General features: G+C 40.8%; 1 protein-coding gene and 1 pseudogene across 1 annotated transcript; both read left to right on the top strand.

Annotated features, from left to right (window-relative positions):
• Positions 1-37,804: 37,804 nt before the first annotated feature.
• On the top strand, positions 37,805-37,956 carry LOC133252235 (U1 spliceosomal RNA; annotated as a pseudogene).
• Positions 37,957-40,394: 2,438 nt separating this feature from the next.
• Positions 40,395-113,196, top strand: PJA2 (praja ring finger ubiquitin ligase 2). The gene is made up of 10 exons (XM_061424530.1): positions 40,395-40,529; positions 60,764-60,881; positions 63,949-64,149; positions 65,785-66,835; positions 79,256-79,441; positions 89,104-89,289; positions 95,250-95,361; positions 106,895-107,009; positions 107,369-107,490; positions 110,055-113,196. Exons 2-10 carry the CDS (start codon positions 60,851-60,853, stop codon positions 110,178-110,180), a joined length of 2,130 nt encoding a protein of 709 aa, XP_061280514.1. The 5' UTR covers positions 40,395-40,529; positions 60,764-60,850; the 3' UTR covers positions 110,181-113,196.
• The last annotated feature ends 30,983 nt before the right edge of the window (positions 113,197-144,179 follow it).

The raw sequence follows: 144,179 nt of genomic DNA, 5'->3' as shown, positions 1-144,179 counted from the left end.
CAAAAGGATTTATTGTACAAATTTCATGCAAATGTTGATTAGATCATTTGACCCATTCAACTCAATTTTAATTTCACATAAAAATTTTAGAAGTTTGTATATTTTGCTAATTTGTTATGAACATTAATGAGTTACAATTGAACTAAGTAAGTAAGTGAAGTTGCTCAGTCGTGTCCGACTCTTTGTGACCCTGTGGACTGTAGTCTACCAGGCTTCTCTGTCCATGGGATTCTCCAGGCAAGAATAGTGGAGTGGGTTACCTTTCCTTCTCCAGGGGATCTTCCCAACCCAGGGATTGAACCCAGGTCTCCCACATTGGAGGCAGACGTTAATTTAATATATTGAGTATGTATTACATTAACATAATTTAAAACTCAATAACTTTAGAAGGTATGCAAAATGTAACAGTCAACCTTCTGTCCATATTCCTCATCTGCCAAGAGCCTGCTGTCCTCTGTAGGCAACTACTGTTCCTAGATTTTATGAGTCATTCCAGTGTGCTGTATATGCATTGTTGCTCTTTTATTTAGTCGCTCAAATCAGCCTGACTATTTCGCAACCCCATGGATGGTACCCTGCCAGCTTCCTCTGTCCATGGGTTTCTCCAGGCAAGAATAATGGAGTGGGCTACCATTTCCTTCTATGGAAGATCTTCCCAACCCAGGGATCCAATTCGAGTCTCCTGCGTCTCCTGCTTTGGCAGGTGGATTCTTTACCACTGTACCACTACGTGCACTGAAGCAGATACGAATACAAACCAACCAAAGTTTTCACTTCTTGGTTGACTTGTCTTCTCTGCAGCAGTGAGCAAGCCTCAGTAGCCTCTGTCTGGAAACAGTGGTCCTTTGGCGTCTTTCCTGGTTTTCCCCTCTCTCTCTGGCTACTCTTTTGTTCTCACCTGCAGGCATGGCTTCCTTTGCATGTCTATTACAAACCACTTCTGTGTTCACATGCTGTATTCTTCTCCAGTAAAGATTATCTGTACCCATTTGGGTGTAAATGAAAGTATTGGCATCAAAGTAATTTGTGGACTAAGAAAGCCTTTTCAGAAGAGCTGAGTCTGCAGGATAAGGAGGATTTAGCTAGAAAAGAAAAAGAATCCCTGGGTCAGGAAGATCCCCTGGAGGAGGAAATGGCAACCCACTTACAGTGTTCTTGCCTGAAGAATCCCCTCTTGCTAGACAGAGGAGCCTGGCAGGCTACAGTCCTTGGGGTTTCCAAAGAGTCGGACATGTGCAAAGATATTTCTAGATGGAGGGAAGAGCATATAGAAAGAAATACAGATAAAAGAGGGACAAAATTTGCAAATAGTGATCAGCTCAATGTCTAACAATAAATATTTGTTGTGAATATTGATTGAAAGGATGAATATCATAAAAGACATTTTTAACAGAAAATGAGGAATTATTTTGCTAAATCATCCATGCAAATTATACAACCTGAATGAAATTAAACAGAACCGATAAGAACTGGATCTGTGAGAAAACTGAATGGATAAAAGGGAAACCACTTGAATGTTCTAACTGGTGAACTAGTGTCTCAATCTGCTGGTCACTGTCAACATAGCACCCTGCTTTAGGTCACCTCGGTGTGTGGGGAGCTTGTCACAGCTTTGCAGAGTCTATGAGCCTCTCTCCATATGCTATAGAAGATTTTGCAGCAGAACCTTAAAGTATACTTCACCAGACGGGAAGACCTTCATTGTTAATTGTACCGCTTTTTAAGTCTATCAACCGTAAGGGCATGTCAAAGTCCAGTTGCTTTCTTTCAGCTGAGAGAATAGAACAGTCTCCCAAAGTTACAAATTCATGTCCAAAAGCCAAAATGAAAAGAAGCCATTCAGCATCTCTGCCTCTGTGAGGACAGTATTTTGACTGCGTGAAGGTGAAGTGAAGGTGAAAGGTTCTCAGTCGTGTCTGACTCTTTGCAACGCCATGGTCTATAAAGTCCATGGGATTCTCCAGGCCAGAACACTGGAGTGGGTAGCCTTTCCCTTCTCCAGGGGATCTTCCCAACCCAGGGATCGAACCCAGGTCTCCTGCATTGCAGGCGGATTCTTTACCAGCTGAGCCACAATGGAAGCCCAAGAATTCTGGAGTGGGTAGCCTATCCCTTCTCCAGCTGATCTTCCCAACCAGGGATCGAACTGTTCATGGGAATTTTGTCTTTAACTGAATACTTCCAGTTGTTTAATCTTTTTAAAAAACTTAATTTATTTAATTGGGGGATAATTACAGTTTTGTGATGGATTTAGTCATGCATCCAACCTGAATCAGCCACAGGCATATGGGTGTTCCCCATCCTGAACCCCACTCCCTCCTCCCTCCCCACCCGACCCCTCTGGGTTGTCCCGGTGGAGCACCGGCTTTGGGCGCCCTGCTTCAGGCATCAAACTTGGACTGGCCATCTATTTCACATACGGCAATGTACATGTTTCAGTGCTGTTCTCTCAGATCCTCCCAGCCTCACCTTCTCTGTTGTTTAATCTGGATTTTTTTAACTGATTGTCTCCATGTCTGTAAGATCCCTCTAGCTGCATCAGCAATGATTGAGAGCCTGAGGAGCAGGTCCCCGAGCAGAGTCAGCACTATGACCAAGTCCTATTGCTTTGTTTCTCTGGACCCTGTCATCCTCCTCTGTGCTAATATCACAGAACTGGTAAGAGAATCATATAAAATGAAATTGCTTCTTTAAATAGAATGCTGTCATAGAGTTGCTGTAGAAGTCTCCTAAACTTGGACTTACCTCTGTTTGGGTTAAATTTTTTCTTATTGCAATGAGAAAGAATTAACAATTTACATTGTTAATAACAAATAATAGATTGAACATTTCATACTGCCTTCATTCCCTGTGAATTCCATGTTCCCATAAGAAAAAGAAAATCATCAGATGGAAATGCCAGAGGTCTCAAGCCCATTTGGAAGTTTTTAGGAAGCTCTTTCATAACAAGTAGTATGACATGATTGCCAAGGTAAGGAGGGCTGGATTCTACATCCTACTTGTACTGTGTAACGCTGACAAGTCACAGCCTTTGCAGGGTATGTTTCTTTACCAGCAAAACAAGTCCATATGATCTCCAAGACCCCTTACAATTCCCCCAAAAAACCATGATTTTTCTCATGACAGCTGTCTTTAAATGTACAAATGATGTCATATATTGGAGGGCATAACAAAATAGAATTTTAATTTCTCAGTCTATCTATTTCAATGACTTAAAAAAGTGCAGTTTTTAATTGAAAAGGCAAAATCTTTAGTGGTGCTAATAAAGGACCAATAACGATTTCACTTCTTCACGCAGATGTATTTAGAAGGATGCTAGCCACACGGAGGCTAATTTTGCACTGAGCCAGAGCCGATCCAGTGACTAGGCCTGAACGTCCAGCTCAGCGAGATTGCAAAGGGCATTGATAGGAGAGGAGGTGAGAGGGGATGAGGTCTCTGTATCAAGTAAATTATCGATTTGCATCTAAAAGCCAAGGTGTCTATTCAAAGGCCATGTTTTTGAAAAGGACAAATATTCCTTGGCTAGTTCAAAAGCTATGAAGCCATTTTGGGGTTTCTATTCAATAGACTGAAAGGGAAGAACCGAGAATTCTAAGTTCAGTTCAGTATCGAAATACTCCTGAGTGTCAGCTTGCTGCTAAATATATGCTAAATGCGTAATTTCTCAGTTATCATAGACATAGAGAAAACTGACTACGTTTCTCAGTTTTCCGTTAACTTTGAAAAATTAATTTGATTCGGCATCCGACGTTGTCAATACATAATTTTAAAGTAGTGAGATCAGGGCTTTTTAAGGGAAAGTCAGCTTAGAAATGTTGAATTTAACAACAACAAAAAATAAAACCCTTGATGTCCTCCATACAAAGATAATCTTAATAAATTCAGATAAATAAAAATTTAAAAATTAAAACCACTTTCAAACCCATCAGTCCATGAATATTTTCATGTGTGTTCCTATGTATTTTTTTTCATATGCAGGTGGGGTTGCTTGTTTTAATTTGCTTTTCTCACCAACACTGCATGTTGAACACCCTCATACATCCCTGAATCTCACATGTATAAACAGCCAGTTTCACGCTGGTGCTCTGAGGAGGCCCAGCGCTTTTCCTGAGGTTCCTGAGGGGTTTCCAGGGTTTGGACTGTGGCCAAGTGGACAGAGGGCCTCCACACCCTGACCCCATCCCGAATCCAACCTTCATCAATAGCAGGCTTTCAAACACATGCTTTACTTTTTAAAAAAAAAAAAAAGCTTTTCTGTTTAAAAGATTCTGCTGCGAAGAAGAAAAATTTTTAATCACTGCTGTCTATTTTTTTTTCAGTTTTGTTTTATTTTTGGCTGCACTGGGTCTTCATCGCATCTTGCGGGGTTTCCCTCGTTGAGGTGAGCAGGGGCTACTCTGCCGAAGTACACGGGCTTCTTATGAGGCAGCTTCTCTTGTTGCAGCGCACAGGCTCCGCGTGCACGGGCTGCAGGAGTTGCACCAGCTGGGGCTCAGTAGGCGTGGAACACAGGCTGAGTTGCCCCACGGTATGCAGGATCTTCCTGAACTGGGGATGGAACGTACCTCCCCGCTTTGGCAGGCAGATTCTTAGCCACTGGATCACCAGGGAGGCCCTGTATCCGTTTTAATGTCTATAATTGTGAGCATGTATGTATGTATCATGGGATTCCCTGGTGGCTTGGTCGTAAAGAATCTGCCTGCAAAGCAGGAAATGTGAGTTCAATCCCTGGGTCCCTGGAGGAGGACATGGCCACCCACTCCAGTCTTTTTGCCTGGAGAAGTCCATGGATGGTTGAGTCTGGGAGGCCACAGTCCATGGGGTCACAAAGAGCCGGACGTGACTTAGTGACTAAGTAACAGCAGCATATGTATCATATTCCGATTAATAGGTTCCTTTTGACACAGTAGGTAAGAGTCACACTTCCTAGATCTGAACCCCAAGTCTGTCACTATGAGCTGTAACAATGTGCTTGTCTTAAAGCGCCCATAAATTCTTTGACACTCCTGCCACAAATATACATATTAATCAAGAACCTGTATTAATCAGAATGCATTCAGCTTCAACGACAAATAATCCAATCCAAAATGATTTTTGCAAAAAGAAAAAAAAAAAAGGATTTATCTACTTCCATAGGTATTCATTGGAGAAGGAAATGGCCACCCACTCCAGTGTTCTTGCCTGGAGAATTCAAAGGACAGTGGAGCCTGGAAGGCTGCAATCCATGGGGTCACAAAGAGTTGGACACGACTGAGCAATTTTCACAATTTTCACGTGTAGGTATTCATATTAGCTTCAGGAAAGGTGGGATCCAAGTGAAAGTGAAGTCACTCAGTCATGTCCGACTCTTTGCAATCCCATGGACTGTAGCCTACCAGGCTTCTCCATCCATGGGATTCTCCAGGCAAGAATACTGAAGTGGGTGGCCATTTCCTTCTCCAGGGGATCTTCCCAACCCAGGAATCGAACCAGGGTCTCCCACATTGGAGGCAGACGCTTTAACCTCTGAGCCACCAGGGAAGGCCCTGGTGGGATCCAGGGACTCATCAAATCTGTTTTTAACTCTTGACCACTCGGCCATCCTTTCTTTCATGATAACTTTATTTTCAAATTTACCTTCACATCAGGGCCCCTGAAATTTCCAGATTTATATCTAGAGGTTTCACATTATGATCAGAGTTCTTACTTGTAGCTCTACACTCTGACTCTGAGGATTAAACAGAAAATGAGTTTATTAAAAGACTACTTTGTAAGCTACAGAATTGTAAAGGCAAGAACCACACCTGTAGCCAAGCTTCCAACAAGAATGGTCTAAAGAAACCACCACGAAGCTGCCACGGGCTCTCCCAGCGCCAGACGCTCTCTGTACACTGGTGTCAGAAGCTCAAATACTGATGGGAGCAAAGCCAGTCCCAGTCCAGAAACTCATCCGTGCAACCACTGCCACCCTCAAAGCCATTCATCTTAGTCATTATACTCGCCAGCCCAGCAGGACCCCCGCGCGTCCTTCCTTGAGCTGTTGACTTCCCAGTCAAAGCTTCACACGACAGAGTGACTGATGAAGGCACGTAGGTCGTATGCCAATGTCTTCACTGCTAAAGAGACTGGATTTTCTGTCTTTTACCTTGGTGAGGCAGACCTCATACAGCAGAAATTCTGTGAAGCTTGGGACTTTGGTTCAAATATGCTGGGCCAAAACCATGACAAATACCCCGAAGAACGGCTCCAGGGGAGAGTGACTGCAGAAGTTACTGGCTTAAATACAGACCCGGTTGCCCTGTTATCCGCATGCAGAGCTTCGTTTGACTTCAGCATTGCCTGCCTCCTATCCAGAGTCGAAATATTAGCCCATATGAACCAAAACCAAGCTGGAACAGTAGGCTCCTTCCCAGAATCCTTCTGGCAGACAAGCTGTTTCATACAACTAACATATTGTGAGCTTTAAAAATGCTCTAAAATAAGGGCCACGTGAGAAAGGAAGTTAACTTGGCAAATAGTCAAAACATAAAACTGCAAATGAGTTAATGACATTTCATAATTTTTAAACTTTGCCTATTTGAAAAATAATTGAGATGTATCACTACCTCATATGAATAGTTTAAGGAAAGGAGAATAATGTGCAGATAGCAGCATCTGAGCAGTTTATAGCTGATGACGTAATTCCTTTGGTATTGTTAACATGTTTCGGTCTTTCATTCAAATACGCACTATGGTCTTCACAAAAGGGTTTTAACGTTAATCACTCATTCTAGAAACAAATTTACCCTCATCTGATGCTGATCGCTATTATACAGTTAATAAGATATGAACACATCAAATATTAAAAATCAATTATGTTACAGAAAACATGATGAATGATCGGAAAGGACTGCATGCCATTTAGACTAAGAAAAATCTTCTGCTGTGATTATTTTAAGGATACGTCTTTTATAACTGATTTAACTTGTAACTCAACATTTTCGCACCTGTCTATTGCGTTTCATAAGATAAAGATAAATTTCTAAACTATTATCTGTCAGTTTCTTACATGTTTTTCTCCATATGGCAACAAATTGAAAATACTGTGCTTGTCAGAAGCTAGATGTAATGTGAACAGAGAAGTATATATAGAGGTGGCCCTCAAGAACTTAGAAATGAAGGAAATGGATTGCTTTATGAGACAAACTGTAAAATAAGTATAATTACCATATTTTGATGGACAGGTTCTCCTACAAAAGGGATAACTTTCTACGTCTTCAGAACTATAAAGTGCAGATAATGTTTATAACCTTACCTGTCAGATCAGCCAAGAAACCCAGAAAAAAGAGGGCCATGGAGGGTGGTTTGGGGTCCTTCCCCACACACACAAAGGAGAGTTATCAAGGATAACATTGGCCATGTCCATTTCAACAGATTCTTAATGAGAGAGGGTCTTAGGCATCACGTTTTGAATACTGTCCCTAGGGCAAAACTATACCCATGGAGTTTTGGACACATCAACCCTGTTAGTAACAGACCTTTGATTTATGTAATTCCTGTTATTAAAATCTTTATGTGTCGGTAAACTTTTAGTCACATAATCTTGATTGTAAGAAGGGAAAACTCTTCATTCTGACCGTGGGTCTTCTACTTCTTGTGACAGTTATTTTTCATTTTAAGCTAATAAATTTACATTATGATACCTTCCAGATCTCCTGGGCAGCTTACCTTTAGTCAGTGTCACAGGACTTGTAGAAATTGACCATTATCAGTGGCCTCTCCCTAAACCCACTTGCAAGCGCTGATCTATCTGGGGATTTTATACTTGATCCTAAACTAAGCTATGGCTGCAATACTAGAAACCACACCAAGGTCTGTAAACAAAGAAACCACAGTTTGCTAAGAAAAAAGAACTGGGGATGAGTGATATCTCAAGCTGGATTTCAGCAGCCACCACTGTGTAGGTGGTCCAATCGACTGAAAGATGCTGCTGCAGATGAGCATCTTTTCAGAGCCCGGGATAGGCGAATGTGGGACAAGAAGGCCTTCAAGTGAGACGTTCCTCCTCGCATAACTCTTTTTTAAATTCATTTACTTTTGACTGGAGGATAATCTGCTTTACAGCATTGTGTTGCTTTCTGCCACACATCAGCATGAGCCAGACACGGGTATACCTGTGTCCCCTCCGTCTCCAGTCTCCCTTCCGACTCCCACCTCAGCCCACCCCTCTCGGGTATCACAGAGCGCTGGGTTGAGCTCCCTGTGTTATACAGCGACTTCCCACTGGCCATCTATTTTACTCAGGGTAACGCACGCTTCCATTCTACTCTCTCAGTCGGCCCCCTCTCACCTTCCCCCACTATGTCCATAAGCCTGCTCTCTCTGTCTCCATCTCCACTGTTGTTAGTCGCAGAGTTGTGTTCAGTTCTTTGAGACCCCAGGGACTCTAGCCCGCCAGGCTCCTCTGTCCATGGGATTCTTCAGGCAAGAATACTGGAGTGGGGTTGCCATTTCCTTCTCCAGGAGATTTTCCTGACCCAGGGATTGAACTCAGGTCTCCTGCATTGCGGGCAGATTCTTAACCGTCTAAGCCACCAGGAAGCATGTCCACTGCTATTCTGAAAATAAGTTCATCAGTACCGTCTTTCTAGATTCCACGTATACCTTCATCGCTCTTAGTTTCATAGTGAACAATGCGTGTGTGTCCACGTGCAAGTGTGAGAGAGAGAGAGGCTAATAGACTTTCCCGATGTCTGGCCTAGAAGTCAAACTAATACCAAGTCAAAATCGTCACTGTGGTGGCCAGTATGGTAGATATCGAGCATCCGAGTGAGAAAGGAGGAGCAGACTCAGAGTGCCCTCCACGTAACGGTGTATCCTGGGCCTGACCTAGGAGAGGATCCTGATATATGCGTTGCTGCCTCCATAATGCCCACTGTGGTCACGATTACCCTCCTTCCAATCTCCAAGACCCAGGAAGGAACTGTGTTTCAATTTCAAGCTGTCCATGAATGGAAATTTTCTCAAACATGGATTTTGCCAAAAGTCAAATAACAATTTACTAGCTGACATTAATCACCTCACCCCAGTACTCTTGCCTGGAACATCCCATGGACGGAGGGGCCTGGCAGGCTACAGTCCATGGGGTCGCTGAGAGTCGGACATGACTGAGTGATTTCACTTTCACTTTTCACTTTCTTTCCTTGCAGAAGGAAATGGAAAACCACTCCAGTGTTCTTGCCTGGAGAATCCCAGGGACGGGGGAGCCTGGTGGGCTGCCCTCTTGGGGTCGCACAGAGTCGGACACGACTGAAGCAGCTTAGCAGCAGCAGCTAACATTAATGGAGTGCTTCGTATGTATCAGGTAGTTATGACTGACTGGGTTAACTAGAACTGCAGGGATACAGTGGGGTGGAAGAACACTTTTCCACAAAAGGGAGCATTGTCTCCAAGAGAAGAAAGATATTCTGCAAAAACAAAATAAGAAATGTTTTAATTTGAGTTTCTCAGTCCCTTGGTCTACAAGGAGATCAAGCCAGTCCATTCTAAAGGAAATCAGTTCTGAATATTCATTGGAAGGACTGATGCTGAAGCTGAAACTCCAATACTTTGGCCACCTGATGGGAAGAACTGACTCATTAGAAAAGACCCTGATGCTGGGAAAGATTGAGGGCAGGAGGAGACGGGGACGACAGAGGATGAGATGGTTGGATGGCATCACTGACTTGATGGACATGAGTTTGGGTAAACTCCGGGAGTTGGTGATGGACAGGGAGGCCTGGCGTGCTGCAGTCCACGGAGTCGAAAAGAGTCAGACTCGACTGAGTGACTGAACGACAACAACAACAATATAATATAAATGAAATTGAGCAACTTTTCACACCTTTATGGGCATTTTTATACTTTTTTAGGGAATTGCCTGTTTCTGTCTTTCCCCATTTTCCTAATGCTTTTTGCTTCTCTCTCCCTCTGTTTTTTTGATCTTATTTCATTTTTAATATAGACTTTGTTTTAGAACAGTTGTAGAACTAGTCAGTATTGCACATGATGTCTCACTATTGGCTTCCAGAAGCTGCACACATTCATTGGCTTATAGTCCCTCTCGATCTCTGAAGCCAGCAATGGCAGATCATGTGTTTCTCAAGATGTCTTCTCTTTCTGATTCTTCTGCTTCCCTCTTCCCCATTTAATGCTGTGTGATCACATTGGGTCAATTGAAATAGTCTCTTCATCTTAAAATCAGCTGATTAGCAATCTTAATTTTATCTGCAAGCCTAATTCCCCCTTGCTGTGTAGCAGAATATATTCATGGGTTCTGGTGATTCAGTTCAGTTCAGTCACTCAGTCATGTCCAACGCTTTGCAACCCCATGAACCACAGCACACCAGGCCTCCCTGTCCATCACCAACTCCCGGAGTTTACCCAAACCCACGTCCATCAAGTTGGTGATGCCATCCAACCATCTTGTCCTCTGTCGTCCCCTTCTCCTCCTGCCCTCAATCTTTCCCAGCATCTGGGTCTTTTCAAATGAGTCAGTTCTTCACATCAGGTGGCCAAAGGATTGGAGTTTCAGCTTCAGCATCAGTCCTTCCAATGAGCACCCAGGACTGATCTCCTTTAGGATGGACTGGTTGGATCTCCTTGTAGTCCAAGGGACTCTCAAGAGTCTTCTCCAACACCACAGTTCAAAAGCATCAATTCTTCAGTGCTCAGCTTTCTTTATAGTGCAATTCTCACATCCATACATGACCACTGGAAAAACCATAGCCTTGACAAGATGGATCTTTGTTGGCAAAGTAATGTCTCTGCTCTTGAATATGCTGTCTAGGTTGGTCTTAACTTTCCTTCCAAGGAGTAAGTGTCTTTTAGTTTCATGGCTGCAGTCACCATCTGCAGTGATTTTGGAGCCCAGCAAAATAAAGCCAGCCACTGTTTCCACTGTTTCCCCATCTATTTGCCATGAAGTGATGGGACTGGATGCCATGATCTTAGTTTTCTGAATGTTGAGCTTTAAGCCAACTTTTTCACTCTCCTCTCTTACTTTCATCAAGAGGCTCTTTAGTTATTCTTCACTTTCTGGCCGTGTAGCAGAATATATTCATGGGTTCTGGTGATTAGCTTGTGAACATCTTTGAGGGACCATTTTTCCCTTTACAAAGATCATCAGTATTCCTTGTTTACAAGCAATAGAAATTGTCTCCAACTTAAGCAGATAGAGAATTTATTAGGTGAATAAAGGTTTAGCTCATTGAATTACAGAGAAGCTGAATAACTTTGTGTTGGAATGGATGTGAAACAGAGCAGCTCTGGATATCTAGAAAGTAGGGGATGATTGACAATCTTTTTAATAGACAATACTATCTTGATGAATAGCTCTAACTATGCTTTATTCTTATGCTGCTCAAGATTGAAATTCCAGGGAGAAATAGACTCTGACTGGCTTTTCATAAGTAATGTATCCACTCCTAAGCCAAAATTGGGATGAACACCTTGATTAATGAACCCACAAAGATTGTGTGCAACGAGAGGAGGTTCTTCCCCAACGCCAGTTCCAGGCATCATTACCAGAAGAAGAAATGTGTGTTAGGCAGGCAAAATAAGAGCTATCTTCTGTGGTATGGGAAGGATTCTGAGCAATCATAGCAGAGTCAGTTAGGCTGTAGTGGCATCATAATAAAGTGTATGTGGTATGAACTAGTTTCATTTGGCTAGCATGGGGCATGTAAATAGCCCTCCCCAGACAACAACAGGAAAGTAGACTCAGCTGGTAGGACTGTCCCTGAGTGTGCAGATGAGAGATTTTACCCAATGTCACAAGGCATAGGCAGCTATCAACTGCTTTAGCATTGAAGAATACTAATAGCAACTGCAGTTAAGGAAACTCAGGTCAATGGATCTGGGAGCAAACGGAGTAGGAAGTTAGATTCAAAATGTAGTTATTCCACTAGTAGGTAAGAGCAAAGCTTACCTAGCTATTTCCATTCTCTCTTTAGTGAAAGACAAGTCTGATTTCCTAGAGGTCAATTATTTCTTCAGATCTTTTCGGGAAGGAGGCAAGACACATGATTTTCAGTACTGTGCTTAGTCACTCAGTCATGTCCAACTCTTTGTGACCCCATGGGCTGTAGCCCGCCAGGCTCCTCCATCCATGGAGATTCTCCAGGCAAGAATACTGGAGTGAGTTGCCATGTCTTCTTCCAGAGGATCTCTCAAATCCAGCTCTCCTGAATTGCAGGCAAATTCTTTACAGTCTGAGCCACCAGGGCAGCCCAAGAATACTGGAGTGGGTAACCTAACCCTTCTCCAGGGGATCTTCCTGACCCAATAATGACATATCTAAAAACTCCTACACAGTGACTCAGCATAACCTCTCATAATGACAACCATAGAAGCAAGAATACACAAACCTTCTTTATCCTACTCCATTCGTTTTTGTCTTTCAAACCCTGTAATTATCTGCCTCATTGTTCTTTGTACCCAGTAGCCATTCTTTCACAGTATTCAGTAAAGAAATTTATACATTCATCCTAGCCAAATCCTTGACAAGAATGTGCTTCACATAAAATTGCCAGATGATTTTCAAAGAAACTAACTTTAAAAGTCACACATTTGAAGGTTGATGTTTAGGCTTCACAAAGAGAAATCACTGAAGTAAAATGATGCTCAAAAATACTTGCAACTTACATCTATGACAAAGATAAAAAGGATTCCTGGTCAGAACTACTACTCGTCAGGAATCCTGAAAGCAATATGAGACTCAAGCTGTGAATCTGAAAAGGAACGTAAAGTATTAACAAGTACTAGCAATGTACCATCATCATTGCCTAGAAATATTTTCCCCTTGCTTCTTAAATATCATCCATTTTTATCTGGATTATAACAGCTCCTCTTCTGTCTCCCTTGTTTTGCTGGCCAGTGGAATAGATGAGTCATCTCACCATCTGGGCTGGAGGAAAGAGAGATGTATGGCTGAATAAAGCTGAATATTATCTACATAATGATGGCCCTGCAGTCCAAAATATCTCTTTCTCAGTGTCCTCATCTACACTTAGTTTTTCTTCAAAACAAAATTAGGGGGTATTCTACAAAAGCAATTTCTGGCTACTTCTTCCCATCTCTAAGTCAACATTTCCAAACTTTTGGCAATATAGACTCCAGGCAGCACTGACTTTTCAAAGGCTTGGTAATGGCTGAAAAGCCTAGATTAAATTAATTAAGCAAAATATTATAGCACCATGTTTTTTGAGGTGCCATTCAAAACTCTGTGCCATTCAAAACTCTTCATAACGCCATTCCTCAAAAGTAAAGTCAGCACCTGAAGAGACAAATGTCTGTCTTTGCTTTGAGATAAGATTTAAGGTTGCACAAATGTTGCAGGTTTTCAGTTTATCATGTATGCCTGTCTCTCTGCGTGTGTATGTTTATATAGTCTTTGCTAAATGCCAGGATATAGTGGAGAAAAAAAAGCCGTATATCTTGCCTTCACAGAGTTTACAGATGAGTGTGATCAAACATACAGGCTATCTGTAGAACACATATGGATTTCCAAGCATATAAGACCTGTGTTTAAAACACTGCTGCTGCTGCTGCTAAGTCGCTTCAGTTGTGCCCGACTCTGTGCGACCCCATAGATGGCAGCCCACCAGCCTCCCCGTCCCTGGGATTCTCCAGGCAAGAACAATGGAGTGGGTTGCCATTTCCTTCTCCAATGCATGAAAGTGAAAAGTGAAAGTGAAGTCTCTCAGTAGAGTCCAGCTCTTCGAGACCCCATGGACTGCAGCCCACCAGGCTCCTCCGTCCATGGACTTTCCAGGCAAGAGTACTGGAGTGGGGTGCCATTGCCTTCTCTGGTTTAAAACACAGGTAATCAAATTCTGTTTATGTAAGATTACTTTCTTTTCATAAAGAGCTAATGCAAGCCATATGGTTCAGAGCTTTATATTGTTTATATATGTATACGTATATACACATAGGCTCCAAAATCACTGCGGATGGCGACTGCAGCCATGAAATCAGAAGACGATTGCTTCTTGGCAAGAAAGGTATGACAGACCTGGGCAGTGTGTTGAAAAGCAGAGACATTACTCTGCCAACAAAGATCTGTATAGTCGAGACTATGGTCTTCCCAGTGGTCACGTACAGTTGTTAGAGCTGGACTATAAAGAAGGCAGAATGCCAAAGAATTGATGCTTTTGAACTGTGGTGCTGAAGAAGACTCCTGAGAGTCCCTTGGATAGTGAGGAGACCAAGCCAGTCAATCTTAAGGGAGATCCACCCTGAATATTCACTGGAAGGACTGATGCTGAAGCTTAAGCTCCAGTATTTTGGTCACGTGAGGCAAACAGGCAACTCATTGGAAAAGTCCCTGATGCTGGGAAAAATTGAGGGCAGAAGGAGAAGAGGGCGTCAGAGGATGAGATGGCTGGACGGCATTACCAATGCAATGAACATTAACTTGGACAAACTCCAGGAGATGGTGAGGGACAGAGAGGCCCGGCATGGTACAGTCCATGGGGTCGCAAAGAGTCAGACGTTATAGATATAGATATAGATATAGATATAGATATAGATATATCCTTATGCTCTCTTTTCAGTTTCTGAAATATAACTAAGAATCTCAGTTATCTGAAGAAACAAGTCTACTAATAAAATAATAGTCTGAGTACTGGCAAGCACTGCTGAGGAGAGGAAACCAAGGCCGTGCTGAGTTTGTTAGCTTATACAAGGCACAGCTGAGGGAACTGGTAATGTTCAGTATGGAAAACAGTTGGCATGTGTAAATCTCAGAAATTTAGAGCTGAAAAGGATTTTATTAGGATGGTGCTGGTTTAGTTGCTAAGTCATGTCCGACTCTTGCGACCCCATGCCTTCCAGTCTCCTCTGTCCACGGGGTTTCCCAAGCAAGAATCCTGGAGTGGGTTACCATTTCCTTCTCCAGGGGATCTTCCCAACCCAGGGATGGACCCCGACCTCCTGCATCACAGGTGGATTCTTTACTGACTGAGCTACCAAGAAAGCCCAAGATAATTTAATCCAAATATTTCATTTTGCAGGAAAAAAATGATACAGTAACTTCTTTTAGACTATGAAATTGGCCAGTGGTAGAATAAGGTTTATGACTGGAATCTCACAAAGTTCAATGTTCTTTCTTCAGTTTCATTCTGTATTTCCACGCAGCTGACTTTTAACTTCAGAAATGCTGTTACCATCAGCATCGGTGATTGATTGATCAGCCAGTCAGTCATTGTCATCACTGATATTTGTTGAATGTTCACTCTGTTGGTTACTGATCTACGCACTAAATTATTGCATTATATCTCACAGTAACTCTCCAGGGTAGATACTGTTATAATCCTCATTTTTCAGTTGTAGAAAACAAGAATTAGAGCAGTCACCCAGCTAGAAAGAAACAAAGTCAGGAATCAAATATTGGTCCGAGTCCAGTAGTTAAAATAAACTTGTACTTCACTCTATTCTGAATAACTAGAGTCCTCAGATCTAGGATTCATGAGCGGATGTTGTAAGAGAGAAAGTTCATCCTATATAAAGAGGAAACTTCCCACATTACACTATTAACATGTCAGAGTTGGAGTGAAACCCTATTTCAATGAGCTCCTCAAATCCTACAAGTATTGAAATGGATCATGGGGAAAGATTTCTGCAATGACTAGGAAGCTGAACCATTGATATCAACTCTTTCTTCTAAATCCTTCATTTTTTATCTTTCAGAAATCATTTGATATAGTATTGTAGATCTCACAGCCTATTTATCTCTGCATTTTGCTGTTACTGTAATTAGAAAAATCTATTTTCTAAACACATTTAAGCATTCACATTTCTAAAAGTCATGCTGAATGTTGGTTCTGAGTACCAGCTATGTGCTTGGAGGTGGCCATGTATTCTGTCTTTTGGCTACCTAGAATGCAAACCTCTTTGCTGTTTGAGGAATTTCCTACTATACAAATCCTAAGTGGAGGCAAAACTTTCCATTATAGCAGCAGAAAATGCCAGATACCTGCCTTCCTACTCTAGTGGCACATGACTTAGGCTCTGGCAATCAGATGCCCCCTTCAGGGACTTTGACTCAGAAGCCGGTGACTAAAGCAGCATAGTGAAAGAAGAATTCTTTTGGCAACAAGGACAATCAGTTTTCCAATGCAGAGCTGCCAAGAGCAAAATTCAGCACTAGTGCAGGCTGTATCATCCAGTGCTCAGTGGGACGGCATGTATCCACAACACATCTTCTTTATCCCTTCATTTGTTGGTGGACACGGAAGTTGCTTCCACATCTTGGCTACTGTGAATAATGCAGCTCTCAATGTTGGGTTGCATGTATTTTTTGGAATTTGTGTTTTTACTCTCTTTGGATATATACCCAGCAGTGGATTTGCTAAATCTTATGGTATTTTGAGAAAATCTCTGGTGGCTCAGATGGTAAAGAATCTGTCTCCAGTACAGGAGACCTGGGTTCAATTCGTGGGTCAGGAAGATCCCCTGGAGAAAGGAATGGCAACCCACTCTAGTATTCTTGCATGGAGAATCCCTATAGACAGAGGAACCTGGCAGGCTGCAGTCCATGGGGTCGAAAAGAGTCAGCACATGATATTTTGGGGCTTCCCAGGTGGCACCACTGGTAAGAAACCCATCTGCCAATGCAGGAGACATAAGGGATACAGGTTTGATCCCTGGATTGGGAAGATCTCCTGGAGGAGGGCATGGCAACCCACTCCAGTATTCTTGCCTGGCAAATCCCATGGACAGAGGAGCCTGGCGGGCTACAGTCCATGGGGTCGCCAAGAGTTGGACACGACTGAAGTGACTTAGCACCCCCCCACACACACATGGTATTTTTAGTTTTTTTGAGAAACCTCTGTACTGTTTACCACAGTGACCACACCAGTTTACATTCCCACAAACGCAGTATACTAGGGTCACTTTCTCCCCAACATTTGTTATTTGTAACAAATAACAGGCATGAATTGGTATTGCAATTGGCTTTGATTTGCATTTCTCTGATGATTAGTAATGGTGAGCATCTTTTCATGTGCCTGTTGGCCATCTGTATGTCTTCTTTGGAATAATGTCTTTTCTTGTCTTCTGCTCATTTTTCAACTGGGTTGTTTTGGGTTTTTTTGATATTGAGTTATACAAGCTATTTATATATTTGGATAGTAACCCTTTATTGGTCATATCATTTGCAAATATTTTTCCCTTATAGTAGGTTGGCTTTCCATTTTGCCAATGGTTTCCTTTCCTGTGCTAAAGTTCTTAAGTTTAATTAAGTCTCGCTTGTTTAATTTTGCCTTTGTTTCCTTTGCCTTAGACTTATCCAAAAAATTGCTATGATTTATGCCAAAGATGCAGGACTTCCCTGGTGGCTCAGATGGTAAAGCGCCTGTCTACAATGCAGGAGACCTGGGTTTGATCCCTGGGTCGGGAAGATCCCCTGGAGAAGGAAATGGCAATCCACTCCAGGACTATTGCCTGGAAAATCCCATGGACAGAGGAGCCTGGTAGGCTACAGTCCATGGGGTCGCAAAGAGTCGGACACAACTGAGCGACTTCACTATACTATACTATACTATGCCAAAGAATGTTCTGCCTATGTTTTCTTCTAGGGATTTTATGATTTATACTCTTACATTTATATCTTTAATCAGTACTGAGTTTATTTTTCTATATGGTTTGAGAAGATGTTGCAATCTCATTCTTTTACATGTAGCTGTCCAGTTTGCCCAGCACCATTTAGTAAATGAACTGCTTTTTCTCTACTGTAATACTTACCTCCTTTGTCATAGACTAATAGAATAGGTGCGTGGGCTTATTTCTGGGCTCTCTATTCTATTTTATTTGTTTGTATGTCTGTTTGATGCCAGCACCATGGTGTTTTGATTACTATAGCTTTGTAGTATAGTCTGAAGTCAAGAAGTATGGTATTTCCAGCTTTGTTCTTTTTTCTCAAGATTACTTTGGTTATTCAGGGTCTTTTGTGGTTCAATATAAACTTCAGGATTATTTGGCCTAATTCTGTGAAAAATGTCGTGGATATTTTGATAAGGGTTGCATTAAATCTGTAGATTGCTTTGGGTAGTAGTGCCTTTTAACAATATTAATTTTTCCAATCCATGAACATGAACATAAGTTATATCTCCACTTATTTGTATAGTCTTCAATTTCCTTCATCAATGTCTTATAGCTTACAGCATATAAATCTTTTGCCTCCTTAGTTAAATTTGTTCTTATATTTTATTATTTTTGATGCAATTATAAATTGGATTTTTAAAAAATTCTCTTTATGATAGTTTATTAGTGTACAGAAAATCACAGATTTCTATTGTTTTATATCCTAAAATTTTACTGAATTCATGTATTAGTTTTCAGTTTTTTGGTGGAGACTTTAGGGTTTTCCATATATATTACCATGTTATCTGTAAAGAGTGACAGTTTTATTCTACCTTTCAGATTTGGATGCCTCATATTTCTTTTTATAGTCTAATTGCTATGGCTATGACTTCCAGTATAATAAGTCCCCTACACATGAACCTTCAAGTTGTGAACTTTCAAAGATATGAGCGTATATTTGTGGATCCGGTCACATAAGTTAGTTCACGTGTCTGGCGAACACTGTCACGGTATGTGCCTCCCCTACAGGTGGCTGTGCTTTGGTGTGACTGTGCAAAAGCGTGCCGGCTGCAACAGACCGCGCAGAAGCATGGTTGAGAGGAGCTACCACTCGCCCGAGGTCAGGGGCGGCGGCCGGGAGGAACTACCCCACGTCCAAGGAGCGGCTGCTGTGCGCGCGCAGGAGGGCCGAGAGGACCTACCACTCGCCCAAGGTCAGGGGCGGTGACGGAGAGCGCTAGGCTGTGATGGCGCAGGAGCGGCCAAGAGGAGCTACCCCACACCAGAGGCCAGGGGCAGTGGCCGGGAGGAGCTACCCCATGGTCCAAGGAGCAGTGGCTGCGCAGGCGCAGGAGGGCCAAGAAGAGCTACTCCACGTTCAAGGTCAGGAGGGGCGGCCCTGAGGAGATACCCTCGTCCATGGTAAGGAGCAGCGGCTGCGCTTTGCTGGAGCAGCCATGAAGAGATACTCCACTCCAAGGGAAGAGAAACCCAAGTAAGACAGTAGGTGTTGCAAGAGGGCATCAGAGGGCAGACACACTGAAACCATACTCACAGAAAACTAGTCAATCTAATCACACGGACCACAGCCTTGTCTAACTCAATGAAACTAAGCCATGCCCTGTGGTGCCACCCAAGAAGGGCGGGTCAAGGTGGAGAGGTCTGACAGAATGTGGTCCACTGGAGAAGGGAATGGTAAACCACTTCAGTATTCTTGCCTTGAGAACCCCATGAACAGTATGAAAAGGCAAAATGATAGGATACTGAAAGAGGAACTCCCCGGGTCAGTAGGTGCCCAACATGCTACTGGAGCTCAGTGGAGAAATAACTCCAAAAAGAATGAAGGGATGGAGCCAAAGCAAAAACAATACCCAGTTGTGAATGTGACTGGTGATAGAAGCAAGGTCTGATGCTGTAAAGAGCAATATTGCATAGGAACCTGGAATGTTAGGTCCATGAATCAAGGCAAATTGGAAGTGGTCAAACAGGAGATGGCAAGAGTGAATGTCGACATTCTAGGAATCAGCGAACTAAAATGGACTGAATGGGTGAATTTAACTCAGAAGACCTTTATGTCTACTACTGTGGGCAGGAATCCCTTATGAGAAATGGAATAGCCATCATGGTCAACAAAAGACTCCAAAACGCAGTTCTTGGATGCAATCTCAAAACCGACAGAATGATCTCTGTTCGTTTCCAAGGCAAACCATTCAATATCACAGTAATCCAAGTCTATGCCCCAACCAGTAACGCTGAAGAAGCTGAAGTTGAACGGTTCTATGAAGACCTACAAGACCTTTTAGAACTAACACCCAAAAAAGATGTCCTTTTCATTATAGGGGCTATAGTGAGGACAGATGGCACCCCACTCCGGTACTCTTGCCTGGAGAATTCCATGGATGGAGGAGCCTGGTAGGCTGCAGTCCCTGAGGTCGCTAAGAGTCGGACACGACTGAGTGACTTCACTTTTCACTTTCATGCACTGGAGAAGGAAATGGCAATCCACTCCAGTGTTCTTGCCTGGAGAATCCCAGGGACAGAGGAGCCTGGTAGGAGGCCGTCTATGGGGTCGCACAGAGTTGGACACGACTGAAGCAACTTAGCAGCAGCAGCAGCAGCAGTGAGGACAGGACTATAGTGAAGTTGCTCAGTCGTGTCCGACTCTTTGCGACCCCATGAACTGTAGCCTACCAGGCTCCTCTGTCCATGGGATTTTCCAGGCAATAGTCCTGGAGTGGATTGCCATATCCTTCTCCAGGGGATCTTCTCGACCCAGGGATCGAACCTGGGTCTCCCACATTGTAGAGAGACACTTTACCGTCTGAGCCACCAGGGAAGTCATAAAAGTAGGAAGTCAAGAAACACCTGGAGTAACGGGCAAATTTGGCCTTGGAATACGGAATGAAGCAGGGCAAAGGCTAATAGAGTTTTGCCAAGAGAACACACTGGTCATAGCAAACACCCTCTTCCAACAACACAAGAGAAGACTCTACACATGGACATCACCAGATGGTCAACAAAAATCAGATTGATTATATTCTTTACAGCCAAAGATGGAGAAGCTATACAGTCAGCAAAAACAAGACTGAGAACTGACTGTGGCTCAGACCATGAGCTCCTTATTGCCAAATTCAGCCTTAAATTGAAGAAAGTAGGGAAAACCACTAGACCATTCAGGTATGACCTAAATCAAATCCTTTATGATTATACAGTGGAAGTGAGAAATAGATTTAAGGGACTAGATCTGATAGAGTGCCTGATGAACTATGGACGGAGGTTTGAGACACTGTACAGGAGACAGGGATCAAGACCATCCCCATGGAAAAGAAATGCAAAAAAGCAAAATGGCTGTCTGAGGAGGCCTTACAAATAGCTGTGAAAAGAAGAGAAGTGAAAAGCAAAGGAGAAAAGGAAAGATATAAGCATCTGAATGCAGAGTTCCAAAGAATAGCAAGACAAGATATGAAAGCCTTGCTCAGCGATCAATGCAAAGAAATAGAGGAAAACAACAGAATGGGAAAGACTAGAGATCTCTTCAAGAAAATTAGAGATACCAAGGGAATATTTCATGCAAAGATGGGCTCAATAAAGGACAGAAATAGTATGGACCTAACAGAAGCAGAAGATATTAAGAAGTGGTGGCAAGAATACACAGAAGAACTGTACAAAAAAGATCTTCATGACCCAGATAAACACAATGGTGTGATCACTGACCTAGAGTCAGATATCCTGGAATGTGAAGTCAAGTGGGCCTTAGAAAGTATCACTACAAACAAAGCTAGTGGAGATGATGGAATTCCAGTTGAGCTATTTCAAATCCTGAAAGATGATGCTGTGAAAGTGCTGCACTCAATATGCCAGCAAATTTGGAAAACTCAGCAGTGGCCCCAGGACTGGAAAAGGTCAGTTTTCATTCCAATCCCAAAGAAAGGCAATGCCAAAGAATGCTCAAACTACCGCACAATTGCACTCATCTCACACGCTAGTAATGCTCAAAATTCTCCAAGCCAGGCTTCAGCAATATGTGAACTGTGAACTTCCTGTGTTCAAGCTGGTTTTAGAAAAGGCAGAGGAACCAGAGATCAAATTGCCAACATCCATTGGATTATTGAAAAAGCAAGAGAGTTCAAGAAAAACATCTATTTCTGCTTTATTGACTATGCCAAGGACTTTGTGTGGATCACCACAAACTGTGGAAAATTCTTCAAGAGATGGGAATACCAGACCACCTGACCTGCCTCTTGAGAAATCTGTATGCAAGTCAGAAAGCAACAGTTAGAACTGGACGTGGAGCAATAGACTGTCTCCAAATAGGAAAAGGAGTACATCAAGACTGTATATTGTCACCCTGCTTATTTAAGTTCTATGCAAAATACATCATGAGAAACGCTGGGCTGGAGGAAGCACAAGCTTGAATCAAGATTGCCAGGAGAAATATCAATAACCTCAGATATGCAGATGACACCACCCTTATGGCAGAAAGCAAAGAGGAACTAAAAAGAGCCTCTTAATGAAAGTGAAAGAGGAGAGTGAAAAATTGGCCGAAAGCTCAACATTCAGAAAACTAAGATCATGGCATCCGGTCCCATCACTTCATGCAAATAGATTGGGAAACAGTGGAAACAGTGACAGATTTTATTTTGGGGGGCTCCAAAATCACTGCAGATGGTGATTGCAGCCATGAAATTAAAAGACATTTGCTCCTTGGAAGAAAAGTTATGACCAACCTAGACAGCATGTTCAAAAGCAGAGACATTACTTTGCCAACAAAGGTCCATGCAGTCAAGTCTATGGTTTTTCCAGTGGAAACGTATGGATGTGACAGTTGGACTATAAAGAAAGCTGAGTGCCAAAGAATTGATGCTTTTGAACTGTGGTGTTGGAGAAGACTCTTGAGAATCCCTTGGACTGCAAGGAGATCCAGCCAGTCCATCCTAAAGGAAATCAGTCCTGAATATTCATTGGGAGAACTGATGTTGAAGCTGAAACTCCAATCCTTTGGCCACCTGATGGGAAGAACTGACTCATTGGAAAAGACCCTGATGCTGGGAAAGATTGAAGGTGGCAGGAAAAGGGGACAACAGAGGATAAGATGGTTGGATGGCATCACCAACTCAATGGACATGAGTTTGAGTGAACTCCGGGAGTTGGTGATCAACAGGGAGGCCTGGCGTGCTGCAGTCCCTGGGGTCGCAAAGAGTCGGACACGACCGAGCAACTGAACTGAACTGAGCTATGGGTTTTTCATATATGGCTTTTATTATGTTCAGATATGTTCCCTCTATACTGACTTTGATGCATTTTTATCATGAATGCATTTTTATCATGAATAAAAAAAACTTTTTATCAAAAATTTTTTCCACTTATTGAGACGATCATATAATTTTTATTCTTCAGTTTGTTAATGTGGCATATCACACTGATTGATTTGCAGATACTGAAGCATCCCTGCTTCCCTGGAGTAAACCTCACTTGATCACAGTGTATGATCGTTTTTATATATTGTTGAATTCAGTTCAATAGTACTTTTTTGAGGATTTCTGCATGTATATTCATCAGAGATATTAGCCTATAATTTTCTGTGATGTCTTTGTTTACAGTATCACAGTAATTGTGGCCTCATAGTATGAATTGGAAGTCTGTCATCCTTTTCAAGTTTTTGGAATCATTTGAGAAAGATAGTATTAGCTCTTATTTATATGTTTGGTACAATTCCTCTGTGAAGATGTTCAGTCTTGGACCTGTGTTTCCTTGGAGTTTTTTAAATCACAAATTCTGTTTTACTACCAGTGATTGTTTTATTCAGATTGTCTATTTCTTCCTGCTTCAGTCTTGGAATATTGTATGTTTCTAGAAATGTATGTCTTCTATTTTGCCCAATTGTTAGCATATAACTGTCATAGTATTCTCATATTATTATTTTTGGATCTCTGTGATATTGGTTATTTCTCTTATGTTTAGGCCCTCTTTTCTTCTTGATAAGCTTAGATAAAGGTTTATCACTTTGTTAATCTATTCAAAAAAAAACAGCAGTTGTTTTCATTGGTATTTCTATTGCTTTTGGAATCTATTTTATTTATTTCTCTAATTTTTATTATTTCCTTTCTACAGATGATTTTGAGCCTTGTTTGTTCTTTTCCTAAGTCTTTCAGATGATAGGTTAATTTGTTTATTTGAGACTTTTCTTGTATCTTGAGGTGCACTTGTATCACTATAAATTTCTCTCTTAAAATTGATTTTGCTATTTCCCTCAGACTTTGGAATGCTATGATTTCATTTTCATTTTTCTCAAGGTATATTGATTTCCTCATTGGTTTTTTCATTGAACCATTTGTTTCTTAGTAACCTGCTATTTCAGAGAAGGCAATGGCACCCCACTCCAGTACTCTTGCCTGGAAAATCCCATGGACGGAGGAGCCTGGTGGGCTGCAGTCCATGGGGTCGCTAAGAGTCGGACATGACTGAGCAACGTCACTTTCACTTTTCACTTTCATGCATTGGAGAAGGCAATGGCAAACCACTCCAGTGTTCTTGCCTGGAGAATCCCAGGGATGGGGGAGCCTGGTGGGCTGCCCTCTATGGGGTTGCACAAAAATCACGACTGAAGTGACTTAGCAGCAGTAGCAGCAGCAACCTGCTGTTTAATCTCCACGTTTGTGTTTTCCCCATTTTTCTCCCAGTCATTGAATTCTGGTTTCATAAGGCTGTGGTCAGAGAACATACTTGATATAATTTTTAACCTCTTAAATTCATTGAGACTTGTTTTGTGCCCTAGAATGTGATCTATCTCTGAGACCATTTCCCACTTACTTGAAAAAATATTATGTATTCTGCTGTGTGGGGATGGAATGTCATGTAGATACCTTTTGTATTAATTAAGACCGCTGTTGCCTTAATGATTTTATGTCTGAACGACTTCTCCTTTGATGTAAGTGGGGTGTTGAAGTGCCCTACTATTGTCATAGTAGGCTTCTCAGGTGGCAGCGGTGGCAAAGAACCCGCCTGCTAATGCAGGAGACAGAAGAGATGCGGGTTTGATCCTTGGGTTGGGAAGATTCCTTGGACAAAGAAATGTAAACCCATTCCAGTATTCTTGCCTGGAGAATCCTATGGACAGAGGAGCCTGATGGGCTACAGTCCATGGGGTCATAGAGAGTCAGACATGATTAAGCACACCTCTAGTAGTATTATTATCATATTATTGGTGATTTTCCCCTTTATGTCCATTAATGTTTGCTTTATGTATTTAATTGCTTCTGTATCTGTTACATATGTGTTAATAAATTAAAAATTCTCTTCTTATACTGATCTATTTACCATGATATAATACCCTTCTTTGTATTTTTTAATAGACTCTGTTTTTGATTCTATTTTATCTTATATGTTTGCATGAAATACGTTTTTCCATCTCCTCGTTTTCACTCTCTGTATGCTTTTAGCTCAGAATTGAATATCTTAAAAGCAACATATAGGTGAGGTTTTTATTTTTATTTTTTTCTTTTTTACTCAGTCACCATATGCCCTTTGTTTGGAGCATTTACAACTTTGACATTTAAAGTGATTATTGGGGACTTCTCTGTAGTCCGTGATTAAGAATCCACATTGCAGGGTTCTGGTTCAAGATGGTGAAGTAGGAGGCCATGTGCTCATCTGCTTCTATGAGAGCACCAAAATCATACCTAGCTGTTGAACAACCATCTACAGGAGGATGCCAGAACCTACCAAAAAATGATACCTCGCGTCCAAAGACAAAGAAGAAGCCACAGCGAGATGACAGGAAGGGCACAATCATGATAAAATCAAATCCCACACCTGCCGGGTGGGTGACCCACAAAGGGGAGGACAACAATATGAAAAAGTTCTCCCAAGGCTATGGTTTTTCCAATGGTCATGTATGGATGTGAGAGTTGGACTATAAAGAAAGCTGAGTGCCAAAGAATTGATGCTTTTGAAGTGTGGTGATGGAGAAGACTCTTGAGAGTCCCTTGGATGACAGAAGATCCAACCACTCCATCCTAAAGGAGATCAGTCTGAGTAAAAACTGATGTTGAAGCTGAAACTCCAATGCTTTGGCCCCCTGATGTGAAGAGCTGACTCATTTGAAAAGACCCTAATGCTGGGAAGGATTGAAGGCAGGAGGAGAAGGGGACAACAGAGGATGAGATGGTTGGATGGCATCACTGACTCAATGGACATGAGTTTGAGTAAACTCCAGGAGCTGGTGATGGACAGGGAGGCCTGGTGTGCTGCAGTCCATGGGGTTGCAGAGTCAGACATGAATGAGCAACTGAACTGAACTGAACTGAACTGTTGTGAAGGTTTGGAACGTCATGTCAGGCTTCCCAGCCTGGGAACCCAACAAAGGGACTGGAAATCCCCAGGAAATCTGACCATGAAGGTCAATGGGATTTGTTTACAAGACTTCCCACAGGACTGGGGGAAGAAACAGAAACTCCAGTCTTGGATGGTACAAACAAAACTTTGCATGCACCAAGACCCAGAGGAAAGGAGCAAGGACTCCACAGGAAACTGAACCAAACCTACCTGCTAGTGTTGGAGGGTCTGCTGTGGAGGTGTGGGTAACCAGGGGCTCACCACAGGGACAGGGGGACTAGCAGCAGCTGTCTGGGAAGGTCCCCTTTGAAGTAACCTACCATAGAGCCTGTAGACCTAAGGGCTAGGTTGCCTCAGGGCAAAATCTACCACCTATGTCAACCCTACCCATCAGCAGATAATTGGATTAAAGCTTTTCTGAGCAAAGACCTGCCCACCAGAGTAAGAACCAATTTTTCCCACCACCATCAGTCCCTCCTATCAAGAAGCTTACACAAGCCTCTTAGCCTCCTCTATCAGAGGGCAGACAGAAGAAGCAAGGAGAACCACAATCGCACAGTGACTGAAACAAAACCACATTACATTTCATCACGATGAAAAAGCAGGTGGTTACATCCCAGATGAAGGAACAAGATAAACCCCCAGAAAAACAACTGAATAAAGTGAAGCTAGGCAACCGTCCAGAAAAATAATTCAGAATAATGATAATGAATATGATTCAGGATCTTGGAAAAAGAATGGAGGCATGGATTGAGAAGATATAAGAAATGTTTACCAAAGACCTATGAGAACTAAAGAACAAATAAATAGAGATGAATAATACACTATAAGGAATCCATAGCACAAAAACTGAGGCAGAAGCACGGAAAAATGACCTGCTGGACAGAATGTTGGAAATCAATGCCACAAAACTGAATAAGAAAAGAGAATGAAAATAAATGAAGACAGCCTAAGAGGCCTCTGGGACAACAGTAAACACACCAGCATTCTCATTATAAGGGTAGCAGAAGGAGAAGAGAGAGAGAAGGGCCCTGAGAAAAGATTTGAAGAGATAAGAGCTGAAAAATTCCCTAACATGGGAAAGGAAATAATCAACCAAATCCAAGAAGCACAGAGAGTCCCAGGCAGGATAAACCCAAGGAGGAACACATCAAAACACAGAGTAATCAAACTGACAAAAATTAAAGACAGAGATAAAATATTAAAAGTAACAAGGGGAAAAGGACAAATAACATACAAGGGAACTCCCATCAGGATACCAGCTGATTTCTCAACAGAAACTCTACAAGCCAGAAGGGAATGGCATGATATACTGATGTAAGGAAGATATACCCATTTGAACGCAGAGTTCCAAAGAATAGCAAGGAGAGATAAGAAAGCCTTTCTCAGTGATCAGTGCAAAGCCATAGAGGAAAACAATAGAATGGGAAAGACTAGAGATCTCTTCAAGAAAATTAGAGATACCAAGGGAACATTTCATGCAAAGATGGGCTCAATAAAGGACAGAAATAGTATGGACCTAACAGAAGCAGAAGACATTAAGAAGAGGTGGCAAGAATGCACAGAAGAACTGTACAAAAAATATCTTCATGACCCAGATAATCATGATGGTGTGATCACTCACCTAGAGCCAGACATCCTGGAATGTGAAGTCAAGTGAACCTTAGGAAGCATCACTACAAACAAAGCTAGTAGAAGTGATGGAATTTCAGTTTAGCTAGTTCAAATCCTAAAAGATGATGCTGTGAAAGTGCTGCACTCAATATGCCAGCAAATTTGGAAAACTCAGCAGTGGCCACAGGACTGGAAAAGGTCTGTTTTCATTCCAATCCCAAAGAAAGGCAATTTAAAGAATGTTCAAACTACTGCACAATTGCACTCATCTCACATGCTAGTAAAGTAATGCTCAAAATTTTCCAAGCCAGGCTTCAACAATACATGAACTGTGATTTCCAGATGTTCAAGCTGGATTTAGAAAAGGCAGAGGAACCAGAGATCAAACTGCCAACAGCCATTGGATCATTGAAAACGCAAGAGAATTCCAGAAAAACATCTATTTCTGCTTTATTGACCATGCCAAAGCCTTTGACTGTGTGGATCACAATAAACTGTGGAAAATTCTTCAAGAGATGGGAATACCAGACCATCTGACCTGCCTCTTTAGAAACCTATATGCAGGTCAGAAAGCAACAGTTAGAACTGGACATGGAACAATAGACTGGTTCCAAATTGGGAAAGGAGTACGTCAAGGCTGTATATTGTCACCCTGCTTATTTAACTTATATGCAGAGTACATCATGAGAAATGCCAGGCTGGGTGAAGCACAAGTTGGAATCAAGACTGCCAGGAGAAATATCAATAACCTCAGATATGCAGATGACACCACCCTTATGGCAGAAAGCAAAGAGGAACTAAAAAGCCTCTTTATGAAAGTGAAAGAGGAGAGTGAAAAAGTTGGCTTAAAGCTCAACATTCAGAAAAGTAATATGGCATCTGGTCCCATCACTTCATGGGAAATAGATGGGGAAAGAGTGGAAAAGTGACAAGCTTTATTTTCTTGGGCTCCAAAATCACTGCAGATGGTAACTATAGCCATGAAATTAAAAGACATTTGTTCCTTGGAAGAAAAGTTATGACCAACCTAGATAGCATATTAAAAAGCAGAGACATTACCTTGCCAACAAAGGTCCATCTAGTCAAGGCTATGGTTTTTCCCGTAGTCAAGTATGTATGTGAGAGTTGGACTATAAAGAAAGCTGAGGTCTGAAGAATTGATGCTTTTGAATTGTTGGAGAAGACTCTTGAGAGTCCCTTGGACTGCAAGGAGACCCAACCAGTCCAACCTAAAGGAAATCAGTCCTGAATATTCATTGGAAAGACTGAAGCTGAAGCTGAAACTCCAGTACTTTGACCACATGATGTAAAGAATTAACTCATTTGAAAAGATCCTGATGCTGGGAAAGATTGAAGGCAGGAGGAGAAGGGGACGACAGAGGATAAGATGGTCGGATGGCATTGTCAACTCAATGGACGTGAGTTTGAGTAAGCCCCAGGAGCTGATGATGGACAGGGAGGCCTGGCATGCTGCAGTCCATATGGTCACAAAGAGTTGAACATGACTGAGCGACTGAACTGATTGAAGAGAAGAACCTACAACCAAGAATACTCTACCCAGCAAGACTCTCCTTCAGATTTGTTGGAGAAATCAGAAGCTTTCCAGAAAAGGTAATGTTAAGAGAATTCAGCACCACCAAACCAGCCTTACAACAAATGTTAAAGAAAGTTCTCTAGGCAGGAAACACAAGAGAAAGAAAAGACCTTCAGAAAATAAACCCAAGCTATTAAGAAAACAGTAAGAGAATCATACATATGGATAATTACCTTAAATGTAAATGTATTAAATACACCACCAAAAGACATAGACTAACTGGGCAGAAGAAAACATGTACATGTAGGCCTTACCACAAATTCTACTTGACCCCCCAAAGTGTATGTAATTATTTTATATTGTTAAGTTAATCATGTTCCCATTATGGACTCCAATTGTAATTATCTTTTATTTTTATCCTTTCTATTGATTGTGAAAACTGATAAACATCTTTTACTATTGTAATTATGTAACTATTACTTGGTACCATTGTATCATGTTTGGTCAAGAGAAAAATTATAGAACTCTATATCACCAAAACTACCATTTAAAAGAAAAACCTGTCATCAGTTTTTAAAATCCATATGCATACCAGAATTATTTCAGAATTTTTTTGAAAAATACAAATACCCAGTGCTTTTTTTTTTTTTTTCTAGAGCTCCAGATGTTTCTAATGAGCAGCCATGTTTAGAAACAGCTGGACCATATGAGGATCTTTTAATTTTATCTGGTTTGTTTCACTTTTTCTGTTTCATATTCAGTGTTCCCGTTTCATTTAGTTTATGTTTTCCAATTTCTCCATATCTTTAAAAAAATTTTTTTTCTCAAGCCTTTATCAAGCATAGTAGAAAAACTTTTGTATACATATATATAAATAATATGTATAATATATATATTTTAGAAAATGTATGAATTTTTGCCTAACCAAAAAAGTTATAACATTTTGATTCCACCTGTTTGACTTAGTACGAATAGAATGCTAGATTTTTAATTATAAAAAATAGACATATAACAGGCAACAATGGTTTACTATGTAGCATAGGGAACTGTAGTCACTATCTTGTAATAACTTATAATGAAAAATAATTTTGAAAATATTATGTATGTTTATGTATGACTGAATCACACACAAAAAAAATAACTTTTTGAAATTTAGTAATGTTTATCCTTTTGCCAGTTTTTCTAAATGTCCTATGGATAATAACATATACAGAATTTTAAATATACTTGTATAGGATATGATTAATATAAATTAAATATAAATCTATTATATTTAAATTATTAATGACCTCATTCAAGGTGCTCCTATGCTTATTTTTTCTGCACTTGATAAAGTATTCTCAGAGAAATGTTAATATGTCTCACTATGATAGTATATTTTTACTTTTCCCTTATATGTCTTCTGATTTTTGCTTTATGTAGCTTTGCTTTTTTCAAGGTGTCAATGGTTCATGCTGTCTATCTTCTTTGTGAACTGTAGCCTTTATCATTAAATATATTCATCTTTGCTTCATTTTTAAAATAAATAAAATTAAATTTGAATTGAAAAACAAAAAAGAATCCCCCTTCCAATGCAGGGGACAAGGGTTTGATGGCTGGTTGGGGAACTAGGATGCCTAAGATGTCACCTGCCAGGAGAGCACCTGGGTGCCACCGCACCAGAGAAAGGCAGCCTGCGGACTGGAGCCAAGACCTGACGCAGCCCAGCGAGCGCCGAGAGCACTCAGTGGCTGCTGATAGGCAGATCTGCCATTTTCCCTGGTTTCCTGGTTATGTTTGTAGTTCCTGGCTGCTGATAGGCAAATCTGCCATTTTCCCTGGTTTCCTGGTTATGTTTGTAGTTCCTGGCTGCTGATAGGCAGATCTGCCATTTTCCCTGGTTTCCTGGTTACGTTTGTAGTTCCCTGTCCGTTTCTTTTCGCTTCTTTCCTTGTGGTTTGATGTTTTTCTCTAGTGGTGTACTTGGCCCTTTTTCTATGGTTTTTGTGTATCTATTATAAGTTTCTGTTTTGTGGTTACCAAAGGATTCAAATAGGTTGACCTAGAACAATATCTGCTTGTTTTAAACTGGTAGTCATTTAGGGTCAAAAATAATTGAAAACATCTATTATATCTATATTTTTTACTCCTCTCCCCTACATTGTGTGTTTTTTTATGTCATACTTTGCATCTTCATGTTTATCCCTTCTCTGTTTATGGTAGTTATTGTTGATCTTAATTTTCGGTCTTTTAATCGTTGTACTAATTTATTTAAGTGGTTGATTCATAGCCTTCGGTATACATTTACTAGTGGGATTTTTTTATTTCCTGTAGATTCTTACTTCTTGTTGTAGCCATTTTTTTCCCACTTAGAGAAGACTCTCTATATCTTTTAGGGTAGGTTTAGTATTGATGAACTCCTTTCATTCTGAGAAATTCATTGTCACTTCTTCAATTCTAAATCATAATCTTGTTGAGTAGAATATCCTGGAGTTCACTGTTGGCAAAAGCAGACTTTGAATGGACCATGATAGACCCAGGATTGGGGGAGAATTGGACCAGAGCCCTGTGAGCATCAGGGTGGAAAGCAGGTTGATTGCAGCCTGATCTCAGCTTGGTTCATTCTGTCCTGTAACAGGAGTTTCTCAACTGTGGAGTTGGAATGCAAGGCCTCTTGAAAAAAATTGACCCTGTTCTTTACTGAGAAAGTATGAAGGTTCTGGTTGAATCAATGCAACAAAGTTGTTGTGTAACCTGAGTGTTCAGAGCTAAAAACCTTGTGACTGTTGTGAGGAACCAAGTATTGTATTAAATTTTGGTAAAAATTTCAAACTTTTTAGTTTTCCTAAATATTTGGAGAAAGTATAATCCTTGAAATAAAAATATTATCAATATAGAAATTATATAGAACTCCTAAAATTCTGTTCAGTTCAGTCACTTAGTCGTGTCCGACTCTTTGCAACCCCATGAATAGCAGCACGCCAGGCCTCCCTGTCCATCACCAACTCCCAGAGTTCACTCAGACTCATGTCCAACGAGTCAGTGATGCCATCCAGCCATCTCATCCTCTGTTGTCCCCTTCTTCTCCTGCCCCTAATCCCTCCCAGCATCAGAGTCTTTTCCAATGAGTCAACTCTTCGCATGAGGTAGCCAAAGTACTGGAGTTTCAGCTTTAGCATCATTCCTTCCAAAGAAATCCCAGGGCTGATCTCCTTCAGAATGGACTGGTTGGATCTCCTTGCAGTCCAAGGGACTCTCAAGAGTCTTCTCCAGCACCACAGTTCGAAAGCATCTAGGCTGGTAAAATGTTGTTAGTTGTATTTCTAGTAATTATCTTAAATTGTAACCTGCCTGCCAATGCAGGAGACATAAGAGACACGGGTTCCATCACTGGGTCCAGAAGATCTGCTGAGGGAAACCATGGCACCCCACTCCAGTATTCCTGCGTGGAGAATCCGCACGGACAATGAGCCTGGCGGACTACAGTCCGAAGGGTCGAAAAGAGTTGGACGCCAGTGGCTGAGCGTGCAACACGCTGTATGTCATACCGGTAACCAAGTTCCTTTTCAACTGCACTGCAATTAGATCTTTAAGCTTGACTTTTTAAAAAGTCTTTTGCCGTTTATTGTTATACTCTGATGCTTTTGCAAAATTCTTTATCTTCAGGAAGACTCATGGAAAGGACTTTGTGACAAGTGCAGGTTTCTGAGAACTCTCAGATCATACTATTGAATTGGATAAGAAATTAAAGAATTCTAATGGAAAATCCGATGGCTTCATAAAACTATTAACAGAAGATTAAGATCAGGGATTAGGTAAATAGGATTGAGTGAACCTATAAGTATGGTTATAATTTTATTTTCAGTTTTGTCTGAAATATCACTGTTTTTTTACCTGTGTTTTCCAGATATAAGGAAGGCTTTAAACTATACCCCTACAAATAGAATTGAAACTATCTTTTCTCTCTACCTGATCTCTCCAGAATTTGGAAACTCTTAGGCTCCCAGAAGCTTTCTCAGATATGCATGTGTACTCTAAGTCTCTTTAGCCATGTCCAGCTCTTTGGGACCCTGTAGACTGCAGCCCACCAGGCTCCTCTGTCTGTGGGATTCTCCAAGCAAGAATACTGGAGAGGGTTGCCATGCCCTTCTCCAGGGATCTTCCCGACCTAGGGATCGAACCCATATCTCTTACATCCCCTACACTGGCAGGCATGTTCTTTACCAGGAGTACCACCTGGGAAGCCCTTTCTCAGGTATAAGGAAGGTCAACTTCTAACAGGTGCCAGAATCTCAAGGTATTTCAGGACCTCCAGATGAGAAGAAGTCACTCGAATCTATCATCCAAATTTATAGATATCACAGGTGAAACCTGTAACACATCCCTGTTGTGACTTTCCTGGCCCTGAAAGGTTTTTTTTTGTGTGTGTGTGTGTGTGTTTTAAGTTCAATCTGATTGCTTATGAAAAGCTTCAACACAACCAATTAAAAAGCCTGTGTGATCAATTTACCACAGACTTATTTCACAAACAGATTAGTCTTAATTTGGCCATATACGGTAGAAGCAAGGGTAATTTTAAAGAGAAAAAGATGTTTTAGTGAATATTAAATTCTAGCTTTATCCATGGAGGTCTGTATTTACTGGCTAAGACTCACTTTCTAGACAGTTACTTATGACGTTTAGTTTTTAAACAGACACTCTAAGTTTGTTTCTGAAGTTTATCAAAGTAACCTAACTTTGGATAAAGATCTGATTCACCCTGACCTGCAACTGGGAGATGATGCACCCTGGAAAAGATATCAGGCAAAAGACTTTTTATAGCCACCTTGGAGACCATGCCAGGCCTCTCCTGGATGAACTGCAACTCCTGTTTTTGACGCCTGATTACAACTCAGATAGGCGCGACCACACCAGGGTGAGCAGATGGCGACATCTGAAACAGACAGACAACTCAAGATGCGGGACTAGGCCTGTATGCTGACCTTGACAGTTGCTCACACTTGTGCTTATGAACCAAATGTATTTTGTCTTTGTGCTCAATCTTAGGCAAGTTTCAAAAATATATCAAATTGCTGTTTATGGCCAAATACCTATGTTCATTACTCTTCAATCACCTTGTTGGATTTTTCCTCTCCAGGGCCCTAACTGGATGGCTCTTGGAAATGTTTAAAGAAAAGAAACTCTAGCACCACACAAGCTAATGTTATCACCAGGATAACTGAGACTTTCTGATCCAGCCAATTAATAATGCCTATTCTCAACCTGGCCATAAATACTCCTTTTCATTAGGTGTTATATTTTGGGTAGCTCCTAACAGGCCCCAGTGGATTTTTGCAACATGTTTATGACATTGACTCTCCCCAGGTTGTTCAGGAAGATATGTAATTGGTTTCCCTTGGGCTCAAGGTCACCTACAGGTAACCTTGGAAACAGCCCCAGCCAATCTGCCAATCTGCATTTAATACAGGCACACTGGGCTCAATCAGTTTTCCAAAAGTATGATCATTTGATCACAGTATTTGTTCCTTACTTGGAACAGAAGGTATTATTCATGTAGAGGCTTTAACAAAATTCACTCAGCAAGCTTTGAATGATAGTAATTAACCCATTAGGTTCTCAGTTTGGAAGTCTCCATGATGAGAAAAGCAGTCTCACAGAATTTCGTGGCCCTCAATATTTTAGCTGCTTCCCAAGGGGGAATTTGGCACGCTGCCGTCCATGGGGTCGCAAAGAGTTGGACATAACTGTGCGACTGAACTGAATGGGGAATTAGTGCTGTAACATGTACTGAATGCTATGTCTTTACACCTGATGAGTCTTCAAATGTAACTAACCTTATAACCATGTGAAGGGTCACATCTCTGCTCTGAATGATTCTCTTCCCAGTTTAGAGGAAGCACCAGGAAAATGCTTTGGTTTAGAAGGATCTTGGCTTAAGTTTTTGCTAATGATGTTGTTGATACTACAGGCGATTTTAATTACACTTTGTGGAACTTATAAGGTAATAGTTTCTTTTATGCTATGTGTCACTTGCTTATACTAAGATAGTATATTTATAGTTTCAATCAAATGAAAATATAGATTATGCCAATAGTTCTCCATAAAATAATAGGCATACACAATGCACATGTGAGAAAAACCGGTTTAAGTCTTATTGGACAACCTAGAATTGACTGTCAGTCCTTGCCAAACATTCTGCTGGTATAAGTAACCCCATAAAGACAGAGAACCAATGTATTAGGACTTGGTATCAAGGGATATGACAGACCCAGGGCAGGAAAGCAACTACCCTAGAAAATATCTGCTCATCTACTGCTTTCTATGAAATGATGAATGATCAAAAGGGGGAAACTGTGAAATAAAATTCATATTTTATGACAAGACAATAAACATTTAAATATAAAAAGATTTTCTTTACCGTTTGGTTTCCTCTCTCCCCTCTACTGCACATTACACATTGACCAAACCTCCCCCATCAGAAATACCTGCTCAGCCAGAAACAGCAACATTTTCCTGGCATCAGTAAGACAGCTCCTTAAAAGGTAACATTGCTTCTAGACTTGTAAGGGACCATGATGATGCTTAGACATGGATTATGTAAACTGTCAATAATATGCTATTTAATGCATATCCCTCTGCCTCAAAAAACTTATATTACTGTGCCTTGAATTCAAATGGGCAGAATACTTCTCAGAGCTTTTTTTATCAACTAAAAATAGATGAGATTTTTTATCAACAGTGGTGTGCGGCCACTGAAATTCTGTTTGGTTAGCTTAGTGCTTATCTAATGATTAGACAGAGATTTCTTTAAATGCCTGGAATCAGTATGCCTCCCAGGGTTTGTTGAGTATCTGGTGTATGTGTTTGGGTCACGGTTCAACACCCAGCCAGGCAGTTGACAGTTTCCCCTTAGTCTTCATTTCTTACTTATGCAAAGCCTCAAGATCAGCCTTTGCTGTTGTTCAGTCGCTCAGTCATGCCCGACTCTTTGCGACCCCATGGACTGCAGCATACCATGCTTCCCTGTCCTTCACCATCTCCTGGAGCTTGCACACGCTCATGTCCATTGAGTCGGTGATGCCATCCAACCATCTCATCCTCTGTCATCCCCTTCTCCTCCTGTCTTCAGTCTTTCCCAGCATCAGGGTCTTTTCCAATGAGTTGGCTCCTCGCCTCAGGTGACCAAAGTATTGGAGCTTCGGCTTCAGCATCTGTCCTTCCAATGAGTTTTCAGGGTTGATTTCCTTTAGGATTGACTGGTTTGATCTCCCTGCAGTCCCAAGTACTCTCAAGAGTGAATGTTTAGGGCCTTCTCAAGTCTTTGCCAAGTTTATGCACTGCTTAGCATAATCTTTGGAGTGTGTGTTGGTTTCTGGATTCTTATGAATGTGTTGGAGCTTACAAAGCTCCTACAGACATTCTCCAGCCTTTCCTTTTAAGCTTTCTGTTTAACCAATTTTGCTGCTCCAAACTGTTTCCACTGCCTAAAGTGTGGCAGAATTAATCAGTTCCCTCTCAGTGTTTGTTGGTTTGCTTGTTTTTTGACAAACGCTGCTGGGGAAGAAGCTTTCCCAGGCTTGCAAGTGAGATTTTTCTGGGGAACCAGAAGATAGGTCAAATGATGACTCTTCTCTTGGAAATAGGCTCTGAAGGAGTTACAGCCTCATTCTACCTTGTCTGGACCTGCCACAATGCTCCTTTTCACCATGATTGCCAGCTATTATTTTTCAGTGCAACAGTGGAGCTGGAGGTGAGGAGATTGGATTAGAGTAAGCTGTTTTCTTGAATAAATGCTTCCTGGGTTGCTGCAGGCCCTTGGTTGGTTTGCAGAGTTCTGAAAAAGTTGACTCTGACAATTTTGCCAGCTTTCTCATCACTTTTATGGAGAAAATAATTTTCAGAGGTGCTTGCATCTCCATTTTTGGGATGTCACTCTAAGGATATAATTCGAATTCAGGTCCTCTCCCTCATTAACCAATCCTCCACCTATTATATCTGTGGTTCTCAAACTTTACATGCATCAGAATCACCTCAAAGGCTTGCTAAAATACAGATTGCTGGACTCCACACCTAGAGTTTCCAAGTCAGGTCTGAAGTTGGACCTACCTGAGAATTTGCATTTTAAAAACATTAATGCTGATTCTGTTGCTTTGGGGATCACACCTCAAGAACTACTGCATTACATCCTGTAGAAATGAAAAGTGGTGCCTTCATTTCATTGCCATAGGCAGTGCTTCCCCCCTCTGAAGTCAACAATAATACATATAAATCATTAATACATATCTGAACTGAGGTGTTCAAGAAGACTCTTGAGTGTCCCTTGGACTGCAAGGAGATCCCACCAGTCCATCCTAAAGGAAATCAGTCCTGAATATTCACTGGAAGGACTGAGGCTGAAGCTGAAACTCCAATACTTTGGCCACCTGATTTGAAAAGACCCTGATGCTGGGAAAGATTGAAGGCAGGAGGAGAAGGGGACGATAGAGGATGAGATGGTTGGATGGCATCACTGACTTGATGGACATGAGTTTGAGCAAGTTCCAGGAGTTGGTCATGGACAGGGAGGCCTGGCGTGCTGCCGTCCATGGGGTCACAAAGAGTCAGACACCACTAAGTGACTGAACTGAACTGATATACCTATATCTATCTATATATCTATATATATAATACAATACATAAGTATTTAGTACTTACTACATGCTAGGTATTGAAATAGGGGGAAGGGGACATGGCACAACCTTTGAAAAAATGACATAGCCCATATTTACCTAACAGGGGAGATACAATGATCACAAAGGTAGTTTTTCCAAAGTGAGGCTCATCCATTGCACTCCAGATGCGCTGACCCCTGCAATTTCCCTAAATGTGGGAAACTCGACTGCATAATTTGTGGTAATGGGGAACTTTCCCCCCAGGGGGAAAAAAAAAGAATAATATAGCCCAAGGACACAACATAAATAGATTATAACCAAATGGGTCAAAGATGTCAGATAAGTCAATTTCGACTAGACCTTAATCCTCAATATATGCTCATTGTAACACATCAACAAGCTAAATGCCAAACCCAGAGGCACCATGACAGTTCCACAGGAGCAAGTATATAGTGAGTGTAGCCTTTTGATTCTAGAATACATGGAGTGTTTCTCAAAGAGTAACACAGATCAAATCTGATGCCTTGGGACATGCATGCAGGATTAAAAAAAAAAGACTCACATAGTGAGAGAGTGATTCCTATTTTGGTTCTATTTTTCTCTCCTTTGATTACATCATGATAAAAATGCCATTTCCCTGCTTGCTTTTAAAATGTTTCTAGTGCTTGGTAACCTGTTTTTTACAGGCAGTAGGCTTTAGGCTTAGAGACTTTAGTAGAAAAAATGCTCTTTAATTCCCAGATTTTAAAAACTTTGCTTTATGTTCACTTCTCCTTCAGTTGCTTTCAACTTGGGAGAGGTGATACACGGTTTCAATTTACAGTAATTTACAAAGTCTCCCTCTTAAAGAAATTGAAGGAAAAACAGATTTATTTAAAGAAAATAAATACTACTGTGAATGTATACACAGATACAATATGGAAGAGATTAAAATTTGGAAAACCCTGCCCTAACAAACAGGTTAGTGTATCCAATTGGATCAGTATACAACATCCTAAAAGGAGACAAGGGAAATGTGACTCAAGTATCAGTTCTTCAAAGAGGAAGAGACTTGGATGGAGAAAGAGCAACACCTGTGAAGCAGAGAAATATCAAGCAGGAAATGGTTTCTTGGTAAGAAATGTACTACATCAGTGGGCTGAGAGTTTTTTTCCACAAACTGCCTAGCCAGTTCTCACAGTCTAACTTTTATAGTAAATTTGGGATAATTTTATTTTCATCAACAGCAAAAAAAAAATTAGTCTGGGTTCACTGGCAGGAGACTTTGCAGTTGCCAGGGACAGCAAGAGAAGTGGGGCTCTTAACTCTTGGTGCAGGTGATAAGCTACATGTATCCTGGGCATTGGGCATGTGTGTGGTGGGGGTGAAGGGGCTCGTGGTAAGATGGGAGGAGAGTGGGCCTGTAATTACAGAAGCAGACAGGTTCAGCATGAAAAGGGGAAACGTGCAGGGCGAAGAAACAATTCAGCATCAGGGACACGACTGACTAAACTGTTACCCATGTTTAAATTAAGCAAGGTGTCCAAGGACTACAGCTGTTGTATTTATTTTGGTTTCAAGTGATGGGACCTGATACTTACCAGCTTGACAACCCATCAGCCCCAAGGTGCAAACTGGAAGCCTCTGGTCAGGCCATGGCTATACAGAGGAAACGCAGGCATCCCCATATGACCCGCCCCCACCCCAAGAGAATCAGAAATGAGGGGACAGACGACTGCCTGCTGGACTGCAGGGTGGGAGGGGAGAAGGCCAAGGTGGGCAGGGACGGGGAGCTGCCCTTCCTCCTGCTATCTTCTCTCGGCCTACCCATGACGCCGGGAGACCTTCATCTTGTTAGTTAGGTCTACAGTCAAATTAGGATTGATTTTGGAAACTGTGGTGCTGGAGAAGACTCTTGAGAGTCCGTTGGGCAGCAAGGAGATCCAACCAGTCCATCCTAAAGGACATCAGTCCTGAATATTCACTGGAAGGACTGATGCTGAAGCTGAAACTCCAATACTTTGGCCACCTGATGCGAACAACCGACTCATTGGAAAAGACCCTGATGTTGGGAAAGATTGAAGGCGGGAGAAGGGGACGACAGAGGATGAGATGGTTGGATGGCATCACCGACTAGCAAGCTTAGGGTGTTGGTGATGGACAGGGAAGCCTGGCGTGCTGCAGTCCAGGGGGTCGCAAAGAGTCGGACACGACTGAGCGACTGGACTGACTGAGGATTCATTTTGACACCTCCATCTCGCGTGCTGCGCCTTCATTTCTCAAAGCCTAACTGCGCCAGTCCTCCAGATCTCCGCACGGCGTCCCTTCCCCTGAGACCCCGCCCTTGTCTCCCGGCTCAACCCACTGAAGGCCTTGCGGGCCCGGCCCGGCCCGGCGCCCCGCCCCCTCAAACGTCGCAGTGCTGCAGGGAAAGGGGGCGGGGCTTGGCGGGGGTGGGATTTGTCCTTCCGCTGTAGGGCCAATCGGTGAGGCTCCCCCTTGCCGAAACAGGGGAGCGGGGCGCAAAGACAGGACAAGTGCTTTCCCCTTCTCCGCCACGTCCCAACTACTGACGCGCGCCCACTCCTCAGGTTCCGATTGGGCAGGAGGCTTACCCCCGCAGCGGTCTATTAAGCCTATTGGTCGAGCCCGCTTTGGGGGCGGGGCTTGCCCGCTCCCCGCCCTCGCCTGCGCCGCGGCGCAAGGGGCGGGGCGCGCCGCCGCCGTCCGTGTTTCCGCCGCCGCCGGCTCCTGCGCGTTGGGCGGGGGAGGAGTCGGAGGCGGAGAAGAAGGCGGCGGCGGCGGCGGGTGGAGGACCGAGCGCCGTCCTCGCTCCGGAGCCGCTTCTCAGCTCGGTGAGGGGATTGCTTTCCTTTCCTTTAAATGAGGCTGGTCCCGGTGTCTGGCGTGCGAGGGTCACGGCCGGGAAGCTGCCGCCTCCGCCGCCGGCGTCTCTCCGTCCCGGCCCTCGAGCGGGGCCCGTCCGCGGCCCGCCGCGCCGGCCATGGTGGGTGGGGTCGCTGGCTGGGAGAGGCCGTCTTCGCCGCCTGGGCCCGTTCCTCCAGCGGCGGCCGCGGGGCCTCCGCAGGCCGCTCCCCCTCGCTGCCCTTGGCGGCTGGGCCCGCGAGCGCTGCCTTTCTCCGTCAGCGCGGCTGTGTGAGGAGAGCGTCTCCCCCGGCGCGCTCACCGCCCCCCGCGCCCGGTGTGGAGACCCCCGTCACCCCGCTCACGCACCCCGTGTGGAGACCCCTGTTAACCCCGCTCACCCCATTCAGTCACCCCGTGTGGAGACCCCCGCTCAGCCCACACAGTCCCCCATTCATTCACCGCGTGTGGACCGCCCCCCCCCCCGTGTGGAGACCCTCGCTCACCCACCCCTGGGGAGACCCCTCCCGCTCACCCTTGGAGACCCCCCACCCCGGTCAGCACCCCGTTAGAGCCGAGCCGTCGGACGCCGCGGGCCTGCGGCAGCTCCGCGCCCCCGAAAGCCGCCGTGGCCGTCGTCCCCTGCCCCGCGGTCGTCCCCGAGGCTCGGGCGCGCAGACCTCCGCCCAGGCCGCGGCCGTCACGCGCCCCGAAAGCAGCCCCGCGCCCCCGTCAGCGCGGTGGGTCAGGGCTGGCCCCGGCCCGGCCCGGCGGTGACGGCTCGTCGGCGGCTCTGCGCGCGTCCAGGGGCTGAGCGCCGCTCGGACCGAGGCGAACGGGAGAGGGGCAGCCTTCTTGACTGCGAGGAAGAGCTGTTGAGAAGACTCCTCTCTCCGGGCCTTTTTTTTTTTTTTTCCTCTTTTTTTTTCTAACAGACGCATAGGCACTGCGTTGAGTCGGCTGCTTCCGGGAAAGTTGTTTTTTTAAAGGCCTAATATAGTCTTTTTAATCATGACTTGTTTGGTAAGTTAAATTTATTTACATTGGCAGCCCCAAGGCAGTGGCACCCCACTCCAGTACTCTTGCCTGGAAACTCCCACGGACGGAGGAGCCTGGTGGGCTGCAGTCCATGGGGTCGCGAAGAGTCGGACACGACTGAGCGACTTCACTTTCACTTTTCACTTTCATGCATTGGAGGAGGAAATGGCAACCCACTCCAGTGTTCTTGCCTGGAGAATCCCAGGGACGGGGGAGCTGGTGGGCTGCCGTCTACAGGGTCGCACAGAGTCGGACACGACTGGAGCGACTTAGCAGCAGCATAGATCATTTGCAGAGTGTGTAAATAAACACGAAGATAAACATTTAAAAGATTTTTAACGAACGTTTGGACTTTTCCCCCCATGTCTTCTGGAATTTATTATTTTATATGAAATTTTAATTTTTAAAATTCAGTTACAAACATGCAAACTAGATGTAAAATTTCAGCAATACAGAAAATGAACCATTAACTACAATGTGAACATTCCTTTTTATCCTCCAGTCTCGTTCCTGTGTCTAGAGTTAACAATACTGTACGTCTTCTAACGTACACTTTTAAACACATATGCATACATGTAAAGTTGGGAGAGTTTGGTGGGAATACACTAAACACCTTGATATATCACTTGCTTTTTTCGCCAAATTATGTATCTTGGCCATCTTCCCTTGTAAATTATAAGTCCCCTTGGTACTTTTTAAAAGATAAATAATATTTAAATAATTTCAATGGGCTGTAATTTACTTAACTGTTCCCTTACCGAAAGACATTTAAGTTAGTTTCTTTTTCTAATCACAAATAATGCTTTATTTGAAGCCAAGTTTTACAGTTACTTGTTTTTATTAATATCCTTTAAATTTTCTTAAATTTTAGAACTTCAAACAGCATGGAAAGACTAAGGTAAAAAGTGCATCTCCCACTTCCCCTTCTAGTTCTACCTTCGTTCTGAGAGTCAGCTGTTCAGCAAACTTCCTCTTTATGTGATTATTTCTGGAGCATGTATTCCTAGAAATTGAATTGCTAGATTAAAAACAGTATGCATTTAAGTTTTGATAACCTATTAAATTTCTCCCTACTTAGTACTCTTTTCCAAGTTAATCTTATGCATTCTACAAATGAACTTTAGACTCAACTTGCAAATTAGATAAAAGATCCTTTAGGTGTTTTGAGTGAGGTTATATTGAAATTTTAGATTAATATGGAGCATATTGTACTTTGTGATACTGAATCTCTCCCCTCTGATAGATATGTATAGCATGTCTCTTAATTCACATCTTGCTTAAGGAAAGTTTTATAATTTTATTCCATAAAACTCTATGGCATTCCATCTTGGTAGCTCTGGTGGATAGAAACTTTAAGTAACATTTATTTCTCACCCCCCAGTTATACCAAAGCTTTTGAATTTTTTTCTGCTTATCATGTATCTAACCACTTAACTGATTATCTGCAAATATTCACAGTTTTGTGGCTTTTAAATTTTATAATTTTGTGTTTTCCTCATTACATTAGGACTTCCCTGGTGGCTCAGCTCGTGAAGAATCTGCCTGCAATGCAGGAGAACCGGGTTTGTTCCCAGGGTTGGGACAATCCCCTGGAGAAGGGACTGGCAACCCACTCCAGTATTCTTGCCTGGAGAATCCCCAAGGACAGGGGAGCCTGGTGGGCTGCAGTCCTTGGGGTCACAAAGAATCTGACTGGACTGAGTGACTTAACACTTTGACTTCTTTCTCATTACTTTGGCTGGTATACATATTTCTTTCTCATTACTTTGGCTAGTAACATTTTTATACAATGTTAAATAATAGCAGTGATAGTTCACAACTTGGTGGTGTTTTAGACTTTAAGGGGATCTGATGTTTTAGCATCAATTATGATGTTTACTGAAGCTTTCTGATAAATGGAGAGTATAATAGGTTAAAATATTTTCTTGTATTCTTAACTTTCCAAGTGATTTTATTGTTGTTTTTAACTTCTGATGATATTTTAAAAAATCATAAGTGGGTATTGAATTTTATTGATGTTTTTGATACCTTTTGAGTATCTGTATAGGGCATCACCAGTATTCCCTGCTTAGTATTCTCCCAAAAGAGCTGTTTTTTACAGAATCAATTTTATTGAGGATAATTTACTTACAATAAAATACATAGATTTAAAATGTATGGCTCCGTGTGTTTTGACAGATGTATATACAGTCATGTCACCACTACCACAATCAAGAGTAGAATATTTTCATTACTACAGTCAAGATATTGAATATTTCTCTCATCCCCAAAACTTACCTTCTACCCTTTTTCAGTAAGTCACTCTTTTACCCTCAGCTCTAGGAAACAGTTTGTCCTCTTTTTCGCACTCTAGATGGGTTTCATTTGTTCTAGAATTTTATATAAATAAATTATGTAATGTATATTCTTCTGTGTCCATGTTTTTTTCTTTCACTGTGTTGTTTTTGAGGATAATCCATGTGTTTGTATGTTTAGCTGGTTCATGGCTTTTGTTGCTGAGTAGTAGTTTACGGTGCATAGATTTACCACAATAATTGACCATTTCACCTATGTATAGGTATTTGGATTGTCTCCAGTTTGGGATTCTTATTAATAAAGCTCTACGAACATTCATTCATGAATGTGTGAACATATATTTTCATTTCTCTTGGTTAAATACTTATAAATGGATTTGTTGAGTTGTTTTGTAAATGAATGTTTAATTGTAAGAACCTGTCAAACTGTCCCCCATTTTACAGTTCCAATTGCTCTATGTTCTTATCAAACTTAGTTAATGTTAGCCCTTCTTGTGGGTATGTAGTAATATGACACTATTTTAAATTTGTATTTATGTGATGTCTAATGATGCTGAGAATTTATCATTTATTATGGATCATTTGTATGTCTTCCTTTGTAAAGTATGTGTTCAGATATTTTGCTGTTTTTAAACACTGAGTTGCTTGTCTTACTGAGTTGGAGGAATTCTTTATACGGTTTTCTGTAGAAGTCCTTTGACCTGGACAGATGCATACATACTCAGTGCAATCTAAAGCTTACCTTTCAGTTGGCCCAGAGGAGCTTTTAATTTTGATTAAATTCATTTCATCAATTTTTCCTTTTATAATTTGTGTTTCTGTGTTCTAAGTTTGCTCAGTACAAAGTCAGGCATATTTTCCCTTACATTTTCTTCTTCAAATGTTACTGTTTTTATGTCGAGGGGTAGCAGTCTGTTTTGAGTTATTTTTGTATATGGTGTGAAATAAGGATTAAGTTTATGCTCCCAGTTCCAGCACCACTTAGTCAAGTCAGTTTGACCATGTATGTGAGTGTGTTTCTGGACTATCCCCTTGATCTCTGTTATCTTTCGTTTTGCCAGTGCCACTTTGTCATTCATGATAATTGTTGCTTTATAATAAGTTTTAAAATCAGATAGTGTAAGTTCTTCAACTTTATTTTCCAAAATCATTCTGGATATTTTAGTTCCTTTTGCTTTTCTGTAAAATTTTTTAGAAGTAACTTGTTGGTTTCTACAAAAAATACTCAGGGGATATTACATTGAATACATTGATCAATTTGATAAGAATTGACATCTTAATATTGAATAATCGTGTAAGCACATGAGCTATCTCTGGTTTTAATCAAAGGTCTTCATTTTCCTTCATTAATATTTTATGGTTGCAATACAGAAGTTGTTGCTCTTGTCAGATTTATATCCAGGTATTTCATCACTTCTGATAATATTGTAAATGATAATATTCCAAAGTTTCCATGTCCAGTTGTTCACTGACAGTATGTAGAAATACAGTTGATTTTGTATACTGATCTTGAACCTCGCAACCTTGCTAAACTCACCTGTTCTAATAACTTTTTTTCCTTTGTGGATTCTTGTGGATTTTCTCATGTAGAAAGTTCGCATCATTTGTGAATACAAAGCATTTTTGTTTCTTTTGTTTTCAATTTGTATGTAGCCACCTCCACTGTACCTTTTTTCCCCTTATTGCCCCGACTAGGACCTCCAGTATGATGTTGAATAGGAGTGGTGAGAACAGGTATCTTTGTCTTATTTGTAATCCTAGGGAAAGAAATCTTTCAGTCTTTCATTAGTAAGGCCACTAAGGCCTTTTATCAGGTTTTATTATGTACTACATGTTATAGTTAAGTAAAATAATCCTTTAATCAAGTTAAGGATGTCCCCATTCTGTTCTTAGATGAGAATTTTTTAATCATGATTGGACATTGAGTGTGCTCAGATGTTTTAAGTGTTATTTGTTTGGATGATCTTCTGATTTATCTTCCTTGGTGTGTTAATAAGATGAATTACATTGATTTATTTTCAAATGTTGAGTCAACCTTGCATTCTCTAGATATGCCTCACTTGGTTATGATGTATTATCATTTTCATAAGTTAGTAGGTTAGATTTGCTAATATTTGTTGAGTATTTTTTTGTATCTGTGTCCATGAAAGATACCTTTTTGTGTAATATTTTTGTACCAGGATAATGCTGGTCTCATAGACTTAAGTGTTTCTTCCTCTGTATTTCCTGAAAAATTTTAGATAGGATTACTATTTCTTTCATAAATGTTTATCAGAGTTTGCAAGCTAACTTATCTGGGCCTAGGTTTCTTTGTTGAACAGAGATGGATTTAGTTACCTTAATAGGTATAGGATGGTAAGGATATCCTAATTTTGTCTTAAAAACATTGTCAGTCTTTGACTATGTGAGTCACCTAATATATGAGTTTTAGTAGTTTGTGCATTTCAGGGAATTTGTCTCTTTATTAATTGCCATGAAGTTGTTTCTTATTGTCCTTTAATAGCTATGGCATCCGTAGTGATGTCTTTTCTTTTATTCCAGATGTTGTCAGTGTGACCTCTCTCTTGTCTTTATTAGTTCATTTCCAGGTTTATCAATTGTGTTAACTTTTCTAAAGATCCAGCTTATTATTTTATTACTTTAAAAAAAGTTTTGAGTTACACTGACTTTAACTCTTTACTGTTGCTTAAGTGCTTTGGATTTAAATCCACTCAGTTTTTTCAGGTGTAAGCTTAAAAGGCTGTTGATTTGAGACCTTTCTTCTTTTCCTTCTAAGTACTACATCACATGGTCTCACATATTTTTATGTTGATATTTTCTGACTTCTTTTGTGACTTTCACATTGACCCATGGGTTATTTAGATGTGTATTGTTTAATTCCCAATCATTTGGTGATTTTTGCCCATCTCTTTCTGTAACTGATTTCTATGCTTAATTTTATTGTAGATGGAAAACATACTTTGTATAATTTTGTTTGACTTCTTTGAAGTTTTATAAAGCAGAATATGGTCAGTCTTGGTAAATGTCTGTGCAATTCAAAATAATGTATGTCATGCTGCTTTGGGGCAGGATATTCTATAAAGTCTGCATTCCATTTTAAATACTAAATTAATCATTTGTATTAAATATTCTGTAATTGTTAGGTCAAGTTGACTTGTGATGCTTGTTAGGTTTTCTCTTTCCTTACTGAGGTTTTGTCTACTTGTTTTTGTTGGTCATTGCAAGAAAAGTTGAAGCCTTTAAGTGTAATTGTGGATTTGTCTATTTCTGCTTCATCTTCCAACTGTTCTTACTTCATATGTTTTGAATCTCTGTTCTTAGGTACATATTTGTTTAGGAGTGTTATATCTTCTTGGTGAATTGACCCCTTTATCATTATGTAGTATCCTTGTTTATCTCTAGTAATATTTCTTCTGCAGACTACTTTTCTGATATTGATAGTGCTGTTCTTTTTTTCGATTAGTGATTGCATGATTAAAAAACTTTCAAAGGCATTTATTTAAAAAAACACTTTGAAGACACCCATAATATGAAGATAAAAAGACTGAGTAAGTATCCAGTACTTTGGCCACCTCATGCGAAGAGTTGACTCATTGGAAAAGACTCTGATGCTGAGAGGGATTGGGGGCAGGAGGAGAAGGGGACGACAGAGGATGAGATGGCTGGATGGCATCACTGACTCGATGGACGTGAGTCTGAGTGAACTCCGGGAGTTGATGATGGACAGGGAGGCCTGGCGTGCTGCGATTCATGGGGTCGCAAAGAGTCATGACGACTGAGCGACTGAACTGAAGTATTGTTTGCAAGTACTCTTTACTTTACAAAAGTAAACTGATATGCCTGCATTAGTTGTAATATTATTCAAAATAGACATAAAGGAAGAAATATTACAAGAAATAAACAGGAAAATACCATAATAAGTAGGTCAATTCATCAAGACAATATAATAATCCTAAGTGTATGTGTATCTGATAACATAGCCTCTGAATATAGAAGTTAATATAATTAGTAAAGATAGGTATGCATTCATAACTGGAGATTTTAAATATACATATGGTATAACTGATAGAACAAATATATGAAAATGTCAGTAAGGAAATAGGAAATTTGAGTGACATGATTAATCATCATGATATAATTGACATTAATAGAACATTTTATCTAACAACTGAAGGCTATGCTTTTCTTTTCAAGCACATATGGGACATTTGTCAAAATATTGTGGTCCTTAAAAAGTATTGTCAAATTTCACAGGATGGAAATTATATAGTACATGTTCTTTGAACCCTGTGGAATTAACTACAATTCAGTCTTGCCTGGGAAATCCCTTAGACAGAGGAGCCTGGCAGGCTACATACAGTCCATGGAGTTGCAAAGGAGTTGGACATGACTTAGCAATTAAACACTTTAAAGACGCACATAATACAAAAGTAAAAAGTGGCTGAACAACAACAGCAACATAAAAGTAACTAGCTAGGTCCATGGGGTCGCACAGAGTTGGGCACAACTGAAGTGACTTAGCATGCATGCATGCATTGGAGAAGGAAATGGCAACCCACTCCAGTGTTCTTGCCGGGAGAATCCCAGGGATGGAGGAGCCTGGCGGGCTGCCATCTATGAGGTCGTACAGAGTCAGACACGACTGAAGCAACTTAGCAGCAGCAGCAGGCTCCAAATGTTTGAAAATTAACCAAGACATTTTTAAATAGCCCATGAATCAAAATGAAGTCACGATGAAAATTAGAAAACATTTTTTATCTGAAAAATAACAAAAAAATTACATCCGAGCTTGTTGAGTGCAACTGAAGCAGTGCTCTGAGAGCGCTCTATATACAGGCATACTTAAGGTTTTATTGTGTTCTGCTTCATTGCACTTCAGGGATACTATGTTTCTTTACAGATTGAAGAATTCATTAGTGCTACTTGTCCAGTAGCATTTTCTCACTGATACAGTTTGCATATCCTTATCAATTTAGGAATAGAAGAAAACAGTGTTAATTTTCTGTATGGTATCAGCAACAACAAAATGTTACAGCTGATACAATACTCAGTGAAAAACCTTGTTTCATGTCCCCTATCTTTTTCTCTATTTAACTACATTGGAATCCTAACCAGTGCCCTCAGGTTAGAAAAGGTTAATTAAAAAAAAATGGAAAAAAAATTTTAAAGTGTTTGCCAGTAAAGTTTTAGAATATGTGAATTTAAAAAGATACAAGGGTACAAAGACAACTTGCAAAAATGTAAGTGGTGTACTAGCAACCAAAAAGTATAAAATAAAATTAGAAAAGTACTTTTAGCAAAGCATCAGAATATGTAAGATACCTAAGAATAAATCTAATAAAAACTTTGGCAAAACTTCTACACTGAAAATTATAAAACAGTGCTGGGAGACATTTTAAAATACCTAAGTATGTGGAGAAATACTTCATCTTTATATAATAGGAACTCACTATTGTTAAAATGTCAGTTTCCTCCAAGTTGAGCTATAGGTTCAATATGATTTCACTTAAAATCCCAGAATTTAAAAATTATGATGAAATGGATTGCAAAATTTATATCAAAATGTAAATGTCTCAAGACTTGGTATAAAGTTAGAGTAATTAAAATAGTATTATATTTGAAGAAGATGGACAGAAAGACCAGTGGAGGACTGTGAGTGTCTAGAAGTGGAACCTTCACATATGTAGTATCTTGGATTATGACAAAAGCTCCACTGAAGTTAAGAAACATGTTTAATAAATTGTGTTAGGTAAATTGGATATTGAATATTTGGGGGGAAAATGAACCTTGATTTCTACCTGATACTGTATTCATATGAGTTGGATCTGTATAACCTAGAATTATCAAGGTTCTAGAAGCAAACCTAGAATGTCTTCATCACCTTGGATTAGACAAAAATTTCTTAAATAAAACAAAGTTGGTAAATTAGACTACACTAAGTTATGAATTTCTATTCATGAAGATGTCATTAAAGAGAACAGGCAAGCCACAGACTACAAGAATATACTCACATTAAGTAAATCTGGTGAAAGACTTGTATCCAGAAAGTATAACTCTTAAAAATAGAAAAAGGCAAGCAACACACTTTTTAAAATTTGCAAGAAAGCAGGCAGGTTCTTCACAGAAGATATCCAAAAGGTCAGTGTGCGTAGGTAAAAGTACTCTACATTATTACTCATCAGGGAATGTCACAATGAGGCACCATCCCATCACACCCCCACCAAATGGCTGAAATTAGAGACTGACAATATCAGGTGTTGCCAAGGATATGAATCAATATCAAGTGTTGCCAAGGATATGAAACAACACTCTTACATATTGCTGGTGGGAATGTAAGTCGTTTCAGCTGCTTTACCAAGCCGTCAGGATCTGTTCTAGCCAAATGTACCTCTGTACTGTTACCCAGTAATTCCAGGTCATGGATACTCAAGAAAAGTTGAAAAAAAAAAGTCCATACAAAGATGTTTATAACAGCGTGAATGAATCTCAGAAACATTGTGTCAAACAAAAGTAAATAGACACAGAAGAGTTTATGATGTATGATTCCACTTCCAGGAAGTTTAAAATCTGAAAAACTTAACTGGGGTAATGGAAGTCAGGAGAGTGGTTGCCTTTGGGTTGAGAGGAGTCAGTGTCTTAGCAGGGATGAGAGAAAACCCTCTGAAGTGATGATAAATAATTTTTATTTAGGTGAGTAGCTAGATATATATGTAAAAATTATTTGGATTGTAATGTATGCTTAAGAGTTTTGTATGTGAACAATTCTTCAATAAATGATTGCAAAGAAAAGGGAAATAATGTCAAAGTTTTCATCATGGAAATTTCCAAACATGTCTGTAGAGTACAAGGAACCCCCATGTACATACCATCTTGCTTCAGCATTTTGCCTTGCTAGGTTTTTGTATCTCCTCAACCTTCACTCACGTTTCCCTTTTTTTTTTTGATAGTGCACACATCTCAGGATCTATCACAGATACATTATTCTGAGCATATTTTGTGTTTTTTAGCATCAAATGACATTTGTTACCTTTTGGTATGCATAACATTGAATTTTTTATTTTCTTTGTTTTCTGTATCCTGGTTTTTCCTTTTTCTGGTTTATTGACATGAAAATAAATCTCTACAGCTTTTTTTTTTTTTTAATTGAGGTGTAGTTCATTTACAATGTTATGTTCTTCCCAACTTTTCTGCTTAAAGCTGATTAATTTGTGTATCTCAAAGGAGGGTCGGTTGAGCAGAAATCTTATTTGTGACACTTGAATCAGAGATCTTCCTATCTAAATGAGAGGTAAATTTGAGGAATATTCTTCATCTCTTTTAAATGAATTAATATTTTATTCTTTCATCTCGCTTTTCTTTGACTCTAATCTTTTCCTGCCTTAGCCAATTATACTTTAAGGTAAACCACAGAAATTATTGTTCTAGTGTGTTGAGAGTTGTATTTCACTTCTTTCCTCAAAGATTGCTATTGTTAGTCTTAAAAAATCTTTTTTTACAAGACTTTTCTTTAACAGAATGAGAAGTTTATAAAAACTTGGTGAGATACAAGCTTTGCCAGAACAGAATTTGAAAATAGTTTTTTGTGTTATGTTTGAGTTACATTTTGTAATGTAATTTTCACTGTACCAGTGCTCAACGTATTGTTCCTTTTTTACAATAGTTTGCAAAACTATCTTCAGAGAAGAGTAGTAGTTAAGAGAAGAGTAATAGGTAAGGGAAGAGTAGTAGATAATCAAGTATAGCCTTCTGTCTTATCTCTTGTTACTAGGAATAACAAACCCGTTTCATCTCAGAAGTTTTAACAGCTGTCCCTTAAAATTTCTCTCTGATTTAGGTATTATTATCGTTTCTAAAGTTGTTCATTTGCAGAGTTTGCTAGTCATACCTTGGAAGTTTTCTTACGGTGGTGGTGGTCATTCACTTAGTCATGTCTGACTTTTGCTAGCCCATGGACTGTAGCACGCCAAGCTTCCCTGTCCTTTACTATCTCCCTGAGTTTGCTCAAACTCATGTCCATCAAGTCAAACTCCTGTCCATTTCATTCTTCATCCCTTCTCCTCTTACCCTCAGTCTTTGCCAGCATCAGGGTCTTTGCCAGCATCAGGGTCTTTCCCAGTGAGTCAGCTTTTCTCATCAGGTGGCCAAAGTATTGGAGCTTCAACTTCAGCACCATTCCTTCTAATGAATATTCAGGGTTGATTTCCTTTAGAATTGACTGGTTTGATCTCCCTGTTGTCCAAGCTACTCTCAAGAGTCTTCTCCAGCACCACAGTTGAAAAGCATGAATTCTTTGGTGCTCAGCCTTCTTTATGGTCCAAGTCTCACATCCATACGTGACTACTAGAAAAACCATACCTTTAACTATACAGACCTTTGTCAGCAAAGTGATGTCTCTGCTTTTTAATACACTGTCTAGGTTTGTCATAACTTTTCTTCCAAAAAGCAAGTGTCTTTTAATTTGGTGGCTGCAGTCACCATCTGCAGTGACTTTGGAGATCAAGAAAATGAAATCTGAGACTGTTTCTACGTTTTCCCCATCTATTTGCTGTGAAGTGATGGGACCGGATGCCAAGATCTTAGTTTTCTGAATGTTGAGTTTTAAGCCAGCTTTTTCACTCTCTTTTTTCACCTTCATCAAGAGGCTTTTTAGTTCCTCTTTGCTTTCTGCCATAAGGGTGGTGTCATCTGCATATCTGAGGTTATTGACATTTCTTCCCACAGTCTTGATTCCAGCTTGTGCTTCATCTAGCCGGGCATTTCACACGATGTACTCTGCAAATATGTTAAATGAGCAGAGTGACAGTATACAGCTTTGATATACTTCTTTACGAATTTTGAACCAGTTCATTGTCCTTGTTCAGTTCTGACTATTGCTTCTTGTCCTGCATACAGGTTTCTTAGGAGGCAGGTAATGTGGTCTGGTATTCCCATCTCATTAAGAATTTTCCACAATTTGTTGTGATCCACACAGATAAAACCTTTAGCCTAATCAACGAAGCAGAAGTACATCTTTTTGTGGAATTCCTTGCTTTTTCTATGATCCAGCATATGTTGGCAATTTGATCTCTTGTGTAGCAGCCTGTAGCTTTAAGTCTGTGGTTGGTTGCTTGATTTACTACAATTAGTTGTAGTAATATTTCCAGTTGCTTAGTGATATATGGAATTAATACCACTTTACTCCTCATTTATTGTGTGTATACTAGTTAGATGTACTGAATATTTTGCAGTTGTAAATACATATAAGCAATCATTTGTGCTTGTTGATAGAAAACATGAAAAATCTAGAGATACATTAAAAATAATATATAAGTGTCAGATATAATTAAAGTATAAGCTTAAGTTGCTAATAGTGGATTCTTTAGTAATCTCTTGGGATATTTACTTTGCCTTAGCCACTGAAAATGGAAGGATGAGGTAATGTTAGGAAGCTAGGTTTAAATGCAATTGGTTCCAGCATATGTGAAGCTGCTTTCTGGTGGCATTTGTCAGCGTTTGTCATAAACCTATTTTGTCATGGAGTTTTTATTTTTGAATTTATGGCTTAAGTGTGGTAATAATTACAAAGCTTTGTGTGACTAAAAAATTATTTTACTGAAAGGAAATATGGGCTAGGTAATTATAAAAGTTTGTTTTAAGAGAAATTTTAAAAACCATTTCTAGGGCACTTTGATATATGTAAAGCTAAATATGGGAGAATACAAAATAAATATTTCAGTGAGCTTGGAAGAGTAATTAAGACTTCCCCCCCTTAAAATAGTTGGATCAAGCTGTATTTGTTTCTGAACTATTGTTTGTTTTGTTCTTTTTTTTTTTTTTAATATATAATGTTATCTGAGCTTTAGGTGTTCAACATTGTGATTCAACATTTGTGTTCATTACAAAGTGATCATCACCAGAAGTCTGGTTACCATTCATCATCATTTACTTGACCCCTTTCACCCCTTGTGCCTAGCCCCTTAATTAGCTTTTCTGTTTCTAAAAGGACACTTTAAAAGTAGATTATTTCTAGGCAGTCTAATGAATGGGCTTCCCTGGTGGCTCAGGCAGTAAAGAATCTGCCTGTAATGAGGAAGACCTGGATTCGATCCCTAGGTTGGGAAGGTCTCCTGGAGGAGGGCATGGCAACCCACTCCAGTATTGTCTAGAGAATCCCATGGACAGAGGAGCCGGGTGGGCTTCGGTTCATGGGGTCGCAGAGAGTCATTTCTCAAAGTGATCGTGACCAAAAGTCTAGTTACCATTCATTACCATATACGTGACCCCCTTCACCCATTTTGCCCACCCCCTTAATTAACTTTTTTGTTTCTAAAAGGACACTTTGAAAGTAGATTATTTCTAGGCAATCTATTGAATAGGAGAAAATATTTGCAAATCATGTATTCGATAAGGGGTTAATATTCAAAATGTATAAATAATTCATGCAACTCAATAGCAAATACTAAGATGTTTTTCCAAAGAAGACATACAGATGGCTATCAGACACATGAAAAAATGCAGAGTGTAGGTGCTAAGCAGCAGTGCAGACATTGTCAACAAGTGAATGACGCATGTAATTCATTTTACACTGTCATCCCCAACATGGTGCCTCCCAGGTTGAGAATAAGTAGGTCTCTTACAGGGAGAAAATGCACTTTTGTGAGCTGGTATTAGAGAATCTTTATGGTGGTAGATGGACGCATAACTTCAGAATCTAAACACAGGTAATTTAAATTGGTTGTATTTATTATCTAATACAGGATAGTTTTGTGCAGTAATAGACCTGACAGCCCAGGATGTGTATTATATCATAGTTTCTGTGGGTCAGACACTCAGGAACAGCCTGACTGGATGGTTTTGGCTCAAGGCCTCATGAGGGTTACAATCAAGATGGAGCTGCAGTCATAAAAAGCCTTGAATGAGGCTGAAGAATCTGCTTCCTAGATGGTTTATTCTCATGGCTATTTCCAGAAGACCTTGGTTTCTTCTGCCTTTTGGCAGAAACTGCCAGTTCCTCATCACGTGGGCCATTCTGTAGGACTACTGAGTGATCTTACGGTACAGCAGCCAGCTTCTCTGAGAGAGAGTGAGCCGAGAGAGTGAGGAGGAAGCCACAGTATCTTGGGCCTGAGTCTTGAACATCACATAGTCACTTCTATCACTTTGTCTTCATTAGAAACAAGTTACTGAGTATAGCCCACACTTAATGGGAACAAATTAGGTTCTGCTTTTTTAAGAAGTATCAGAGGATTTGTGGACACGCTGTAAAACCACTACATTATTCTAACAGGTATGGTGATATTGCACAAATGAGTAGCCTACATTACAAAAATAATAGTAATAAATGTGAACTTTGAATATTATACAGGCTGGAGTATTAGTTGACTACTCAGTGGTGTGTGCGTGCATGCATGCATGCTAAGTCACTTCATTTGTGTCCGGCTCTTTCTGACCCCATGGACTATAGCCTTTCAGGCTTCTCTGTCCATGGGATTCTGGACAGAGTTGCCATGTGTAGGAGTGGAGTTGCCATGTAGAGGAGAACTGATTCTGAAGGCAGTTCAAGGTGTAGCTTGGTATGTGTGTATTCAACTTCAGTGTATATTGTGTTCATTTAGGTATGAGCACGCATTATTCTGTTTGCTTAAGTCTTTTGCTTTATTACTATTTTAGATTTTTAGTTTTCTGAATTACTTCTACTACTAGCTTTCATTTAATGTGTGTGAGTTGGAACTTGAATCTAAGTATTCCCAAGTCTTAGTCTCTTTTAACTATATTTCCGTATTTCCATCAGAGAAAGGGGATTGTCATGCATTCATTCATCCCTTCATTGACAGCTGTTTAAATATGCATCATTATGTTAGTATACCGACACAGTTCATTTAATAGACATAACACACTTAAAGCAAGGCCTTTGTCTTTAAATTCACTCTTTCAGCTCTGCCGTGGGAGGGTAGAGCCCATATTCAGGCTTTCCCTTGTATTCTTTTGAAGATTGTTCCCATTACCTATCTAGAACTGCTGGCATATTATCCTAGTTAAGGGGTAAAATGATGACACCTAAGTCAATAATTGGAAGATCTAGAATTAATACTTCCCTGATTAATTCCTTTAATTCTTAGACAACAGCACATTTGTATAGTTTTTTTGTTTTGTTTTTGCAGTTAGGAAGAAGTATGTGAACACTCTTAAGAATTTGAAATGAATGATTGTCACAAGTAGAGAGGAATCATATGTTATTATTAGATGAATAGTACTAGCAAAGGAAACATTTCTTTAGAGAAAACTCGAGAGACCAAATGTTCCCAATAAACTTTACATACAAATCTGCCACTGATGAATTAGTTGTTTTAATCTTGACGTATAACTATGGTTTTTATTGTTCATCTTCTGTTCTGTTTTCTTTTCTCTTTCATACTTCAGAGATAGGAATGAGTAGCCCTGTTGTAGGACTTATCTATGGGAGAAGGCAATGGCAACCCACTCCAGTACTCTTGCCTGGAAAATCCCATGGATGGAGGAGCCTGGTGGGCTGCAGTCCATGGAGTTGCGACTGAGTGACTTCCCTTTCACTTTTCACTTTCATGCATTGGAGAAGGAAATGGCAACCCACTCCAGTACTCTTGCCTGGAGAATCCCATGGATGGAGGAGCCTGGTAGGCTTCAGTCCATGGGGTTGGTGAGTCGGACATGACTGAGTGACTTCCCTTTCACTTTTCACTTTCATGCATTGGAGAAGGCAATGGCAACCCACTCCAGTGTTCTTGCCTGGAGAATCCCAGGGACAGGGGAGCCTGGTGGGCTGCTGTCTATGGGGTTGCACAGAGTCGGACATGACTGAAGTGACTTAGCAGCAGCAGCAGGACTTATCTAAACAGCTGGCCTAGATAAAATAGAGATAATTGATATCCACAGAGAGATTCAAGTTTACATTTTATTTGTAAGACAAGAACCACTATTGAAAATGACAATGATGATAGAAGAAGCAGGGAACAAGAAACACAAGAAATCTGAAAAATTATTGTAGAGAATATTAGAAAGCCAGAAATATAAAAGTACATGAAATCTATCATTTTGTACATTGAAAATGAGAAAGAAAAGTTTAGAGACAAAGAATTAAACTCTGTGGGCCAAATACAGAGAAAATAAGGAAAGAAAAAAGAATGAGAAAATTTTATGTAAGTCTTTAAAGCAACCCTACTATGCTATGTGATAGAAATTTTTTAAATGGCCAAAGAAGGTCCTTGTGAAATATAGAATACCATTTCTTGAGAGAAGATCCTAGTTATTCCATAAAGAAAAATTGCTTTACTTACAAAAGAATGAGAAATAAACTGACAGAACAGTTTCTTAACAGCAACATGGGCCTCTTAGAAAGCAGTGCCCTTTACAGGTTGGAAAAATGATTTTGTTTTGAACAGAAGTCAAGAGTGTGATGGAAAGAGGAAATATTTTGATATGTAAAGACTCAACTTTTACCTACTTACATAAAATTGCTAAAACAATTACTTGAGAATCTACTAATAAAAGGAACACACCCCTGTTCCTGAAACAAGGTAAAGAGGGGAGAACGTGGGTTTCAAATCAGGGGACCTAACTCAAACCCAACCAGAAGATAGCCCAGAAGTAGTCGGGTCTTGAAAGCAAGCAGACTTAGTTTCTATCAGGCAGTTGGAGGGCTCCAAAAAGAATCTTTTAGAAAGAAATGGATTTATGTTGAAAAAAAGTATGATTAAGAAACAGGGAGCTTTTAATGATTTCTGTACTCTTAGCACCTCTCTCTCTCAACGGCATGCTCTGATGCGGCTTCTGTGTTCAGCGTTCTACCAAAGACGCCGTTGTCAAGAGCTCCAGTGACCTTCCCTGTGGCTCAGTCTGGGGTCAGTTACAGATCCTCGCCACGCTTTTCTTGTAGCAGCAGTTTGGCCCAGTGGATCAGTTCTCTGGTCTGAGGTGCTTTCTTCATTGGCATCCACACTCCTAGAGTTTTTTTGTTCTCTCACCTGCCTCTCTCACTGGTTGGTTAGTTTTCCGGGTACTTCTTTTCCCCTGACCTCTTAATTTTAGGGGCCATCTCGAACAAACCCTTTTTGAATATTAATCTATATCCTGATAACTCCCAAATTATACTGGCAGTTCAGAATTCTCCAGTCAACTCCAGCCTCTTATTTAACATTTCTACTTGGATATCTAGTAGATACCTCAGATTTGACACATCCAGAAGTAAACTAAGTATACTTTCTCCAAACCTGCTTCTTCCACAAATTTCCTACATCAGGTAATGGCCTGTCTGTTTTTCTAGTTGCCTGGGCTGTAAAACTTAGGAATCAACCTCAGATTCTGACCTTACTTCATAACCTATATCAGAAAATTTTGTTGCCTCTGCTTTCAAAATATATCCACAATCTGGTAAATTCTCACTGCCTCTATTTTTACCCTGGTCCAAACCACTGTGATCTCGTGTCAGTATTTTCATAGCTTTCTAACCAGTCTCCTACCTTTGACCCTGTTCCCCTTCAGTCTAAACACAGTAGCCAGAGTGTTCCTTTTAAAACAAGTTAGGTAATGTCTCCTCTGAGAACTATTTGGTGGTTTTCCATCTCACTAAGAATAACACCTACATTTCTTATAGTGGGCTTCCCTGGTAGCTCAGCTGGTAAAGAATCTGCCTGCAATGCAGGAGACCCCAGTTCAATTCCTGGGTTGGGAAGATCCCCTGGAGAAGGGAAGGGCTACCCACTCCAATATTCTGGCCTGGAGAACTCCATGAACAGTCCATGGGGTTGCAAAGAGTCAGACATGACTGAGTGACTTTCACTTTGACTTTCTGGTCTTACCTTGTAAAGACTTATGTGATCAGTTCCATTTCACTCCCCCATCCATAATTTACTTTCTGACCTCATCTGTTACTTTCTTGTTCATTCCACCCCAGACCTTCTTGCCATGGTCACTTCTGGGAATCTTCACTTCAGAGTCTCCTTTTATACTGCTGAGGATGTTCTTTCCCACACATGGGGATCCCTCTCTCACGGGTATTTGCCCAATGATCCCTTCTTGGTGAAGCCTTCCCTAACTATGCTGTTTTAAACCACATACTCCTAGCAGCTCTTGAGTCCCTGCTCTGTTTTGGTCCATGGATGTTGTCTGTGGGCTTCCCAAGTGGATCAGTGGTAAGGAATCCGCCTGCCAATGCAGGAGACACAGGTTCAATCCCTGGATGGGAAAGATCTCCCTGGACGAGGAAATGGTGGCCTACTTCAGTGTTCTTGCCTGGAAAAGTCCCATGGACAGAGGAGCCTGGTGGGCTCCAAGTCCATGGGGTCACAAGAAGACTGACACCACTGAGCGCCTGAGCACGCGCACACACGTGTACGGTCTAACATTTATTTCTTGTTTGTTTTGTTTAGTATCTGTACCCCGTACTGCAATTTTAGGAGGGCTTAAGATGGCAGGAGTATTTGTCTATTTTGTTCATTTTTATATCTTCAGCACTGAAAATAGTGCCCGGAATATTGCCTTATTTCAAAGGAAAGGCTTTGGATAAAATATCCATGAACTTAAATCCATGGCCATCCTTTAAGTCTGCCATGTATTGTAGTGTGAATCTGTGAAGATGCAAGTTATTGCAGATTATTTTTGTTATTATTAAAACAGTATTAATCAGTTTGTATTTTTGCCAGTATGGCAGGATTATTTTTTTGATATTCCTTTCCCTTTTAGCTATTGTTAACAATCTGACTTGATTCAGCAATATTAGAGCAGTACACAGCCTATTGCTGGGTTATAATTTATATGGAGAATGTGTATGTATACTTTTATATGTGTTAATTTATAGCTAGCTGTATGGCTAGACAGATAGCATATAGATTGAAACTAATTTTCAGAGCTGTCATCTTCTAATAACTTTAAGTTGGTGGTGGGCAGTTAGCAGTAGCTCAGGTGTTAAGGTGTTGAAATAAAAAATTAAGCTCTTGCCAAACTTTAAAAAAAAAGCACAGGTTGTAACTTTTAAAATACTAAATAAATGGCTTAATTTGAAAACATGAAGTTTTTATATGTTACATGGTAAATTTTGTTTTCCTGATTTAGAATAGTTTCTTCTTTGGGATTAAAATATCTGGTCAGTTGACTATTCTAATAGTCAATTTATCATTTTTTACACTTATTGTCATAAGCCATTATACATTTTTAAATGAAGTTTGTGTTCTTAGGGTTGACTTCGTTTAACAGTGGCAGAGCTAAGGGAACTTTAGTGTTTGATGGACAAGCAAAGATAGCATAGTTTGTATTAGATGCCCAAAGTACTATATAACATAAGTTTGGTCACATACCCCAATCCACACTTCTAATATATTTGCTTGCTGCTGCTGCTGCTAAGTCGCTTCAGTCATGTCCGACTCTGTGCGACCCCATAGACAGCAGCCCACCAGACTCCTCTGTCCATGGGATTCTCCAGGCAAGAACACTGGAGTGGGTTGCCATTTCCTCCTCCAATGCATGAAAGTGAAAAGTCAAAGTGAAGTCACTCAGTCGTGTCTGTCTCCTAGCGACCCAACGGACTGCAGCCCACCAGGCTCCTCCGTCCATGGGATTTTCCAGGCAAGAGTACTGGAGTGGGGTGCCATTGCCTTCTCCAATATATTTGCTTATGTACTTATAAATTATTCATGTATTATCATCATTGTCTTTCTTAAGGATGATATGTACTTAAGGCAAGGTTTTCTGAGAGGATACTAAATGTTTTCAAATAGCCATCTTCATAGTTTTGAGATTTTTTTGATTGTCATATCAAATCCAGTGTATATTATTGTGTTGTTATGGGCAAGTTAAGAACTTCACTAGAAGTGTGTGTTTTGGCATTTTGTTTTGTGCTTCTGCTTTATTAATGTTGTATTTAATCTGTGGTTTCTTTGTAGGAATCTTCTGCAGCTTATCCATTGTGTGAGTAAAAACTAAATCACATCCATAATTCCACTGAACTGGGCACACGGAAACTGCCATATATGTCACAGTACATTGAAAAAGAGCCAGCAGGTAAGCAAAGTCTGTGTTGGTTACTCTAGATTGAGGACTTCGTATTTTCCCCTCTGGATTCCTTGTGTACTGTATATGATGTTTAATCTTGGTATTATTTATTTATTTATTTTTTTTAATCTTGGTATTATTTAAGGCCGGTTTCAATCCATGTACTGAATATTTATAAAGCTTAATTTCTAATTTTTTATACAGTCAGATCAGATCAGATCAGTCGCTCAGTCGTGTCCAACTCTTTGCAACCCCATGAATCACAGCACACAAAAATGAGTATAAATAGAAATTGTTATATTTTCTTTTCCTACCCCCTTGGCATCTATTGTGGTTTACAGTTTGGAGACTATTTATTTGGAGGTGTTGTTAAAGATACTGGTTCTGGAGTCATCAGTTTAGTTCACTCGCTCAGTCGTGTCCAACTCTTTGTGACCCCATGGACCGCAGCATGCCAGGCCTCCCTGTTCATCACCAACTCCCGGAGTTCACCCAGACTCATGTCCGTTGAGTCAGTGATGCCATCCAACCGTCCCATCCTCTGTTGTCCCCTTCTCTTCTTCCTTCCATCTTTCCCAGCATCAGGGTCTTTTCAAATGAGTCAGCTCTTCGCATCAGGTGGCCAAAGTATGGGAGTTTCAGCTTCAGCATCAGTCCTTCCAGTGAACACTCAAGACTGATTTCCTTTAGGATGAACTGGTTGGATCTCCTTGCTTTCCAAGGGACTTCAAGAATCTTCTCCAACACCACAGTTCAAAAGCATCAGTTCTTCAGCGCTCAGCTTTCTTTATAGTCCAACTCTCACATCCATACATGACTACTGGTAAAAACATAGCCTTGACTAGATGGGCCTTTGTTGGCAAAGTAATGTCTCTACTTTTTAACATGCTGTCTAGGTTGGTCATAGCTTTTCTTCCAAGGAGAGTGTCTTTTAATTTCATGGCTGCAATCATCATCCGCAGTGATTTTGGAGCCCAGAAAAATAAAGTCAGCCACTGTTCCCACTGTTTCCCCATCTGTTCGCCATGAAGTGATGAGACTGGATGCCATGATCTTAGTTTTCTGATGTTGAGCTTTAAGCCAACTTTTTCACTCTCCTCTTTCACTTTCATCAAGAGGCTCTTTAGTTCTTCTTTACTTTCTGCCATAAGGGTGGTGTCCTCTGCATATCTGAGGTTATTGATATTTCTCCTGGCAATCTTGATTCAAGCTTGTGCTTCATCCAGCCCAGTGTTTCTCATGATGTACTCTGCATATAAGTATGACAATATACAGCCTTGACATACTTCTTTCCTGATTTGGAACCAGTCTGTTGTTCCATGTTCAGTTCTAACTGTTGCTTCCTGACCTGCATACAGATTTCTAAGGAAGCAGGTCAGGTGGTCTGGTATTGCCATCTCTTGAAGAATTTTCCACAGTTTATTGTGATCCACACAGTCCAAGGCTTTGGCATAGTCAGTTAAGCAGAAGTAGATGTTTTTCTGGAACTCTCTTGCTTTTTCTGTGATCAAGCGGATGTTGACAATTTGATCTCTGGTTCCTCTGCCTTTTCTAAATCCAGCTTGACCATCTGGAAGTTCACGATTCATGTATCGCTGAAGCCTGGCTTGGAGGATTTTGAGCATTACTTTACTAGTATGTGAGATGAGTGCAGTTGTGTGGTAGTTTGAGCATTCTTTGGCATTGCCTTTCTTTGGATTTGGAATTTGTGCTTAGAAGCAATTATATTTTTTATTCTAATACCCTAAAACAGAAATATGTAACTTTAATTTACTGATTATTCCATATACTGTGAGGAAATATTTTGTTTATTAGTTCCTGCATTACATAGGTAAAATCCAGATGACTAAGCAAATTTATTATATGTGTAGATGTGAGATAATGGCCTACTTAGTCAAAGATACTAATCTTTGCTGTTATATATCCCTTAGGCATCAGAACTTAGTACTTGAGTTGTTCAGATGTTTTTGACTTTTCTTACCATGCGTATAACATTGGTAGTTTTGAAAAGTTTGACTTGGTTCACCACTGTTTTCTTTTGGAGAGTTTTACTTGATCCTAATCTTTGGAATATATTTTATTGTGGTCCAGTTGGTTCTTTGTAATAGTACAGATAGCATTAAAGAAATTACTTGTGAGAAACCTAGACAGCATATTAAAAAGCAGAGACATTACTTTGCTGACAAAGGTCCGTATAGCCAAAGCTGTGGTTTTTCCAGTAATCATGTGTGGTTGTGAGTTGGACTATAAAGAAGGCTGAAGGCCGAAGAATTCGTGCTGCTTTTGAACTGTGGTGTTGGAGAAGAATCTTGAGAGTCCCTTGGACTGCAAGGAGATCCAACCAGTCCATCCTAAAGGAGATCAGTCCTGGGTGTTCATTGGAAGGACTCATGTTGAAGCTGAAGCTCCAGTACTTTGACCAGTTGATATGAAGAGCCATTAGAAGAGACCCTGATGCTGGGAACGATTGAAGGCAGGAGGAGAAGACGATAGAGGACAAGATGGCTGGATGGCATCACCAACTCGATGGACATGAGTCTGAGCAAACTCTGGGAAATAGTGAAGGACAGGGAATCCTGGGGTGCTGCAGTCCATGGGGTCACAGAGAATCGGACACGACTGAACAACTGAACAGCAATTTGACTGGATTTTATTCACTTTTAATGTCATTGAAACCATTATATGCAAGTAATTCACTCAACAAATTTGTATTGAGCAGTTATACATAAGGTACTTAGATAATTTGAAGGATCATTCTCCAATCCTTTAGCAGCTTTTACAGTATAGTAATTTGGCATGTGGAAAAAATTTGGAGTAGGTTATGTTGTAAAAAGCTGCAATACCTTGAAGGAATCAAGAAAAGATATTTGGGGGAGGGATGAAGGGAGTCACATAACTCAGAAAGTAATATTTCATGCTTACTTTTCAAGTTAGTTTTATATTACTCGTAAGGGGCACTTGGTGTTCAGTAGCATATGATTTGACAGATAATAGCATGCATATATGTTGAAACAGTACCCCAAATGTCACAACGAAAGCCATCGCTGTGCCTCTTATTTTTAACTCTGTTTTTCAGCAATGGATCAAGACTCTAGCAAGGCTGCCTGGCCGAAACCAGCAGGAGGATATCAGACAATCACAGGCAGGAGATATGGCAGAAGACATGCATATGTCAGTTTTAAACCATGTATGACCAGGCATGAAAGAAGCTTAGGTCGGGCTGGTGATGACTATGAAGTGTTGGAAATGGATGATGTTCCAAAAGACAATTCCTCAGGTATGCAGCCTGGAGTTATTTAAAAGCTGTTAATAGCGATGTAAACATTGATCTTGTGATGCTTGAAATAGTAAGTGGATTTTACGTGTGTCTTGAGTATAAATGCTGTACATTTCCTATCAAGAATTTCTATTTTAAATTTTCTATAAGCTTAATAGTATATACATAGAAGAAAGTAGAATATGGCCAGTCGTTAATCTGTAACTGCATTGTCATTGCAGTGATTACATTGTCACATCATTTCGCCAGTGGAAATGTTCAAGGAAAAAAAAATTTGTTTTTTTAAATGTGCACTGAGTATATTCTCCCCTGCATATTACGTTTAAATAGCTTTTTTTGTTGTTTGGTTTTATTTATATCTCTAAATAATTTAACTTGGTTATTTTGATATTTTTAGAATCATTATATAAAATACAAAGGTCAAGTAATAGTTATTTAATTAAAATGCCTTAATTATTCATTACTCAAAAAGTATTTTGCAGGTATCCATGTACTGTGGCTTCCCAGGTGGCTCAGTGGTGAAGAATCCGCCTGCCAGTGTGGCGAGGCGGGTTCGATCTCTGGGTCGGGAAGATCTGGAGTAGGAAATGGCAGCCCACTCCAGTGTTCTTGCCTGGGAAATCCCATGGACAGAAGAGCCTAGTAGGCTGCAATCCACGGGGTCGCAAAGAGTTGGTCACACTTAACAACTAAAGAATAACAACGATCCATGTACTGTAACTACACATTTTTGGACTGGAATGTCAGTTTCTTTTTATCCTGAGCAAACTTGATAATTCTAGGGTTGTTTTTTTTCTGTCATTTATGTTCAAGAATATGAATTATTAGCTAAGGTCATTCTGCTAAAGAAGCCTTTTTGTGATATGACAGGACAACTTTATAATTTGTAAAATTTTGTTTCAACAGGTCTTGGTGTCTTTATTTTTTCTAGTTATACATTAGTGTAAAAGATAGTTGTGCTGAAAGTAATTTGTAGAGTATATAGCATTTTACTCTTGTCTCATAGTTCTTAGAAACGATGACAAAGAAAATCAATATATTGACTTTTTTGTTCTTTTTCAGTCATAGCTGTAACATAACTGAAGTTAACTCATTGTAGATATGTTATAACAGTTCATTTTGGGGATAGAAATTTTAATATTATGTATCTAGTGACTGAGATATAATCTTCTGAATTGACATATAACAGTCTCATTTCTGTTAGATCTGCTGTTCTTATAGCTATTATAAACACTTTAAAGAAATCTACATGTAATAAAATAATTTTAAGTTTGAATTGCCCATTCCAACAACTGGAAGAGTAGATTGATTACCCTGTGACTTCTCTCAGGTCTCTCATTAGTTTGTCTTTTAAATATCTTGTTTAGAACGTTTTAAGTATTAGGATTTGGGTGAAAGACCTGCAGGAGATGTCCGAGAGAGAGGATACTGAGAGGCTATACAATGGCATAAATGAGCTCACAGGGTAACCAGTCTGCCGCTCCCGGTTAAGTTAGGGAGTGTAGAAGCACCCGTCAGAGAGATTCACTCATGTTCTCAAATAGGTGATAATTGGTATGGTTTCTAGTTAAAGAGTCATTATTAAATGTTATCTAAATTAGCCCCTCTAAATATGTTTTCTTTTGTTCTGTGAAGGTTCCAGTCCACTGGATCAAGTTCATTCTTCTGTACCCAGTGACCCTTTATTTGAAAAAAGTGAAGCAGAAATTCCCATTTGTGATACAGCATTGAACCAAACCATTGAGAGCACTCCATCCTTTGCTGCAGTGCGTCATAGCGAGGAAGGCAGGGAGCCCTTAGGGAGCAGCACAGATCTGCACAGTCACTCTGAGGGAGAGCGTACTCCAGGAGTCTGTAATGCTTCAGGCGTCCAGCATGGAGTTACATTGGCTCATACTGACTCTTACGATCCAGACGGCAGACACGGAGAGGATAATGGCCATCTTCAGCTCTCTGCAGGCGTTGTGGAAGGTGGCAGCTATCAGGCAGCACTGGGTGATACGGTATTTGAGCTGGAAAATGGAGAGGCAGAGGCATACACTGGTCTCTCACCAACAGCTCCCTCTTTCAACTGTGAATTAAGAGATGCGTTTGGAGAGGTAGATTCAGCACCTTTAGTGGAAAGGTCTACTGATAATACTGAGTTTGTCAGTCAGAACAACCAGGAATTTCAGACGTCCTCTTCTGAAGATGAAGTGGTTAGAAAGAAACAACAAAATAATACTAGCCAGGAAAGACAAAGAGAAAATTCAACTGAAGATTCAGCCTGTGCTCCCAGGCATATTTGCAGTGAACAAAACACCAGTGATAGGGGCAAAAACCAGGGCAATTCTCTTGAGCAGGTGGTGAGGCCCAAAGTTAGGAAAGTGATAAGTTCAAGCCAGGTGGACCCAGAATCAGGTTTGAATAGGCATGAGGCCAAACAAAGAAGTGTTCAGAGGTGGAGAGAGGCTTTGGAAGTTGAGGAAAATGGCTCAGATGACCTCTTAATAAAATGCGATGAGTATGACGGAGAACATGACTGTATGTTCTTGGATCTGCCTTTCGCAAGAGTCACGCAGAGGGACACAGAGGATCGCCAGCTAGCAGCAGAAAGCGGAGCCCCAGCGAGGCAAGGGGCTGTGGAGAGCACATTTTGGAATGGCTGTGGGGATTATTACCAACTGTATGACAAAGATGAAGACAGGTGAGTTTTGTGCAGTGCTTTGTGAGATTGTATAGTGAGCAAAGTGGTTTATTTTCTAGTACCACTTCCCATTGGAAAAGACCCTGATGCTGGCAGGGATTGGGGGCAGGAGGAGAAGGGGACGACAGAGGATCAGATGGCTGATGGCATCACCAACTCAATGGATGTGAGTCTGAGTGAACTCCGGGAGTTGGTGATGGACAGGGAGGCCTGGCGTGCTGTGATTCATGGGGTCGCAAAGAGTCGGACACGACTGAGCAGCTGAACTGAACTGACTGACCATTTATGTTTGGTGGATGGGCTCTCTGGCATGGTCATGGAATTAGCTATTTTGACTTACCACATATTTTTATTTACCCATTGCTAACCATGCATACTGGTTAGTTTTTCATAGAAACGCTCTCTGAGGTGTTTCAGTAGTTTATGGATCTTAAAAGTTCAGGTAATAACTATTCATTATTAAAAAAGGATAGCGATACTAATTATTTCAATTCGTGGTATTTCAGTTAATACTGATAAAATGCAAGGTAAACATTTGTTGTATTTTTAAAAATTTCTAAATGTTAAGCCAGTCTGGATTTAAAATGTGGTTAAGATCAAGGAAATTTTGGTTGATGATATTGTGTTAACTTTGCCAATATTTATTAATACCACCTGTTTATTCTTCCTGTTGCTGTTCCTATCAGTTTATTTTTTATTTATTTTTATTTGGCATTTATTTTTCATTAGTAACTTTGGTACATTTGTTATTTTCCACATTTGTAGATGAAACTGAGACATAAAAGTATTTACTAACTTCCTAAGGTCACAAGCTAGTAAAAGGTGGACCTGGAATTTGATTGTCTACTTACTAACTCCAGGCCCTCTGTTCTTCACCACTGTAGAGAACATATAACTTTTCTTATAAGAAGCATTCTGATTCCTCTTCCATAGATTCCTTTTTTTCCCATACTGTAAGACAACAGAAAGAACAGAGAAATGAAGAATTTCTTTGTCCAGCTGCTGACTTTTCAGTACCCCAGAGTCTAGACTTTTATCTATTCTTTTACGCTTGTGGTAACCCTTGGAATGCTCAATTGCAGTGCAATTTCAAGATTTTATCAATTTAAAAAAATAGTTTTCGTTTTTTTTTTTTAACTAGAAAGTTCTGCAAAGGAAGAAATTTATCCTTGTGAATATGAATGCATTTTATATATTTTCTTTCACATCATAAAATTAATAAAATTGTCTTGATTTTTGGGGGGGGATGTATAAATTAAGCTTCCATAATAAAGCATATGTAACTTGTAGAAATAGTTGAAATATTTCTACTGTTGTCTTGAAGTTAAGAACTTGTGCGTGACTGACTTCTGCTTTTTCAGTTTAGGTGCAGTCTTTTATCCAAAATCCATAAAGTTCTAAAAACAGAAATTGACCACAAAACCTGACTAGTCTTGATTGCAGATCTAGATCTGAACTAAAATTAGGCCCTTTTTCAAGTATTCATACATTTGACTGCAGAAATATGAAAACATTTGATTTCTGGTGCTGGCTTAGACTCCATTGGTAATGTTAGGTAGTATTTCTAAATCTTGCGGAGGGGAGGTTGAAGTTCTAAATTCTGAAGCATACTCAGCCCTAAGGTTTTTGGATTGGATTGTGAACATCTGTTAGACCTTTAGATTACTGTTAAAAACAACTTAATAATCCTAGATATCTTATGATTTGAAAGTATAAGGTTGGTGTACTTTTTTTTTAACCACATTTTTGCTTTTTTGAAGAAAATCATTTAGCTTGGCTATGCTTTCTCCACTATAGACACATTAATCAAAAATAAAAACCTCTTTAGTTTGCATTTTGTAGTCAAGCCTAATGTCATCTAATGAAGTTGCTGAAATATTTATGCTATTTGCCAACCACCAGAAAAAGGATAGTTTTGAGTCTGCGAGGTTTTTGTATTTTCTCTGCTTTATAAAACTTAAAGATGATATACCTGAAGAGTTTTCTCATCATGTTAATAGTATAATAGCTACAAGTAGAACTCTTTTATCAATAAAGTAAACTAAAATTTACTGTGACATTTTAAGGTATAGGATTTTTTTGGCCACTTAAAAATACATAGTTTATTGTTTATAAGTAGAAAATATTTTAAAGAATGTTTGCTTCCCTGAAAAATTCTAAATGATCATTTAATCACATGTGAAACATTATACTTTATGGGATAAGCATTGCAGCTGGTAGAGTTGTTCTGAGCTGTTTGACAGGAACTGAACACCACCTTATTAAATTAGAACTGCAAGGGGAATTTTAATAGGCAGCGTATAATTACCAGACTTGGAATTAGACCAAAGAGTTAAGGTTCATACTCGGCTTTTTTGAAACATACCCTGAGAATGTTAATAACTGTTTGAGCACAAGATCTTGAGTTTAAAAGAGCCTTTTGCCCATGGCAGCAGATTTTAACCTTGGGCCTAATTGTTCTGAAAAGAGGTGTGCCATCTCCTGACCACTTCTTATAGTACTTAAGTTTTTTTTCAGAGTTTTTCTGTCCCTAGGCCTTAACCTTGCTTAAAAGGTAAGAAACCTTACCTTATCTAATGTAAACATGTCAGGACAACTTTTTGTTGTTGATGACTTGGGGAGAATGAAAGGAATATTACTTATAGTTGATGTGGATTTGATTCATTTAAAAAGAATTTATTGAACTCCTCCTAAAGGTCACATTTTGTTCCAGGTACTCTGTAAATACAAATAATAATGATTCCTGTTGCCTTGATCTTCATCAGCCTTATGAGAAAGACAGAATATACAGATAGTTACCATGAGGCTAAATTAAGCTCCTTTCCTCTCCTATGTGTTAGTTGAAAGCTGTGAAGAAAGCTCCTCTGATCATACTATCTCACAACAAGTGAAATATCTATGAACAGCCAAAGCAAAGATCTGTAAGCACATACTCTAGTATTTTAGCAAAACTTTTTATCTTGTTTCCAAGTTCATAGTTTAAAAGGAATAAATCGGGGATAAATAACTTTGTTCCTCAGGCATACCTAGGGAGTCGTAGATTACAGTATTTTGCTATTAAGGGAAAAGACCAGAAAGTTGTAAAAGGCAGACACAATTCAAGAAGAAACCTAGGGACTTCCCTGGCAGTCCAGTGGTTGCGACTGCACACTGCCAAGGGCCAGGGCTTGATCCCTGGTTGGGAGACTAAGCTCCCACAAGCCCCACGATGAGGCCAAAAAAAGAAGAAACCTAACTATTGGGTTTTATTTATTAAATGAAGCAGACTTATAGATTTGAACAACTGCTATCGTATCATTTTATCACAACATAGTTCAGTGTTAATACTAGTAAAAAGCCCCAAACTGCTTAGATTATGTTTAATATACTGTTTTTGAGAATGCCAAGAATTATATAATCAGTTCAGTCACTCAGTCATGTCCGACTCTTTGCCACCCCATGGACTGCAGCCCGCCAAGCCTCCCTGTCCATCACCAACTTCCAGAGTTTATTCAAACTCATGTCCATTGAGTCAGTGATGCCATCCAACCATCTCATCCTCTCTTGTCCCCTTCTCCTCCTGCCTTCAATCTTTCCCAGCATCAGGGTCTTTTCCAATGTGTCAGTTCTTCACATCAGGTGGCCAAAGTATGGGAGCTTCATCTTCAGCATCAGTCCTTCCAATGAATATTCAGGACTGATTTCTTTTAGGATGGACTGGTTGGATCTCCTTGTAGTCCAAGGGACTCTCAAGAGTCTTCTCCAACACCATACTTTTTAATATAATTTCCTTCTCACGTATTTCCAATAAAATTTGAAAAGTGTTTTTGATCCACAGCTGGTCAGATAAGAAAACTATCTAAAATTTCATTCTTCCCGAAGCTTATATATAGTTTAATTTTTTGGGGTGATATAAATATATAAATATCAGAGAAGACAGATCAATTCCTTGTGAGATTTAGGGACTCAGAGGTTGATTAGGGCTGATTTTGCTGCTTCTTTCTAACTAGGATTTGTACATAAAGTATTTTGTCTAGAAACCACATATAATTTTTTTTAATTGGAGGATAATTGCTTTATAATGTGTTGGTTTCTGCTGTATAATAGGTGTGAATCAGCTGTAAGTATACATGTATCTACATTTATCTCCTCCCTCTTGAGCCTCCTCCCCACCACCCCCATCCCACCCCTCTAGATGGTCACAGAGCACCAAGCTTGAACTCCCTTTGTTACACAGCACCTGCCCACTAAGTGTCTGTATATTTCAGTGCTGCTCTTCTCAATTTGTCCCACTTTCTCCTTCCCTCACTGTGTCCACAAGTATGTTCTCTGTGCTTGCATCTCTGTCCCAGCCCTGCAAATAGGTTCATCAGTACCATTTTTCTAGGTTCCATATATCTGTGATTTTATATTTGCTTTTCTCTTTCTGACTTGCTTCACTGTGCGTAATAGGCTCTAGGTTCATCCACCTCAATTCAGCTGACTCAAATTTGTTCCTTTTTATGGGTGAGTAATATTCCACCGTATATATGCACCACAACTTCTTTATCCATGCACCTCTCAATGGATGACCGGTTGCTCCCGTGTCCTGGCTGCTGTAAACAGTGCTGCCGTGAACGTTGGGGTGCATGTAGCTCTTTTGAATATGATAGAAAAACCACTTAGATGCAAAGTCCATCACGCCAGATGCCAGAATGAAGCACAAGCTGGAATCAAGATTGCTGGGAGAATTGTCAGTAAGCTCAGAGATGCAGAGGACACCACCCTTATGGCAGAAAGCAAAGAGGAACTATAGAGCCTCTTGATGAAGGTAGAAGACGAGAGTGGAAAAGCTGACTTAAAACTCAGCATTCAGAAAACTAAGATCATGACATCCGGTCCCATCACTTCATGGCAAATAGATGGGGAAACAGTGGAAGCAGTGAGAGGCTTTATTTTCTTGGGCTCCAGAATCACTGAGGACAGTGTCTGCAGCCATGAAATTCAAAGATGCTCCTTGGAAGAAAAGCTACGACACATCTAGGTGGTGTTTTAAAAAGCAGAGATATTACTTGGCTGACGAAGGTCCATATAGTAGTCAAAAGTTATGGTTTTTCCATTAATCATGTACGGATGTGAGAGTTGGACTATAAAGAAGGCTGAGCATGAAAGAATTGATGTTTTTGAACTGTGGTGCAAGAGAAGACTCTTGAGAGTCCCTTGGACTGCAGGGAAATCCAACCAGTCAATCCTAAAGGAAATCAGCCCTAAGTATCCACTGTAAGGACTGAGGCTGAAACTGAAGCTCCAGTACTTTGGCCACCTGATGCAAAGAACTGACTCATTGGAAAAGACCGTGATGCTGGGAAAGATTGAGGGCAGGAGGAGAAGGGGGTAACAGAGGGTGAGGTGGTTGGATGGCATCATCGACAATAGACGTGAGTTTGAGGAAACTCTGGGAGGTAGTGAAAGACAGGGAAACCTGGCATGCTGCAGTCCATGGGGTGGCAGAGAGTCAGACACGACTGAGCAACTGAACAACGAACAGCAACGGAAACCACATATAATTTTATTTATATGAAAAACGGTTCTTGGTTCACAATTAAATCTGTAAAGAGCGTAGTATTTGAGTAAGTTACAGTTTTCTGCTTTTGAGTATGGTTCTGAATCCTGATGGAAGACAGTACTAGTGAAAGACTATGTGGAACGCACAGTGGTGTTTTCGTTTTTACTTTGAGAAATTTAAAGTGTTTGACTCGTGTGCTTTTATAATCAACAACAAATGAGTGCTCACCAGTCCAAGATGAATCTTCGTCGTGTTTGTTCTGTTGCTTGTTCTTGAAAAATTATTTTGCAATCTTTTTCTTTTAGTTACTTATCGTCATGTCACTCAGTTGATTAACTGTGTCTCTACTTTCCCAGAGATACTGAAATAGTAGAGTGTGATCCATCTTGTTTTCCGCTCCTCCATAAGAATACATATTAGCATACTAACATAATATGTTGGTATTGGTTCCTATTTTAAATTTCTTCCGAAATTTTTTCTTTAGCAGTTGTGCCTGATATCTTGCTTATTTATTGTCTTTACCCCTAGTTTCCTTCAATTTTATAAATCCTGGGGGCAACGTTCATTGATCTTGCTTCCTCTTTTTATTACTTGCCTGTTTATGTTTTCCACTGCTGAGTTTTCAGAATAAATGTTTCACACCCACTGCTTCTTTTATTTCACTATCTACTCTTATTAAATGCCTCAAAATTTTAATTCCCTTTATTATTTCTATATTCTCTAGTTTCCATAGCTAATTGATTTTTTACTCTGTATACATCTTCTGTGACTTCAGTGCTGCCACTGAGCTGTTTGCTCACACTTTTCTGCTCCACGGTTTCTCTTCCACTGATCTGTGTTGGATGCTTCTTTGCTATGTCTTCTTTGGGGTCTGCAAACTTTTTTTTAAAGATTAAGTAGATAGTAAATATTTTAAGCTCTGTGGACCAAAAGACAAAATTGAGTATATTATGTGGATACTTACATGAGCGTTTTAAAATGCAAAAAACACCCTTAGCTTCCATGCCACCGAAAAACAGACGGGTGGGCAGATTCTGCTTTTGCACTGGGGCATAATTTGCTGAGCTCTGGTGTAAAGCTGTCAGGGGACCAGGAGACTGACAATACTGTCAGTTTGTCTGTTCAGTAAGACAGACCAGAAGGTATTGAGCAGATTTCCTTTGGTAGAGAAAGGAGGAAAATGGTGGTGTGCTGGCAGGAAATCCTATTGAAATTTCTAAGCAGGTAGGTTATACAATGAAAGAAGTAACTACCACTTTTATTAAATGTTTGCCATTTTCTGAAAATTGTGCAAAACATTTTATCTGTTTTTCATTTAAACATCACTGTAGACTTGAAAGGGAAACATTAATATCCTAATTTTACAGATGAGGGAAAGTGAACTCAGGGAAGTTCATTCATTGTCCAGGCTTGTCCTATAAGTACTGAGCAGATCTTAAGCTAACTGTCAGACTTCAAAGCTTGCTCTTGCCATCATCGTATTCCACCGTTAGGGTGAAAAAGGCTGTCATACATCATAGATGGAACTTTACCTGATGTTATATACAGTATCTTGTTTCTTCAGTAAAGAAATAATCTGTGGTAGGTTTTTTGCTTTTCGTAGTAAGAAATCTTAATCATAGTTAAATTTCCTTTGACTAGCTCTCTGAACCAATTTGGATTTTTAGAGCTACAAATTAGTAACAGACATTAAATTGGGAAATTTGTCATAGATAATAATGTTCAGAATGAAATAGTAATAGGAAATTATCGATATTACTTTTTACCATTTATATCGTCCATGTGTATTAATTTCTAGAGAACGTATGCTAAAGAAGATTGTTGGTCCTTTTTAAATAAACTGATATCACTGAAAATTCACTATTTAAAATCATTTGATAATACAGTCTTAGTTAACTTCTAAGAGCTTACAGATACTTGACAATACAAGCAGATCTCCTTGGATGCTTTTCTGGGAAAAGAAACTGAGTTTGCACTTAAGAAAGATGCCTTTAAATGCAGCGCTACAGAAGCAGCTGCATTTCAGTGGTTCAGACTGAATTGTACCTGAAGGTGAAGGGTAATGTGTTCAAAAACAAGCGGATCCTCATAGAACATATCCACAAGCTGAAGGCAGACAAGGCTCGCAAGAAGCTTCTGGCAGACCAGGCTGAGGCCCGCAGGTCTAAGACCAAGGAAGCCCGCAAGCACCGTGAAGAGCGGCTCCAGGCCAAGAAAGAGGAAATCATTAAGACTCTGTCCAAGGAGGAAGAGACCAAGAAATAAAGTTCTCCCCCTCTGCTCTGTACATAGTGGCCTCGGCAATTGCATAGATCACTCATTCAATAAAAGACAAGCCTTTATCTGCCTAAAAAAAAAAAAAAAGAAGGCTAGTCTGTGGATCAGTTGAAAAACAAAAGAAGCAGTGTTGTAGGGGAAGGTCTTGAAGGAATGATCTGGCCCTGAAATGAAAAAAGAAGGTGAGGTGATTGTGAAAACATTTGTGGTGGTGGGAGCAATAATTGTGATGAAAATTCATATTTGAGGGACAGTATTTGGAATAGAGCATATTGGAAGGAAAGTGTTGCATGTGAGAATATACTCATAACTGGGATCAGATTGTAGTAAATCATCAGTGCCATTCGAAGTTAAAACTTTTTTTTCCTATACACTAGTATTTTTTCGAGTGGCTAAAATATTAAATGGCACAAAGTTTTCGTAATTTTATCATTATATATTTATTTTGATGTGAATTAGAAAAAAATAATCAAGCTGGCACATCACATTTGGAACTTTACCAATATTGCTTAGGAGATAACTAAAATGTATTTAGGTAACAAAAAAAAGTATTGTTTAAAAAATGATTTCTTAATAGTTGCTGATGATACTTTTACTAGGCCCTGTTAGAATGTTTTCTGTATATTAACCCATTTACTCCTCAAATAAACTCAGTGTGATAGTGGATACTATTACTATATTCTTCTGATAGGTGACACAGTAAAGGCACAGAGATGTTAAATAACTTTTCCACAGCAAATAACTGGTGAATTCAAATCCAGGCCAGCTGACTCCAGAACCTGTGTTCTCAGCTGCATTACCTTAAGGCACAGTGTTACTGGACACCTGTAGCAAGAGTTGTGAGGGCTGTAGGCAGATGGCTTATGTGTGTGAAATAAGCCTTAGTGGAGAGGAACTGTTGAAGTTCCTATATTGTTTTAATATAAATCTATTACTTATAATATTTTATTATAAAATATAATATTTTTGGAGTAACATTATAAATGTACTGTTTGATGTAAATTAAAGTGATAGGAATATTCAGAATATGCTTTTTAATTGAGTTGAGAGAGTTGGGGTTAAATTTAGGGACACTAGCTAGTAAAGTAACGCTTAAAATTCTCCGAGCCAGGCTTCAGCAATACGTGAACCGTGAGCTTCCAGATGTTCAAGCTGGTTTTAGAAAAGGCAGAGGAACCAGAGATCAAATTGCCAACATCCTCTGGATCATCTGAAAAAGCAAGAGAGTTCCAGAAAAACATCTATTTCTGCTTTATTGACTATGCCAAAGCCTTTGACTGTGTGGTTCACAATAAACTGTGGAAAATTCTGGAAAAGATGGGCATACCAGACGACCTGACCTGCCTCTTGAGAAACCTGTATGCAGGTCAGGAAGCAAAAGTTAGAACTGGACATGGAACAACAGACTGGTTCCAAATAGGAAAAGGAGTATGTCAAGGCTGTATATTGTCACCCTGCTTATTTAACTTATATGCAGAGTACATCATGAGAAACGCTGGGTTGGAAGAAGCACAAGCTGGAATCAGATTGCCGGGAGAAATATCATTAACCTCAGATATGCAGATGACACCACCCTTATGACGAAAGTGAAGAAGAACTAAAGAGCCTCTTGATAAAAGTGAAAGAGGAGAGTGAAAATGTTGGCTTAAAGCTCAACATCCAGAAAACTAAGGTCATGGCATCTGGTCCCATCACTTCATGGGAAATAGATGGGGAAACAGTGGAAACAGTGGCTGACTTTATTTTCTTGGGCTTCAAAATCACTGCAGATGGTGACTACAGCCATGAAATTAAGATGCTTACTCCTTGGAAGGAAAGTTATGACCAACGTAGACATCATATTAAAGAGCAGAAACATTACTTTGCCAACAAAGGTCCGTCTAGTCAAGGCTATGGTTTTTCCAGTGGTCATGTATGGATGTGAGAGTTGGGCTGTGAAGAAAGCTGAGTGCTGAAGAATTGATGCCTTTGCACTGTGGTGTTGGAGAAGACTCTTGAGAGTCCCTTGGACTGCAAGGAGATCCAACCAGTCCATCCTAACGGAACTCAGTCCTGAATATTTGTTGGAAGGACTGATATTGAAGCTGAAACTCCAATACTTTGGCCACCTCGTGCGAAGAGCTGACTCATTTGAAAAGACCCTGATGCTGGGAAAGATTGAAGGTTGGAGAAGGGGGCGACAGAGGATGAGATGGTTGGATGGCATCACCGACTTGATGGACATGGGTTTAGGTAGACTCTGAGAGTTGGTGATGGACAGGGAGGCCTGGCGTGCTGCTTTTCATGGAGTCGCAGAGTCGGACTTGACTGAGTGACTGAACTGAACTGAGTTAATAATTGTCTTAAGTCTAGGTTTGGAGAAAACACTTGAGCCAGAGTTTTTTAGGGGAAATGGAGAAAAGGGAGCTAGGATATAAGAGCCATTGAACAGAAAAAATGGGAAGTAAGAGAAGACTTAAGTGTGAGGAGTTTGTGAAGAGTCAGAGATCTATCCAGCTTAAGGGCAGGATAATACCATTAGCAGATAAAAAATCAAGAAAGGGACTTAAATAGCAGATGAATTTTGTTATACATACATAATTTTTAAAAGGAGTGTGAAAAATCTAAAAAATATTTGGTGGGGAGTTAGTGGTTATGAAAGCTTAGTATGTGGTCAGGGCTGGTGATACATGCTTAAAAAGTTACCTACTTAGAGATGAGCGTTATATATATTGAGTAGCAATGATGTTGGCCAGGTGTCTACAAACTTTCTTAAAGGGTCAGATATTAATTATTTTAGGTTTTGCTGACTAAGAGGCAAAATCAAATATAAAAACCATTTTTGGCTCACATACCATTAAAAAGTAAAACAGGCTGCAGGGCCAGATTTGGCTAATGAGATGCATAGTTTGCCAGTCCTCAACATAAGCGTCTTAAATAAATTGATAGTTGATCATAGACATCCTTTTTATACTGAAATTTAGAGGTATTCCATCAGTTATTTCACTAATTGATAAAAGTTCAGACGTTTCATATGTTATCTTTCTGGACAGGACCTTACTCTGAGAGAAATGTTTAATAATGAAGTTTGCTTTTAAGGAAGCGTGTTAAAAATTGCCACAAACTAATGTAGAAATCTTACCCTGCTTCTTAAACCAAAATTGGAGTTGGTAATTTAGCTATAAATTTGAGAAACTTCATATTCAAGGAAAGTTAGTTCAGTAAGCTCCTTTAAAACTATTTCTTTGTTCGATTTTGACACTGATACAAGTCTGAAAATGATTTACTTGATCTTAGGATATTCTTTGGACCAGAGAGGGTTTTACAGAATAGAAGCGGTTTTGGCGCATACCAGTGAAGGCCCGCCTGTTACTCGCTATGCCAGGGCTTTGTTCTGTCCTTCCCCAGGATATTTGTGACCTGCTGCCCATTGTTTTCTGAAAACTGGAAGTTGATTTTATTTCTTTCCTTCTGTTAATTTCTCAGAGCTCAGATCAGTGCTTCTCTTTGTTAATTGCGTCTTGATCTCTTGGGTTCATCTGCCTATAGAAGAAGACAATACCAACTATCACTTCCTTTCAAAAACATAAAGTTTGTTATTTTTTTGTTTTCTTAAAAGTCAGTGCAAAAAAGGTAATCTTTAAGGGAATTCTTGACCAGAATGATTGATATGACTGGAAAGAGCATTTATAATTTATATTCAACACTGTTAAGTAATATTGTAGCTTTTGGTAATATAAGATGTGGCTTCCCTGGGGGCTTGGTGGTAAGCCAAGAATCCGCCTACCAATACAGGAGACATAGGTTCGATCCCTGGGTCAGAGAGATCCCCTGGAGCAGGAAATGGCAAGCTGCTCCAATATTCTTTCCTGGGAAAACCCACGGACAGAGGAACCTTGGCGGGCCACGTCCATGGGGTTGCAGAAGAGTTGGACACGACTTAGTGACTAAACAACAGCAAATATAAGATGACTAATGCTTCGCAAGTTGTTGAATGTAAACAAACTAACCAGTTAAATACGCATAACTAAAAGTAATTTTTCTGAAACTTTTTCATTAACCCTTTTATCACTTATTTCATTCCTTATCTAAATATTCTGTTGAGATTTATTTTGTGTTCATAGTCCTACCAAAGGACTTCGGAAAAGATTTGTCAGTGCAGTTTTGAATGAATTTGAATCTTTCTCCATTGAACATGGTAATAGTGAAAATTTATTCATAGAGGATATGATATCAGTTGTCAATAGGTAATTACAAAGTTGTTGTGGATAGATAGAGTGAGTAACAACTCTCATTATATATTCCAGATACCATTTAAATTGTGATTACTGAATAAATTAAAATTTTGTTTAGAATATGTCTAAAATATAAAGAACCTATATCTAAGCACCATGGAATTAGTTACTTTAATGAAGAAAAAAATAAATTGATAATTTTATAACTTGCCATATAATATATTCATTTGAAAGTGTTACATTCTGCTGAATATTTATCTCTATTTTAAAATGTGTTAAAATTGAATCATCTCCTGATGAAACATACAGAGCATCAGTAGTCCATTCTCTACCATGATGCCCGGTTAACACTCCAGATGATAAACACACTTGTAATGACAGTTTTTTTCTGTTCTAAACTTGCAGTTCAGAATGCAGTGATGGAGAATGGTCTGCTTCTTTGCCTCATCGATTTTCTGGTACAGAAAAAGATCAGTCCTCAAGCGATGAAAGCTGGGAGACTCTGCCAGGGAAAGATGAGAATGAGCCTGAACTACAGAGCGACAGCAGTGGTCCCGAAGAAGAGAACCAGGAGTTGTCTCTTCAGGAAGGGTGTGTACCAGTAGGATTTGTGATTTTTACGTGCATTGCATGAAGTGTTACGCATCACATTCAAATGTTGGGTGTGCTGTTAATCACATTTGCAAGCCCTATGTAGGACCAGTAGATCCTGCTGAATTTTGTTATGCTTTTGGTTATTTTCCAAAGAACAGTTAACTTGAAAATACTGGTAATTACAGTGTCTTCTCTTGAAGTACAGTCTGTGTTTCCATTTTGCTTTATTAAAAGAAACCGTGGGCATTTAAACGATTGTTTTGGTTAAGTCAGGTATGAGTGAATCAGAGCCACCTGCTCCTCTAGAGATGCTGACGAGGTGGAAGGGACGGCCGTCGGGGGAGTCAGTGGTTGTTCCTGGGGACACAGGCAGTTGTAAAAGGGGAAGTTTTACTGTTGCTGTCTGATTGCATTGGATGAGATCTCCAGTCATTGGGTTGATGTTAAATATCTTTGTGTTTTCCTAACTTTAATGGGAATGCTGTAGTGTAGAGCTTGTCAAGTTTATACTCTGAAGGGCTAGATAGTGAATATTTTCAGCTTTGTGTGTCAGTCTCTATTGGAGCTGCTCAGTTCTGTTGTTGCAGTGTAAAAGTAGCCATAGGTAATATGTAAATGAATGGGTGTAGCTGTCTTCCAGTAAAATTGTTTTATGGAAACAGGTGGCAGGCTGGAAATAAGCTGTGGGCCATTGTTTACCAGCTCTTGCTCCACTAGTATTTCCTGGGTAAGAGAGACTCTGGTGTTTAGACTGATTTCATACATATACACTCATACACAAAGAATTTTTTTTGTTTTAAATCACATTAAAGAAACTTTCCCCATTTTGTATTTTATAGGTTTCTGGTAAGAATGTTTGTTGAATTTTAAAGTCTTGTTAGCACCAATGGAAATGACATAATGATTTTTCACTTTTGGCCTAGTAATCGTGAGCAGTTATTCTGTTACTCGATTTCCTAATATTCAACTACCCTTACTTCTTATAATTAGCCCATCATGATCACATAGTCATGGTTTATTGTTGTTTTAATGAGCTGCTAGATTCTTTTTGCCAGCATTTTACATAGGATTTTTATATTGAGAGCTGTGTGAATTTTCCCTATTTGTGTGGTTTTTTTTGGTCTTGATAAGTTTGATACTCGCTTTGCTAAAAGAGTACATAAATATATATATATTTATATACATTGTGTCTCCTGGTGTTTAAATAGCTTCTTACTACTTTAAAGGCTGTTGGTATTTGTTTGTGAAACCTTTCGGGCTTGGTATTTTATTTTGAGGGAGTATTTCTTTGATAATTAAAATTTCTTTATGATGATAATTGGTTCTAATTTAGTCTCATGAAATCTATTTTGGTAAATATATTTTCTTAGGAAAAAACTATTTCAACTTGGACAAACATCAAATTTTTACTTTTCAAAAAATATAAATTTCCAGTTTGAGATTAAGTCTATAAGAAAATCTAGAAATAAAAAACATTAGAAAATTTGTAAAGAAAGGAATTTACAATTGGTTTTGATAATGGTAGGTTGAGGTGTTTTTTCCCCTCTTCCTGACTTTGATCATCTTTAATTATTATTAGTTTCAGTTCAGTTGATTTCAGTCGCTCAGTCGTGTCCGACTCTTTTTGACCCCATGGACTGCAGCACGCCAGGCCTCCCTGTCCATCACCAGCTCCTGGAGCTTGCTCAAACTCATGTCCATTGAGTCAGTGATGGCATCCAGTCGTCTCATCCTCTGCCATCCCCTTCTCTTCCTGCCTTCAATTAGTTAGTTTGGTGCTGCTGCTAAGTCGCTTCAGTCGTGTCCGACTCTGTGCAACCCCATAGATGGCAGCCCACCAGACTCCGCCATCCCTGGGATTCTCCCACTAAGTATTAAATTTTTTGTATGTAATTGGTGAAAAATTTCGTATGTAATGTTTGGTGTGTAACTATCATGCAGCAAACATTTACTGAGCGTGCAGTGTGTGCCATGTGCTGAGCGTGCAGTAAGCATTGTCCTGGACCCTGGGATTGTATCAGTGAGCAAGGCCAAGCTCCTTCATGAAGCTTACGTGATGGTGGGGGTGGCAGGCAATATGTAAGATGGAAATAATTGTAAATCACAAACTGATAATTACGGTGAAGGGAATGAAACACAAATGTAATAAAGCAACTAACAGGTGCTTATATATAGAATGGTCAGGGAGGACTTCTCTTAGGAATTGACTTCTGAACTGAGTTCTAAAAGGTGAGAATTGGCAGTTGAGGGAGAGCTCTCTAGGCAGTAGGAACGATGAGAGCAGAGGTGCTGAAAAGGAAAGGGCATGGCATGCCAGAAGACAGCGGGGCTGAAGCAGATGAGCGACAGTGAGCAAGATGAGAGGGAGTGGGCGGGAACCAGGCTGAAGAACACACAGCAGCTGGAATTATTCAGAGAGCAATGAGGGTTTAAGTGTGGAGAATTAACTGATTTAACACACATTTTTAAAAGATCAAACAGCTTTGTGGAGATTGAATTGGAAAGGGACTAAAGTAAAAAAGAAGGTAAGAGTGAGTTAGGCTGTGAGGGGATATCTGATAGTGAGAATTTTAAAAGGTAAACAAGTTTGGGACTATTTTTGAGTTATAAATATTAGAATGAATTGGTGTATGAGGTATTTTGAGCAATAGGTAGACATTAACGTCATTGACTAAGATGAGGAAGCCTGGGGAGAGAATTGGAAAGTAGGAACCCCTTTTTGGAATTTTAAGTGTGAGTTAGACATGCATTGTAGATGGCAGGAGACACGTGGATATTTAGCTTATAAGCTTAAGGAAAGTGTCCTGAATTGTAGTTAGATGTACAGATACATGAGCACAAACAGAAACACATAGGAAGTCATCTAGTGCTTGCATCAGTATCCTGTAATAAAAAATGCAGTAATTTGATTTTAAAAAACAGAAGGCAGTTGGTGAGAAGGGCAGAACTAATACGCTGTACGGCAGTAGTGTTTCAGTTGATGGAAAAGATCAGCATTGAAGTGTATAGTTTGGGAGAGGTCTGAAAGTTAGCTTTTGACATAAGGTAAATTTGTACGGTAAAATTTTAAGGATAGCCATTATAAGAATAAATACAGAGTATATGTGTTAGAAACCTGTATACAAGGAAAAAAGAAACTTGAGACATGGAAAAATAACATTTAAAGTCAATCCAAATAACAATAAAGAAAGGAAAAAAAAGCCGTAAAACATGGAAGAAAAATAGAGATTAAAAAAAGCACTTGAGAAAAAGTTCTGTAACAAATATAAACTGTTTACTCCCTGCTTGTGGAAGATAAAGCTTCAAATCAGTTAGATTTTTTAAGTTAAATGTTGTTTATAAAACCCACACTTAAAGCATTAGCATACAGAAAGATTGAAAGTTAAAGGACAGAAAATGATACTTCAGGGAAATATTAACTAAAAGAAAATGGACTAATCATACTAGCATTAGCAAAGTAGACTTAAAGACAGAAAGCATTATTGGGGAGGGTGACGGTCACTACGTAATAAGTCCAATTTTCCAGTAAAATGTAGCAGGTTTTAACTTGAATGTACCTAATAAAATAGACTCAAAAGATATAAATCAAAATTTAATCAAACTAGAGAATATTGACAGATTGTCTGTCATATTAGAACAATTTTAAATACCTTTCTGAATTTCTTATTAATGGCTACAAAAAATTAATTGCAGATTTGAGCAACTCATTTAAACATGGTTTAATGAACACTGCATGCTGTGGAATACAAAAACACGCAAAAAGTGAACGTGTACTATAGACTGCAAAGCACAGATTAACACATTTCGAAGAATCAGTATCCTGCAGACCATTTTCTCTGACCATAATGTAATTAATTTTATAAATAAATAATACATGTATGTTATATAAAACCCCCTTTGCATTTGAAATTATCTGTCCTTCTGAAAAACCAGTAGGACAAAGAAGAAATCATACTAGAAGTTTAAAAAGCATGCAACTCAATGATAATGAAAATACCACCAATCAAAAACTGTGGGATTATAATGAAATTGATATTTACAGGTAAATTTATCTTTATAAATACTTATGTTAGAAAAAAAAACAAAAGCTGAAGATGGAGTAGCTATGCATAGAAAAGGATTATTAGAATAAATAAACCAAGGTAAGATAAGAATCAGAGTTAGAGAAGATAAGAACAAAAGTCAACGTAATTAGAAAACAATACCAGTAGAGAGAATTAAAGAAGCCAGAAGCTGATACAAACAAGAAGACATTGCACTAGGAGAATGAAGATGACACAGATGAATGATGTGGGCATGCAGATGGGGGCAGAGCTGCAAAACCAGTGAAGGTGGTATGGACCAAGAAGAACACTGTGAACTTAGATCAGTGCATTTGAAAACTTAGAAGTTGACAAATTCCTAGAAAAATAGAATTCATCACTGCCCTAAATAATATGGTAACTATTACAGATATATAATCAGTGGTTTATAATCTTTCCATGGAGAAAACAACTGATCCAAATGGTTTTAGAGCTGAATTCTCTTAAATTCTCTCTAGACTTTCAAAGGTCATATCATACTACTCTTCAAGAGAATGAGAAAAGAACTATTTCTCCAAGTCGTTCAAATAAGGCCAGTATAACCCTAGTACCAAAAGAGTGTATGAAGGAAATTATAAGCTTATTTAATTCATTAAAGTATACATCAGACTCCTAAACAGAATTATTGGAAATCTGAATTTGTTAAGTGTATTTTTTTAACAGGTGAAATTCAGTTACCAATTTGAGTTTATTCCAGGTATGTAAAAGTAGTTTCATGTAGAATACCTGTCAATGTTATCACCACATTAGCAAAATACAGAAGAAAATTCAAATGACAGATTCTGTAGATTTTTTTTTTCTGTGGGGGAAAAAAAAAATCACTTGTAATGTTCAGCATCTCATCATGATAAAAATACGGAAACTAAGATCAGAACAGAATTTCCTATGAGATAGGTTCCTCATAAAACCTTGTAATGTTCAGCATCTCATCATGATAAAAATTCAGAAACTAAGATCAGAACAGAATTTCCTATGAGATAGATTCCTCATAAAACCTATCTAAAAAAATAGAAATGATTTTCAATAAAGAAGCATTAAAAAAAACTTCCCCCTTAAGATCAGGAGTAAGACAAGTGTACCATTTCTATGGCCAATGAGGAGGAAGTGTTAGCATGGCAGGATGGGAGATTAATAAAAGATAACAAAGATAGAAAAGGAGAGAACCAAATTAGGAAACTGTACGTACAGTATAAGGTCTTAATGTGCAGAGTGCATAGTGAGCTAGAAATCAGGAAGCAAAACTTAGTCTGATTGTAAAATGATCAAACCTTGAGCAAATAATTCACTGAAGGGAAATATTAACGGTGAATTAAAAATATCAAAAGATGCTTAGATCATTAGCAATCAGGGAGTGTGCATTAAGAACACAAGGAGGGGGACTTCCCTGGTGGTCTTGTGGTTAGGACTCTGTGCTTCTAATGCAGGGAGTGCAGGTTCAGTCCCTGGTCGGGGCACTAAGATCCCACATGCTGTGTGGTGCAGCCAAAAAATAACAAAAAAGGGGTCACAAGGGGGCATCTTCTTTTAATCACCTATTGTATCAGCAGCGTCGGGTGTTTTGGAGGATGTGAATCAGTTCCTACACGCTGCTTGTTGAGGTGGATATTATTACCCAAGTATTAATAAGAAAAATTAATGTATTCATACATAGAGTATTACACAGCAGAGGTAATGAATGAGCCATAGTTACATATAGAAACATGGATGAATCTTAAAGATAGAATGCTGAGAGAGAATAACCATTCCTGGGAAAATGTTTATCATACCTATTTCATAAAGTTTAAAAACAGGCAGTAGTAAATATCTTATTTAAGTATAAAAAAATAGTGAAAACATCTTTCAGAAGCAATGGAATGAAAGCAGCATTAACATGATGGTATTTTGGCATCTAGTCCCATCACTTCATGGGAAACAGATGGGGAAACAGTGGAAACAGTGTCAGACTTTATTTTTTGGGGCTCCAAAATCACTGCAGATGGTGACTGCAGCCATGAAATTAAAAGACGCTTACTCCTTGGAAGGAAAGTTATGACCAACCTAGATAGCATATTGAAATGCAGAGGCATTACTTTGCTAACAAAGGTCCGTCTAGTCAAAGCTATGGTTTTTCCAGTGGTCATGTATGGATGTGAGAGTTGGACTGTGTAGAAGGCTGAGCGCCGAAGAATTGCTGCTTTTGCACTGTGGTTAGAGAAGACTCTTGAGAGTCCCTTGGACTGCAAGGAGATCCAACCAGTCCATTCTGAAGGATATCAGCCCTGGGATTTCTTTGGAAGGAATGATGTTAAAGCTGAAACTCCAGTACTTTGGCCACCTCATGCGAAGAGTTGACTCATTGGAAAAGACTCTGATGCTGGGAGGGATTGGGGGCAGGAGGAGAAGGGGACGACAGAGGATGAGATGGCTGGATGGCATCACTGACTCTATGGTCGTGAGTGTGAGTGAACTCCGGGAGTTGGTGATGGACAGGGAGGCCCTGCGTGCCACGATTCATGGGGTCGCATAGAGTCGAACACGACTGAGCGACTGAACTGAACTGAACTTTGCTCTGGAGTGTCAGTCGAAGGGGATAGAGAAAGTATAGAACACAAAGTGTGTGCTAGTCAGTGCTGATGTTCTAGTTCCTGGCTTGGGTGGCTGGCTCTGATTGTTCAGTATAATATACTATATAACTAAAATAGGTTGTATATATTTTGCATTTGGAAAAAAAAGGAATTAAAAAATAAAGGGAATTCAAGATGAGGAAATGGAGATACCCAATTCTTTACAAAAAGGAAGAGATTCCACGTGGATTTTAGGCCTAGAAAAGGGTTGTCCTCACCCCTAAAAACCTAGAAGCATGATTGTTTGCTTATAGAATGTTCAAGGAGAAAGTAACTTACTGATGATTAGAGCAAAGGTAAGTGAGATTCTTGAGAAGATGATCCAGAGCTCAGGAAGAGGGCCTCTAGGATCAGAGACTCCTGCATTGTAGCTCTGGGGAGGCAACAGCTGGTCCTGGGTACTTCTGGTGTCCTGTTGTTCAATTTTTTTTTTTTTTTTTTTAAAGATCAAAATTCCTTTTGTTACACTGTCAGGCCAACTCCGTCCAACCACAGTGCCACTCTTCTAGCCTGATCGATCTTGTGTTAAATGGTGAATGGCCTTTGCGTAACATGTTGAGAGCATATGCCACATAGCACTTATTTTCTGTTTCTGCAGCTGTTTTGTAATGAGTTGTGAAAGAGAAACAAATGTTTAAACAAAATATGTAGCCAAGGATTATTTATAAAGTTGAAAGAGTATTAATGACATTATCATTTAGATTCAGAATAATTTGTTAGTTTTCTTCTTTGAATTAAAAAAACTCATAAATTAATATTTCTTGTACTGAATAATTTTCAACTGTGTATTTGAGTTTTATGTTAGATATCTGAATTACAGCGTAACAGTCATTTTGATGGCCGTATAATAAAAAGAAATGTACTTCTTGTAGGTGTATATTGAAATAACAGACATTTCCAAGGACTATTCTAGGCTTAATCTCTAAATTATTTGACTTTTAAAATATTTATTTTTCAAGGGTTTATTATTATATTTGCAACACAGAGAGAGAACCTATTAAGTGTCAAGCACATGTTACAGGGAGTAAGGCTCTAATGTGTGCGCTGGGCTCAGTCGCTCAGGCGTGTCCGACTCTGTGACCCCATGGACAGAAGTCCACCAGGCTCCCCTGTCCATTGGATTCCCCAGGCAGAAACACTGCAGTGGGTCGCCATGCCCTCCTCCAGGGTAATGAGGAGACACAACAACGTGTTATGCCCTTGAGAAGCTGCCAGTCTGGGGGAGGCAAGTGAGTCCCAGGAGAGTTAGAGGACACTGTGCCAGGTACTCTCAGAAAGCTGAGAAGAGAGGTCTGCTGTGCAGGGATTTTTAGTTTGATCTGTACTTTAAAACTGTTTGAGGCTTAATTTTACTGAAACTAAATTATGCACAAGAAAGCATGTACTGTCTTTATGTATGAGACGTTAAAACTTTAACAAAATAAGCATATTTTGGCATGCTCGTTTCTCTCGTTTTATTAGACTGAATCATATAAGTATGTTATTATGAAGTGTAGTTGAGGAGCAGAAATTAAACATTTATGGATTTAGGTATAGAAGGAGATAGTTTCTTTATATTTAAAATGTGTTGTTTCTTGTATGTGGGCATTGTCTACATCTCTTTCATAAATGTTTTTATCCCTGAAGTTAAATTTGCACGTTACAATGAATAGAGTTCTAATTAGCTGTTCTTCAAGTTGATATACATAAATTGTTGTACAACATTTCTCATCTTAAAACCAAACTAAAATGAAACTTTGCTACGACTATATTATTTAACCTCCTTTTGGTATGCTAAAAGGTATTTTTTGTCAAATAAAATGAATAAGAAAATTCTAACAGTATAATTGTCTTATTTGTAAATTTGAAAGTAGCTTTTGTTCAGTGTTTGCAGCCTTGAAATGCCGTTTTTTCTTATGTATTATAATTATTAATTTTCCTCAGTTTGGTCTTCACGTCCAAGTTCTTGGTGTTTTGGCTTTTCCATGAGCATTTTCTTCAGTGTGTATGTTGTGAAATTTAGCAATCAGTTTATCTTTGGCTTCAAAATTTTGCATCATGTTTAGAACAACACTGAGATTTTTGTGGAAATTTCTCTTGTGGTTCTTCTAGTACTTGTGTTTTTTAGAGATATTGAAGGCAGGCATGCATTTTTATAAAATAGATCTGGAATTTATTTAAGGCTAAATAATGACATCAAAATGTAACGTCCCTCCCTCCCCCATGTGTGTTCCCAGTTGTCTCAGTGTCATTTATCAAGTGCTCTTTTCCCCTACTTTCATTTTTCTTCTTTTCTTTATCTGTGTCGTTGATTTGTCTACCGCTGTTTCTGTTAGCTTATTTTCTAGTGGAAGAATGACTAATAGTAAATAAGAAAATGATAAGTAAAAGGAAGGTCTATAAGGAGAATAAGCAGAATGCTGTATCAGCAGTGGCTGGTGAGCTGCTTAAAATGAGTGGTCACGCAGGCTTCCCTTGAAGCAGCGACAGTGCCTATGGTCTGAGCAGCAGGCAGGGGAGTGGCCGTGCACATGCCTGGTGGAAAGCGCCTTTCACGTGGAGGGGGTGTCCGCAAGGCGGGCTGAGCTCCACAGCTCCAGGAGGGGAGAGAGCAGCGGGAGAGCAATGAAGGGGTCGGGGTGGCATGCCCAGAGGCGGGCTCCTGCTTTGCAGGGTTTGTAGGCCAGGCTGAGCAACGTGGCCTTACTGTAACTGAGGGGAGCTACTCAAGATCGGGACTTAACGATTCAGATTACCTAGGGTGAGTTTTTCTTACTTTTCTCCTGCAAAAAGAAAATAGTGAGAGTATAGATAATACATATCAAATAAACAGATTCACATCTAAAGAAGGCAGATTTTTTAGAATCATGTAAGTACCAAGAATTTAGAATTCAAATGAAGTATCTACTTGCACTAAGAGAGCTCTTTAAAGAAAAAATTTATGATATGTTTTAAAATCATAATATTTTTTCTTCCATGAAAATGTTTGCATTAGGGAACAAACATCCTTGGAAGAGGGAGAAATTCCTTGGTTACAGTATAATGAAGTCAATGAAAGCAGCAGTGATGAAGGGAATGAGCCCGCTAATGAATTTGCACAGCCAGAAGCTTTCATGTTGGATGGTAACAATAACCTTGAGGATGACTCCAGTGTGAGTGAAGACTTGGATGTGGACTGGAGGTATGTAGCACAGTGCGTACCGTGCTCACTGTTGACTGAGTAGAATTCGTTCATGATTCTAAATTATGAAAACTGCATCTCTGATACCTAAGAAATATTTTGATTTTTCTCATCTGTCAGTCTTCCTCTCCTTCCAAGCTCATTTCAGATATTGCTTCCTACATGAACTCTAGTCATTGACCTCTTCCTTCTTTGACCATTAACTCTACGGATGCTTACCTTGTATCCTAGTTATATACTTGTTTGAGGTTTCTGACTTTTAAATTTGGTGTTAAGAAATTTTTTATGACAAATATATATTGTGTGTTCTGATCCCCTTAATATAGCACTTAATATAACCCTGTAAAAAATAAAAGTCCATGATGAATACTACTTGAATTTCGAAACCTGTGATTGAATCAGAAGAATCAAGACTGTAGTTTTCCTTCTGTATTTGCAAAATGTAGTTGTACCTTCCCAGAGATGTTGAATGGATTAAATTTACTTGATGCTGCAAAGAATAGTGAGCTTCAAATAAAAGTAACATATACATTAAATGGATTATAGAATTGTTACTGCTTGTGATAGAATGATCAGAATTTATCTATTTTGGTTTATAAACTTAGACTTTTTTTTCAAGTGTGCACAGCCCTCTGGAATAATGACTGAGATGTAGAGAGAATGTTTGTTCCAGCTACTCTGTTTTTGTTACTTTTTCTGGAAAAAATTATGGCTTGATACTACCCTTATTTTCTTCTCTGCACAGATATATTTTTAAGAATTTGTCTTATTTTTCCAGTTAAAATTCCATTACAGAAAATTTAGAAAAATAAGGTAAGGAAAGCTCATTCAGACCCCTGGTGATATGTTTTTAAGGCCTCCTTTGTGCCTTCAGTCTCTCTTTCTGAATGTTTTTCTTTGTACTTCTCTAAATTGTTCCAGACACGAAGCAGTGTCTCCATGATTTTCCTCGCTGACCCTTTTCTCCCTCCCTAGGGGAAGAGTCAGAGCAGACCTCAGTGACTTGTTACAGGAGCAGAAGTGGGGTTTCCTCACAGCCACACAGTTAGTTTGAAATTCATCCTACAGGCTCTCTTCTGAGACCTGTTTTCTGTCTTCCCGAGCAGAATGGAATCAATGGCCTCACCTGGTCCTCGTCTTGACCTTGAGCACCCCCTTTGCTTCTCCCCTCCTTCAGGTCTGCCCACTCCCCTCTTACTGAGCTTGCTCACCCTGACTTTTTTCCTGATGACATTATGCACAGTCATTTCTGACAGTGCTCAGCAGGATTGTCTATTCAGCATCATCTGAGCATGTTGGGAGACACTTATGGTTTCATGTGAGAAATACTGTATAAATGCTCCATCCTACAGAAGCATGAAAATTTACTTGATTATTTCCGTATTGAAATAGTGCAGTAAATTTTTCACCAATAAAACTTGATCTGTACATCAGATTGTTTCTTTAGGACAGATTAATAAGAGATGATATTACTAACGTGATATTTTTTAAGATCTTGATATATATATTTCTAAATAACCTTCAAAAAAGGTTTCCCATAAAAATTTGAAGAGATGATTGAGGTCTTTATTGAAAGCTTCTAATTCATTGACGACTGTTCTGGATATGGCTGTTGTATTAAGAGGATATGGCTGTTGTATGAAGCTTGTGAAGACATTACTGATTGCTCCCAAGTTGTGAAGCTTCAAAGCAGTTTGTTTTTTTCTAATATGGAAACCAATTTGCTACTGCTGCTGCTAAGTCGCTTCAGTCGTGTCCAACTCTGTGTGACTCCATAGATGGCAGCCCACCGGGCTCCCCCGTCCCTGGGATTCTCCAGGCAAGAACACTGGAGTGGGTTGCCATTTCCTTCTCCAGTGCATGAAGGTGAAAAGTGAAAGTGAAGTCGCTCAGCCGTTCCTGACTCTTAGCGACCCCATGGACGGCAGCCCACCAGGCTCCTCCGTCCATGGATTTTCCAGCAAGAGTACTGGAGTGGGTGCCACTGCCTTCTCCAGGAAACCAATTTAGCCTTGATTTTTAAGACAAAATTTTTGAAGTTACTGCTCTGAATTTTGTCTAAATATGGCAACACCTCATTATTTGCTTTGGTGGTATTCTATTCTATTTATGTGGTAGTAGCTAAATGTTGATAAGGTAAAAATATGGTTTGATTTTCACATTAAAATAGCACATCATTTTGGCGTCTTAAACGAATGGCCATGGTGAACAGCAGCAATTCTTATGTAACTCCAAAATTTAACGTGTTTTTTTTTTGTTTTTTCTTTTCAGTTTTGCCTCTGCATAGAAAAAAAAATTAAAGTCTTTGGTTTTTTATTATAGCTTAAAGGAAAATGGAAAAAATCCGCTATCAAAAGTTGCTTGCTTGTTTGTTAATGTTCATTAAGTCACAGAAATGCTATAGGATAACCAGAGACTGTTTCATGGATTTGTGTGGTAGGAGTTGATGTGCAAAAAACATAGATTTTAGATTTAGACACATCCCAAATGTACCATTTATTCTTTGATAACAGTTTAAGCTTTCTCTTGGTTAGAAATTGGGTTACCATTATTATTTTTTAATAATTATCAACCTAATAAGAAATTGGGATGATAATAATTAACCTAATTAGATTGTGAGAAATTAATTCTTTATGGCTATGGTTTAAGAGTAGAATTTTTAAAACTCTTGAAATTATTTCAGACTTACAGAAAAACGGCAGACAGTAGTACAGAAAATTCCCATATACCTTTCACTAAGATTCTGTAAATATTAACATTTACCACGTTCATGTTGCCATTCTTTCCTTTATTTATATTTTTTTCTGACGCATTTAGTAAGTTGCAAACATGATTGCCTCTTTACTTATGAATCACCTAGAATGAATTTCATTAAAACGGGAAGATTTTCTTATACAGTAACATTATAAAAATCAGAAAATCAACACTAATACAAGTACTATTCTAATCTACAGACCTGTTCAAATATCTATAATTGTCCCACTAATGCCATTAGAGAAATTTTTTCTGATGCAATCTAAGATATATTACTTAACATGTTTTCTTTAATTTCTTTTAATTTGAAACATTTCCTCAGTCTTAGTTTTTTATGAATTTGGTATTTTTAAAAGTACAGGCAGCTTATTTTGTAGAATGACTTGTCGGGAGCCACGTTAGGCATTACTGACAAAATGGAGGCACCCAACCCCCTCTCCTCATCCCACAGGCACAGTTCTGGGATGAAGGAGTTAGGTTTTGTGAGTCTGACTTGTTCTTTCCTTTCTTCGGTTAAGTTGGCTGGAAAGAATGTTAAGGTGCTTATTGTTCTTGAGAGAAGCATGAGAAAGCACAAAGCCTTCTGCAGTTGTGCCCAGAAAATAATCTATAAAGTAACCATTGACATTTGTTCAAGGATCTTTACAAAGAATGTTCCAGGATGAGCACGTAGGCCGCAGCTTGAGGCCGTGGGAAGGATTGTTATCTGAGACCTGTTTGTGAGGGGAGTGTTTGTGGCAAAGAAAGTTTGCTGAGTTTAGGGTTTAAGAATAATTAAGAATAGCTAGAAGCCTTTTTAGGAGATAGTGAGCTTAGGATACTAGGGGCAAGCAGGATTTAGAAAGATAAGAAATAAACTGAGGGATGTGGTATGCAGCCCAGACATAAGCATGAGTTACAATGTAATCACAAGTAAACATCATTCTGAGAATCCCTGAAGCAGGAACTCTGTTTGAAGGGCAACAATGAGATAATAAATCTGGGTGAGGTGGAACTGAAAGTGTCAAACCTCTGACCTAATGCTTTTGTCAAAGTATAAAAGAAGACCTGATGCTTGAAATAAACATGTAGCCCCATACCTCAAGTCAGAGGCTACATCATTCTTCACCAATGCTGCTCATCCCTTCAAGGCTGATTCCCTGACTGCTGGAGCTGGACTCCGGCAATGACTCTTAGGTTCATTTTGTCTGATGACATAGTTAGGTGTGAGTTGCATGGCGTTAGCAGGCAGACCATAGGAGCAGGGTTCTGTTCTCGGTGCGTGTCAGAAGGCACATGGTGTCGAATCATCCCGTGATGGCCTTCATCCTGATCACTTGGTGAAGGTTCTCTCTCAGAGTTCATCACCATTTTTACCTTTATAGTTAAATGAGCATTGAGTGGGAAGACAACCTGTTTCCTCCCAAACTACTTGTTTTAATGTCCTTGGTGCTTCTTATCTGAGCCAGTTGTTACCATGGTGTTTACCAGGTAAACAATACTGGAATTTTTAATGTTCACTGATCGTTCTTCAGTTACCAGATTACAAGCAAATTATGCTCTGAGTGTCTAGATTTGTTTAGCCTAGACAAGAAAAGAATTATTAGGGGATAATTAATTCTTATCATTTGAAAGAGGAAAGGGGACATAGTTTGTGTTGCTTCAGCAGGCAGAACTAGAGCACTTAATTCATATATTTCAAACTTCTAATGAGGGTTCTCCTATACCACATGCACCTGCTTAGAAAGCAGTGTGTTTCCTGCATGGAGGAAGTGGTTCTGCTGTTTCTTGAATGCCTAATCTGGTGCCATCTCTGCACAGCACCTGTGTGCATTTACTCATCTACTTTGTTTTATAGATAAACAGTAACAACCCAATAAAAATTTCATAGTGTTTAACAATAATTCAGTTGAATGTGACATTAAATTCCTGTCTGACTCCAAGATTCTTCCTCTCTGCCCTATATCTCACTGATAGATGAAGGAGTTAATAGTGCAAAGAAGGTTGGATTCAGTAATCTAAGTTTTAATTCTAATTCTAAAATCTGTGATTGTATGAAAATGCCCGTTCCTTTTGTACCATATGATGTCTGGTGATTTCTAGATACTGCCAAGCTTTAATACATTCTTCATAGAAATACTTTAGATATTTGATATAGATTTGTCATTTTAATGGAGGCACATCATAACTATTCTGAGCTAGCATAAGTCACTGGGTGTTACTCACTGTGATAGTCAGTTTCTGATAAGAATGTGGAGGTCAACAGAAGCTTGTCTTTAACTAGAAAAATAAGCCCAGTTTTAGAGATGTTGAATTCGAGGTAATAGGAGTTCATTGAGGTAAAGTGCCCCACAGAAAACTAAAAATATAGGTCAAGAACTCAAGAGAGAGTTTGGAATTAGGTAGAGGCTTAGGAATTATCTGCAGAAAGGATAATCGAAGGGATGGAATTCCAGCGGAACAAGATTTAGAAAGATGACTGAGGATATCTTATGTTTTCTGAATCTTGAAGTATTTAGTATTTCTAAGAACTAGAGGAAAGGGAGGAATCTGTGTATATATAAAGATGGAGGGGAGAAGATGAGAACCAGATTAAGACATAACATTTTCTTCAAGTGGCTTACAACCTTCAGAGTAATAGAAGTGAGCAGTTAAGAGCTCAGATCTTTTTCAAACTGAATGATAAGGGAGAAACCCTAGTCCTTAGAAAAATAGAAGAGAAATTAATGAGAAAAACTTGAGAAAATAAAGTATTCTTAAGCCAGAGTGATTAAGCAGTACAAGGTAAGAGAAGAAAAAGAGGCTTTGACCAGTGATAGAATTAAAATAGATGGAGTAATTCTTATCATGTTCTCACCAAAATTCAAATTGGAAACCAAAATAAAGGGGAAAGACATGGGAAAGAATTAGTAGATAAAAAGTATTACCTTTATCCCAGCCATATACGGTTCCCAGAACTAGAACTAGAAACGGCAGAGAATTTTCTTACAAACTTTGTGCAGTGAGTGTGGCAGCCTGTTAGGGATGGGAATGGTATCTTAACTCCTTACACCCAGCATTTAATTTCCTGTTGGGTTCTTCTCGCCCCTCACCCCGTAAGGTTATATTAAAATACTGTAAGGTTTTCTGCTTGTGTGTTTATTGGCTTGTCAGTATGCTGATGTATAATTATGTCTTCACCATTAAGATTTCCCAAATCACGCTTGTACTTTTTTTTTTTTCCCCAGCTTGTTTGATGGCTTCGCAGATGGACTCGGAGTTGCTGAAGCTATTTCTTACGTGGATCCTCAGTTCCTCACTTACATGGCACTGGAAGAGCGCTTAGCCCAGGCTATGGAGGTATTTTAGTGCTCTGGTACCCATACATGGTACATGGTGGGTGGGATGCACAGTGATAAAAATTAAAGATTTTACTAAACTGCTTTCAAGAAGAGGTGAATAATTTTCTTGCCAATATAATAACAATTACTGAGTAGTGGTTCAGTGTGTGTATATAAATTATACTTGACATCCTGCCCATTTGCCTGAAATTACAGTATTTTCCAATATCTACTGCAGAATATAGTATTTGTTTTGTTTACATTTAGGAAATACACTTCTTCTATTGAATTATACAGGTCTGTGAATCTGAATATTTTTTATACACATACACACAAGTATATTTGTTAAATGAAATTAAAGATATCTAAAGATACATTTCAAATTACTTCCCTTTTTTGGTTCGTATGGCTTCTGAATCTATCTAGCTGCTTAATGCAGTTGGAAAATTCACTCCCCTCGTCCCCACACGCGTGCACAGGCTCACACACACGCACACTGTGTGCCTCTTTGTCTTGCCTTCTTTGCCTTGTTTGACCAAAACACAAACAGCTCTTCAAAATTGTATTTGCCTGTGGTTGAAAGCCCAAGCTTTTTCACGTTTGGGAACTTGCATTGCACCAGTGAGTGTCGTTGTTAAGAAGTCTTTTAAACACTGTCTCCATGGTGATTTCCAGTGGAGGAATGGTAATTACACGAATGAGTCAAAAAGAGGACTTTCAGGAACACTGTTGGGTATCTTATCTTGAAACCCCATAAGACTAGATTTGAAAAGTAGGAAATAGAGACAGACCTGTGCACCTGCACACGACGCACACACGCACGTGCACACACAGGTTCCCTCTGCTTTGGCGTCACTGAGGTGTGTGTTGTCGTCCACGGAGATATCGCTCTTAGTTACTCTTTATAGTGTATGTTTTTCTCAAAGTGATTATGGGAGAAATACTGTGCATCGTGGTGCTCGTTTTGAAATGTATAGAAATGCCCCATCACTGTGTTGGTAGTGTACTAGTGAACTAATACACTGTTGTAGGTCAGTTATACATTGAAAACAAACAAACTCAGGAAAAGAGATGAGGTTTGTGGTTACTAGAGGCTAGGGGTTGTGGGGAAGCAGGAATTGGATGAAGGCAGTCAGAAGCATAAACTCCCAGTTACACAATAAATGTGGAGAAGGCAATGGCACCCCACTCCAGTACTCTTGCCTGGAAAATCCCATGGATGGAGAAGCCTGGTGGGCTGCAGTCCATGGGGTTGCTAAGAGTCGGACACGACTGAGCGACATCACTTTCACTTTTCACCTTCATGCATTAGAGAAGGAAATGGCAACCCACTCCAGTGTTCTTGCCTGGAGAATCCCAGGGATGGGGGAGCCTGGTGGGCTGCCGTCTCTGGGGTCGCACAGAGTTGGACACGACTGAAGCGACTTAGCAGCAGCAGCAACACACAATAAATGACTACTGGAGATGTGATGTACAACATGATAAATGTAGTTAACACTGCTTATACTGACATTATATGTGAAAATTGTTAAGAGGGTAAATCTTAAGATTTCTCATCACAAGGAAATAATTTTTTTCTGTTTCTTTAATTTTTCATCTATTGAGATGGTGGGTGTTGACTAGACTTGTTGAGATACTGGTTTCATAATGTTATCTCTGTCAAATCATCATGCTATATACATCAGATTTACATGGTGCTGTATATCAATTATATTGCAGTAAAACTGGAAGAGGGGGAAATACTATATACTAGAAGAAAAGTTAGAACATCATGAGACAGAATTATATATTCTTAGGACTTTTCCCAGGTTATATAACTTGCCTTGCCAAATTCTGACACGGAAATACTGGCACAGCATGATAACCTGCATCAGAAATAGAATACGTAAAGATTAAAGATTACTAACTTCGTTGAGTTAAACAAATTTTAAGTGACCACATGGAATACATCAGTATTGGAGTCTGGTTTTGCAGTGCTTAAATAGTTTTTTCCCATTATGCTAGTGGTTTATGATCTCCTACAATGTGGTAATATCTTTAGAAAGAAGTTTTGAAAATTAAAAACTTAATTATTTGTTATTAATGAGAAATGTGACATTTGGCATCTTGAAAGAAGAGCCAGAGAGGCTTGTCACTAGGGTCATGCTGGGTAAAGGCAGTAGCTGCGCAGCAAAGACATGAGGCGGGAAAGAGCATCGCACACCCAGGGAGCTTAGACTCTCTCACTGCCGCCCTCTGCTTTCAGGGAAGCCCCGTGGCTGCACACTCTCAGTCGTTCTTACCCATCCGTCCTCCTGGTTCATTCAGATCAACGGCGTTAAGTGTCTCCCTTCTCCCCACAGCATAACCGCTTCTTCAGATCGAGTGCTCAGCTTTGTTTTATTTGGAGTTGACTGAGACATGTTTCACTCCTAGAGAACCAGCACACTTCCTTCTTCCTGTCAGTCTCGAGAAATCTCTACTTTCCTAGGTCTAGCGTGAACTTACTTAATCATTTTGAAAAATGAACTGATATAATGTATAATGGAGGATTTTTCCTTTTAGGTTTAACATTAACATTTTGTAAATAAGTGAAAAACAAGTATGAATAACAAGCAAACTGAGTGCTTTGCTTTTGTTTTTGTTGCTTAGCAACCCTGTCTCTTTTTGGCAGTGGTTGTTTTCATTTCTGTTATTTTTCCAATACTAGACTGACCTTTCTTTTTGCGTAGTAGCTATTGGTTAATACATTGGCAATAAACATTTGCCTCATATCTTTCTCAGATTTGAGTGAGAAATAGGGCAAAATACTTAAAATTTTTAACTGTTTGAAACAGTGGTATTAAAACTTTTTACTTAGTCTCCCCAAAATTTAAGCATTCCTTTGTACATCTTGACATTGACATCTAAAGACTTTTAGCATAAAACCTAAGTAATATTATTTAACCTATTATACCAGTTTGCAGTAAAAATATCTTCAGGAATTTAAATATAAAAAAAAAAAAAACTGATGTAGATTGAGCTAAAGTTGTTGTGGTAGCTATTGATCAAGAACAAACTTACATACAAATTTTATATATAATTACTTAAAGTAAACTTTCATTAGAAATGCATCTCTTAATGACATGGAGGCTTTTTTTTCCTTTCTGATTGAGTGAATTTATTTATAGAGTGAGACGTAAGTCAGTATGAATTTTATTTCAGCTTTTCATCTTTATGAATGAAGGTTGAGAAACCTTATTCAGATAAATCAGTTGGTAGGGATGGAAGGAGTTTATCATAGCATTGTCACTGAATTCTTCTAAGGTATTTGCCAAAATCCCCAAAACTTGTTGAGAGCCTCCTTCAGTTTTTTTTTTTGAAAGTGGAAAATTGGAAGTCCTCCACAAGGGTTTGTTATTCAGTTATTATAGTTTAGTTTGACCCCAGTATTTCAGATTGCCCCTCTGAATGGGAAAGAAGTATGCTTTTATTTATAAAGTGGAAAAAAAGGTGAGTATAAAAAAGGAATGTAGAGTAGGAGAGCCAGCATGATACTGTGATTGGAGGTGCATTGTTAGGCAGATTCCTTTGAAGAAAGATTACATAAGAAAGTTAATGGAAATTTGGTCTTTTAAGACTCTCCATACCCATAAGCCCTGAGGAAAATCCTCACATATTTACAGAGCACTTCATATACACTGGGGTGTAGGCCTTAGAAAGGTGGTAGATGAGATAAACACAGAGACTTTTGAGTTAGAGTGACTCTTTTAGGCAGTGTGACCTTGGATAGTTGACTTAACCTCTTTAAGTTGTAGGTCCTCATCTACAAAATGGGAAAAACAAAGTTTTGCACTTAGAAAAATACCTGGTATCGTCATAAGCTCTCAGTAAATGGCTGTATTCAAAGATGCCTTCAGATGATCAGCCAGCCAAATGGTAATCATCTAACATCATGAATTAGTGGTAATCACTAATCTGGAATTACTGGTCATTCAAAGTCCATAATAAATGATTTGGTATAAGTCTCCATTCTTTAAAAGCTAAATTATTTTATTCTTTAGAAACTAGATTCTGCGCTGACAAAGGATTGTGCTGCTTTAAGGCTGTTTAGGCCATCTAGTTGCGTTTCTGACACTTGGGCTAACATTTGAATATATATTGTACTAAGGTGTAGACAGATTTTTATGGATTTTCGTAGCAGTGGCTGTAAAGTGGTCTTTCTTGCACTTGTTGCTTATAAGTGACCCCAGATCATCTTAAATATATGTAAGTGCCAAGACAATAAATTATTTTTACATATATTGAAATTTACAGATGAGTTCTTACAGAGTTTACCTTGAGAAGTAGATAGGGAATTGAAGGACATTCATGATTGCAGCTGTAGTTACTCATGAGAAAGAAGGGACAAGTAACAGGCTCTTACTTTCCATTTCCCTATTTCTTTATGGGAAAGTTTTAATATAAAGAGAGCTCATCTGTGCTACACATAAACAAAAAGAAGGGATTCTATTTATAGGAAGATGCATTTGGGGAGGTTATTCCAGGTTAACTATGCTTTAATACACGTTTGTGTCACTGGGTTCATTATTCCTTTCTGATGACTGCAATTTGTAGTGCTAATAAATACCTGAAATTTCAATATATGTAAAAACCACTGTAACAAGGGATTAGAATGAAAAGGGAGTGTTTAGTAACAAAGATCGTTCTACAGAATATAGAAAAAGCACACACAAGGAGCAGCCACCACCCGGGACCACCTAAGGGAGAGCTGGCACTTTGCTCCGTGGCTGGGATCCACACCTTGGTGGAGATGGCACAGCTGTGGCTCAGTGAATAGCAGAGAAGTCACTGCGGTCCTCGGCTGGCAGAACTTGGGGAAGATCAGCCCTGGAGGGTGATGTCTGACTGGAACGCTGTGTCTGCGGTGGGGCCTGGAGGAAGCCTGATGGCCGCGTGCCCTGCAAGAGCTGGGTGCTGGAGAAGCTGTGTGCACTGTGGGAGTCTGCTGCTGGAGAAGGCTGTTTGTGCCCCAGAAGCTGGTGGGCTTCTCACGAGGACCAGGAGCAAAGTCCTTTCCCTGCTGCCCCGTCTCTTCAGCAGTCTCTGTGAATGAAGCTTGGCATCATGGTAGCTGTCAGGAGGGAAAATACTTAAATGGCCCAGATCCATTTTCACAGAGCTTATAAAAGAAGTGAATTTAGATCTGAGAAATGATCATTGGTCTTTGGAGCAGTCCATATATCTTTGACTGCTTGGATTCTGTATACCCCTTTCAACAAACATTTGGACTCCCATCCAGTACACAACAGTTATGTTTCTGTCTAACAAGATACAACAGAAGTTTTCAGTGTTTCCCCCGATGAGCAGATGAAGAGCCCCAAGAGTCATTGCATTCATTGCTGGCTATGTTAATGACTCCACAGGTTAAGTCAGTCATACTAAATGTTCTTTTACATAAAGATTAAATTGTAAAGCTGACTGCTGTATAAAATAAAAATGGGAAAGATGGAAAAATGGTTAGATGCAGATAAACATAAACATACACCAAGCAGATGGAGTGCCTGCAGAGCCGCTGGTCCTCGTTTTTGTGTTTGGTAACAGGCTGTAATTGACAGCTGCAGTGTCCTTTTCCCTTATTCTCCCTGTCTTCAGCAAGGGATCTGCCTGGTTAGGATTCTTTACTTGGTGGTGAGACCCACGCCTGCGGCTCTCAGGAGTCTCATGTCCTCAGTCATCTTGCCTTTTCTGGCTGCTGTGGTCTTCTGGTAACTTTACTGTTGGGGATAGAAGTACTAAGAGATGTGGGCCCTGTACGCAGTTATCCCTCTACAGGATGTTCAAGTAGAGGAAAGAGGCTTGTGGATGGTCAGCCGCTCCTGCTGGTAAAGGAGACTCAAGAGTGAAATGGGGATTCAAAACAGTTACATCTGAATTCAACCACATATCCTCATTCTGAGTTTTAGAATCCTGTTTCTTAACCAGTTAGTGGTATACTTTTTGAGAAACTTGACAAGACTTAGAATTAATTTAAAATGTATGCTTGATTTTTAGAAATGAGAGATTTTTTTCCAGGGCTGTCATGGGCACACTCTGGTTCTCATACTGTGCTTCCCTTTGAAAGTTAGTGGGCTCGGGTTTGTGCTTTTCTCCTTGTCAGCCTGCAGACACACTGGGAAGGGTCCATCATACGTCACGGCTTTTATAGTCACCGTTATGCCGTAAGGTCAGGTGGGCAGACAGCTGGTTCCCCACACGCGCTGGGTTGGCGCGTGGTCGCATTCCACCACAGATAGTTCAGTTCTGATGCCGCTGCAGCCTGTGCCTTGAGAGCATCCCACTCCAGTTGGTAAGGCTCTCAGCACTGAGCTCAAGCAGAAAGGTCCCGCCACACCAGTCCCATTCCTCCTTCACGGGATTGCGCCTGATACCAGTTCTGTGTCAGTCTGGGCTCAGTCACAAGAAAGAAAACAGTAATTTGAGTAGGATAAGAATTATGAACTACAGTTAGGCTGCATGTGTGCACACTTGTTTCTGATGCTGTGTGACCCCATGGACTGCAGCCCACCAGGCTCCTCCGTCCATGGGATTTCCCAGGCAAGAATAATGGAGTGGGGTGCCCTTCCCTTCTCCAGGGGATCTTCCTGACCCAGGGATCGAACCCGCTTCTCCATTGGCTGGCAGCTTGTTGACCACTGTGCCACGTGGGAGGCCCGAGCACAGTGAATTCTGAGGAATACAGAAATAGCAGATTTGAGGGATAGCCTCAGGGCTGAGACGAAGCACTCTACCACTCTGCCCGCAGGGTTAAGATCCAGACGGCGTTGTAAAGGACACAGCTGTGGTTCTTAGACAAGTGTTTGTACGGCTTGGCTGGCAGAACTTGCTGGAAATCTGCCCTCTGGTTTTTGGCAAAAATCTGGCTTTGGAGTGCTGGAGAAGCTGTTCCCAGGGAAGCACTCCTACTATAAAACCACCAAGATGAGTACCGGGGGAGGCTGCAGGCACCTCCCCCTGCAGCTGTGAGGCACTGGGGAGAGTGCGTGTGCTTCTGGAGCCAGGTGCTAGGGAAGCCGCTCACGGGAGGGGAGGAGCCGGGGCAGAAGCCCTGTGGTGCAGAGGCCAAGGTAGGGGTAGAGACAGGAAATCTTCTCCCTGCTGGGGGCAAGCCCGCTGGAACTAAGCAGCAGTCCTTTCCCCCAGTCTCTCCAGCACCCTCTACTGCCTGAGCCTAAGACAGAGGAGGAACACTTAAAAGGCCCAGATCTGTTTTCACAGAAAGGAAATGAAAAGTGAATTTGGAGCTGAGAGGCAACAATTCTGTTACCGGCACACTGTTTTTCTTTTTGTAATGTCTGTTTCAAATCCAGAGTCAAACTTGGGGTTCAGTGCTATTAACTGTGTTTATTAACTTTTACAAAAAACCTTCCTTTGCTTTTTCCTTTTTCAGTCCTGACTGTGGTTTGGCCCTATACTCTGTTGTAAGTCTTCTCAAATTCTTTTTGAAAAGATGGTTGCTGAAGTACCTAGGCTAGGTTATGAGGAGTATACAAAAGACTGTGCTTGCCATCCAAGGCGACACTGTTAACCATCAGGCAGAATCCTGTTCCTACCTAGAAAGCCCAGTTTATTTTGTATTGTAACAGGCATATAATGTGAAATTTACCATTCTAACCATTTTTAAGTGTGTAGTTAAGGGGCATTAAGTACATAAACAGTAACCACATCCCTCCTCTTCTCATTCTGTGGCAACCTTCATTCTCCTGTCTGTCCTATGGATTTTACTACTTTAGCTACCTCGTATCAGGGATACAGTGTTTATCCTTCTGTGGTTGACCTTTTCAGCGAGCATCATGCCTTCAGTGCTCACCCTTGCTTTAGCGTGTGTCAGGATTCCCTTATTTTCCAAGGCTCCGTTGTACTCCACTGTTTGTATGTACCGCACTGTTCCAGCTCTGTTGGGGTATAATTGACATGTAACATTGTGTACGTTTAGGGTGGACCGTAGGGCTTCCCCGGTGGTGCTAGTGGTAAAGTCCCTGGGTCAGGATGGTCCCTGGAGGAGGGCATGGCAGCCCACTCCAGTATCCTCGCCTGGAGAATCCCATGGACAGAGGAGCCTGGCGGGCTGCAGTCCATGGGGCCACACAGAGTCTGACATGACTGAAGCGAGTTGGCACACAAGCATACAAGGTGTACAGAATGTGGATTTGATACACTTATATATTGTGCAGTGATTATCACAGGCGAGTTGTTAACCTCCGTCAGCTCACATAACTACCGTTTCTGTCTTGTGAGAGCATTTAAGATTTACTCCCTTACCTTATTTCAGGTATATAATGCAATATTGTCACCTATAATCAGTTTGCTACCGTGAATCCCCAGGACTGACTTGTCTTATAACTGGAAGTTTACTGTTTCAGGTCTTAGGTGTAAGTCTTTATTCCGTGTCAGGTTAACTTTCTGTGAGTGGTGTAAGGTGGTTGTTGTTCAGTCACTGAGTCGTGTCTTGACTTTTTACAGCCCCATGGACTGTAGTGCACCAGGCTTCCCTGTCTTTTATCATCTCCCACAGCTTGTTCAAACTCATGTCCATTGAGCTGATGATGCCATCCAACCGTCTCATCCTCTGGCGTCCCCTTCTCCTCCCACCTTCAATCTTTCCCAGCATCAGGGTCTTTTCCAGTGAGTCGGCTCTTCACATCAGGGGCCAGAGTACTGGAGCTTCAGTTTCAGCGTTGGTCCTTCCAATGAATATTCAGGGTTGATTTCCCTTAGGATGGACTAGTTTGAGTTCCTTGCAGTACACAGTACTCTCAAGAGTCTTCTCCAGCACCACAGTTCAGAGGCATCAGTTATTCTTAGGGGTTCAGTTTTATGCATGTGATGATCATCTGCGTGTGATTTTCAGTCTTCCCGGTACCATTTATTGAGGAGACTGTCCTTTCCCCCTGAGTATTCCTGGCTCCTTTATCAGGTCTTATGTTTTCCAGGGTTTGTTTCTGGTTCTTGATTCTGCTCCACTGTTAACGTGTGTCTGTATTTATCCCAGCTTCATACTGTTTAATCACTGTAGTTTAATAGTATCAGGAAATGTGATGCCTTCAGCTTTGTTCCTTGCTTTGGCTATTCACGATCAAGGTCTTTTGTGGTTCTATACAAATTTTAATGTGTAAAGTTAGGTTGCCTGAATAATTCCTCTTTTTTTTTCAATGTAGACTTTTTTTGTTATAAACTTCCCTCTTAGATCTGTTTTTGCTTCATCCTATAAGTTTTGGCATACTGAACATGTGAACAAGCCATTGGTTGTTCAGAAGTGTCTTGTTTAATTTCCACATAGTTATGAATTTTCCAATTTCTTCCGGTTGTTGGTTTTTTATTTCTTGCCATTTTGGTCAGAAACGATAGCTGGTGTGACTTCAGTCTTATCAAATTTGCCAAGACTTGTTTTGAGCTCGGATCTGACCTGAAGAATGCCCGTGTACATCCAAGAATGTGTGTTCTGCTGCTGTTGTGTGGAATGTTCTGCATCTGTCTGTTAGGTCTATTTTACCTAAAGCAGAGTCCAAGTCCAGTGTTTCCTTTTTGTCTTGTCTGAGTAATGTATCTGTTGCTGAAAGTGAGTTACTGAACTCCCCTGATACTCCCTTATTGTTGTCTAATCTCACTTCAGATCTGTTTTTACTTGCTTACTATGCTTAGGTTCTCTGTTATTTGGTACATATTTTTTATGATTGTTACATCCTCTTGAGTTGATTCTTTATATAATAATCATCTTTACCTCTTATTACAGTTTTTGGCTTAAAGTTTCTTTTATCTAATACAAGTATAGCTGCCCCTGCTCTTTGATTTCTCTTGAACAGAGTGTCTTTTTGCATCCCTTCACTTTGAGCCTGTGTGTTTCCTGTAAGCTGAAGTGAGTCTCTTACAGGTAGGATATGGTGAGTTGAGTCGTCTTCTTTTTCTCCTTTTGCCACTGTATGCCTTTTGATTGGAGAACGGTAAGAAGTTACTAATTCTTTCTTACCCATTATTGTCTGGCTGTTTTGTAGTTCCCTTGTTCCTTTCTCCCTCTCCCATTGTTTTCTTTGTGACTTGATTTTCATTATTTTTTGTGTAGATAATGTAGATGTATTATCTACACAAAAATCTAATGTAGATTTTTGCTCTATGATTTCTGTGAGGTTTACATAAGACATCTTAATAGCTTATTTTTGCTGGTAACAACTTCAGTTGCATGCAAAAAGCTCTGCCCTTTTATTCCCCTCTTAGGTTTTTGATGTCCCAGTTTCTCTTTGTATACTGAGTATTCTTTAGCAAGTTATTGTAGTGTACTTATTTTTAATACTCTTATCCTCTAACCTTAATACTCAGTAAAATGGTTAATATACTGCCATATTATAGTATCAGAGTGTTCTGAATTTGACCATATACTTACCTTTACTAACCAGCTTGCTCATTCATTCATCAGTAGATATTTGGTTTATTTCTACCTTTTAGGTCTTCTGAGTATAGGTCCTGTCTGCAGTTGTAATTTAATTGTAATCAAAAGGGCTAATCAAGCCACAAAAGGATGAGGCTGACTCCTGCTAGATGGTCGTATGATCTGCTGGTCTTCCTGTCTTAGAATAGTGACTTTTTCCAGACATTTGAGTTCCTAAATAAAGTTCACAGCCCAGGTAACTGGGAGTTCAGGCATATCTCAGTGAGGTTACAGATTTAGGCCAAGAGCACCACAGTGAAGTGAGTCACACGAACGTGGGGTCTCTGAGTGCGTATAAAGCTATGTTTATGGTGTACCGTATTACGTGTATGGTAGCAGCATGTCTAAAGAAGTGTACACACCTGAGTGTGAGAGTACTTCATTGCTAGGAGCACTGACCGCTCTCTTAGCCTTCAGTGAGTCACAGTAACAGCAGAGTTCACTGATCCCAGATCATCAGAACAAAGATGATGATAATAGGAAGTTTGAAATATGAGAATTACTAAAATGTGACACAGAGACATGAAATGAGAAATGCTGTTGGAGAAAGGGGCACTGATAGATGTGTTTGAGGCAGGGCTGCCAGAAATCTTTGGTTCATAAAAAATGCCGTGTTTGCCAAGTACGGTAAAATGAGCTGTGCCAGTACTAGTGAACTGGTAACGTGGGTGCACGGACTCTATGCCAGGACTCGATGCTGCCATTCAGGGGCACAGTATTGGCTTCCCTGCCTTGAACATCATGTAACCTTGGCCATATTTTACTTTCACGAGTTGAACCTGTCCAAAATATTACTTTCTTTCATGTGATTGATCTCACGCAGAAACTCACAAGTTAGAAGAGAACCACTGTTTTGAAAATATAAATACAATAGTCAAGTAAATTATTGAGTTATTGAGACAAAATAGATTTTTGTTGTACTTGTGAGAAATAGGTTGGTTTGTTTTTTCCCTGTGTTTATGATATTTTTGGTTCAGTGCAGAATCAAAGCAAAAGAAACCAACAGGAAGAGGGGTAATGTGGACGTGATTTTAGATGACACCTTTAAACACGGCTCTCATTGCTGCTTAAAAAGCCTATCTAACAAAGTGCTGTGACTTTCCATTTTCAGACTGCCCTGGCACACTTAGAGTCTCTTGCAGTGGATGTTGAAGTGGCCAATCCACCAGCCAGTAAGGAGAGCATTGATGGTCTTCCAGAGACCCTTGTTCTTGAGGATCACACTGGTAAGGGCAAAGTTTATCTCTCATAAACGTGTCAGACGACACATTGCATGTTCAAGTATGTTACCAGTGCACGTAGAAGATAAAAATACGGTCAGACATTTTCATTAGATTTTCTGTGAAACTTAGAAATTTATTGAGTGATAGGTTGGGACAAATGTTCTCCAGTCAACTTTTCTACAAAAGCAGTTTTTATTAAATTCCAAATTGTCATGCATTAAGCAGAAATACATTTGCCAATTAATTGATCAAATTCTGGTTCTTTCATCTTCTGTAGTTATCATTTATGAGTTAATGGTTGGATTTCAGTTTTGTTAAAATTGAACCTTGTGGGATTGATAAGTCACATTCTTTGATTTCAGCTATTGGTCAGGAGCAATGCTGTCCGATCTGCTGCAGTGAGTATATTAAGGATGACATAGCAACAGAGTTACCCTGTCACCATTTCTTTCACAAACCTTGTGTCTCAATTTGGCTACAAAAGGTGAGTTGCAGGTTTACTTTTTTAGAATTAATATTTTAATGGCTTCTTCTACAAGTTAATGATGATAGTAGTGTTTTTTAAGCCTGTTATACTTAGCTACATACTCAAAATATATTTTAATTTAGTGTTTAAAATTGGTTACCCTTTAATGATTACAGATTAATGGTAATATCAAGCTATTTTACCTTACTAAAGTGTGAGTCTCTCGGTCGTATTCATCTCTCTGTAACCTCATGGACTGTAGCCTGCTAGGCTCCTCTATCCATAGGATTTCCCAGGCAAGAATACTGGAGTGGGTTGCCATTTCCTTCTCCAGGGGATCTTCCTGACCCAGGGATTGAACCTGGTTCTCCTGCACTGCAGGCAGATTCTTTACTATCTGAGCCATCAAGGAATCCCTTTAACTTACTAACATTTTCTAAAAAAGCAATGTAAGAAAATGATGTTAGGATAAAACTAGTTAGATCTTTGATTGTATCTCTGAAATCTGTTGTTTTCAAAAATATCTTAAGCCAGGAAGTCTTTGGGACTACTCAGAGTACTGTAACATTGTACAGATATTCTGCTAACATGAGATGGTATCTCTAAAAATGAGGATAAACAAGGTCTTACTGTGCAGCACAGGCAGCTGTAGTCAATATCCCGTGATAAACCCTAACGGAAAGGAATATGAGAAAGAACACACAGATAGCTGAGTCACTTCGCCATATAGTAGAAATTAACACAACATTCTGAATCAACTGCATTTCAATAAAATATTTAAAAGGTAAAGTAAAAATGGTTTGATAAATATTTAATAACCTACCAAGTACCTCTGATGCAATTTTTATATACTGTTTTTTAATGTTTACCCAATAATTTTTAAGTATATTTGAATTACTTTAAAAAGTATTCTTTAAATCTCAGTGAACTCTATTCTTGCATAAGGGATATTTACATGCAGTTCAGTAGAAGCTCCCAGATCGCTCTCTCAGCTTGATTTCTTACGGATACGGCTCTCTGTCTCCTCCATGACCGTTTCCTTTGATCTCTTCTCTCTCACTCCCACCCTCTCCGTCCTCCCTTTTCTTTCCTTTCTTTTGTTTTGTTCTTGCTCCCCTTCTACTGCCACTTCATCTCTGTCAAAATTCTAGTTAATATCTGTCAGATCCAGTGCAGAAGTGTTCATTATGCCTTTATAATATCTAAAGTTTCTGTCTAGGCTTTCAAGGCCTTCTGGGATCTAGTCTGTCCTTCAGATTTACTCCTCTGTACCTTTACTCATGCCTAGCCTGGTGTGATCATCCCCTCACTGTAAAAATAGAGGTTCTAGGGAGGTCCAGCTTACATTCCGCCTTTTCTGTTCTTGGCACCCTCTTTCTTTAAACGCCCACAATAGTATCAGAGCCTCAAGAAGGGTCTCGTGTTGTCTGTGCCTGCCGTGTGTCACTCCTGGGTGGGACATGTGCGTTTCCCCACTTCATCCTGATAACAACTCTGGGGCATCTTGGTGTCCTTACTCTCGTTTCCTGGTAGTTGTCACTCACCAAGGTTCCATGGCTGCAGTGTGCTTGGCTGAGACTGGACTCCTATTTGACTCTCAGATGTTGCTCTTTGGCTCCATCTCTATGGCAAGTGCACAGTACCTGTTTGCTGAATTAAGTTCTTGAATTGTAAATATTGCTTATGTTGTACAGTCTTGAATTGTCAATGATTTTTGCCTTAACCCAAGGTTGTAGTTTCTTCAGTCTCTTTCCTGTCAGGAAGCAGCATAGTGTGAAGCCTTTCCTCTGGGGAGAAGGTTCCCAAGATACATATCTTTGTCACCTTCAACAGCATGATTTCTTCAACCTGTTTTCTATCGGGGAGATCTCTGGGGAAAAGACGATTTGTGAGGGGATTATCTATTGCCAGATGGCAATCTCTGTAATCTCCCATGGGTCCTAAAATCACGCACTCCCAGTCTAACTGCTTTCCCTGTTCCACCTTCCCTCATTGATTTGTTTTATTATTCACAAGGCACCTAACTCTTCTTAACTTTCTGAAAAGGAAGTATATGGCTTTATAAAGAAGGGCTGCAGTCCATCTGCTTTGACGTATCTGTACCGCACTAGAGTGAGGTTTTACTATATATGTGGAAGATCCTAGGGGGGTGATTTGATGTAATAAATACATGAATTAAGTAGGTCTCTGGTTTCTCTTAATACATACATCATAGATTCATAATAATTCGCTTCAGAGGAGGACGTGCCCTGCGACTCCTAGCTCGCCCTTGTAGCGCCAGTGCTCAGTGGAGAGTACGGTAGATGCTCAGTGATACTCACTAAAGGAAAGATGAGTGACCTATAACATACAGAGCTGATGAGGAGACATTGTTCCCTCAAAGAAATCAAGAGTCTGATTGGGATGAGAGGAGATCGCCTCAGAATTCTGCTTCTCTGATTTGTGGGTTGACGTTCATTTGTTGTTACAGTATTTGACTTTTTTAGGATAATGCTACTGTTCTGATACTTCATAGCAATTCAGACCTTTCCGTTTGTTGGCTGCGAACTTGCTCTTCTCTCCCTCCGTTTTTCTCCCTCCAGTCCGGGACCTGCCCCGTGTGCCGCCGTCACTTCCCGCCCGCTGTGATGGAAACGCCCGCAGCTGCTTCCGCTGAGCCTGATCGTGACGCGCCCCCTGCAGGCGACAGTGCTGCAGAAGCCCCCTAAGCCTTCCCACTCGAGTGAGATCAGTCTATCAAAGTAAATCTGCAGATTCCTTCTAAATCCGATGTGCAAATAATTATATATAAATATATTAAAAATGCTATATATAGTCTATGCCATAGTTTAGAAAGAGAATATTAACCTTTCTAAACTTAAGTTTAGGTTTGCAGAAAGTACTAAACGTTTTCAAGCTGAATGTTGAAGTAGTGCATCCATTTTCTTTAGTTTAACATGTTATTAATTGTAAAGTCAAGCTTATCAATTAATTCTCTCCAGAAGAAATAATCATCTATGTGGCACACGTTGTTGATTTTGTCTGGAGTACTGCCACTAAGTGATTATAATTAAGCTTTCCTATTTGCATCAAATGTGAAGATTCTGATTACAACAGTAGTAAAATTTGGTTTCGTTGGAAATAAAAAGGAATTATAAAGCATGCTTTTTCTTTGGTCCCTTTGCTTCATCAAAACCTCTTGGTTGGTAATACTGAGTGGTTTTGTAAGAAGGTATATATTCTTTCAAATTAAGACTTTTTAGAATGCCAAACAAAACTTCTAGCTAGAGTATCACAAAATGTTTATATCTTAATTGTAGTCTCCTTGAAATGGTTAGGTAGAAAATTATTATATTTGAACTGGTGGATGTGTGTAAAGTAAAGTTAGTAAAGAAAAGTACCGATCTCCTGTGCTCGGTGCTTGGTGCAGTGAGACTACTTAGATGGCCTTACAAGATCCTTCTGTTTGTCTAAAGTTACACTTGAAGGTCCAGAACACTTATGGCACATTTGTGAAATAAATACTGGATAGAGTTAAAGGTGATTTTCACTCTGTAATATTTTGGAAAGTCTGAAAAAAAAAAAAGCATGAAGGGTTTTAAAACACTCATTCTGTTGTATCCCAAAGGAAAATCTGAATCCTTAAAAAAACTAGAAAGTTAATTGTACTATCTTGTATAAAGCATCAAATTGATGGAGTACAGGACAGATTTGACCACACCTTTTTACAACATATCTAAACCTTCCTGTGTTACAATTTATTATTTTAAAGTATTGCTGGACAGAGATTATTCATATTACATTATCAGCCTTTGTTTCTCTGCACTAATATATTTTGGTAAAACTATTCACCCAGAATTAAAATAGTGTCAAATGAAGCTGTAGATGAAAAAGGAATGGATTGTATGATTCCCTAGTAACTGTGTGAACAGAACTGAACAGGTAACACAGCTCTGGTGTTAATTTCCTTACCATAAAAGGAAAGATGCTGACCTCAAATTTAACCTCTGAAAGAGACCTGTTCACAAGCTTTTACACAAGAGAGGAAATCAGCTTTCCTCACATTTTTTTTTTTTAATGGGAAACCTGACCACAGAGTCATCTCTGTAATTATGAAACCAAACTAAGATTGCACAGCTTTCTGTTTAGGTCGTCCCACCCAGTAGGCAAGTATATATCAACATGGACATGATATTTAACTTAGGGATGCTTTAGATACCAAGACCGGAGAATGGTGATGGGTCTTAGAATGCCACATTTGAGCAAGTAAAATAGTAAAGCACATAGTGAGTGTACATCCATCAAAGTAGTACATCGATAATTTAGTTTGGACACTAAAACAGGAATGTTTATATGGCTTCCCAAATGCAAAGTTCACGTTTTATTTGTGTAATTTCTCTGAGTATTTATATTCCATTTCTTTTCTCCATTCTTAAATGAATTTTCACTGTTGGCACATTTGAGGCTTAAATATAAGGAACACAAAACTTGCATTCTAATTTTTGCATATATTGTAAATGTGTCTGGTATTTACAGCAAAATACTGTGTATCCTTTTATGGGTAAAACAAAACTGAACATTGCATGCATGTAATGTGGTGACTTTGTAATTTAGAGGTTCTTTGGGGCGTCTGTGACTTTCGAAATGCTTACATTCAGCCTTAATGTTGCATTAGGTAGCATGTTTTCCTTCTGATGTATATAGTCACTGTTGTATAAACTAATCTTTGCTTGTTTTCTACTCCGTGATCTTTCCATACCATATTTCATTGATAATCAGTTAGTGTCAGCGGTCAAATCAGATTAAGGTTAATTCTCATGTGTATATTGTGGAAATTTGTGGTTAGTGTGATTTTTGTTGTTGTTGTTGTTTGTTTCCTTTAAGTAATAATGATCAGTTGTGACACTTACTGGTTAACTGACATTGTTACAGGTTTTCTCTGTAATAAGCCACACGTTATATTTAGGCAGTATAATGGGACCTTGGTTTTCTTCTAGATAGCAGCTGTCAGAAAGAAAATATTTCCTCTTTGCCTATTAAGATTTAGCTATTATCTGCCAGTTGTTAAGAGGTTTTGGTTCCAAATTCAACCAGCAGTGTTGAGAGCTGAACTTAAGATAGCTGTTGTACTTTTTGCTTTCCATCTGTTTCCGCCCTTCATTCTTGGCTCCCTACTATCTATAAACATCTGCTGTGAAGGAGAAAAGTTCAATAAGAGTTGGCTTAAAAATTCTGTAAAAAATAAAATTGAGGTTTTAGAATTGTCATTGTAACAAGCTGATATAATCTGAGGCTGACAAGGCAACTAAATTTTGAAAATTTAGAAAATTTTGAAAAAGTAAAGAATATATGATGGTAAATTAGAAGTATTAGTATTAATTAAAATATTGTTTCTCTTATTTCTCTATTATATGTTAAGTGACTTGACCTAATAATTTTATTTTTTTTAAACGTGTTCTTCTTTCTTGTAATATGAATGCTGATATTTAAAGGTAAATCTATGTGGTTTTCTTTTGTGTTTCTTGTTTATCTCTAAGCTAACTAAGTCTTTAAGATTATTTGTGATCTGGATTTATATATAAGCTGTTAAATATATATGAACTGTTAAAATGGAATGCAAGCTTTTCAAAAGCCCAGGTCTAAATGTAATGATTGGTTTATTGTTCTACAACCCCAGACCATCATTTTTCGTGTAAATCATAAACAATAAACAGGATATACTCAGTGGTCATTTCTAATATTTAATCATGTAGTCATATCACTTCTATAACGTAACCTCCTCGAGGATTTAGTGTTAATAGCAAAGAACACAGGTCTTAACAGGAAGTCTGGAATAGGCTCCTGAGCACGTGATTTTATAGTCCTTCTGCTGTGATCCAAGAAGGAAGAGGCTAAAAGAGAACTCGGCTGTACGGAAGTGGTTGGTGGCCTTGCAGAGGGCGAGCCGCTCCACGCGCCTGCAAGGGCTGGATTTCAGCATCACAGGAGTGTCGCCCACACGCGCCTACAGGTAGCACGTGTGAAGCTAGGCAGAAAGGTCTTGTTCCTTCTACGTGGCCGCCTCTTCATGTCTCCCCTCGGGCTTCATACTTTTCTCAGATTTTGCATGATACCTATTCTGGACCAGCTGGCATTGACTATTTCAGTCTCTCACGTATAATGCATTGCTTAGAACTAGACACGGTTCTGTGGTCTGACTAAAGCAGGATCCAGAAGCGTTATTGCCATCATCAAGGTGATTGACATATGACCATTACAACTAGTATATGTTAACATTATTATTATCATTACCATCATTTTTAGGCACATGTATCACATTATTGTCTTTTGCTAAACCTCAAGGTATTGCTGGTAAGCCAGGCTGGTTCCTAATAATTACTTACCCAATTTCCCATTAACCTAATTGAAGGACTACATTCATCCTCACTAAAATTAACTTGTAAAGGTCTGTATGAACTCCTGATTCTTCTCCCAGCCTGTGTCAGTCCCAATTTTGATGAAGCATGCCTTTGGTGTTTAGAGGCTTTCTCCACGTTACTGATAAATACTGAACAAATCAGGATGAAATACAGGCCCTCCTGAGAACACCACCTTAGACAGCCTCTAGATTACCTTGACCCACCAGTCAATGCTTTGGGTACAGTTGTTGAAGCAACTGCTAGTCACTTAGATGCCTACGTTTCCTGAAAGGACACTGGAAGAATAAGAAATATTGTCCTGTTTGGTTGACAAGCACTATGGAAGTAGCCTAATCTTGCTAGTGTATTAAATCAGGAAAGCAAATGAAGGCACCTGGAAATGCTTCACTCTTAGTGAAAGCATGCTACCTCCTTTCTAACTGCTCACATGCCATCTGTTAACCTTCTCTAGAAATTTGGTAAGTGACCAGTGTCAACCTAATTTTTTTTTAATTTTTGAAATCTATCTTTTTTCTTTCAAAAATTAATGATATTTGAATTAACGTGACCTTAACAAGTCACTTAATCGTTCTGCTTCTGTTTTCTCTATAAAGTAAGGACTCTGAATTAAAGGTTCAGTACTACTGTTTGTGCATGGGTAAAAGTTTGAAAAAAATGTTCTTTGTTGATGTGCAGAGGGAGGGGGAAATACAGTTGCTTTCTATCATTGTTTGATGTTAGCACTGCCTTTTAGGATTGATGAATATTTTAGCTAAAAATCTTAAAAGCATCTTAATCACTTCTTAGGAGCTGAAAGAGTTTGACATGGGAACTTTATTAAATCAAAAGAAAGAAAATTAATGTCAGTTTTACTAAAAGGCTACATGCCTAGATCTGGGGTCACAAAGAGTTGGACATGACTGAGCGGCTGAACTGAACTGAACATGCCTGGATATGGCAATTTATTCCATTTTGTTTTTAATTTATAACCATATGCAGTTGTTTAGTGAATATTAGAGGGAGGAGGTCTAATGCAGGGAAAAATATACTGCATTTTAGCCCTTCACTGTCAGAGACATTCAGTAAGCCACAATGATTTCTTTTTCTTTGATTATAAAACAGCAATTCTTCTTCAGATTAATTGAGAAAAATGCATTTTTACATTCTAAGAATAGTTCCAATTTATGAAGTATTAAATATTAGACATTGTTTTAGGCTCTCTGTTTTAGCTAATCTTCATAATGAGTCTGCAGAGTAGTTTATGTTGTCACAACTTTCACAAATGAAAAAATTGAGTCCTGGTTCTAAAGCAGAAACCCCAGGGTTCTGGGTGGTTCACGCCACCTTTCTGGGTAGGAACAGTGTGATCAGTGTGAGTATTTAACCAGGTTGTTTGAAATGATGTCTGAGTTTTTAAAATGGGGAAGGAGGCCTGTTTAAAATTCTGAAAAATACTTTGTTAGTTTTTCCTTTTGCTAAATTGTTACAGAGAGACATGTTTGCCTTAAGTAATGTGCTGCTGACCAAAGTTGTAATGTCCTAGTTAGTGAAGTTTCTTAGTCACGATTAAAATCTATGAGAACTTCCTCCCTTTGCCTAATTTGGAGGAATTCTTAAGTTATCCTGTGGAGGCTGTCTCTAACCCACAAGGTATGTAGCATCTTCTTGTCTCTTCAACCAGTGAAACCTCACTGGTGCAGACAGCTGCATATAAGTGACAAGCCCTGCTCTTTCCAGGCCTCTGGAGTCCTTGCCTCAGAAGCCGTGGGCATTTATCTGCCCCCACACTTGCAGTCAGTGGGAACAAACATATGACACAGGGTTTCCTTCTGATTTTAGTCCTTAAGTGATATTTTAAATTCTTTCCAGGTATTTAATCTGTGCCCTAGTTTTCCTATTTTATTCCCGTTTTCTTGTTAAAAGACCTCAGATGTTACACCTGTTATAAGGGGCCTCCCTACGTACCATCGTGCTGATTGGCCTTTGGCCTCCACAAGTACCTCTTGGTCTGGACCAAGGAGCCTTCATTCCTGGTATTGCAGTGCCTTCGGTTTGGAGCCACGAAAGAATGTCAGAGTTTTCATTTTAGTTTAAATTCACATTTCAGGCAGATGAAGATAGAAATGGGGAGCTTACAAAATCCACCTTGTCTGGAAAGCAAGCTCTAGCCTAGATTGGATGGTGAATCACAAGTGAACTGTGATTACGGCCCCCAGCTACTTAAGTAAATAGCACCTGAAAGGAGATGTTTAAGGTTTTTAGTAAAAATTAGTTGCCTTATAAAAATAATACATTAGACATAGCCTGGCAACGTCCCTGAATCTGTGGAAACAATTTCATCAAATCCAACAAATGAACTCTGTATCTTGACCTGCTGTCTGTTCAGTAGATGTTTACCAGGTGCCTCCTCTAGCACTACCGTGAGCAAGATCGCCAGCCTCCCTGGCCGCCTCAAGTGTCTCGTACTGAGGAGATTCGACTACGTGTTTTTCCCAAAGCAGCCGAATGCACCGTATGGGAAGGGGTTCGTCTTGGCCTGGGGTGTGCCTGGCTCATAGGGCTTCTCTGTGATTATCCAAGTGAGAAACAACCAAAGCAGGGAGAGAGACTAACACGTGCTGAGCCCTGCAAGGTACCCAGCTCCCAGCAGCTCCTTTCATTCCCCAATGACTTGTAGCTCTGTTATTGTGTTTATAAGTTGAAGATCTTTTAGGAGGTTATATGCCCAATGGCCTCCAAAAGGTCATGATGTTTCACAATCCAGGAAGCTGGGAAAAGCATTTCTCCAGAGATAGGGCTGGCTGAAATAGAAGCAAAGCATGACTGTCTCACCTTTCCCCATGCTGTGTTGTACTACCTTCTCCTACTGCCTGTGCTCGGGGGCATTTACACATAGGCATCCAGTTTGTTTTTCCCCAGAAAGTGGAACAGAAAGGCAATTCTGAGTCACCGGCTTCCTGCTGGCTGAGTAACCTCGGGTACAAAATACTGTGTAAGTTTTGGTCACGATGCTGCAGGACCAAAAATTGTTAAGATGTAGACTTAAATCTCCAAAGGCATCAAAAGGTTAAGTAGCGGCTGAGGGTCACATGGCTGGTGAGGGAGCGAGTCGGGATTCCAGCCCAGTGCTTCTCAGTGCCTTGTTCTGCTGCTTCCTGCACAGGTCAGCGAGTTAACACTCAAGGTGAGCATAAAGGAAGTAAATTTCAGCTGATGTAAGGAGGGTATTAAAGTCCCTTAGACTCTGAATAGACTAACCTGCCAGTTCAATAGCCTAACCTAGCATTCGGAGGAAAAAAACTACTCAAGTTGGTAATTATCATTATTAATAATTACAGAGAATAAGCCCAAAGAGGCTAAGGAGAGGAGCCTAAACATATTAAATCGATTTATAGTCTCCTACCTAAAACGGTAGGAAGAGTGAAATCATATTTAGAATCAAACCCCATTCCTACCAGAGATGCTCAGAGGGCTCAAACATACCTTGTGCACCCCACAGAGACAAAGACAGAACTGTCTGAGCATCTCCTGAGGAGATGCGGGTCAGCAGTGGACTGCCGCAGGGGCAGGGGCTCGGTGCAGCAGACCTGGGTCTGGCATAAGCCCTCTTGGAGGAGATCGCCATTAACCCCACCACAGAGCCTCCAGAACTTCCACAGGACTGGGGAAGCAGACTCCAGGAGGGCACAGACAAAGCCTGGTGTGCAGCAGGACCCAGGAGAAAGGAGCAGCAACCCCACAAGAGACTGACCCAGACTTGCCCATGCGTGTCCAGGAGCCTCTGGCAGAGACATGGGTGGTGGTGGCCTGCTGCAGGGCTGGGGCACTCAGAGCAGCAGTGTGTGCATGGGACCTTTTGAAGGAGGTTGCCGCCATCTTCATTACCTCCACCTTAGTTTGGCCTCAGGTCAGACAGCAGGGAGGGAACACAGACCTGCTCATCAACAGAATATTGGATTAAGATTTACTGAGCATGGCCCAGAACAAGACCCAGTTACCCCCTCAGTCTCTCCTTTCAGGAACCTTCCATAAGCCTCTTATCCTTCTCCATCAGAGGGCAGACAGACTGAAAACCACAATCATAGAAAACTAACCAATCTGATCACATGGACCACAGCCTTGTCTAACTCAATGAAACTAGGAGCCACGCCACGTAGGGCCACCCAAGACGGATGGGTCATGGTGGAGAGTCCTGACAAAACGTCCACTGGAGAAGGGGATGGCAAACCACGTCAGTGTTCTTGCCTTGAGAACCCCTCGAACAGTATGAAAAGGCAAAAGGAAAGGATACTGCAAGGGGAACTCCCCAGGTCGGTAGGTGCCCAATATGCTACTGGAGATCAGTGGAGAAATAACCCCAGAAAGAATGAAGGGATGGAGCCAAAGCAAACACAGCACCCAGTTGTGAATGTGACTGGTGATGGAAGCAAGGCCTGATGCTGTAAAGAGCAATATTGCATAGGAACCTGGAATGTCAGGTCCATGAATCAAGGCAAATTGAAAGTGGTAAAACGAGATGCCAAGAGTGAACGTCAACATTCTAGGAATCAGCAAACTAAAATGGACTGGAATGGGTGAATTTAACTCAGATGACCATTATATCTACTACTGTGGGCAGGAATCCCTTAGAAAAAATGGAGTAGCCATCATGGTCAACAAGAGTCCAAAATGCAGTACTTGGATGCAATCTCAAAAACGACAGAATGATCTCTCTTCGTTTCCAAGGCAAACCATTCAACATCACAGTAATCCAAGTCTATGCCCCGATCAGTAATGCTGAAGAAGCTGAAGTTGAACAGTTCTATGAAGACCTACAAGACCTTATAGAAATAACACCCCCCAAAAAATGCCCTTTTCATTATAGGGGATTAGAATGCAAAAGTGGAAAGTCAAGAAACACCTGGAGTAACAGGCAAATTTGGCCTTGGAATACAGAATGAAGCAGGGCAAAGCCTAACAGAGTTTTGCCAAGAGAATGCACTACTCATAGCAAACATCACTAGATGGTCAATACCAAAATCAGATTGATTATATTCTTGGCAGTCAAAGATGGAGAAACTCTATACAGTCAGCAAAAACAAGACCAGGAGCTGACTGTGGCTCAGATCATGAATTCCTTATTGCCAAATTCAGACTTGAAGTAAGTAGGGAAAACCACTAGACCATTCAGGTATGACCTAAATCAAATCCCTTACAATTATACAGTGAAAGTGGGAAATAGATTTAAGGGACTAGATCTAATAGACAGAGTGCCTGATGAACTATGGACGGAGGTTCATGACATTGTACAGGAGGCAGGGATCAAGACCACCCTCAAGAAAAAGAAATGCAAAAAAGCAAAATGGCTGTCTCAGGAGGCCTTACAAATAGCTATGAAAAGAAGAGAAGCAAAAGGCAAAGGAGAAAAGGAAAGATATACCCATTTGAATGCAGAGTTCCAAAGAATAGCAAGGAGAGATAAGAAAGCCTTCCTCAGTGACCAGTGCAGAGAAATAGAGGAAAACAATAGAATAGGAGAGACTAGAGATCTCTTCAAGAAAATTAGAGATACCAAGGGAACATTTCATGCAAAGATGGGCTCAATAAAGGTCAGAAATGGTATGGACCTAACAGAAGCAGAAGATATTAAGAAGAGGTGGCAAGAATACACAGAAGAACTATACAAAAAATATTTTCATGACCCAGGTAATCATAATGGTGTGATCACTCACCTAGAGCCAGACATCCTGGAATGCAAAGTCAAGTGGGCCTTAGGAAGCATCACTATGAACAAAGCTAGTGGAGGTGATGGAATTCCAGTTGAGCTATTTCAAATCCTGAAAGATGATGCTGTGAAAGTGCTGCACTCAGTATGCCAGCAAATTTGGAAAACTCAGCAGTGGCCCCAGGACTGGAAAAGGTCAGTTTTCATTCCAATCCCATAGAAAGGCAATGCCAAAGAATGTTCAAACTACTGCACAATTTCACTCATCTCACACACTAGCAAAGTAATGCTCAAAATTATCCAAGCCAGACTTCAACAGTATGTGAACCATGAACTTCGAGATGTTCAAGCTGGATTTAGAAAAGGCAGAGGAACCAGAGATGAAATTGCCAGCATCAGTTGGATCATCAAAAAAGCAAGAGAGTTCTAGAAAACATCTATTTCTGCTTTATTGACTATGCCAAAGCCTTTGACTGTGTGGATCACAATAAACTGTGGAAAATTCTGAAAGAGATGGGCATACCAGACCACCTGACCTGCCTCTTGAGAAATCTGTGTGCAGGTCAGGAAGCAACAGTTAGAACTGAACATGGAACAACAGACTGGTTCCAAATCGGGGAAGGGGTACATCAAGGCTGTATGTTGTCACCCCGTTTATTTAACTTACATGTAGAGTACATCATGAGAAACGCTGGGCTGGATGAAGCACAAGCTGGCATCAAGATTGCCGGGAGAAATATCAATAACCTCAGATATGCAGATGACACCACCCTTATGGTAGAAAGTGAAGAAGAACTAAAGAGCCTCTTGATGAAAGTGAAAGAGGAGAGTGAAAAAGTTGGCTTAAAACTCAACATTCAGAAAACTAAGATCATGGCATCCAGTCCTGTCACTTCATGGCAAATAGATGGTGAAACAGTGGAAACAATGGCTGACTTTATTTTGGGGGGCTCCAAAATCACTACAGATGGTGACTGCAGCCATGAAATTAAAAGACACTTGCTCCTTGGAAGAAAAGTTATGACCAACCTAGACAGCATATTAAAAAGCAGAGACATTACTTTGTCAACAAAGGTCCGTCTAGTCAAGGGTATGGTTTTCCAGTAGTCATGTATGGATGTGAGAGTTGGTCCATGAAGAAGGCTGAGCGCTGAAGAACTGATGCTTTTGAACTGTGGTGTTGGAGAAAACTCTTGAGAGTCCCTTGGACTGCAAGGAGATCCAACCAGTCCATCCTAAAGGAAATAAGTCCTGAATACTCATTGGAAGGGTTGATGCAGAAGCTGAAACTCCAATCCTTTGGCCACCTGATGGGAAGGGCTGACTAACTTGAAAAGACCCTGATGCTGGAAAAGATTGAAGGCAGGAGGAGAAGGGGACGACAGAGGATGAGATGTTTGAATGGCATCACCAACTCAATGGACATGAGTTTGGGTAAACTCTGGGAGGCCTGGCATGCCGCAGTCCATGGGGTCACAAAGAGTCAGACACGACTGAGCGACTGAGCTGAACTGAACCTGAGAAAAAGATCTCAGCAGATGCAGACGTTTATGTTACTTTCCAATCCACTGCAGATGGAATCGTGTGTTCACCGATCTCTCGTCATTCCCTGTGGTTCCTGCAGTTACCACTGGCCAGTATCCACCTCTCTGAGTAAGCAAGAGCAATACTGTGATCAGAGGAAGCCTGCTGTTTGCACACTGATCAAACCAGGGTGAAAAGCGGGTTGTGATTGAATGGGGCTGCATGTCAGGCCCCTGCTGTCTCTCACGCTGAGTACATGGTCTCCTCTGTCCTAACTAGTGACTGTCCCAGATAGCCAGCCCTTCGGTTAATGAATACCCACGGCTTCATCGTCTTCAGAAACAGGAGGCTGGGAGAGCACTGCCCAAGCGACTTGGCTGGAGATGCCTTTCCTATCCATAGACTGCTTCATACTTGGATCAATGAACAATGAACAATTAAATTACAAATATATTACGTCACCTAAGGAGGAGGCCGTGGCTTGCCCATGATCATACAAGCAGAATGCTGGAGCTAAGACTCGGAGGAGGTTTTCTGACCATGCCCAAGACTCTGCTTCTGCTTTCTTGCCCAGGGTCATCCTCCGATGAGTCAGGGCAGCAGCAAGTGTAGATCAGATATAGGTCATGTTTGCCTCTAAAGCTGCTTTGTGCCCGGGTCCTCAGCTGCCTGCAGGCCAAGTAGGGAAATAATGACAGATAAGCAGATCAAGATTTTGCTTATGAATTCCTACATTTATTCTTCCACTCTGGGCCCATTTTGAGTTAGGAAAGGCTTGGGGTGAAGCGGTAGAATGAAGTGGCAGAGAAAGGAGCTAGAATGAGACAGGACAGAAAAGCAGCGTCAGTGGATCTAGAACCTGAGGAATTTCTCAGTAGGTGTTTGGTGCTCTTGCAGCACAAACGCTAAACTTCTGAAGAGTTCTAAAATACATGTGATGAGTGTCAGAAGACATTTTCATAACATTTCAAAAGGTAGCTGAGAAATTAAAGGCCATACAGCATGTATGTGGTATGTCTGTCTGCCGTGGACTTGGTAACTACACATTTTACCACGTTGACAAAAGAACGCTCATGTGTATGTTTGTGCCTAACAGTGATCCCTGTTCCTCAGAAAGGGCCGTGTCCCGAGGACAGTTGTTTTGGCTTCGACCTCCCCTACCTGAGGGCCTACTCTCACAGGCCCCCCTGAAACCGCATGGGTCTCCCACCTGCAAGGGTCAGAAATAGGCTTTGCCCGACTTGACCTTGCGTCTGAGCCCCGCAGGCTGGAAGGAGGGGTGCTGAATCCAGGATCCGGGGGACAGGGCAGGAAGGCCCTTCGGCCCTCAGTGTAGGGCCACCAGCCGGGGCCACGTCCCGCCCCCGGCCCACCCAGCCCGCACCCGCCCCCTGCCCTCTGTCTGCTGCGGGGTGGTCCATAGTCAGTGCAGCCCTGTGCAAGCCCCCTTCCCTGCCAGCGTCCAGACTCTGCTGTTGGGATGCTCTGCCTCCGGTCACCGTAAAAGCTGAGCCGCTCTGGTTCAGGAAGACACTCTGCAATTCGTGTCCTAAAGGAGCTTGTTTCTCTTCCCCTGGTTGGACTCCCTCTGCAGAAAATTCTACCTCTCACCTTGGGCCCGTTTTCCCCTGTGGTTCCTGCCTGGAAACTCTGAGGAAGGCCTCGTGGGAAACTTGTTTCTTGAGCTCCAGGCAGGAGGTGAGATGTACCTCATTTCTTCCAGACTGGAGCCTTACCTGGTTTTGCATTTCCGAGAGCTTGCTTTTTACAACAGGCCCTTTAGGAAAATGAAAGTACTCGGTGGAATTTTTGAGCTTTTTAAGGATAACGCTGATTTTCATCCCTGGGAGATGGTGATTGCTTCGTGGTCCTGAAGGAGGGAGCCTGCTGGGTTAAAAAAATCACATTTGAAGGAAATGCTTTGTCTTGTAAATTGAGTAATGGCCTTCTCTAGTGATCTGTTAAAAGTAAGATGTTGTCCCCAAAAGGGAGGGTAGGCTTCACTGCACCCAAGGAGAGCATCTTTTTCTTTTCAAACTTAAGTTTGTATATACAGACTTAAGGTTGTTTTATTCTGAGTTTTTTGAGCCTGGGAACTGCAAAGCTGAGGCAACACCTACACACTCCAGATTAGAAAGGAAGAAAAATGCCCTCAATCCTGGTGACTGCAGAAGTAAGAGGCACCGGCCGTTTCTCCCCATCTCTCCCTCCTTCCCTCCTCTCCTCCCCACCTTTACTTCTCTCCCTCATCAGCCGGACTGACTCAGTTTAAACTCAAACCCACACATTTGTCAGCTGTGAGACCGCGAGTGGCTTGCTGGACCTCCACGCCTCATCTGTACCCCGGGGTTGAGTCCTCATCTCTTACCACCCCGACAGTGGGCCCACGGAGACGTGCGGCTGGACAGACGGACCCTCTGGGCCGGGTCAGTGTGCACCGTGGCCCCGGTGTCTGCCCTTGGGTGCGGCCTCAGCTGCTTTGATCGTCCTGACCGTGGGCCTGCGGACATGCGCGGAGATCCCGGCCCTCACGTCTGCGGGTCGGTCTGCGGCCCTACCCCCGGCTCTGGTTCCAGGAGGACGGCTTAGCTGTGAGTCTCTCCTGCTGACCGACAGGATGTTTCTTTTGAAAAAGTAGACAAGATTAGGCCCCAGAATCATGCTAATATGGGGCACCTCTAACTCACACCAGAAACGGAGCCAGTGGAGCCGCGAGTGTGGGCGGGTGTCCCTGGAGCCGCTCAGCCTGTGGCCCTCGGCCGGCACCCGCGGGTGTCCTTTCCCTGTTCCATGCCCACCACTGGCAGCCATGGTGGTCAGCCAGCTCTAGTGGGTCATCGCCGGGGTGGCTTGCCATCTTCTCTGAGAACCTTGAGACGCCTGCCCCACCGCACCCGCAGGCTCTTTGCATCCACGTCCTCTCCTGCCTCCAGTCACGGTGATACGGTCTCTCACAGGTTGGTCTTAAACCATGCTGGACAGGGTGATCAGAGTTTCTGGTACCAAAGGAACTGCTTCATCCACCAACATCCCTTCTCCCTGATGATGGTGTGTGGAAGGCAGGGGTGTGGTCCCTATGGAAAAAGATCAGTTCTAGGAATGACGTAATTGCAGCCTCAGGAGTTCTAGAGAGGATACCGTTGGAAGATGCGCTATTCTGTTTATGCCATAAAATTCAGAACAGGACATCTCACATATCTAGAGGATGAGTTTTTGTTCACATCTTCCTGCCTACTCTGGGTAGGACCTGCAGGTGTGATCATCATCCATGAAGCACAGTAGCACCCTTTGATGGAGCCGTGGGAAGCTGGCATCCAGCCCACGTCAGGAGTGATGCTGTAACCAGTGTTCAGTAAACGGGAGGAGGAGCCTGCAGAGGCAAGAAGACCTGTGTTACGTCAGTGCAAGCCGGTTCTGATAGCTCTGGCATCGTGAGTTACGCTGCTGCTAACATTTCCTCACGGTGGGAAACATGAAATTAGCCAATATGATAGGAAAGAACATGAATAAAGGGTTTCTGGACCTGGACGGGAAGAAATGGTCCCTACATAGCATGAAAAACCTTCACAGGTGCTGATGGATCATAAACAAATACGTAAGTACACCGCCTTTTCTCATTATTGGTGCTAAATCTTGATTGATAAATCACAATACCCCACATGGGCCCTTGAGTTTTATAATGTATTTTTTAATCAGTTATTTATATAGACAAGGGCCCAACAAAGGTATTTTCAGAGCTCTTCACACCTTAGGAAATGTCTTGGAGAAAAGCGTTTTCTCTAAGAATAAAGCCATTCTCCCATCTTACCTTTATTAGTAACAAAGGTGCTAATTCAGTATCACGGTAATCCAAGTCTATGCCCCGATCAGTAATGCTGAAGAAGCTGAAGTTGAATGGTTCTCTGAAAACCTATAAGACCTTCTAGAACTAACACCCCAGAAAAGATGTCCTTTTCATCATAGGGGACTGGAATGCAAAAGTAGGAAGTCAAGAAATACTGGTTCGGTTCAGTTCAGTCACTCAGTCGTGTCTGACTCTTTGTGACCCCATGAACCACAGCACACCAGGCCTCCCTTGTCCATCACCAACTCCCGGAGTCCACCCAAACCCATGTCTATTGAGTCAGTGATGCCATCCAACCATCTCATCCTCTGTCATCCCCTTCTCCTCCTGCCCTCAATCTTTCCCAGCCTCAGGGTCTTTCAAATGAGTCAGCTGTCCACATCAGGTGGCCAAAGTATTAGAGCTTCAGCTTCAGCATTAGTCCTTCCAATGAATATTCAGGACTGATTTCCTTTAGGATGGACTGGTTGGATCTCCTTGCAGTCCAAGGGACTCTCAAGAGTCTTCTCCAACATCACAGTTCAAAAGCATCAATTCTTTGGCGCTCAGCTGTCTTTATAGTCCAACTCTCACATCCATACATGACCACTGGGAAAACCATAGCCTTGACTAGACGGACCTTTGTTGACAAAGTAATGTCTCTGCTTTTCAATATGCTGTCTAGGTTGTTCATAACTTTGCTTCCAAGGAGTAAGCGTCTTTTAATTTCATGGCTGCAATCACCATCTGCAGTGATTTTGGAGTCCAGAAAAATAAAGTCTGACACTGTTTCCACTGTTTCCCCATCTAGTTCCCATGAAGTGATGGGACCAGATGCCATGATCTAACAAATACCTGGAATAACAGGCAAATTTGGCCTTGGAGTACAGAATGAAGCAAGGCAAAGGCTAATGAAGTTTTGCCAAGAGAATGCACTGGTCATAGCACATACACTCTTCCAACAGCACAAGAGAACTCTATACATGGACATCACCAGATGGTCAACACTGAAATCAGACTGATTATATGCTCTGCAGTCAAAGATGGAGACCTCTACACAGTCAGCAAAAACAAGGCCAGGAGCTGACTGTGGCTCAGATCATGAACTCTTTATTACCAAATTCAGACTTAAATTGAAGAAAGTAGGGAAAACCATGAGACCATTAAATTAAATCCCTATGGTTATACAGTGGAAGTAACAAATAGATTCAAGGGATTAGATATGATACAGTGCCTGAAGAACTATGGATGGAGGTGTATAACATTGAACTGGAGGCAGTGATCAAAACCATCCCCAAGAATAAGAAATGCAAAAAGTCAAAATGCTTGTCTTAGGAGGACTTACAAATAGCTGAGAAAAGAAGAGAAGTGAAAGGTAAGTGAGGAAAGGAGAGATATACCCATTTGAATGCAGAGTTCCAAAGAATAGCAAGGAGAGATAAGAAAGCCTTCCTCAGTGATCAGTGCAAAGAAATAGAGGGAAACAGTAGAATGGAAAAGACTGGAGATCTCTTCAAGAAAATTAGAGATACCAGGGGAACATTTCACTCAAAACTGGGCACAATAAAGGACATAAAGGGTATGAACCTAACAGAAGCAGAAGATACTAATAAGAGGTGGCAGGAATACACAGAAGAACTATACAAAAAAGGTCCTAATGACCCAGATAACCACAATGGTGTGATCACTCACCTAGAGCCAGGCATACTGGAGTATGAAGTCAAGTGGGCCTTAGGAAGCATCACTACAAACAAAGCTAGTGGAGGTGATAGAATTCCAGCTAAACTATTTCAAGTCCAAAAAGATGATGCTGTGAAAGTGCTACATTCAATATGGCAGCAAATCTGGAAAACAGCAGTGGCCACAGGACTGGAAAAGGTCAGTTTTCATTCCAACCCCCAAAAAAGGCAATGCCAAAGAATGCTCAAACTACTGCACAATTGCAATCATCTCACATGCTAGCAAAGTAATGCTCAAAATTCTCCAAGTCAGGCTTCAACAGTTCGTGAACCAAGAACTTCCAGATGTTCAAGCTGGATTTAGAAAAGGCAGAGGAACTAGAGATGAAATTGCCAACATGCATTGGATCATAGAAAAAGCAAGGGAATTCTAGAAAAATATCTACATCTGCTTCATTGACTTTGCTAAAGCCTTTGACTGTGTGGATCACAATAAACTGGAAAATTCTTCAAGAGACGGAAATACCAGACCACCTGACCTGCCTCCTGGGCAATCTGTTTGCCGGTCAAGAAGCAACAGTTAGAACCAGACTTGAAACATCGGACTGGTTCCAAATCAGGAAAGGAGTATGTCAAGGTTGTACATTGTCACCCGGCTTATTTAACTTATATGCAGAGTACATCATGAGAAACGCTGGGCTGGATGAAGCACAAGCTGGAATCAAGATTGCAGGGAGAAATATCAATAACCTCAGATAGCAGATGACACCACCCTTACGGCAGAAAGTGAAGAGGAACTAAAGATCTTGAAGTGTCGGGAGCCAGCTGGAGGAGCTCCGCCCGTGGCAAAGGTCATGAGGAAGGAGGCTCGGCATATGCAAAGGCGGGATCGAGCCTCAGGAGTCCCCTGGATATTCTCGAGCATCTACCCCCAAAAACCAGAATCTGCCTACTTTACTGCTTTGTGCTCTCACCTCTGACTTTACTGGGGGCTGTCCCCCACCACCATCTTGCTCTCTCTGATAAAGAGTTAACTTACAGCTCCAGTTAATAAGTTCCTGGGCATTAGGAGTGTTAAAATCCAAACCCTTCAGATAGCTCTGTAACTGGCCTGACAAGTTTCCCCGGACTCCTACAGCTATGCATACGATTGTTTACAGTCTCCCAGCCTCAAGAGGCACAGGAAGCTTAAGATATTCAAATAGCTTAGAGCCTCTCAGAGAGTTAGAAACTGTCAGAATAAACTAGTAAAAGATTCCATTGATGAGCCAATGCTTGCTGCCAAGTTTCCACATCCCCTGTATTGTATCCTTGAATGTGTATTAATTAACATAGTTGGTATGTAGAAAAAATAAGTAGTGGCCTTGGTGTTAGCAACTGTAGACCCTTAAGGTAATAAATTCTTTCCTTTGTTGTAAACCCACTGCACCTCTGCCCTATAGGAATGCAACTTTATCTAACACCTTTGGAGGATGGTGCCAAACTTAAAATAATTACTCTTAGAGAAAATAAGTCTTATGGTTGACAAACCTTTGTCAAGAGTCATAAAATGTTAATAGGCCTTCTGGCCAGAAGATGATGTACATCACGTAAACCATTTACGATAAATTCACAGGAAAGAAACCCTGGTTTCAATAAGGATCAAAGACTGCTGACTTTGCATGATTTCACATCCCCTATTATGCTCTATGTGCAACTTAGGGTATAAAAGCCCCTGTTGAAAATAAAGCTACGGACCTTGCTCACCGAAGCTTGGTCTCCCCATGTCATTCTTTTTCTCAATTTCTGGCTGAGTCTCCATCTGGAGTGCAGAGGTCCTCTGCGACCATTTATTTGCCTGGGCTTCTAAGACCCACTCGAGAAGGTGCCTAAGGTGGGGCACCTTCCACTATTCTAGAGGGCACCTGCAGCCTCCGTGGTCAGAGCTAACCTGATGTCACAGGTTATATTGATTTTCCGCGTAAACCAAGCTACTCAGCCTCTTTTCTCCACTGAATTTTCCTACTGAGCTATCCTAATTCTATTACTCTTTATATCTTTGATGAATATTTAAATAAAGCTATTGTATCCAGTGAACTCGCTGAAGCCGTCTCCCCTTCGAACTCCCTGGATCAGCCGGGGCTGGACCTTGGCATTGAAAAAAGTGAAAGAGTGAAAAAGCTGTTTTAAAATTCAGCATTCAAAACACTAAGATCATGGTATCTGGTTGCATCACATCATGGCAAATAGATGGGGAAACAATAGGAACAGTGAGAGACTTTATTTTTTGGGCTCCACAATCACTGCAGATGGTCACTGCAGCCATGAAATTAAGATGCTTGCTCCTTGGAAGAAAAGTTATGACCAATGTAGACAGCATATTAAAAAACAGAGACATTACTTTGCCAACAAAGGTCTGTCTAGTCAAAGCTATGGTTTGTCCATTAGTCATGCATAGATGTGAGAGTTGGACCATAAAGAAAACTGAGTGCCAAAGAATTGATGCTTTTGAACTGTGATATTGGAGAAGGCTGTTGAGAGTCCCTTGGACTGCAAGGACATCCAACCAGTCCATCCTAAAGGAAATCAGTTGAATATTCATTGGAAGTACTGATGCTGAACCTGAAGCTCCGATGCTTTGGTCACCTGATGCAAATAACTGATTCATTTGAAAAGACCCTGATGCTTGGAAAGATTGAAGGCAGGAGGTGAAGGGGATGTCAGAGGATGAGATGGTTGGATGGCATCACTGACTTGACGGACATGAGTTTGAGTAAGCTCTGGGAGTTGGTGATGGACAGAGAGGCCTGGTGTGCTGCAGTCCCTGGGGTCACAAAAGTCAGACACGACTGAGCGACTGAATTGAATTAGTCTGTTTAGGTTTTCCATTTTTTCATAATTCAGTTTGGAAGATTACATGTTTCTGTGAAGTTGTCCATTTCTTCTATGTTGTCAAATCTGTTGGCATATAATTATTTGTAGATATCTCTTTGTGATCCTTTATCTGTGGTGTCTGTTGTAACATCTCTTGTTTCATATATGACTTTATTGAATCCTTTTTTTTTTTTACGACTCCAGCTAAAATTTTGTATCTTTCAAAGAACCAGTTCTTAATTTAATTCATCTTTTCTTTTCTCTTTTTAGTCCCTATTTCATTCATTTTCACTGTTATTTCCTTCCTTCTACTATTTTATTCTTTTTTGTCTTTTTCCTGGTTTCTTGAGATGTGAAGTTTGTTTGAGATTATTTTTATTTTTGAGGCACATACTTACCAGTATGAACTCTTTTGGAACTGCTTTTGCTGCATCCCATAAATTTTGGTATGTTGTGTTTCTGTTTTCCTTTTTCTGAAGGTGTTTTTTTATTTCTCTTTTGATTTCTCCATTGACACACTAGTTGCTCAGTATCATGTTGTTTAATCTCCACATGTTTGTGGAATTTCCAGTTTTGTTTTGTAATTGATTTCTGGTTTCATATCATTTTGATCAGAAAAGATGTTTGTTATGATTTTAGTCTCTTTAAATATACTAGGATTTGTTTTGTGACCAAACATGTGCTCTGTCCTGGAGAAAGTCTCCTGTGCACTTGAGAAGACTGTGTTCTGCTGCTTTTGGATGAAATATTCTGTATATATCTATTATGTCTACTGTGTCATTTAAGGCTGATACCTACTCATTGATGTAAGTGGGGTATTAAAGTTCCTTATTATTATTGGATTGCTGTCTATTTCTCCCTTAGCTCTATTAATATTTGCTTTATATATTTAAGCTCTCCTATGTTGGAGGCATAAATATTTTCAAATGTCAGTCATTGTTGGCTTAACCCCTTTATAATATGTAATGCCCACCTTTGTCTGTGATTACAGACTTTGTTTTAAAGTCTATTTTGTTAAATATAAGTATGCCAACTCAGCTTTCTGTTGCTTTCCATTTTCATGGAATATCTTTTTCTGTCTCTTCACTTTGTCTATGTATGTCCTTACGTGTGATATGAGTCTCTTATAGGCAGCATATAGATGGGTTTTATCTTTTAAATCCATGCAGCCAGTCTATGTCTTTTGATTGCAGAATGTAATGCATTTTAAAATGTAATTATTGATAGATACACACTTTAGTTCAGTCAGTCGCTCAGTCATGTCCGACTCTTTGCGACCCCATGAATCACAGCACACCAGCCCTCCCTGTCTATCACCAACTCCTGGAGTTCACTCAAACTCACGTCCATCGAGTCGGTGATGCCAACCAGCCATCTCATCCTCTGTCATCACCTTTTCCTCCTGCTCCTAATACCCCCCACCATCAGAGTCTTTTCCAGTGAGTCAACTCTTCGCATGAGGTGGCCAAAGTACTGGAGTTTCAGCTTTAGCATCATTCCTTCCAAAGAACACCCAGGGCTGATCTCCTTTAGAATGGACTGGTTGGATCTCCTTGCAGTCCAAGGGACTCTCAAGAGTCTTTCCTCAACACCACAGTTCAAAAGCATCAATTCTTCAGCACTCAGCTTTCTTCACAGTCCAACTCTCACATCCATACATGACCACTGGGAAAACCATAGCCTTTACTAGACAGACCTTTGTTGGCAAAGTAATGTCTCTGCTTTTCAATATGCTATCTAGGTTGGTCATAACTTTCCTTCCAAGGAGTAAGCGTCTTTTAATTTCATGGCTGGAATCACCATCTGCAGTGATTTTGGAGCCCCCAAAAAATAAAGTCTGACACTGTTTCCACTGTTTCCCCATCTAGTTCCCATGAAGTGATGGGACCAGATGCCATGATCTTCATTTTCTGAATGTTGAGCTTTAAGCCAACCTTTTCACTCTCCTCTTTCACTTTCATCAAGAGGCTTTTGAGTTCCTTTTCACTTTCTGCCATAAGGGTGGTGTCATCTGCATATCTGAGGTTATTGATATTTCTCCCGGCAATCTTGATTCCATCTTGTGCTTCTTCCAGCCCAGCGTTTCTCATGATGTACTCTGCATAGATGTTAAATAAGCAGGGTGACAATATACAGCCTTGACATACTCCTTTTCCTATTTGGAACCAGTCCGTTGTTCCATGTCCAATTCTAACTGTTGCTTCCTGACCTGCATATAGGTTTCTCTAAAGGCAGGTCAGGTGGTTTGGTATTCCCATCTCTTTCAGAATTTTCCACAGTTTATTGTGATCCACACAGTCAAAGGCTTTGGCATAGTCAATAAAGCAGAAATAGATGTTTTTCTGGAACTCTCTTGCTTTTTGATGATCCAGCAGATGTTGGCAATTTGATCTCTGGTTCCTCTGCCTTTTCTAAAACCAACTTGAACATCTGGAAGTTCACAGTTCACGTATTGCTAAAGCCTGGCTTGGAGAATTTTGAGCAGTACTTTACTAGTGTGTGAGATGAGTGCAATTGTGTGGTGCTTTGAGCATTCTTTGGCATTGGAATGAAAACTGACCTTTTCCAGGCCTGTGGCCACTGCTGAGTTTTCCAAATTTGCTGGCATACTGAGTGCAGCACTTTCACAGCATCATCGTTCAGGATTTGAAATAGCTCAACTGGAATTCCATCACTGCGGGGAGCTACCCGTGAGAACGGGGTCCTTTGTCCAAAGGACACAGCTCTGGGAGCTGCCTCAGTCCTTGAGGGTTTGCTTGCAAACATAGCTCTCTGTCCCGCCACCCCAGAGATTAGGCGCTTATTTACTGCAGGCACCTGGAGTTCTGTGCAAACTTCTCACGCACAGAGAAATGTTATCTGGTGTAAGAAATAATAACAGGGAGCCATTCCCATGCTCTCAAGATTTCTTGTGACTGTTTGTAAGATGTATAGGCTAACCAAGAAAAAATGTCAACTGTTTTGTCTCTCTCACGCTTTTCTGTATAAATATGAGATGTTGAATAAAGTTGGTGTCAGACTGCGTCCCTTCGTGGTGACGTGTCTGAACCTCTCGACCCCATCTTTGTAGTCTCTTGCTTTAGTTTCTTTCTTAGCCCCGCCGTGCGCGTTCTCGGGACCTGATCGACTTTGCCGGCTGGCTCCGGCACATCACCTCCACTAGCTTTGTTCGTAGTGATGCTTTCTAAGGCCCCCTTGACTTCACATTCCAGGATGTCTGGCTCTAGGTCAGCGATCATACCATCGTGATTATCTTGGTCGTGAAGATCTTTTTTGTTCAGTTCTTCTGTGTATTCTTGCCACCTCTTCTTAATATCTTCTGCTTCTGTTAGGTCCATACCATTTCTGTCCTTTATCGAGGTCATCTTTGTATGAAATGTTCCTTGTTACCTCTAATTTTCTTGAAGAGATCTCTAGTCTTTCCCATTCTGTTGTTTTCTATTTGCATTGATCGCTGAGGACGGCTTTCTTATCTCTTCTTGCTATTCTTTGGAACTCTGCATTCAGATGTTTAATCTTTCCTTTTCTCCTTTGCTTTTTGCTTCTCTTCTTTTCACAGCTATTTGTAAGGCCTCCCCAGACAGCCATTTTGCTTTTTTGCATTTCTTTTCCATGGGGATGGTCTTGATCCCTGTCTGCTGTACAAGGTCACGAACCTCCATCCATAGTTCATCAGGCACTCTGTCTATCAGATCTAGTCCCCTAAATCTATTTCTCACTTCCACTGTATAATTATAAGGGATTCGATTTAGGTCATACCTGTATGGTCTAGTGGTTTTCCCTACTTTTTTCAATTTAAGTCTGAATTTGGCAATAAGGAGCTCATGATCTGAGCCACAGTCAGCTCCCGTCTTGTTTTTGTTGACTGTATACAGCTTCTCCATCTTTGGCTGCAAAGAATATAATCAATCTGATTTTGGTGTTGACCATCTGGTGATGTCCATATGTAGAGTTTTCTCTTGTGTTGTTGGAAGAGGGTGTTTGCTATGACCAGTGCATTTTCTTGGCAAAACTCTATTAGCCTTTGCCCTGCTTCATTCCGTATTCCAAGGCAAAATTTGCCCATTCCTCCAGGTGTTTCTTGACTTCCTCCTTTTGTATTCCAGTCCCCTCTAATGAAAAGGACATCTTTTTGGGGTGTTAGTTCTAAAAGGTCTTGTAGGTCTTCATAGAACTGTTCAGCTTCTTCAGCATTACTGGTTGGGGCATAGACTTGGATTACTGTGATATTGCATGGTTTGCCTTGGAAATGAACAGAGATCATTCTGTCGTTTTTGAGATTGCATCCAAGTACTGCATTTTGGACTCTCTTGTTGACCATGATGGCTGCTCCATTTCTTCTGAGGGATTCCTGCCCGCAGTAGTAGATATAATGGTCATCTGAGTTAAATTCACCCATTCCAGTCCATTTTAGTTCGCTGATTCCTAGAATATCGACGTTCACTCTTGCCATCTCCTGTTTGACCACTTCCAATTTGCCTTGATTCATGGATCTAACAGTCCAGGTTCCTATGCAGTATTGCTCTTTACAGCATTAGGCCTTGCTTCCATCACCAGTCACATCCACAGCTGGGTATTGTTTTTGCTTTGGCTTTATCCATTCATTCTTTCTGGAGTTATTTCTCCACTGATCTCCAGTAGCATGTTGGACACCTACTGACCTGGGAAGTTCCTCTTTTAGTATCCTATCTTTTTGCCTTTTCATACTTTTCATAGGGTTCTCAAGGCAAGAATACTGAAGTGGTTTGCCATTCCCTTCTCCAGTGGACCACATTCTGTCAGACCTCTCCACCATGACCCGCCCGTCTTGGGTGGCCTCACATGGCATGGCTTAGTTTCATTGAGTTAGACAAGGCTGTGGGTCTGTGTGATTAGATTGACTAGTTTTCTGTGATTGTGGTTTCAGTGTGTCTGCCTTCTGATGCCCTCTTGCAACACCTACCATCTTACTTGGGTTTCTCTTACCTTGGATGTGGGGTATCTCTTCACGGCTGCTCCAGCAAAGCGCAGCCACTGCTCCTTACCTTGGATGAGGGGTATCTCCTCACTGCCCCCCCTCCTGACCTTGAACGTGGAGTAGCTTCTCTAGGCCCTCCTGCGCCCATGGATCACAATAAACTGTGGAAAATTCTGAAAGAGATGAGAATACCAGACCACCTAACCTGCCTCATGAGAAACCTATATGCGGATCAGGAAGTAACAGTTAGAACTGGACATGGAACAACAGACTGGTTCCAAATAGGAAATGGAGTACGTCAAGGCTGTATATCATCACCCTGCTTATTTAACTTATATGCAGAGTACATCATGAGAAATGCTGGGCTGGAAGAAGCACAAACTGGAATCAAGATTGCCAGGAGAAATCTCAATAACCTCAGATATGCAGATGACACCACGCTTATGATAGATACACACTTCAGATCAGATCAGAATTGTTTTCTGATTGTTCTCCAGTTGCTCTCTGGCGCTTTCTTCTTTTGCTCCCGCTTTGGTTTGATGACTCTCTTTAGTGCTGTGCTCAGCTTCCTTTCTCATTAGGTTTTGTGCATTTACTATATATTTTTGCTTTGTGGTTACCATGAGGCTTACATATAACAACCTGTATTTATAACGGAATATTTTAAGTTGGTAACAACTTAAGTTTGAACATGTTCTAAAGCCCTACATTGTTCTCCTCCCCTACCCCACTTTGTATTTTTGATGTCAAGTTTTTATCATTTTGTATATCCCTTAAATAACTACTGTGTGCATATATGCTATCACTTCAGTCGTGTCCAACTCTTTGTGACCCTGTGGCCTACACCCCAACAGGCTCCTCTGTCCATGGGATTCTCCAGGCAGAAATACTGGAGTGAGTTGCCATGCCCTCCTCCAGGGCTTATTCCCGACCCAGGGATCGAACCTGCAGCTCCTGCATTGCAGGTGGATTCTTTATTGCTGAGCCACCAGGGAAACCATAGTTTTAGTTATTTTTATTACTTTGTCTTTTAATTTTTATATTAGCTTTATAAGTGATTAATCTACTACCTTCAGTATATATTTACTCTTTCCGGTCAGATTTATACTCTCACACGTTTTCTTGTTATTAATTTCTTCTCAGCTTAGAGAAGTACTTTAACATTTCTTTTAAGGTCAGTTTAGTGATGATGAATTTTTGTTTGTCTGAAACCCTTTATCTGTCCTTCAGTTCTGAATATTAACTTTGTGAGACAGAGTATTCTCGGTTAGAACTGTTTTCCTTTTAGCCCTTTAAATATATTAATGTTATGCCTCTGGCCTGCAAAGTTGCTGCTGAAAAATCTGCTAACAGTCTTATGGGAGTTCCCTTGTGCATAACAAGTTGCTTTCCTCTTGCAGCTTTTAGGTTCTCTTCTTGTCTTTAACCTTTGACATGTTAGTTATAAGGTATCTTGGGCCTTGTTGGGTTCATCTTATTTGGGTCTTTAGGCTTTCTGGATCTGGATGTCTGTTTCCTTCCCCAGATTAGGGAGCTTTTCAGCCACTATTTCTTCAGGTGATTGAGGAAATGGCAACCCACTCCAGTACTCTCTGGAAAATTCCATGCACTGAGGAGCCTGGTAGGCTATAGTCCATGGGGTCACAAAGAGTCGGACACGACTGAGCGACTTCACTGCTTTCTCTTCTCTTACAGGGAGTCCTATAAAGCAAATGTTTGGTGTTGTATGTTTGGTGTTGTTCCAACAGCATCTGCTTGATGTTGTTCCATAAATCCCTTAAGTTATCTTCACTTTTAAAAAATTCTTTGCTCTTCTGATAGGGTGAGTTCCATTGCCCTGTCTTCAGGTTGACCGATCCTTTATTCTGCTCCATCTGGTCTTCTGTTGAGCCCTCACTACTGTGTCTCTGCGCCCCGTCGTTGTGTTCTTCACTCTGTGATGTCTGTTTGGTACTTTCGTATATTTTCTGTCTCTCAGTTGAAGTTCTCACTGTGCTCATCCATCCTTCTTTCAAGTTTAATGAACAACTTTATGACCATGACTTAGGACTCTTTATCAGGCAGATTGCTTGTCTCCTTTTAATTTTTTTTTTTCCTGAGATTTTATCTTAGTCTTCCTTTGAAACACATTCCTGTGTTTTCTCATTTCTCTTGGCTGTGTTTGTTTCTATGTAGTAGATGAAACCGCCACCTTTCCCAGTCATGAAGGAGTGGCCTTGTGTCAGAGATGAACCTTATTCACCCTTGTCCTAGCTCTTGACTGTCCCTTGAACCTTTGAGATTGTCCAAGTAGCTTATTTTACTTTTTACTAGCTCTCGGTTTTTGAGGGTGTTCCAAGCCCTGTCAGGGTCCCGAGAGGTGGAGTCACAGCACCTGGATTCAGGCTGATTGGATGCCACACCTTCAGGCGGCAACTTTGAAGTATGCAAATACACCGTGCAAATGTGGGTCCTGTGGCGCTGCAGCGGTTGACCTCGCTGGCCACCAGAGCAGGCGTTCTGGCGCATCTCACCTCCTGGTCAGTGGTTTACCTTGCTGGCCACCAGAGCAGACGTTCTGGTGTGTCTCACCTCCTGGTGAGTTTGTTGTCTCAGCCTCTCTGACCCACTTCAATGTGGCCTTTTTCTCACTTTCCACACGTGTAGGAGTTGCTCAGCTAGTTTTCAGATCTTTTTCAGAGGAAATTGCTCCACGCGTGGCTGTGGATCCGGTATGTCCGTGGGAGGAGTTGAGTTCAGGATCTTGGTGAGTTGCCATCTTGAGCCACCTCCTCAGGTTGCACTTTATGTTTCATTTTTCTCCTTCCTTTCCATTCCCAAAGCTTATAAGCTCTTCTCTGAGCCCTGCCTGGAATTTTTTTGTTTTGTTTTTATGATTATTCCAGAGACTTGGACAATAGCACAGAAAGAAACCCCCTTCCTTCTTAATGTCCTTCAGTAGATTTTGAAAGTTCTTGGCTTCCTAACCCTCAGCTGCTATGCTCTGAAGGCCCACAGGCTGAACCTGTGCCTGGGCCCTGACCTGAGGGGAAGATGACGGGAGGGTGTATTCATGGGTTAAAAATCAAGACGCCTAGAAAGAAGGGCATTAATTCAAAATGTCAAGGGTTATAGGAATAAAGGTATTCAATAAAGCAAAATTGAAAGCAAACTACATGTTCGCTGAATATAAGAAGGACATGATAAAGTAAATCGTCATTAAACCGATTAATAAACCAAGATGGAGCACTTTGCCCTTATGTTAGGGAGGCCAGCTGGAGACATGGAATAAGACTTCTGTGAAATAAAATAGAGAGGAGAGGAGGCAACACTATTTTATAAACGTGCATTTTGTGGTAATACCTGAGGAAAATTTGGATCAGAAAAGAGAATGGGAATAAAGTGATTAATAATATGTTAGAGTAATTGGATTGTTATATCTCTTGTTGCTTTTTGAAAAACCAAATGTACTGTAGTGATGTTACTTTAATATAATTTAATAAGTGCTTTATTTCCAAGGGAGGCTCAGCCATTGCCTTTCTCCCAGCAATCTGCAGCCTGAGTCACGGCTGAGTCACACCTGAGTCACGCCTGAGTCACGGCTGAGTCACGGCTGAGTCACACCAAGCAGCCTTGTCTCCTGTGACACCCTAGGTCTTTTGTCTCTAATTTGTTGTTTCTTAAAGTATGCTTTTTGTATCATTTAAAACAGCCTTTGGGGATGGAGCTATGGAATTTGCATTGTAAGCAAATTCCTGGGTGATCCTCATACTCACTAAAGTTTAGACCAAAGTAATTTTTTAGGCAAAAACCCTCAAGGAAAAGCACACAGGGATTTCTGTGATCTGTATTATCTCTTAAAGCAAAATGAATCCCCTGGAATTATGCCGTGCAAGTGTGTGTGTGTTTAAAGACTCAGTGAACAGAGTGTTGTCATCCTCAGACCTTCCTTTGGAAATTTTCATTTATAATTTGATAGTTTTCACTGGAATGTTGTCTTATGTGCACGCTGTCCTGTCATAGGACTGCTGTGTGCTCTCCCCCGCTTTGAGGCCTGCCTTCCAAAGTTAGGACTGCCCACTGAGGACACAGCTCACTTTGATTCCTAATCTCAAGAAAACACCAAGCGTGAGACTCCAGAGCCCTAAGGCTGGCCAAGCAGTCTCAGTGTTCTTTATTTTGCTACCGTGCCCAGAAGTACACAGTCATGAGCCCATGGCTTCCAGGCCTCAGACCAAGGATGCAGTCCATTCTCTGCTGCCCCTGCATCCTGCAGGGAGCCCCCGGAGGAGCTCCTCTGGTGAGGGGCACGCTCTCACCCTCCAGAGACTCACCGAAAGAGTGATTTTTCCTCAAGGCAGGAGCTGAGAGCCGCAGGTGCTGCCCAGTCACGCCAGTGTTTCAGCTCAGAATGGGAAGGTGTCTTCTGTAGGGGCAAGAATTTCCCCAGTCTTTTCCAGGAACATAAAACATGAGCAAGCATGTTTTCTAAGAGCAGCGAGGGCTTTCCTGGGGATTTGGGGCTCTCGCATGAACACCCTCCTCACCGCTGTTTCTTGGGTGGGCTCTGTGATGTCCACTTGTGGAGCAGCCTGGGGTGCAGCGGAGCGCATGGTGTCAGCAGGCCCCTAGTCCTGCTAAACCACAGCCCCCAGTGCGTGGATGCAAGCGTCCCTCACCGCCTGTATGTGTGAGCTATTCAAAACACTCGTGCTTTCCTTTATAATCATCTGTAATTCCTGTCCAGGATAAAATGATCACCTGGATTTTCACAGAATTCATGAATATTAATCAAATCACTAATAACCCACTCTCCTAAACAGCCGGAGAAGGAAATGGCACCCCAGTACAGTACTCTCGCCTGGAAAACCCCATGGACAGAGGAGCCTGGTAGGCTGTAATCCATGGGGTCGCTAAGAGTCGGACACGACTGAACAACTTCACTTTCACTTTTCACTTTCATGCATTGGAGAAGGAAATGGCAACCCACTCCAGTGTTCTTGCCTGGAGAATCCCAGAGATGGCAGAGCCTGGTGGGCTGCCGTCTATGGGGTTGCACAGAGTCGGACACGACTGAAGCGATGTAGCAGCAGCCTAAACAGTAGGGGTTCCATTAAGTAGCATGCTGAATACAAGGCCCAAATTTATTTTCAGAGCTTTGAAGATAAATTATGAAGCCTCCCAGACCATGATCTCTCCTGTAGCAAAGGAAAAATATTTTTGAGGGTCCAGTTGCCAGGGCAGCCAAGGAAGCCAGAGCCCTGGCCCAGCAGGCCCTCTGCAGGCTCGTCTGTGAGGTACAGCTAGCTGAAGAACCAAGCTGAGGCTCCCCCAAGGCTGGGCCAGTGCTGGTCATTGCCTAGGCCTGTTGTCTCCCTTGCCCGTGAAGGGGAAAAGCACTTTAGGCTGGGGTCTGATTCTTTAAGAATGCGTGCTCAGCCATGTCTGAGTCTTCACTGCCTATTGGACTGTAGCCCACCAGGCTCCTCTGTCCATGGGATTTCCCAGGCAAGAATACTGGAGCGGGTTGCCATTTCCTTCTCCAGGGGATCTTCCCGACCCAGGGATTGAACCCATCGTGTCTCTTGTATCTCAATGTATGTATTGCTTCTTTAAAGCCATGCGTCATCCCTTCATCCATTACCTTCAGCAGGAAGCTTAAGAGAGGACCAGACCACTACTGGAAACCCTCAAAACTTCCTTCTCTTTCTTTCTTTCCAATCAAAAAGAATGGTTCACTTTTCAGTACGAAAGCTATTGTTTAAAGCATAAAAAGTTTCCTTTAAAAAATCAAAAGCTCCCGTCTTCCTTTTTCCTCCCTGCACTGCAGTTTGTGCAGAATGAGGAAGGCCCAGGAGCCGGGCTGGGGGCCCCTGAGGCCCACGTGGGCGTGGCATCCGAGGAGTGGGGGGCATCTCCGGCTGAGCCCGTTGCACCAGACCAGGGCGGGGGCCCCCAGGAGTGAGGGGGGTGCATCTCAGCACTGAGCCCAGTGTGCCAAACCCCGGGGTGGAGACCCCCAGGAGTAGGGGGGGCATCTCCGGCTCAGGCAGATGTGCCAAACCAGGGCGGGGGGCTGCAGCAGTTGGTGGGGGGCATCTCAGTGCTGAGCCAGGTGAACCAGACCAGGGCAGGGGCCCCCAGGAGTGAGGGGGGTGCATCTCAGCACTGAGCCAGGTGCGCCAAACCCTGGGGTGGAAGCCCCCAGGAGTGAGGGGGGTGCACCTCAGCGCTGAGCCCAGTGTGCCAAACCCCAGGGCGGGGGCCCCCGGGAGTGGGGGGGGGGGTTGCATATCAGCGCTGAGCCAGGTGCGCCAAACCCCAGGGCGGGGGCCCCCAGGAGTAGGGGGGGCATCTCTGGCTCAGGCAGATGTGCCAAACCAGGGTGGGGGCCCCCAGGAGTGGGGGGGGTGCATCTCAGCACTGAGCCCGGTATGCCAAACCCCAGGGTGGAGGCCCCCAGGAGTGGGGGGGCATCTCCGGCTCAGGCAGATGTGCCAAACAAGGGCAGGGGGCTGAAGGAGTTGGTGGGGGGTGGGGGGCATCTCAGTGCCGAGCCAGGTGCGCTAAACCCCAGGGTGGGGCCCGCAGGAGCAGAGGGGACCCTGCAGAGAAGGGCGGTCCGAGCCCAGGTTGAGGGGTGTCTGCCTGGGAGCACTGGGCCAAGCTGGGTTATGAGGGCGTCCGCGCTGGGGCGGCCCTGTGTCTGAGCAGAGCCCACGAAGAGAGGACAGGTGGTTTCTTGCATCCAGGGAGGCTGATAGCTGCATATACCAATGATATGGAATCCAGACTTTCTTCCTCTCGGGCAGGGAGTTGCAAGTGGGGAAGAAAGGTAGAATCAGCTCTCTGGTGCTGATTGGGTTTGGGTATGTCAGTGGGAATCGTGGTTTTCCGTATACACAGATGCAGAAATACAGATGGCAGTACATTCGTGTGTGCGCGCATACACATACACATCGCCTGCCTTCGTCCAGTGAGATGCCAGAAGCAATGATGATCCTGATACCCAGATCTTGGTCTCAAAAAGCCGCCTGCCACTAAAAGAGACCAGGGCTTACTGGAGAAATGGCTGATCTCAGGGCTGGGCTAGGGAAAGTACAAGATGAGCCTGAAACACCTTGAGTCAGAAAAGGAAGTGATAGTGATCAGAGATTGATGGTCACAAAGATGCAAAAAGTGGCTCCCACTGGCAGATGGAGGGTGATTTGTGCATCAGAATAAGTAACGCTGGTGAAAGACTGTAACGCATTAAAGGAAATCGGAAACTATCAATCAGGAAACAAAGAAGTGAGAGTTTGATTAAAAATAGTATAATTACATAATTTCAGAGTACTTATCCATAAAATGCTTACTGCAGAAGGGAGAACGGTGACTTTGCAGTGGAAACATCTGACAGATACCACCTTATCCACGGGATCTGTGCCCCCTGATAAGAGGCCTTCAGAAGAACTGCTGTGATAGCCCGACTGAAAACACACAACGCAAACCCAACTACAAGGCAACGTCAGGAAAACCCAAGTTGAGAACCCTCCGAAGACAGCTGACCTGTCACCTTGCAAAGATTCAAGGTCAGGAAAGTCAAAGAAAGACGGGGGAACGGGTCCAGACTAGACAGGATCTCAGAGACAGGATCACGGAATTCTGTGTGCGGTTCAGAGTGAGGTCTGGAGAAACGGATCCAGGCTAGACAGGGTCTCGGAGCCAGGATGCTGGATGCCGCGTGTGGTTCAGAGTGCGGTCTGTGGGGGGATGGGGCGTGTCAGCCTTTGGCTCCTCCAGGCGGTGCCTGACACAGTCGCTACCGCAGCCACCTCCTGTATTTTGTCGGAATCGGGAGAGGTCTCTTCAGTAGCCTCCCCACAGCCCCGGGGTTCGATATTACCGCAGCCAGCTTGGTCATTTCTGTTACTCTTCCTGTCACTGTGGCCTGAAGGACGTGGTGCTGGAACTGGCCAGGCCTGATCCGGGGTCTGAGCGCCCTGGCGGAGCTGCGCAGACTGGAGTGTGGAGAGGCGAGTACAAGGAAGGAGGGGAGGTGAACGCTAGGGAGACGGATGTCCGAAAGGTCCCCTTAGCACGCCGTGTGCGTGTGTGGCCATAGAACCTACACATCTCTGAAACTCTTGATTTACTTTCACCATCGTGCACTGTTTGAAAATCTGTGATCTGAATAAGCTCTTGGCAGTTGGGTGGTGGAAAAATAATTCCTTCCTATTGTCAGTTTCCCGATATTTCTATCCAATTTGAGTATAAATCCTGGCATACACTTGAATTAGTTAGCAATGCTTTGTTCCCCCATACACGTTCAATCGTTTTGTTCATATGTATTTTCATATCTGTTAGGAAGCATGGTTTGGTTTGAAGTCCAACATATTTGTTTTCCCAGAGCTCTTTAAAAATGGAAATTTTTCTGTGGCTGAGAAAGTAGACGGTAATGGCTTTCACAGTTTCTGTGTCCTGTCCTCTCATTATAACTGACTCAGTCCCTATAACCTTTTTCAGGTGTCTCATAAATTTTTCTTACAATGCTGCTGCTGCTAAGTCACTTCAGTCGTGTCCGACTCTGTGCAACCCCATAGACGGCAGCCAACCAGGCTCTGCCATCCCTGGGATTCTCCAGGCAAGAACACTGGAGTGGGTTGCCATTTCCTTCTCCAATGCAGGAAAGTGAAAGTGAAGTCGCTCAGTTGTGTCCAACTCTTTGCCACTCCTCGGACTATAGCCCACCAGGCTCCTCCATCCATGGGATTTTCCAGGCAAGAGTACTGGAGTGGGGTGCCATTGCCATCTCTTACAATGAGATAGACTCTATTTGCTTATGGCTGCTAAATAAAAATATATAAGCTGTTTTCCTACAATCCTGGGCCTTAGCCCGTCCACTGTTGAGTATTATCATTTAAGATTTTATGAGTTCAAGCTTACACTGTTTCAGGAGTGTCATACCAAATGTTCCCATCCTGAGTCCCTTTTATTTCTGGTGAATAGATAAATAAGTGAGACACAGATTCTTTGAGTCCAGCAAAGGAGACTGTAAAGAGCTTTAAAAGTGAAACTGATGTCGTCAAAGCAGTTTCCTGGTTTCCCCTTGTATTTGCTGTTACAGGAATATCATGTTGGAATCATCTTTATAGAGTTTTAGAAATAAAATTAGCACTTAGTAAGTAACAAAGGTTTAGCTGTGATGATGTCAAGGCTTGGAATAACTGTATTAAAGACCAGTTCAGAAAACTTACTTGCTCTGTCCACATCAGATGTTATGTGTCATTTTCTATCTTTCTGGTTCTGGTATTTGCAGTGATTTTAGTCATAATTAGTAATACACGAAGACAGTTATTAGTGATGTTTCAAATCCTTAGAAATAGACTCAGCTGAGTGCCCAGCGTTTCTCTGATGACTTGTACAAGCATCATTAAATCTATACAGCGTTCTGCCTCTCCTGAAACAGCAAACTTGAAAATATTTAGCTTCTCAAAACAAGCTTCCAGACATTGCTGGGAGGTAGATTGGTTGGAAGAGATGGATTAGCTACCCACATTTCAGTGCTAATTACAGATAACAGGTCCCCTTGATACCTCCACCCTCTGGCTTAATTATATTCCTTACAGATAGTTTGGCCCAGAGAAAGTCAGAAATCAGAGGTTGTGAGTGCTGGAAGCAGCTTTGGAGATCATGCAAGAAACCTCACAACTGATGGTTTGAATGTTTTTGAGGAAACATCTGAGCAGATCCCCTGAGAACATGCATATTAGAACATGCGTGCAGGACTCCTGGGATCCCCAGAAGTGGAGCTGGGTTTCTTGAGCTTGGA

Source organism: Bos javanicus, chromosome 7, assembly GCF_032452875.1.
Source record: "Bos javanicus breed banteng chromosome 7, ARS-OSU_banteng_1.0, whole genome shotgun sequence".
NCBI classification, from domain to species: domain Eukaryota; kingdom Metazoa; phylum Chordata; class Mammalia; order Artiodactyla; family Bovidae; genus Bos; species Bos javanicus.
The sequence above is the reverse complement of the archived record's forward strand: the minus strand, read 5'-3'. Positions and strand labels throughout refer to the sequence as shown.

What these genes read in the sequence shown, in the direction of transcription:
- PJA2 (XM_061424530.1), top strand. Translation starts at nt 60,851, where the DNA reads ATGTCACAGTACATTGAAAAAGAGCCAGCAG. An exon ending in TCCAAAAGACAATTCCTCAG is followed by an intron (nt 64,150 to 65,784) that starts GTATGCAGCCTG and finishes TGTTCTGTGAAG; the next exon opens with GTTCCAGTCCACTGGATCAA. An exon ending in TATGACAAAGATGAAGACAG is followed by an intron (nt 66,836 to 79,255) that starts GTGAGTTTTGTG and finishes CTAAACTTGCAG; the next exon opens with TTCAGAATGCAGTGATGGAG.